General features: G+C 44.8%; 2 protein-coding genes across 6 annotated transcripts; one reads left to right on the plus strand and one right to left on the minus strand.

Moving 5' to 3' along the window:
- Positions 1–222: 222 nt before the first annotated feature.
- On the minus strand, positions 223–20,511 carry PPIL1 (peptidylprolyl isomerase like 1). Of its 2 annotated transcripts, XM_045071138.1 has the most exons (5): positions 20,203–20,511; positions 18,952–19,036; positions 17,293–17,447; positions 2,015–2,083; positions 223–1,437 (listed from the first exon to the last, which is right to left on the minus strand). In XM_045071138.1, exons 3-5 carry the CDS (start codon positions 17,444–17,446, stop codon positions 1,217–1,219), a joined length of 444 nt encoding a protein of 147 aa, XP_044927073.1. In that variant the 5' UTR covers position 17,447; positions 18,952–19,036; positions 20,203–20,511; the 3' UTR covers positions 223–1,216. The 2 variants fall into 2 exon arrangements, with proteins under 2 accessions (XP_044927073.1, XP_004740092.1); XM_004740035.2 differs by lacking the exon at positions 18,952–19,036 and having other exon boundaries at positions 20,203–20,510.
- Positions 20,512–28,439: 7,928 nt separating this feature from the next.
- CUNH6orf89 (chromosome unknown C6orf89 homolog) lies at positions 28,440–77,283 on the plus strand. Of its 4 annotated transcripts, none has more exons than XM_013062931.2 (8): positions 28,440–28,548; positions 49,427–49,634; positions 50,303–50,516; positions 63,999–64,153; positions 64,294–64,433; positions 65,707–65,836; positions 68,665–68,788; positions 71,638–77,283. In XM_013062931.2, coding segments are annotated over exons 1-8 (1,068 nt in total). In that variant the 5' UTR covers positions 28,440–28,546; the 3' UTR covers positions 71,733–77,283. The 4 variants fall into 4 exon arrangements, with proteins under 4 accessions (XP_012918385.1, XP_012918388.1, XP_044927198.1 ...); XM_013062934.2 differs by lacking the exon at positions 28,440–28,548 and adding an exon at positions 28,970–29,074; XM_045071263.1 differs by lacking the exon at positions 28,440–28,548 and adding an exon at positions 35,905–36,015.
- Positions 77,284–106,276: the final 28,993 nt, after the last annotated feature.

The raw sequence follows: 106,276 nt of genomic DNA on the forward strand, positions 1-106,276 counted from the left end.
CCTGAGCTGAAGGCAGGAGCCTAACCCATTGGGCCACCCAGATGCCCCTAGCACTGCTTTTTTAAAGTCAGACCTGCTCTTGAATAGAAGTCCACTGGAGATGCACAAGCCCGAAATTGGAATATTGAAGCTGAGCCCTGCAACACTACTTCAGATGGTTTACAGGTTAAAATGACTGTTAAAGCTTCATACAGTATTTAAAATCAGACCACAACAGCAATGTCAACCATCAGTGGCATTTTATTTGGGAAGTTTCTATGTATTCCATAGACATTCACTTCCTTTCTCTTACCACTCTCCCCACTCGTAAAAAAAAAAAAAAAAAAAAAAATCAGAAAGACTTAAAAAACTTAACATAAAAAATCCTTATCTAGTTTCTCTAGTCTTAGGTTAAAAAAACTTCAGTGGGGCCTCCCCTTCATGACAATACTGCTTTTTAAGGAGAATTCATAGTCTGTCCTTAAGCTCGCTACAGACTTCTACTCCTTCCTGGGGAAAAAATGGTCAATGTTTCTGCTGTCTTTTAATAAATTCCTTTCTTGATTATTACACATTATCATTCCCCACTTGACACCTTCTTAGAAACTTGATTGTTGGATGCATTTTTCATTTGGCAAAAATTCAATGTGGCTTTGCGTGGGATGTCTCAGTGTCAGAAACAGCAGTGTTGACGTTCTGGTTTTGAGAGGGAAAATATATATAGAGATGCATACATTCCCGGAAGAACAAATGTAGGAGACTGAAATAGGGTGTGCACAGAGTTAAGAAGGCTGATAGACACTACTTGGTTTTGAATTCTGTGGCTGTCAGCCACCAAAGCCTGCGGTGTAGGCCAGAATAGAAATCCCTGCAGGAAGAAGTTTGGTTCGGCACTATGGAATGACAGAGTTGGTTTCCTCTTGTTCCAAGTGCATCAGCACAGACACGCCCAAGGAGGAGCAGTATATGCTCATTTGCAATGAGCGGTTCACTGTAAGTGATCACTTATGAGCATTTCTGCAAACCCTCTGTCAAACCTAGGCACTGGGGAAAGAGAAAAGCAGCATCCTCTCAAAATATACTTCCAGCTCTAACTCACCCAAGACCCCAGGTCTCCTTAGCTTTGTGATTTGCAAGGCCAAAATGAAGTTTAAGTACATGTCACTCTAGGTCATCCAGAAGCTGGTTCACTGGGGCCATCCTGGAAGATCCAGGCATGCCCTCGAGAGCAGCAAGCCTACCCAGAAGGGTACGCCTTAACAATCTTCACGTCGTCCACAGGGCGGTCCTGGGAGTTCGTTTCCACCATTCCTACTCGATTCACCATTCCTATACCTTGGCAGACGCGGCCAAAAATGGTGTGCTTGCCATCAAGCCACTGGGTAGGGGCAAGCGTCACGAAAAACTGGCTGCCGTTGGTGTCTGGCCCTGCATTGGCCATGGCGAGGATTCCAGCCCCTGGTGGGTAAAGAAAGAAAGTAAGAATAACCCCCAGAGCTCTAGCTGGGCACATGTCCCACCATCCCAGACTTTATTCTGGCCTCCACAATTAACCACAGGACCCGAACACTCTTCCCCCGAGGGCAGGCCCTGCCGTTACACAATGGCCTGTCACCGCCCTACCACAACAACTGCACCTTCCTAGTCTTGGCCTACTCCCCAGCTTCTCTATCCATGATGATCCCCACAAACCGCTGGACCATGTCCCCAGTGCCCTGCAAAAACCCAGCAAGGTCTCCGGCTGCTTTGAGGAAGCTTTCGTTTATCCTATAGTTTCTAAGAGCAACAACATTCGACAGAGTCTAGAACATTCGGACCAGCACTGTGAATTACGCAGGAGAGAGAGGTGTCACTCTCTCAAACCCACCAGGGCTCTTTGTGGCGCCGCAGCTAGGCAGCTCCGTGGCACCCTGCCACGGTATCAGGCATGACCCCAGAATCATGAGCCAACAGTGAGCCAACAGTGAGCCAACAGTGAGCTTTTCAAATTCACTCTCCCTCCCCAAAACCCAGCACAGCCAGATTACATACTTACCAGTGAATTTCAAGTCTGGGTGAAGTTCATCCTCAAACTGCTTGCCATAGATAGATGCACCACCTCGACCTGCCAGATTAGAAGATGAGAGACCATCTGTCAGTCCCATGGACTCCCTCTCAGCAAGAAGCAGTGAGCATGCCTAGTCCCCCTGCGAAGCATGTGTTGCAACTACAGAGCCTAGCGGCAGAGTCCAGCACTGGCACGCCATATTCGTTCAGGTAAGAGGTTTCCTTTCAAAATAACACCAAGAGTGTTTTCTCTTGGGTATTAGAGTAATACATATTCACTGTCAAACATGCAGAAAGCATAGAACATTATCAGAAGAACATTAAAGTTCCATAGAATCTAACCATCTATAGACAACTACCATTTTTAAGTGGATGTATTGATAGATTTCTAAATTTTTAATTTTTTAGGAGTATTTAATTAATTAATTAATTTTAAAAGATTTTATTTATTTATCTGACAGAGACAGACACAGTGAGAGGGAACACAAGCAGGAGGAATGGGAGAGGGAGAAGCAGGCTTCCTGCTGAGCAAGAAACCTAATGTGGTGCTCGATCCCAGGACCCTGGGATCACAACCTACCTGAGTTAAAGGCAGACGCTTAACGACTGAGCTGCCCAGGCGCCCCTTTTTTAGGAGTATTTTAGACAGGAGTGCCCCCAGGACTTAACTATGTGCCCATCACAGACACTTTTCATCAATCAGCATTCCTCACCGCTGAGCTTCCATCTGTATCCCACCAACTCCGAACTCCAGGCAGCCATTTTTAATGGATTAGAGATGGCACAAAAATTAAAACCTATTTGCTGTCCTTGATGTCAGTGAAGGAAAATAACATTCATTTTGGTCAACGATATCCAGCTTAAGGAGAAGAGAGATGGTGGCCAGTGGCAAGTGGCAAAGAGGAATCCTATTACAGTAGATGGAGTCTATTGAGAGGAGAGGTGGTACATCACAAGGATACCGTGAGGAAACATGGCATTAGGAATGATTCACTGGCAACATCGCCACCACATGCTATTTATATTATGTCCACAAGAGTGTGGTGCTGTGCGCCCAGGTTCTGTTCTCAGCGCAAGATGATATAACAAATATGGTTTTCCCAGTGGAAAAAAATGCCCTAACAGGAGACCACTCTTAGTCAATTATTTAGTAAAATAAATATGACTGGTTGAGCTACTTTGGTTTCTCCAAGATGACAAAACAGCCTGGAACAAAATGAACACTGCGTTTATCAGCGTTCTCCGCTTGCAAACAGCCCGGCCACAGGGAGCTCCTCCTTCTACAGCCTTCTGTGAAAGTAGGGTGTGAAAAGCACCATGTCCCCCTTCTCTCCCAGGCCCTCCCAGTGAAAATCCTTGCATTACCTTTTAGGATGTTCCACCAAAGACATCATGTTATAACCCCTGATTCTGGAAGAAAACACTTTGTCTTTTTTTTTTTTTTTTTTAAGATTGATCACAACCTGAGCAAAAGGCAGACGCTTGACTGGTTGACTGAGCCACCCAGGCACCCCTGGAACAAAACACTTCTAAGAGGTGCCTGGATGGCTCAGTTGGAAGAAAACACTTCTCATGCGAAGAGGAATCAGGGGTGAAATCTCCCGCTTAGCCCAGCTACCTACACTTCTGGAAAAGTACCCAACTACTGAACTTTGTAAAAATTCATTCCCCAAATCCCAACCTGCTAGCGTACTTCTAAACAGCAATTAGGTGACCAGCACATGCTCTCTGACTACGGAGTTCCAGCCCGAGACTGAGAGTAGAAGGGGTGGTGAGTGAGAGTGCTAGGGCTGAAGATAAAAGAGAAGGCTGAGGGGGCCAACTGTGCTCAAGCCCTAAGCCTGGGGCTTGAGTAAGTAGAGGGTGAAGTTCAGGAGTGGGCTGTCCATCGGGGTCTGAGCCTTGGAAATGTGATCCCTGTAAGCTGGGGGCCACTGGGATGAAAGCGCGGGGTCCCTGCCCTCTAGGTACTCAAAGCCATCACATAAACGGCCCTGTGAACAAGAGGGCTAAGGGATGGGCAGTCAGGAGTCACAGACGAAGCCGGGGGTTTGCAGTCAACAGGAGATGGGAGGAAGGGCCCAGAAGTCCCTCTGTACTCACTAGAAAGAGTCAGACCAGCTGCAACCAGTTCGGGGGTCTCTACAGCACCATTTCTACATAATATGTTATGGTTTCATAACCTAATTCAAGTCAGTAGGTTCTGCACTAGAATGTCAGAAAGACAAACACTTCTAATCAAAACACTCCTCTGGGTGTGTGGAACAGGAAAGAGATGGGAACGGGGCCGCAGCAATCTAAGTTTGACCATGTGGAGAGGGCTGTGCAGATGCCAATGAACACATACAAAGCTGACCATCTGGAGGCTTCGCCATCAAAATTTCACCATGTGCCTTGTATGGTGTGGGTATGACAGGAAATAGGCACTGATTGGGTTTCTGAACTCTGTACCGTGTTAAGTTCTTTTATTCTTCTGTCCCTTGTTTTCGACACTTAGTCTCTGTACTTAGTGTTTCAGACCTACGAAGGAGACAAAGAACATGACAAACAGCACCTTCCCTCCAGGGAAGAGTGTAGCAAATCCAGTCCCAGAGCCCATGTCCGTAGCCCCTGAACTCTGTGCTCCCCCCATCCCTGCAGCTAACAACGGCCTCAAAGAATCACATCTTGGCCTCAGGCAACTATTGCGGTGACTAAGAGTCTATCACCTCCATGCATTCTCCCTTCTACCACCTATGTATGCGTCCCTAAACAAATGTATTATTGCTCTGCATGTTTTTAGGGTTATACAAATGCTATTAGACTCGATGTGCTCTTCTGCAATGAGCTTTTCTGTGTTCACCACTCTAAGCGATGTTTATGCATTTGGCTCCGAGCAGCTCTCTCTAGTATTCATTCCACTGCACGACTGTTAACACCAGTCTTCTCTACGCCGATGGATATTCAGGATCCTTTCAGGGTGCTTTTGCTGTTATGAACCATGCTGCAGTAACCACATTCGTACTATCTCCCAGACGCACATGCAGGCACTCAGGGGCTATGACTCATGGCGGATAGGTGGGGTCACAGCTTAAACAGTTCCCCATTATGACATGTCCTCAAATATCTTACCAGAAGTGGCCTATCCACACTGCTCACTCTTACTGCTCTAAGTCCTCCAGCCACACTTTCTAACATTCGTCAGCCTTAGAGGTGTCAGACTGCTTGTGTTTTAACCTGCATGTCCTTGAAGGTGTGCAGAATTTCATGTTTACGGACTATTTACCTTTCAACCTCTGGGAACAGCCACTTATCTACCGAGTGATTTGATATTCATACACACACACACACACAAAATTGGTATATTATTAGGATTCGTATTCTGGATACTAATCCTTGGTCAGTGAATGCTTTTGCAAATACTTTCTTCCCAGTAGATTTTTTTTTCCACTATTTTTGGGGTCTTCTGATGCACAGAATTTTTGCAGTTGAAATTCATTTATCTTCTTATGATCTGTGCTTCTGCTCTAAAAAAATTTTTCTCTTATCCCCCGGACTCCTCTGAGGTCTCCTCTTCCTGCTCACTACCTGTGGAAACCTCTCACAATGAACTGGAGTGGCCCCTAAGCCATGCATGGTGGTCTCTCACACAAAGATTACCACACTTGGTGCTACTTATCCCCACCCGTCCCCTGCCACAGCTGATGGACCACGGATTAATATCTAGCCCTAAAGTGGTCAAGGGTGGGCCAATGACCCATTTGGAGGCCTAGGTGAAAGCTCTGCCTGAGGCACCCGACACCAGAAGGCCATTAACCAAACCAATCAAAAATCTCTCTTCTGGCAAGAGAGCATCTAACTGCAGATTAGCTGTCCTCTGAGGATTTCTAACACCTTCTCCATGGCCTGCCTCAACTTCAGAGACAAGGGATGCAGGTACTAACCAGTTCCTTTTGCAACTCAGAGTGGTCAGATTACCCAGCTCTGACCTACTGAAACAAAGAGAAGCCTGCTCAGTAGTTTCTGGGAAAGCTACAGCTTTCCTGATAAAAAGGGACAAACAAACTCCTGTTGTCTTTCACCTGTAGCTCTTTCCCCATCTTCCTTCTTTGAAAGCAGAGGTGATGTCAGGAGCAGCAGCAGCCTTCTTGCAACCACAAGACAAGTTTGAGATAAAAGGCAACACATTCACAATGGTGGAATGGAAAGACATAGCAAACCTGGGTCCCTGACAACTCTGCTGGGCAGCTGAACCAACGCCTGAAACTACTTACCTTCAGACATTTGTTATGTGAGGAAAAAACAAAAGCTCTCTTCCTTTAAGCCCTTGCTGTGGAGTTGTGTTACTTGTAGCCAAAAGCATCTCAAACTGATACAGAGTCTTCAGAACGGGAAACTAATAATGAACGGGAAACTAATTGGTGGAGCTGCTGTTAGGGTTTACCAGGGCAAATGCCAGATACCAGATCTACCACAGGAAATGATGTTACCAAGAGGCTTTGTAGTTCTTAGGAGTACTCTCTTCCTCACTTGCCTGTGGGGCCAAAGAGATCCAGATTTCTCTCCAACTCCATTACTTACTGGCTGTGGAACCTTAAGCAAGATACCGACCCTCTCCTAGCCTCAGTTTCCTTATCTGAAAAATGGGAATAGCGGTAGTGCCTCTGTCTCACAGGCTTGTTAGGAGACAGTTAAAGGGAGCTCATCATCACTGATATTACTTCGTTTGCTACATGTTTTACACTATGGGGATTTCTGTGCACTCAATAACCTAGGCATCTTCTGGGAGAGGGAACTGCAGATCGAGAGGAACAGTTCACCCTGGAGGCTGGCCTGCCTGGGTTTGCTGCAGTTCCCCTATCGGCAAACCTCCACCACTCCCTCCCTCTCCGGCTCTGTGAGTGTAATTCTGCTTGTTTCACTGACAGACTCTGTGAGTATAACTCCACTTATCTTACTGACACAAAAGCAGAGGCCTCTCACCACCAAATCCACTTCCCTTCCTACGCGACCACCCATTTACCAACCTTCCTCCCTTATGGATACATTGTATGAGTTTGCTGTTCATCCAGCCAATCCATCACCATGTCTCACATCAATCCATTCACCTTTAGGGAACTTTGCAACTATAATTCCTCCCAGTCCTGTATCAAGTTTTCTTTCTAGTGGATCATTCCTATCAGCATAAAAAAAAAGTGGTATTAATATTTCCTGTCTTAAAAAATAAACATAAAGCTCCATCTCCAAGTATCCATCCCCCCATGTCTCCACATCCCTTCACAGAAAAACTCAAAAATAGCTGTCAGCCCTTGGTGTCTTGGCTTCCTCTCCGGCCTCTCAACGTTCGCTCTCCGTTCAGACTTTTGCCCTCAGCGCTCCACGACCTGGCTCTTGTCAAAGCCATCAGTGAATGCCATGTCATTAAATTCAATGGTCAATCCTCAGGTCCCACCTTGCCTGCTCCACGAGCAGCATCTGACAGCTGATGTCACCCCTCTGGAGATCCCGCCTTACTGGTGGCTCCCCCTATTCTCTACTGGCTCCTTCTCTTCTGCCCCCTCTCCTTGCATAAATGAGACCTACATTGATGTCTGAAGACCTCCCCTTCAAACCTGCTCCCTTGCCCCTTTAACTTTCACCGTGTTACCCCAACCAATGTCCTGAATGTCTAGCTCTGTCTTCGCATCTGCTTCCCAGAGGACCAGAACCAACAGAAAACACTATCACCCTAGTCCAAATACAAAAAGCTGTGGCTTTGACAACAACAAAAGCTCTCAATTGATCTCCTTGCTTCCAGGCTTATCTCCTCCTTTCCACACCAGTTGATTCTCCACGTGGAAGCCAGGAGGATTCTTTTAGAACAGGTCTCATCAGAGCAGTCCTCTGCTCAAAATCTTACAGTGACATTTCATCACAATTAGTACAATATCCAAACTCCTCATGACAATGTATGAGACTCTAAGACCTGGTGCTCTGCTACTCTCCATAGGCGTCTCTTACCACTCTTCCCCTCATTCACCTGCTCTAGACATACTGGTCTATGGTCTTTCTTTTTTAAAAGATTTTATTTATTTATTTGACAGAGAGAGACAGTGAGAGAGGGAACACAAGCAGTGGGCAGTAGAGAGGGAGAAGCAGGCCTCTCACTGAGCAGAGCACCCAATGTGGGGCTCAATTCCAGGACCCTGGGATCATGACCCGAGCCAAAGGCAGACACTTAACAACGGAGCCACCCAGGCGCCCCTGGTCTGTTGCTGCTTCTTGCCAAGCACACTCTGCTCTAAGGCCTCTGACTGCTGTTCCCCCTGGAGTGTCCTTGCCCCTGACACTCTCAGGCTCACCACTTCACTTTATTCAGAGCTCTGCTCAAATGCCATCTTATCAGAGGTCTTCCCTAATCGCACTATCCAAAATAGCACCTCTCTCGCTCTCTATCCCAGGGATTCTCAACTCAGGGTGACTTTGTCCCTACGAACATGTGCGGAGACATTTTTAGTTGTCACACAGAGGGGTTCTACTGGTATCCAGCATGGTAAGGTCAGGGATACAGCTAAACATCCTACAATGCACAGACAGCCCTCTACAGCTGAGAATTATCCAGCCCCAAACGTCAATAGTGCCAAGGCTGAGAATCCCTGCTTACACAGTATTTCACAGGGGCTGTTTTATTTACTGTTTTCTCTCCCCAGTTCTTAGAACAATGCCTGGAATATGGCAGGAGTCCAAAAGACATTTATGAAATAAGTTAACAACCAAAATAAATAATAAATGACATCTTTTTAAGCTCCTATTTTGTGTCAAGCCTGTAGCGGCCATTTTACAAACACCAGCTCATTTACCGCTCACATCTTCATGAGGTGCACACAACCAAACCGCACTCTGCATTTATAGCTCAGAAGGCTCAGTGATTTACGTTATGTCTACATTTAATAAGTGTTCCTGTGAAGTTCAGAGTCAACCCCAAACCCACCAGGCTCTGCAACCCAGGCTGTTCACCTCATGCTATTGGACCTTGCCATACACTACTGCTGAGTTACATTTCCCCACATTCCCCTACATTCTTGAGTCTGGGATACTTTTCTTATCCCAGACTCAAGAAACTCTGGAACCCAAAGCAGTTCCAGAATGATGTTAGATCAAATCTGAACTCTTGTCTGGGCGTCTCCATGAACTGGTCTGAGCTTAGGCACCGGGCTAATTACTCTCTGCACTTTGTTCCCAGTTGCACCTTAACTGTTTCCTAAACATGCAGTTCAGGAACCTTAGAAATTGCATCATACACATTTGTCCTGGACATAAAGAGGTGGCCAGATGATGTCACAGAGCCAGTCTAGCACGTGAGACACAACATATGGAGTCCTGCGTTCTCCTTCACCCTCAACAGGTCTCCCCATCACTTGTGCCTCTGCTCTGCATTCTTTCTTCCTAAATCTAAAATGCCCTTTCCCTGTCCTCCTAATAGTTAAAATTCTACATTTCCTGGGTGCCTCAGTTGGTTGGGTGACTGCCTTCAGCTCAGGTCATGATCCTGGAGTCCTGGGATCCAGTCCCACATCAGGCTCCCTTTGCTCAGTGGGGAATCTGCTTCTCCCTCTGACCCTCTCCCCTCTCAAGTTCTCTCACTCACTCTCTTTCTCTCTGAAATAAATAAAATCTATTAAAAATTTTTTGAAAAAGAAAAATTCCACATTTCCTTCAAGGCTCACCTCAAAATATGCCTCCATTCCATGCTAATCCTACTCCCTGTACTTTTTCTCTTTTGATGAACTAGTCCAACCTCTGTTATATGCATGACCCAGAGCGTGCCGCCATAAATTTGCATAGCATATTATTACTTTCGAGTTGTTTCTTGTAAGAACTATCTTGTCTTCCTGGCAGAGAAGGGAGCACTACCAGGAAAAGAGAGTGCCTTGGCTTCTAACGCTTAAGTTTCTTCATGGGACCTAGAATAGCACAGGATACCCAGCGGACTCTTGTCAAACAGTCATCAAATGAATAAAATTAACAATGAACTTGCTGTTCACCACGTTCAATCTCAGGTGTTCCTGGGACTACCAAGAGGAAACGTGAAATCAGAGGGAGGGCAATGCATGACATAATCAGCACGTGATTAATCACCGCAATCACGCCAGCTGGGGAGCACTGAGAGCCAAAGCGCAGAGCATGAAGAGCCAAAGGAAGGGCTTGACAGGCTGCCACATCTTACAGGGAGGAGAGAAAGCGGAGAAGTCAGTAGAAGCACATAAAAAGATACTCGGACAGCTAAGGAAAAAGCCAGTGTACAATTATTATAAGAAGAGAAATTTAAAAGTGGGAAAATGGTTTAAAATCCAGCGGGCAGGAGTGCCTTGGTAACTCAGTGGGTTAAAGCCTCTGCCTTTGGCTCAGGTCATGGTCTCAGGGTCCTGGGATCGAGCCCTGCATCTGGCTCTCTGCTCAGCAGGGAGCCTGCTTCCTCCCTCTCTCTCTGCCTACTTGTGATCTCTCTATCAAATAAATAAATAAAATATTTTTTTAAAAATAAATAAATAAAATAAAATCCAGCAGGCAGTCAAAGGTATTCGAATTGAGAAAACCCTGGCAAAGGCATAAATGAAAAAACTGTGGAAAGAACGGCTGCAGAGTAGCCAGACGGAGGAACAGGTAGGGACAGAAATAGTACACTGGCTTGCTAATGAGCCCAGGATGCCTCATGCTGCTCATCTGAGATGTTTAGCAAAAAATGTGTCACCTAATCAGTGAGTGGTTCACATCAGTGACCCAGGAGGGCCTAACTCTTGTTTGCCTTCTACAGCAGACCCGCCAGCTCCATCATTCATTATACTTGAGGCTGGATGCAATTACTTGGAAATCTTTTGACTGATTGATTCAATCTCATTAAATCTGCATCATGGTGGGGCGCCTGGGTGACTCAGTCATGAAGCATCTGCCTTCGGCTTGGGTCGTGATCCCAGGGTCCTGGGATTGAACCCTGAATCAGACTCCCTATTCCATGGGGAACCTGCTTCTCCCTCTCCCTCTGCTACTCCCCCTGCTCGTGTTCCCTCTCGCCGTGTCTCTGTCAAATGAATAAACAAAATCTTAAAAAAAAAATTGCCTCATGGAAATGTGACATTATGAAGGATTACAAACCGATTATAGAAACAAAGGGGAGCTCTGCCATGAGCAACTCACATCGGAAGTCACTTCCAATTCTTGTACCCTCATCATGGACTCTCTCAGCTTACCGGTGTTATGAATTATAAATTTTATCTCATGAAAAGACTGAAGAAGAAGACAGGAAAGAAATACATCAAAGTATTTACAGGACACTTTCAGATAAAGAAGTGGAGTGAAGGGCCACCTTGGAGGTTTAGTCAGTTAAGAATCTGTTCAGATCATGATCTCAGGGTCCTGGGATCCAGCCCCCTGGGCTCTGCGCTCAGTGTGGGGTCTGCTTCCCTCCCTCTCTCTGCCCCTCTCCCTCCCATTACCTGTGCGCTCTCTCTCCCTCTCTAAAATAAGAAATCTTAAGAAAAAAAAAGGGTGCAGTAAGGCAGGCTTAGCCCCTGCCTCCCCTAATACCCTGATGACACAAACACACAAAATTCTATTTGTTTCCAAGCCCCAAATTCACCTGCATCAACCAAATAAAAAGGAAACAAACTTATTACAAAATTCCTGAAAAGAGTCACCAAGGAAAGAAATGAAAGTTTCTTCTGCCTGCACTCCCTAAAAGTGGTAATCAGGAAAGAAGGAGAGTAACCCAGAGAGGATTCTTACAAATACTCTCCGATGCTGAGAAGCCAGTAGGAGGGTGGATGGGTTGGTGAGGCTAGAAAAGTTAGAGCAGTGCCAGAGGGCAGAAGCCTGTGCATCCTACTAGGGCTCGGGAGCAACACGGCAGGCTACCAGCACCAGGCAATTTGTGGGGCGTGGGGGAGCCCTGGGCCGTGATGGGGTTCAGGTCAAACTACCCCCAAATATGGTGCTTTGGCATACTGACTGTCAAGTTGAAGGAATCTGAGAAATATCAGGTACAAGAAGGTCATTCCGACCTTCCCCAGAAGTAGGCCCTAAGACCCTCCTGTGAGAGGTGCTGTCCCTATACCAGGGGGAAAAGAACATCTCATCTCTAAGACAGAAGGGCTCCTGGAGGAATCGAAAGAACAGGCCTTGCTGCTTCCCTCAGTTTATTTTTTTAGACTCCCTTCATCCTCCCACATTTTCCCACAAATTTCCACTCTTCGTCAAACCTAGCACAAAAACACTCAGGTACAGCCACTTCTTTGGGTCTTCATTTCTTTATCAAGGCCGCAGTGTCATCAAACTTACAGCAAACAGGGGCACCTGGGTGGCTCAGTCGGTTCAGCATCTGTCTTTGGCTCAAGTCCTAATGTCCTGGGATGGAGCCCTGCCTCAGGCTCCTTGCTCAGCGGGGAATCTGCTTCTCCCTTCCCTTCTGCCCCTCCCACTGCTTGTGCACAATGCCTGTGCATACCTGTGTGCTCTCTCCCTCTTGCTCTCTCTTGCAAATAAACAAAATCTTTAAAAAGAAAAAAAAAACTTGAGAGCAAACAGATTTGTATGCTTTTCTCTCTTTAATCTGTCTGGTTACAGAGACCCAGCTATGAATGAAAAAGGGTAGTAGGATCTTTCTCCTCCACCACGGCTATTCTCAGGGGACCACCCAGTGTCCCAGGTTGGGGAAGAGGGATACCACTGGTTGGTGGAGGAGACCCAGGGACAGGACTTTAATGGAGGCTGGGAAAACCAGAAGCTAGCCCTCCCATAAGGTGCATTCGGCCTTAGCTCTCCTCCCCACCTCATCAGGCTGGAATAAAATAAAAAGAAAGCAACCTAGCATCTGGAATGGGGAAGACAACTGTCTTCCACTTATACTGTATCTGAGCAGATAAAAAGTACGGACAGCATCAGTGCCGACATAACGCACAGATAAGATGGAAAGAGATGGCACAGAAACTCTGCAGACATATTACAACAAATGGAAGGAGAAAAAGAAAGCGTGTAAGTAAAAAACAAAACAAAACAAAACAAAACACACACCTCAGGAACTCAGTCTGGGAGAAAAGAGAGTCCACAAAGGGCTTCTCTGCAGTTGTTTCAAAACTAGAGATGCTTCAACAGAAATAAGAATCCAGCGGTGTCTGAGTGGCTTAGTGGATTAAATGTCTGCTTTCAGCTCAGGTCCAGATCTCAGGGTCCTGGGATCGAACCCTGCATTGGGCTCCCTGCTCAGTGGGGAGCCCGCTTCTCCCTCTGCTTCTGCCCTTCTCGCTCTGCCCACCCCCACCCCACTCTTCTTTCTTGTGCTCTGTCTCTCTCTCTCTCAAATAAGTAAAATCTTATCAAACGAAAGACAAATCCAATAAAACAAGAGCTCAAAGACAAGATAATAAATCAACAGATCAAGGTGAAAAGATTGCAGAGCTAAGGAAACAGTGAGAGCCCAATGATAGCAACACGGAGCTAATCAATCACACAGAGCGGTAAAGAACAGAACAGACGTGACTAAAAGTTAAATAAGGCACAGAGTAAAGGTCTGACACTAATTCAGTGGATGCGGGAGGAAAAAATAGAAAAACATCATCTCACACCCTCAGAAAAAATGTAAGACAGGGAAGGCAGAGGTCATGAAACAGAGAATAACTGGTTTCCTGAAATACAAAATCAGAGCCAGTAACAGAGAAAATACTCAAAAACACAAATCAAAACATTTTCCCTGAGCTGAAGAAAGGAGTTACTCTGGCCTCAGTATTCTCCAAAGCCACGCTTAAAACCAGAAGGCAACAGAGCAGAACTGCTGAAAACAATCTGAGGGGATGAGTGAGGCCCAAGAATGGCAGATCCAGTCATGGTCTTTTTCAAATTCTCAAACCGGCCTGAGTTACCAAATATAACATCCCGCAGCCCTTGCAATACAAACTACTCAACAGGAAATTCTGCCCTCCAGCACCTGGGAACGGAATAGCCTAATGGTGGGCACCGAAACCTCGGAAATGCAGGACCCATACTGCAACCGAGGGAATCAAACACAGGGTGGAAAATGTACTCTGACAAGGAAAAAGAGTAATGACAAAAACCGAGAGCAAGGGAGAGTGTGAGGTAATAAAAGATATACAGATATATCTACATGGATCTATATGCCTGTCCCTGATTCACAGCAAGGAGCTCCTAAAACTTGTCATTTCCTAAGTGATAAGAACACTAGGAATATCTGTGGTTCTTACATTAATCTTTGACCCGTCCCTGAAACAGGGCTTCTAAAACCCTTTTGAATTCCTGAGGGATAAGGGCACGAAAAGCATTTTTTGTTCTAATGAGGCAGGTAGACTCCCGAATGGCCCCTGGGTGAGGACTGGTCACCAGAAAGACCAAGCCACAATTAGAAGCTTGGAATTTTCAATCCCCACTACCCTCTGCTTCTCCAGAGAGAGGAGAGGAGCTGGAAGTGGAGGTAATGATCGATCACAGCTACAAGAAGCTGCCTCCACAAAAATCCAAGAGTACCAGGTTCAGAGAGCTTCCAGGTGGGCAAACACAGTCCTTCCAGGAAGATGACACACCCAAATTCTATAGGGACAAAAGCTCCTGCCCACAGGACCCTCCCAGATCTCTTCATCTGGTTGTTCATCTGTATCCTTTACCATATCCTTTAATAAACTGGTAAACATGTTTCCACAAGTTTTGTGAGCTGCTCTGGCAATTAATTGAACCCAAGGAAGGGGCTGGTTATTGGAACATCTGATAACCTAGGCTTGAGACTGAAGTGGGGTAGGGAGCAGGGGGCAGTCTTGTGGAACTGGGCCTTAACCTGTGGGATCTGATGCTATCTCTGGTTAGATGGTGTAGGAACTGAGCTAAATAATAAGACTCACTTGGTGTCACAGAACTGCTTGTTGGAGGGCAAACCTCCATGCATTTGGTGACCAGAAGTGTCAGAAGTGAAGTGATCTGTGTGAGTAGTAAAGGAGACATGTAAGAGAAAAACACAAAAGGGAAGAACTAGGTTTCTCCCAACACAGAAGGCAGACAAAACGCAGTTTTTCCTAAACAACAAGAATGAGTAGAAATTTAAGTACTAATTGCCCCATCCTTCATAGCAGGAACCCAACTATTTGATTATATATATAAATAGCATGCATGACATAGCCTATTCCCTTGAAATTATTTCTGTTTAGCTAGTTATCCATCCATCCTTTTGACTAGGTATCTGAAAAGAAAAATGTCTAGAATAATGGCCACCAAGAGTTAACACTAATTGTTTCTAAGAAGTGGGAATGTTGGGACTGTTGCAGAATAATTAATCACTAATAGTGGTTAGAAATCTTTAGGAAGTATATTTATGAGTGTTCTTTTTTGTAGTTTTCTATATATACTGTATTTTCAAAAAAGATTTTACTTATTTACATTGAGAGAGAGTGATCAACCAGGGAGAGGGGCAGAGGGACAGAGAATCTCAAGCAGATTCCACTCGGAATATACAGCTTGCATGGGGCTCAATCTTACCACCTGGAGATCATGACCTGAGCCGAAATCAAGAGTCTACTGAGGGGCGCCTGGTGGCTCAGTGGGTTAAACCTCTGCCTTCAGCTCAGGTCATGATCTCGGGGTATGGGATCCAGTCCCGTATTGGACTCTCTGCTCAGTGGGGAGCCTGCTTCCCCCTCTCTCTGCATGCCTCTTTGCCTACTTGTGATCTCTCTCTATCAAATAAATAAATAAAATCTTTTTTTTTTTTATAAACATATATTTTATCCCCAGGGGTACAGGTCTGTGAATCACCAGGTTTACACACTTCACAGCACTCACCAAAGCACATACCCTCCCCAATGTCCATAATCCCACCCCCTTCTCCCAAACCCCCTCCCCCCAGCAACCCTCAGTTTGTTTTGTGAGATTAAGAGTCACTTATGGTTTGTCTCCCTCCCAATCCCATCTTGTTTCATTGATTCTTCTCCTACCCACTTAAGCCCCCATGTTGCATCACCACTTCCTCATATCAGGGAGATCATATGATAGTTGTCTTTCTCTGCTTGACTTATTTCGCTAAGCATGATACGCTCTAGTTCCATCCATGTTGTCGCAAATGGCAAGATTTCATTTCTTTTGATGGCTGCATAGTATTCCATTGTGTATATATACCACATCTTCTTGATCCATTCATCTGTTGATGGACATCTAGGTTCTTTCCATAGTTTGGCTACTGTGGACATTGCTGCTATAAACATTCAGGTGCACGTGCCCCTTTGGATCACTACGTTTGTATCTTTAGGGTAAATACCCAGTAGTGCAATTGCTGGGTCATAGGGCAGTTCTATTTTCAACATTTTGAGGAACCTCCATGCTGTTTTCCAGAGTGGCTGCACCAGCTTGCATTCCCACCAACAGTGTAGGCAGGTTCCCCTTTCTCCGCATCCTCGCCAGCATCTGTCATTTCCTGACTTGTTGATTTTAGCCATTCTGACTGGTGTGAGGTGATATCTCATTGTGGTTTTGATTTGTATTTCCCTGATGCCGAGTGATATGGAGCACTTTTTCATGTGTCTGTTGGCCATCTGGATGTCTTCTTTGCAGAAATGTCTGTTCATGTCCTCTGCCCATTTCTTGATTGGATTATTTGTTCTTTGGGTGTTGATTTTGCTAAGTTCTTTATAGATTCTGGACACTAGTCCTTTATCTGATATGTCATTTGCAAATATCTTCTCCCATTCTGTCAGTTGTCTTTTGATTTTGTTAACTGTTTCAAATAAATAAAATCTTAAAAAAAAAAAAGTCTACCAACTGAGCCACCCCGGTGCCCCTACACTGTACATTTTTACACATGTCCATATATATTAAAGAAACTGAATGCCTCTGGTCATAAAGGATAGACAGAGAACAACTGACAATGACAAAGAAGAAGAAGAAGAAGAAGAAGAAAGACTGCCACAGAGAGTATCAAATTTATCTAAAGGCAAAAAAGCAGGAGCAGGAATCAGCGGAGAGAAGGTGCAGACTGAGAAGCAAGGGGGCCTTAAAACTAACGTTACCATCCACTGATTTCACTAATAAATCCCATCTAAATGACAGTAACTCCCAGATTTGGACCTCCATCCCAGACCTCTCCATGAACTCCACACTCGTATCCCCTTACTTATTCAACATCTCTACCTCAAGATCTGACAAGTATTTCAAATGTAATGTATCCAAAACTAAAACCAAATTCTTGATTTTTCCCCTCTGCACGTACTCCTCTCTCAGCCTTCCTTATTTTGCTGAATTCAGCCAAGGTCGGCTTAATTATACCTGTTCCTGTTGGGTCACCTCCCTGGATCATGAAGTCTTTGATGATCCTGTGGAACTTTGTGCCATTGTAGTAACCTCGACGTGCCAACTCAGCAAAATTCTTACAGGTCTTTGGAGCATGCTTCCAGTACAACTCCAGCACAATGATCCCCATGCTGCAGGGGAAGAGGAAAGTAGAGCTCCAGTCAGGAACAAGGTCACGCAACAGTAATGTTATGGGACTGATCCAGGACTCTCTATTTTCAAGTTTATATTAAGTCATGAAATTGTAATACATATCGGATTTCACGCTGGGCAAAGGAAAACATTACAATCACAATGTAAATAACTTAAACACAGGTATCTTCTTTGAGTAAAGCAGACGGGAGATTATGGTACTTATTTTAAACAAAATAACTGTGGACAACTAAAAAAAAATTCAAACTAGCTTTATATATTAAAAAAATCTTTGATCGTGGGAAACCAATATAACCAACTCTTAAATTAGGGGGGAAATTACACTTAATTTGTAATTTTTTTTAAGAAGGACATTAACATATCAGGAATTTATACTTATTTATACATGTATGAGTTTCTGGGTGGAGGTAGAAACTGGATAATGGCAAACAGGAAGGCTTTCAATGAGTACCTTCTTTTAAACTTTTGTATTTTTGAAACATGTAAATATATTACCTATTTGTAAAAATTTTAATGTGGAAAAAAAAAGTACAGTTTGTGTGTGTACTTAGGAGGGGGTGCAACAAACGAAAAACATGATTATTTCAAATCTCTAACCTACCAAATGGGATGAGCACTTTTCCCCCTTAAGTACAGCAAAGGAAAAGAAAAAAGCAAAAGACTTTAGACAGGTGCCTTCCCCTCCACTCCATCACTCACCTAGATTTTAAGCTCCAAGAATGTGAAAATTGAGGCAACTCTGGATAGCCTGTATACCCAGTGCCAAGCACATTGTAAGCACTCTGTAAATGTGTGTGTGTGTGTGTATACACATATATAAAATGTGCTAGAATATAGCTTTCTAAAACCCTTTCTACCAGCAATTCATCCTTCACACTACTAAAATTCAACAGGGATTAACACCTACTCTGTACAAATTCTAGGTGCTTTTGCCCTCATAGAGCTTATATTCTGGTGCAAATTTTTTTAAATACAGGGAGTAACTTTTTGGAATGGCAATCAGGAAATACCTAGACAACTCTGAAATCTGCATACCTATTGGCAGCAATTTCAACTTCAAAGTATTCTATAGCAAAATTTACAGATGTGCCTAAGGATCCAGTATGTGCAAGGGTCTTTATTCTAGTATTTATCATAACAAAACAAAACAAGAGGCAATTTAAGAGTCCCTTAAAGAGGAAATGACTAAAATACAAAATAGCAATGATGTGGGAAGCCATATTAACAAGTGAAAGGAAAGCAAATTATAGGAAAAAATATATATACAGTATGATCACGATCCTGTTTTTAAGAAACAGAACATTAAAAAAAAATGTCTATACATTCACAGAGAAAGATGTAGGTCATCCAAAGAACTATTAACTATTTCTACAGGAAGAGGTGGATTTCATTTATTCTACACACTTCTACACTGCTTGGATTTAAATTTCAATTTATCTTGTAACTTAAAAATGTTAACAGGTGAATTCAGAAATTACTTACAAGTTGAGGCCTGACGAAGTAGAATTTTGCCATACACGGTGGGGAAGATGACCAGAGAGCAAAAGCAGCACCTGAGAACCGTGTTCTGCGGGAAAACAGCATGGCCAAAAGCAGAAAGTTGACAGAGAACTAGGGCCTGGACCTAGACTACTGGTGCGGGGATAGCAGAAGATGTAGCTAGAGAGCTAGGTAAAGGCCAGATGAGAAAAACAAACAAACAAACACCCCGAATGTCAGACTACAACTAATCTGATATTGCTGTAGCAGTAAGAAGTTACTTAAGGTTATTTGTCCTACTTCCAAAAGATAGGACTATCTCCAAAGAGGCAATGGAATCAATGGGGCTAAAGAACCCAGCAAGTGAGGCAGACAGACCAGGCTCCAAATGAGGTTCCCCTACTTACTAGATATACGGGTTTGGTCAAATCATTTAATCCGTTAATTCTGTCGTTTCCCCTGCTAAAATGGGAGAGAAGGTGGAATAACACCTGCACGATTTGAGTTGCTAAGTGGATTAAAATCAGTGAGATGGGGGCGCCTGAGTGGCTCAATGGAATAAAGCCTCTGCCTTCGGCTCAGGTCATGATCTCAGGGTCCTGGGATCGAGTCCCGCATCCGGCTCTCTGCTCAGTGGGGAGCCTTCTTCCCTCCTCTCTCTGCCTGCCTCTCTGCCTACTTGTGATTTCTGTCAAATAAATAAATAAATTCTTTAAAAAAAAAATCAATGAGATGCTGTACGTCAGGGGACGGGGACAAGAGGGCTGGTGCTCAATGATACCGCTCTTTGACAGTGGGGAAATGTGCTTCTTCCTATGCCTTCCTAGTAATTTGGTTATCCAGCTGAACTATTTACAACGTTAGTAGTTACAGATCTGCCCCTTTCACTACACTGCAAGGTCCTAAATGCAAGGCGGCGTGTCTCCTGCCGCTATATCCTGATTCCAGTCCCGACGTCGCCTGCTTGTAGACTCAACACACGCTCGTCGAACGAAGGAATGAATGAACCAGGGGGTGGAAGGAGGGCAAGCAGGAAGCTGTCGCTGAGGTTTCAGAGCGAGCCGGTGCGGAGCTAGGACGCGGGCGGTGGCGGTCCCCATTCAGCTCCCAGGCGGCCCCCACGGCCGTCCCTGCACGCTTCCCCACGAGGAGGCCGTGCTCCCGGGGGAGTGCACGGGGAACCCAGCCCCGCGGCAAAGCCCGGGCTCCGCATTGCCTCAGCCAGCCGAGCCCCAGAGGTCCCACCCCTCTCACCTGGTCTCCAAGTATACGTTGGGCGGCTGCCAGGAGTCTGGGGGTATCGCCGCCATAGCGCAGCCGACGGAATCTTGCAGCAAAGCTACTTCCGGTGTTGGTTCCCGGGGACCCTGCGCTACTGCGCGCACTTCCGGTCTCCGTCGTTCAACCTTTGCGATGCCAAGATTTGGGGGACTGAGACAAGGATGAAGAAGGATCCCCCTTCCAAGGCCGGGAAGCTGGGATGCGAGATGAGAAGAAGCTGATGGCAAGGACGGAGAAAAGTGCAAGCTCCATCGTAGAGGTGGTCTCTAGGTTGAAGAGACCGCGACACTCTCCGGACGCCCTGATTGGTTCGTTCAGGCGTGGAAGGCGGGAACAACCAGCAAATCTGCACTCCGATTGGAGTTAATATCCTAACTTTCAGTTGGCAAGATTTTCTAGTTCCACAAAAGGGCAAGGTCCTGAAAGGGGATGGGAATGAGTCGCTAGTCTCTGACATTTGTAAGGCGCTGTACAATTTGCGTAACACTACACTTTACTCTTGTCTACTCCACAAAGCAGTCCTGTAAAGAAGATAATATTGTTCCCATTGTTCAGTTGTGAAAACTGAGACCCAGCGGTGAGATGACTTGCTCATGTGTCCATAGCCTTACAGCGAACCCGAGCCTCCACCTTCCAAAGAGTCAGGGAGAGTGGAAGGGGAAGGGCCAGGAAGAAAATGCGGAGGAAAAAGAGACAGGAGAACGAAGATCAAAGGGATGAGGGCTAAAGCAGGGCTCAGAGTGACTGGCTGGGATAGATGGGGTAGAAGGTTGTTGGGAGGGTTTGTTCAGGACTAAAGAGAGGCAAAGTAGAGGTCCTGCGAGGTTTGGAGGAAGGACGAGAAGGAAATGGGGTAAGTAATCACATGTTTTAGATGCTTTGCACACTCGGTAATAATGATGTTAGCCAATGAATTCTTACTTTATGTCAGGCATCGAGTTAAGCACTCGTGTGTACTTTCACATGGTTAAAATCAAACACAAATGGCGACCAGACTTGAAAATCTCCTGAGCAGGCAAACTAGTTTAGTCATATAAGCAAATCTTAATTTAGCTTGTTCTGTATAATAAGCAAAACTTATCTTGGACCACTTCTTGTTAACGCCTCTGGATATCAAAAAGGAAACTTAAAAATGTTCTCAAAATGGATGTGAAATAACTTCTTGTAACTCATCCCCATCACTAGGGAAACTCTGATATTGTAACAGATCTGAAGAGTAAAAAGCCACTGCCTCCTCTCATGATATGAAGTTCTTCATGATAATATACCTCTCAACCTCTCATCCCATACTCAGTTTGAGTGGTTCCAGTTTGCAAACTATTTTTTGTGCATGATGAACTTTTCCTAATTACTATTTCAGTGGTGCAGTGGTTTTTCTTCTGCTATTTCTGAACTTTTGACAACACTTCAAAACCTTATGAGATAGCTATTACTATTCTCTTTTTCCTTTAAGGAAACCGAATCTTACAAAGCTTAAGTAACTTGCGCAAAGTACTACAGCTGTGAGCCCCCGTGTTTAACCACAGTTCAACCTTAGCTCCCGTAGTTGTCAGGTAGGAATAAGGGTATATTCAATGTCGATTCAATGTCGTAAAGATCAAATTGGACAGTGAGCAAGCCGGGCCCCCTCCATCTCTGTCCCCTTCTCGCAGAGTACTAAGAATAAGGTGTTCAGGTTTGTCAAATGAATAATGGACAGAAAGTGACATTTTAAACTGACAAGTGCTGGGTAATGTATGGTGTAATAAATTTTACACCCTCTGCAGTCTTGTGTTCATGTCCACTTTGTGATCCTTGAGCTGGACAGAAAAGTGATCATCATTCGTCTCTTCTGTCCTCTGTTATTTGAGTTCCCTTTCTCTGGGCCTTGTGTAGTTCCTTACTATATATTTTGTAAGGCTTAGGGCACAGTGAGAATGCACTAGGATTATACACAAGAATAGGTCAGTGTCTTGCTGTCTCATTCCAAAGCCCTTCCTCAAGAGACTCAGTATTTGTTGGCCTTTTTGTCCCCAAGAGAACATTGGATGACTACACGGAAGAACTGACAAAGATTTCGTTTCTGAGTTATAACCAATAGTCCACATGAAATTACTCAGAGTAGCTTATATGTACTTCATCTAGTCTGTTAATCTTAGTGTGTCTTCTGAAGAAATGTGCTTTATTAAAAACAAAATTATAAACTTCTACAGAAACATTACTTTTTGGGCTAGAGAACTGAAGATCATCCTCTTTCTCCTCCCTATAAAGGATACATCATCAAGACCTGTCAATTTTTTTTTCCCAAGATAACCCAAAGTATATTCCTTCCTTCCTACTCCCACTGATGTTTCAGACCTTTAACATTAGGATTATTTTAGAAGCCCCCTTGTAGGGTTCCCTGCCTTTTGGCTTTTCCCCCATAACCCATCCTAAGCACACACAGCAGCAGCCAAAGCTGTCCTCCCAAGTTATAGTATGTCACTTCTTTGCCACAAAATGTTAAATGGCTTCCCTATGCCTATTAAAATAAAGTCCCAGATCACTTGGCCTGGGTTTGAAGGCCCTTCGTCACTGGCCCCTCAATGGCTTCCCCAGCCTGATTTCCTACCATTTCATCCATGTCTTAACCAACTATACCACCCAGGCGTCCCTTATTTCATCCATGTCTTAAATGTGCCAGGGGCATTCCCATTTCAAGGCCTTTCCTCAGGCCATTCCTTTCCTTGCAAAGCTTCCCAAACCTCACCCATGCCGTTGTCCCAAGCCCTTCAGGAAACCTCTCTCCCCTTCCTGTCTCTAAGTAGACTTTCTCCCATCTTGGTTTTTAATCCTGTGCCACCTTTCAGATTTATATGGCCATAATAGAACTCTGATCATGTCACAACCCTGCTCAAAAACTTTCAGTGGCTCCCCACCACCCACAGATCAAAAGTCTTAGCATCAAGTTCTTTCTGGCTATGCCAAGCTGATCTTTAAACATTGTTTCTTCTTCTATAAGTAGCCTTGGCCTCACTCAGATTAACATTCTAGGTTCTCCAGATGTTCTCTTATCTTCCCTCCTCTGAATCTTCTTACTCCCATATCTTAATGCCTGAAATTTCCATTCTCAGCCTCCAATGTCTGAATCCTTACAGCCACTTCCAAGATCTCTTTTCTCCCTAAATCTTTTCCTGGAGCACCTACCAGCCACTATGCACTGAGGAAAATAAAGACGAGTCACAGACATTGTGCGGCCCCAAAGGAACTCACATCCTACGAGAGACAAATACAGCTACAAGGGAGTGGAATGAGAGTTATAATAAAGAAGCACATGGTACTTCCTGACCTCTGGTTGTTCCAGAGCTGGCTTTGCATAGTCAGAGATTTTTCTGAGAGTGATAAACTGCGCTGAGATCTGGAAAATGGTAGAGTTGGCCAGAAGCCAGGAGAGTTCTCTTTGTACATCTGAAACTTTATAAAGAGCTTGGGAAGTCAGTTTTTCTTGGGCCATCCTGGAGCTGAGTGTGAGGGAATCATAGAGGATCTTAGAACTTGATTCTGAGGCAATAGGGACATGTGAAGTGGAAAAATCAGATTTTGTACATTGAAAGTTGTCACTCAGGCTGTGGTATGGAGACTGGCAGGAGGGGCCAGCAAAAAATGGGCTTTCTTGAGCCTGTGGGCTCCCCAGAGTATTTTTTTTTAAGATTTTATTTATTTATTTGACAGATAGAGGTCACAAGTAGGCAGAGAGGCAGGCAGAGAGAGAAGGGGAAGCAGGCTCCCTGCTGAGCAGAGAGCCCGATGCGGGGCTCCATCCCAGGACCCCGGGACCATGACCTGAGCCGAAGGCAGAGGCTTTAATCCACTGAGCCACCCAGGCACCCCTCCCCAGAGTATTTTTAAGATTTCATTTATTTGATGGGGTGCCTGGGTGGCTCAGTCATTAAACGTCTTCTTTTGGCTCAGGTCATGATCCTAGGGTCTGGGATTGAGCCCCACGTCGGGCTCACCACTCTGCGGGGAGACTTCTTCTCCCTCTACCATTCTCCTACTTGTGTTCCCTCTCTCGCTGTGTCTCTCTCTGTCAAATATATAAATAAAATCTTTAAAGAAAGATTTTATTTATTTCAGAGAAAGAGAGAGCTTGAGCGGTGGGAAGGAGCAGAGGGAGCAACAGACTCTGCTGAGCAAGGAGCCTGATGTGGGGCTCCATCGTAGGACCCTGAGATCATGACCTGAGCTGTGAGGACAGATGCTTAAGCACCTGTTATTTGAGACACCCCAGAGTATTTTAAGTAAAAATTTAAATTCTGAATACATTCAGAAAAATGGACAGATCCTGTGTGTAACAGTTCAATTAATTATTATGAAGTAAACCCACCACTAAATCAAGAAATGTTTCCAACTCCAGAGAAGCTCCCCCTCCCAATCAGTACCCCTTCCCTGATGAAGGTAACCACTTTCTAAGTCCATAGATTATTTTTCTCTGTTTTTGAAATTTACATAAATGAAGTCATGAAGTATTTTTTGTGTGTCTGTCTTCTTTTGCTTATCATTTTTGCAAGCTATTACCATATTGTATGCAGTGGCTGTGTAGTATTCTGTTGAATGAATATACTACATGCCTTACACATTTCATTCCTTTTATTTTATTATTATTATTTTTTTTTAAGTAGGCTCCGTACCCGGCATGGAGCCCAGTGCAGGGCTTGAACTCATGATCCTGAGATCAAGACCTGAGCTGAGATCAAGAATCAGATACTCAACTGACTGAGCTACTTAGGCGCCCCTATACATTCTATTCTTTTTTTTTTTTTAAAGATTTTATTTATTTATTTGACAGAGAGAAATCACAAGTAGGCAGAGAGGCAGGCAGAGAGAGAGAGGGAAGCAGGCTCCCTGCTGAGCAGAGTGCCGGATGCGGGACTTGATCCCAGGACCCTGAGATCATGACCTGAGCCGAAGGCAGCGGCTTAACCCACTGAGCCACCCAGGCGCCCTATACATTCTATTCTTAATGGGCATTTGGAATATTTCCAGATTGTGTCTATGACAAACGGTGCTGCTATGAATATTTTTGTATGTATCTTGGTGCACTGTATGAGAATTTTTTGGAGCATATTTGTAGTAGAATTGCTGGGCCATAAGTTATATGTATATTGTAATTAACAGTTAACCAGACTGTTTTCCTAAATGGCTATAGCAATTTACATCCCTACCATCAGCATGTGATTTGCTTTGCTCCACTTCCTCATCAACACCCACTGTTGCTAGTAATTTCCATTGAAGCAATTTTGGAGCGTATATAAGATCTCATAGTCATTTCCCTAACAACTAATGATTAGTGAAGTTGAACACTTTTTTTTTTACACGTGTATTTGCCATTTAGGTGTCCTCTTTTGTGGTATTATCTTTCTGTGTTCAGATCTTCTGCTCATTCTTCTATTTGGCTGTCCAGTTGTCTTTTTTCTTATTGGTAGTTCTTTATGTATTCTGGATGCAAGCTCTTTGTTGGTTTCTTTCATTCTATAGGTTATCTTTTTCGTTCTCTCAATTGTGTCTTTTAGTGATCAGAGGTGGGTTTTGTAAATTTAATGTGGTCCACTGTGTCTTATCTCTTACAGAACATCTCAATTCTGACTAGCCACATTTAAGTACTCAGTAGTCACTTGTATGGCCATGGTATTGGACAGAGCTGCTCAAAAGTTTTCTTGTTTTGCTTTTCTCATGTAAAGCTATAATGCTCATAGAACTTATGTTGGTGTGTGGTGTGATTTGGAGTCACGTTTCATTTTTTCCTATATGGATATACAACTGACCAAAAGATATTTATTTATTTATCAGAACTATTTATTGAAAGCATTATCATTTCCTCATTCCTCTGTTGTACCTCTCTGTCTTAAAGCATGTGTCTATAGATGCGTGGTTCTCATTTTGGTCTCTCTGTTCTGCTTAATTAGTTTCCCTATCCCTGCATCAATATCACACTGCCTTTATAGTTAGCTTTATTAGTCTTGTTATGTCCCCCAAAATGGGTCCTTGATTAAAGGAGCGAGACTGAAAAAAAAAAAAAAAAAAAAAGGAGCGAGACTGATGTAAAGCGAAGGTTAAGCAAAGATTTATTTCTCACCAAGCATCAAGAATCATACTGACCGGCCAGGGCTGCGCCTCTTACAGAGAGAGGTGACCCTTCTCTGTTTCACAGACTAGCTTTTAAAGGGCAAAGGCCATGCGGTCGGGCCTGGCCACACACAGGTGGCCAATGAGATTGTAACACACACAGGAAACCCCACAGAGATGCTAGGTGACCAACTGAATTACAATTTACCCTAGTAGACATTTGAATCAGCCTATCACCTTGGTCAGAATTGGCGCCCAAAAGGTGCCCAAAGGGTGGGGCCCATACTCCTTGGTAACTAGGGAGACAGTATGCATCTCCCCACTGATCAGTAGTCTCCACCTGGCCTGACTCACCCTTGTATTCGGGCTTTGTTACCTGGAGCTGGTTTCTGGGACTTGTTTTTAAGTCGGTCCCCTGGGGGAAGGGGAGCAGGAACAGTTTAAGGGTTAAACAAGGTGGTTTTGAAAGACCCCTCCCCTAGAAGATAGATAGGATAACTAACCGCTTGTTTGCTTTTCTGTGAACCGCTGGCTTTTAGGTGTAAATTAGGTTATTAATTGCTCTTTTGCCCTTCTGTAAATGCTTGGCTTATAGAAATAATAGAAGACGCCATGATGGCATTCCTACCTTCCCCCTTCTTGTTCCCCCTCCCTGCCTCTCTCCTCCCGTGCGCGGGTCCCCAAAGCCAATCAGCAAACTCCAGGTATGCCTTTTTCAAAAGTTCTGTCAACCAATCAGTTGCGCCCCACCCAAAACTTGTTTGTACCTGTCTATAAAAACCCGGCACCACCCCAGCCGGGTGTGCTCAGCTAGCAGGAGCTGCTGGCCACCCGCAGGCGCCTGCGTAACAATAAAGAACCTCTTGCTGATTGCATCCAGTGGCAGTGTTGGATTCTTGGGTAAGGGGATCCGCGGGTCTTTCAGTTTAACCTCAATGGAAGTCTCTGGTTAAATAGGTCCTTACAGTATGGACTCAGTAGCATTTTGATTGCAGCTCTCTAAAAGAAAGCATTTAGGATCTTGGCACTAAAGACAGGGCAAAATAAGGAACCTGGGTTCAAACTGTGACCACAACACCCTTTGTGTAATCTTGAGCAAATTAACCTTTCCATAAACCTCAGCTTGGTTGGTATGAGATAAATGTTGTTGGGCATCAAGAAGGAAGAATTTACTTTGCACTTCAAGGTTCTTCCAGCTAGACAAAGAATCAAATTGACCTGCAAAATAATTAATAGAGGAAAATCAAATTTAGTTTCATATATGCAGGGCGCGCGCGCGCGCACACACACACACACACACACACACACACTCCAAAGACAGCCAACATAAGGCTTATAGGAGACAACCTGACCTAAGGAGAGGGGCAAGGATCTGGGGCTACAAAGAAGAGAAAGGCCCCCTTCTATTAGCAGGAAGGTGAGAGGAGTTGTTTGAAAAACAAAAGTCGTCCTGTAAATTTCTCAGGTAAAGAGGAATCTGCGTTAATAGCTATCTTCTTGCTACAGGCAGGCAGTTGATGGGGAAAGTGGAGAGCTTTTCCTAAAAGTGTTGGATTCTAATTGCTTTTGGTTCAAAATAATCATAATGCTAAATTCCCCCATCCTGGGGTGGCCTGACCTTGGCCCGTACAGAAACTATTTATATGATAGAGTAGTTGAGTTGATTTCACGAATACAAAGGGCTTGGCAATGTCTGGCAGAGTAAGCATCAATAAATATTCAGGAGTGGACTGAATGTGTGTTAATTTGAGTGATTGTCTGTCTTTGTTTTAAACGAAGAGCTCCCGGAGACTTGCCCCCCCAATTACCTAACCCTCCCACTCCCGCCCCTTAATGCCTAACACGCTGCTCGGCACGTAGTAGGGGCCTCAATAAAAGCTTGTTGAACGGGATCAGCGCAGCTGCGAAGCCCTGGTTGAGCGCAGCCAGAGGACAGACCCTGGCATGCAATGAAAAGAACCCGCACTGCAAGAACCTTACGCCAGGGGGAGCAGGAGCCATTGCCCTCCAGATATCGCGGGAGTTCGCGCGCGCGCTCGGCAACGTCACGGGTTCTGTTTCTGACGGAAGCGCGGGGCGTGAAGAAGGAGCTTCCCTAGGGCGCGCGGCCTCGGGGTGGCGCGGGAGTTGCTTCCGGGTTGCGTGCCCGGAAGCAGGAATTGTCCGCATATCCTCCTCGCCAGGCGGCCGCTGTCCCCAAGGCGGGGGGAGCCCGAGAGGGCGCGGGCCCCGCATGTGAGTGACTGGGGCCCGAGGCCGGGAGGGGGGAGGCCGCGCAGTGACAGCCTCGCCGCCGAGTCCGTCTGTGACATCCTCGCGCAGCCCGTTGCCCTTGCGCAAGGCCATTTCTTGAGCCTCAGGTGTTTCGCAGACTGCCTGCACCCCCGGCAACTTTCCCCTCATACCACCGCCCCCTCCCCCCAAGTCGAGGTTGACTCCTTTAAGATCTCTTTTCTTTCTTTGGCTCCGAGAGGCCGAGCAAAGTGAGGTCGACTCTGCTTGAACCTGTTTGGCAGGCGTCACGTTGGTGTCCAAAACACGATTGGCGCCTCGAAGTCTAGATTTCACTGCCCTTTTGACGGACTTCTGGTTTTTCTTGTATATTGGGAGTAGATTCCTCGCCCCTCTTCGAAACATCTTTTTGTAATTGTTACCGGTGGAAGCTTGCCCTGTGTCAATGGAAGGCCCTCTTCTTGGATTCCCCACAAGAGATTTAATACATGAGGATCCGCAGTGTGGAATAAAGACAATGAGAAGAAAGGTAGTAAGCACAAAGCGGTTTATTAAAGGACAGTACACTCAGAATGGAGTGGGCAAGTCTGGGGTTGGCAACTGCCCCGAGGCTACCAGTTTTTTTCCTTTTTAAGTAAGCGGGGTCCTAAGGACAAGGTAGTCTTTAATGGAGACTCCTCCTACCGGTGGGGAGGGAGAACTTTTGCCCTACAAGGTTCCTGCTGGACCGGTCTTCGCTGTCTTCCCTTACGCGGGGTGGGGGGGCAATTCTGAATGCAAACGTAATATAATAAATTCTGGGGTTACCCTGGGGCAGAAGTTGAACAGCGGAGCACAAGCTCTGCACCTGCTGCTCTTGGTCTTGTAGTCCTGGAAAGTTGGAAACCACAAAACCAAGATGTTTGCCCTCGGGTCTCTAAATGTAACCCATTTATTGCTGCCCTTGCCTCCAGCTCGTATGTAATAGCCTACTCTGCCATTCCCCCTTCAAAGACGAGGTCCTGAAATCTTTTAAGTTGGGGGCCGAACTCAATCTTCTGTAGTTGCTTCCTTCAGAACACGGCAATGTTTTCATTAGAGTCCTAATCTTTGCTCTCTGGGGCATCAGGCAGTGGTAGGAGATTAAGGCGGAGCAGGGGCTTGTGTCTTGGTCTTAGAAGGCTTGACTACTCTGGTCCAGGGGCTATGGTAGTTTTGATGTTCACTTGATAGGGGCTGATACCCTTGTTGCAGTAAGAGCTGAAGTTGGACCTGTCTAACATGAAAGGAGATGAGCTGCATTAAAAGGTGAAGAAGACACAGTCCAAAAAACAAAAGAAGGATCATGCAAAGGAGAGGTCCTGTGAAGAAGGGAAATATCCATGACCTAAGACCAAAAGAAAGGAGGCGGTGGATGTACCTGATAGGAGATGGGAAGTCTTTTAATACTTCTTGAACAAACCCATTGTTTGACATAAAAACATTATTCTTAAGCTAATGCACATATACCGCCTTGGGCAGAAGCAAGGATATTTAATACCCTTTGATTTTGGAGGACTACCCCTGAGTTGGTGGTCTAAGGTTGCCAAGACTTGCATACTTTTTTTAATGGATTTGCCTAATTCTTTTTTTTTTTTAAGATTTTATTTATTTATTTATTTGACAGAGATCACAAGAAGGCAGAGAGGTGGGCAGAGAGAGAGAGGAAGGGAAGCAGGCTCCCTGCTGAGCAGAGAGCCCGATGCAGGGCTCTATCCCAGGACCCTGGGATCATGACCTGAGCTGAAGGCAGAGGCTTTAACCCATTGAGCCACCCAGGTGCCCCGGATTTGCCTAATTCTTGAGAGAATTGGGAAGAAAGGACAGTCCTAGTGATCCCTGTGGCCGATCCTGTGGCTGTTTCCAGGAGGGTCCCTAGTAAGAGGAGTGTAAGGACTTCCTGCTTTGGATATGGATGTTTCAGTTACAAAAGAGTGGAAAACTCTTTGAGTACTTCCTATGAGGGTTACATCTGGAGCCAACCAGGTAAAAGAACAAATGCCCTTACATCCATTTGGAAGGGCTAGGTATGTCTGAGTTACACAGAGTCCCTTCTGAGGATGCAGGTAAGCCTTGGTTAGGATAGGAAATAGGGCGCCTGGGAGGTGCAGTTGGTTGAGCGTCATACTCTTGGTTTTGGCTCAGGTAGTGATCTCAGGGTTGTGAGATAGAGCCCTGCACTGGCTCCATGCTCCGCTGAGTCTGCTTGGGATTCTCTCTCCCTCTGTTCCTCCTCCCCTCCTCAACTCAAATAAATAAATCTTTCAGAGGGGAGGGGGAAGAAAGAAAATAAAGGGACTTCCTCAGAGGGAGTTCTCCAATGTCCAGCAGTGGCCCTAAAGGGGACTGAAACCAATATGAAGGCAGGCAAGGGGTAATGACTAGATGTACAGTTGTGATGGGCTGTTCAGAAAAGAGGTTTGGCAGTGAGGATTCCAGAATATGTTCTAGGAATTTTTCCAGTGGGAGATAGGGCTGTTGGTAGGTTGTGTTGAAGAAGATTACTTGGGCTGATAGATGGCCCTGACATTATTGAGACATGGTGGACCCAATGGGGGGCTTGATGGTGAATTTTGGGGGAAGGTTAAAAGTGGGGTATTTTAACAGTGTTAAAGTAGTGATCAGAAACACTTTCCCACTTTCCCTGCTGAAGTTAGGTTGAAATGCAAGGCACTGAGAAAAGGGAATAGAACCTACTGGAGTCTCAGATGATGAGCTAGCACTAACATAGATTGGGAAGGTCATATTAAAAAGTTTGAGTTGAGTATGCAGCAGTCCCACAATAGCAGGTATTGGGAGGGGCCTCTGAGCATTTAGGATTTTTCTGCTATGTTCTGTGACCTTTCTTTGGAGGTTTCTTGCACTTACAGGGGGCAACAAGGTCCATGTTTGTGTCCAAAGACAGGTATAGGTGGAACTAGTGGTGCTCTTGTTGGTGGCCCACAATGAAGCAGGTACAGGAATTATAGTGGCTAAGTGGGGTCCCACACATATCCAGCAAGAGGAATTGGTGGTGTTGAGATAGCACTTAAAAGTGTAAGTGATGGGTCTAAGGGGTTAGAAAGTTGCATTCTTGTGTGGTCCAGGGCAGTGTGAGAATTATCAGGCAGAAGAAGTGAATGTGGTCAAAGAGGTACCCATGGATTTCTTTAAGGGTATAGTCTTAGAAGTCCCCTGGAGGAACTTTGACCACACTAAGGTATTGGATATAACAGAATAGAGGATTTTAGGACTTATCTGAGATGGCCCCTTTTTGAAGAGTATGTTCAGAGGCATCAGGGTCATCCTCTTCGTTAGAGGTCAAAGCAGGCTTGACTGGGAGAGATGGATCCAACTGGCAGTTTCTGGGACCATGATGACTGATATAGGGTAGGGCTGAATAAAAGAAGAGTAGAGGGTCCCTTCCATAAAGGAGTTAGTTGGGATCCAGGAGATCCATCTTTCCAGGATTTAATTAGGACCTCATCTTCTGGTTGGAGTGGGGAGGTTGGGTTTCAGTGGTGTGGCTTTGGTAGGATCTGTTTTTCCCATAGAGCCTCTCGAAGGCACTAACTGAATAGAGCCCTGTCCCAAGAACAGATGAATTTTAGCTTGGTGAGTTGGCTATTCACTCCCATAACCAGACAGGAGCTGAAGGAAAGCTTATACATAAAAGAGGTTAAGATAGAGTAGGTGGCTCCCGTGTCCAAAAGAAAATTAATTGTCCTACTTGCCACATCAAGGGTCACCTGAGTCCCATTGCAGTGATGGAAACAGTGAGTTGGGGAGCCTATTGGTGCCCTAGGGCTCCTCAGAGTGACAGCTAGTGGGGATGGTGGTGACAGAAGGGATTCTGAACCTCTGGTTCTCCCATTAGAGGGGCAGTCTCTCCTCTAATGTCCCATTTGAGGACATTAAGAACAGGCCATGTTATAGACTTAGGGACATTCATCTCTCCAGTGTCCCTTTTTGCAATGGTAGCAGGCTCCTTTTGGTGTCTCCCTTTTGAGGGGGGTGACCCTAAGGTGATGACTGCTGTTGCAAGGCCACCAGGAATTGAGCCTGTCTCTGATCCTTATGTTTTTCTTTTCCCTTTTTTTCCCTCCTGGTCCCAGCTATAGAACACCAAATTGATCACCTTAAGGAGTTCAGAGCTTGGGGTGTCTCGCCTTAGGGATAACTTTTGGAGTTTCTTCCTTACATTGGGGGTGGTCTGAGTGAGGAGTCGGCCATTAAGAACTGTAAGAACTGGGATCAAGGTTGGTTTGTTTAGTTAGTCTCTCTTAGTCTTTCCATAAAGGCTGCAGTGTTTTCTTCCTTTCCCTGGTTTATGAGAGCCAGCTTATTATAATTAATTGGCTTTGATTGGCATCTTTTCATTCCATTTGTTAGATAGATTGTAAGATGGTCTCGGGACCATTGTCCTTGTAGAGTCTCATAGTTCCGGCGAGGATCTGTGACTGGCACTGCCATGGTATCTGGCAGAACTGTGAAGTTTATCCCCAAATTGGGTGGCAGGCTCCCCAGTTCCATCTCAGTCTGCCTTGGAGAGAGTCTGATTGAGAATGACCACTGTGTCCTTCAGGACAGATCAAAAATTAGTGCCAAACTGATATGTAAGTGTCAGGGTCCACAGAAAAATCTCCCAAGTCCTTTTGGACTTGGTGGAGAACACTCATAGAGAATGGAGTTTGCACCCACATGGTGGTTCCAGTTGGACCAGCCATTTCCTGGAAGGGACACAGAATTGGAAGGGGCTTATTAGGACCTGAGGGGGTTGGTGGTCCCAGATATGGGGATACTGGATCATTGTTTTTGGGCTATGGTAGGGTTTGGTGGGGCAGTGGGGCTTGGGAAACCTCCTCTGACGGTGGGGAGGGGGCTTACGGCTTGGGTCTGTGAGGAGAACTAAAGAGGACAGCTCAATATTGCAGGTTTTGAAAAGCCTAGGGTTTGTTTAAGGAACATGAAGTCTTAGATCTAAAGGATCTGAGACCTCTGTCCTTAGTCTCTACAAGAGAGGTCTAGCTATAAGATGGTGTTAAAAGATTTTTTCTTAAGAGAGCAAGAGAGAGGGGCGCCTGGGTGGCTCAGCGGGTTGAAGCCTCTGCCTTCGGCCCAGGTCATGATCCCAGGACCCTGGGATCGAGCCCCGCATCGGGCTCTCTGCTCAGTGCAGAGCCTGCTTCTCTCTCTCTCTCTCTGCCTGCCTCTCTGCTACTTGTGTTCTCTGTCAAATAAATAAATAAAATCTTAAAAAAAAAAAAAAATTAAAAAAAAAAATTAAGAGAGCAAGAGAGAGAGCATTAGCAGGGGAGAAGGCCAGAGGGAAAAGGAGAAGCAGACTCCCCGCTGAGCAGGGAGCCTGATGTGGAGCTCGATCCCAGGACCCTGGAATCATGACCTGAGCTGAAGGCAGATGCTTACTGACTGAGCCACCTAGTAAGATGGTGTTATAATCCATTGTCCTATTGGGGGGCCCCGTTGCCCCATCTCTTCGTTTATATTGGGGCCATGCTGTATGCAGAAAAGATGAACGGTTTCCTCTTTAAAGTTTGGGGGTCAGACATTCCAGTTAGCAAGGAAGCATTCCGGGTACATCTGACAACCAGTTTCCCAGTTTCCCATCTGTAAGGGGATAGCAAAGAAGAAGAAGTGGACACAATATTCCAAGAATGTCCCCATTGGAATGTTGTGTATCTGGAAGGGAGATGGCCTTCTTCCGTGCCTTTTTTTTTTTTTTTAAGATTTTATTTATTTATTTGACAGAGAGAGAGATCACAAGTAGGCAGAGAGACAGGCAGAGAGAGCGAGGGGGAAGCAGGCTCCCCACTAAGCAGAGAGCCCGATGCGGGGCTCGATCCCAGGACCCTGGCTTTAACCCACTGAGCCACCCAGGTGCCCCTTTCCTCACTGCTTTGAAGAGCAACCCCGAGGGTGTCCCCCTAGGAGAGGCCCACTTCCTTAATTAATATTACTATAGCCTCTCCTTTCTTTACCTGCCTCCTCGCAATTGATGTGCCCATGAGGGAGGGCATTGGTATATTTTATGGTTCCTCTCCCCGAGTGCCAGGATATGTGCCCTGGCCCTCAACATCTATGTAGTTCCATTTACGGATTTCATCCCAGGGTATTAACTTGAGTTTGAGTAGGTACAAAGATTTGCCCTTGCCTTATTGGAAATAAACTTCCACACGATACCGTGATAATCATGCACCCACCTGGGATTTAAGTTTTAGAGGTTGATTGATTGAAACCATCGTTCCAGAAAGGGGGTGGGGGGGCACATGAGGAGGTCTGATATGAGGCAACAGAAAAAGTAGAACTCCTGGTTAGATGGATCGTCCAGGAGGCTGAATGAGTATGAGGATGGACGAAACTAGCAGGTGGGACAGCATGTCCTCGGGTTTTGAGGGTCACACAGTGAGTGATGGCAGAAGAGGTGCAGGAAAGGAAGAAATGCAGACAGTAGTAAGCAAATTGCAAAGTGAGTGAGAACTGACATCCGAGAAAGTAAATCAGACATGGGTCCTCTAGCCCCATCGGGGTGAGGACTATCTTACCTTGTGCTGGAGTTACCGATGGAAGCTGGTCTTGTGTCAATGGAAGTCTCGGTTCTTGGATTCCCCTCCAAAGATCTATATGAGGATCCGCTCTCGAATAAGGACACTAGGAATGTACCAAGCACAAAGCATTTTATTAAAGAATAGTACACTATCAAGATGGAGGAGAAGGTGATTTGACGACTACCGCAAGGCTGTAGGGAGCACTTCCTTCCTGTGGCGTAGAGCTGTGGAGGAGGTCGTCTTTAATGGAGGTTGCGTCCGACTCTTTAGAGACTCCTACCCGTGCGGAGGGAGAAATTTTGCCTCTAAAAGTTTTCCACCGGAACTATCAAGGCCGCCTGCCCCGCCCCGCCCCCGGGAATTAGGCAGCGGGAGAAACTGCAACGCAAACGCATCACAATGACATTTGGTCTGCTAGCCCGGTAAAGTTGGAAGCCACAGGGTTTGTCTTTGTTTTAGACGAAGAGCACCGGGAGGCTTTAAGGACTTGCCTCTCCCAATTACCGAACCCTCCCACTCCCGTCCCTTAATGCCTAACACGCTGCTCGGCACGTAGTAGGAGTCTTAATAAAAGCTTATTGAACGGATCAGCGCAGCCAGAGGACAGACCCTGGCATGCAATGAAAAGAACCCGCACGGCAAGAACCTTACGCCAGGGGGAGCAGGGGCCAGTGCCCTCCAGATATCGCGGGAGTTCGCGCGCGCGCTCGGCAACGTCACGGGTTCTGTTTCTGACGGAAGCGCGGGGCGTGAAGAAGGAGCTTCCCTAGGGCGCGCGGCCTCGGGGTGGCGCGGGAGTTGCTTCCGGGTTGCGTGCCCGGAAGCAGGAAGTTGTCGGCTTACCCTCCTCGCCGGGTGGCTGCTGTCCCCGCGGCAGGAGGAGCCCGAGAGGGCGCGGGCCCCGCATGTGAGTGACTGGGGCCCGAGGCCGGGAGGGGGGAGGCCGCGCTGTGACAGCCTCGCCGCCGGGCCCGTCTGTGACATCCTCGCGCAGCCCCTTGCCCCTGCGCAAGGCCATTTCTTGAGCCTCAGGTGTTTCGCAGACTGCCTGCACCCCCGGCAACTTTCCCCTCATACCACCGCCCCCTCCCCCCAAGTCGAGGTTGACTCCTTTAAGACCTTTTCTTTCTTTGGCTCCGAGAGACTGAGCAAAGTGAGGTCGACTCTGCTTGAATCTGTTTGGCAGGCGTCACGTTGGTGTCCAAAACACGATTGGCGCCTCGAAGTCTAGATTTCACTGCCCTTTTGACGGACTTCTGATTTTTTTGTGTATATTGGGAGTAGTCCTCCCCCGCCCCCACCGAACATTTTTTTCTAATAGTTGTTAAGGAATTTTCTTTAAGTGTGGACTTGGTATGTGATAACAGTAGCATCTAGGGTTTCAGAAAGTTGTATGATTTGGTTTATTGACCCGATGAGCTGTTTGTAATCACCTTTTAGTACAAAAATCGTGTTCCGTAGTGTTTTAAGACCGTTAGCCCTGTTGGCGCACCTTTTCATGTTTAAGAGCCTGCACAGCCTTGGTATTCGCGAGTACATTGAAAGTGTACAGTTTACACTGTACATATACATATACATGCAGGTATACATATATGTGTACATATGTACATATACACATCTGTACATATAAAGTGTACACTTTATAATAGAAACTACTCCCGAATACTTACTATTCTGACTTCTTCAGGGTGCTCATTTGGTTGTTCCCATGGTGGAATCTTCTCCCTTAATAAACGTGTGTATTTGAGTTTATCACACTTTTTTTTCTAAAGAACAACGGAAATACAACTTTTGCTACATTGAAGTTTTGACTGAAGTTCACATAGTCCAACTTGCATACCAAAGAGTAACCCTGTTTGCCCTCTTAGGTCTTTCTGCTTTGGACCAAAACAACTTTCAAGACCCACTTTGAATCCTTAGTCCTCTACAGCTGCCCCACAACACCACAGATTGTCTAAATGGGAGGTTCCTAATCTCATCTAAATCCTTCTTAGGTTGATGTATTTTTAAGAATAAGAAGAATAAAAGGTAAAATGAATCAAGTATTAGATCAATTAGTTTGGGAAAAGAATGATCACTTTAGGTCCTTTCTATAAATTTGCTTAGTAGACATTGATCAGTTTTCATGTCCCTGAGGTGAATTTCATGTGTGTTTTTAGTTTCTTCTGTTTCTCCATTATTCTTGCTTTCAAGTGTTAAATAACAAAAATTCAAATGAGCAAATTTAAAGGTATAATAGGCTTTATTAATTCATTAATCAGGCAACATCCTATCTAGCAAGTAGAGGGGAGCTCCTAAGGGGTACAGAAAAGGAAAGGTTTTTATTTATTTTTTAAAAGATTATTTATTTATTTATTTGACAGACATGGATCACAAGTAGGCAGAGAAGCAGGCAGTGAGAAGGAGGGGAAGCAGGATCCTGCTGAGCAGAGAGCCTGATGTGGGGCTCGTTCCCAGGACCCTGGGATCATGACCCCAGCCAAAGGCAGAGGTTTTAACCCACTGAACCACCCAGGCGCCCCTAGGAAAGGTTTTCAAACATTGAGGGAGCACCTGGGGGCCTCAGCTGGTTAAGCATTCAGCTCTTAATTTTGGTTCAGGTCATGATCTCAGAGTTGTGAGATCTATCCCTGTGTTGGGTTCCGCACTCAGCAGGGAGTCTGCTTGAGATTCTCCTACTCCTCCCCCTCCCCCGCCAACGCACGCATGCACGCTCCCTCTCTCCCTCCCTCCCTCTCTCTCTCTCTCTCAAAATAAATAGGGGGCGGGCCTGATGGCTCAGTCCGTTAAGCGTCTACCTTCTGCTCAGGTCATGATCCTAGGGTCCTGGGATCAAGCTCCGAAATCTCCGGGCTTCCTGCTTATCGGGGAGCCTGCTTCTCCCTCTCCAGATTCCCCGTGCTTGTGTTCGTGCTCTGTTAAATAAAAAATAAAATCTAGGGATGCCTGGTTGGCTCAGTGGCTTAAAGCCTCTGCCTTCAGCTCAGGTCATGATCCCAGGGTCCTGGGATCAAGCCCCACATTGGGCTCTCTGCTCAGTGGGAAGCCTACTTCCTCCTCTTTCTCTGTCTGCCTCTCTGCCTACTTGTGATCTTTGTGTGTCAAATAAATAAATACAATCTTTAAAAAGAAATAAATACGTAAAAATAAAAAGATCTGAAATATAAATAAATAATCTTTAAAAAATAAAGGTAGAGTAGAATAAAGACTTTGTGGGTTTTTTTGTTTTTTGTTTTTTGTTTTTTGGCAAGGTCATTCACCTATGGGAAATGGGAAGAGTTTTATCAGTAAATTTTCTAGCACTGACCAGAAATTCCATGTTGGCTGGTTAAAGTTCTGGGGGGTTTGAAACTGCAGTTAGATTAGGTGTTAAGTTTTGGTTTACTGACTTTACCTAAGGGACACCATTTTGGGCCTGTGATTTTCATCCTCTCCCCCCCCCTTTTTTTTTTTTTAAGATTTTATTTATTTGGGAAAGAAAAAGCATGAGCAAGGGGAGGAGCAGAAGGAGAGGGAGAAGCAGACACCCTGCTGAGCATGGCACCCCCCGCCAATGTGGGACTTGATCCTTGGATCCTGAGTTCTTGACCTGAGCTGAAGGCAGACACTTAACCAACTGAGCTACCCAGGTGCCCCTGAGATTTTCTTTTCAACAAAAACAATGTAGTGTGAGGAGACATGGAAATAGGTATAATATAGAGTGATTGAGTGTGTTTAAGGTTCAAAGGACAAAAATCAAGGCAGGAATAAGGAGTTCACTCATTGGGAATTTATGGGAGCTAGACTTTGTAGCAGAGGAAATTACTTGTGCAAAAGCAAAAAGATGTGAAATGGTATGGCAGTGAAGCATGTGAAGAAGGAATGAGAAATGAGACTGAACAGGTAAGCAGTTGACCAGGTCATAAAGGGCCAATGCTAAGTAATTTGGGCTTCATCTTAGGACAATTACTAAGTATTAAATTTGGGTATTGGGACACATGTTTTACATTCATCTTTATTTATTTTTTTTAATTTTTTTTTTTTTATTTGACAGAGAGAAATCACAAGTAGATGGAGAGGCAGGCAGAGAGAGAGAGAGGGAAGCAGGCTCCCCGCTGAGCAGAGAGCCCGATGCAGGAATTGATCCCAGGACCCTGAGATCATGACCTGAGCCGAAGGCAGTGGCTTAACCCACTGAGCCACCCAGGCGCCCCTACATTCATCTTTAAAAAACATTTTATAAAATAATGAAAACTCTGAGGCTTAGATTAAGAATTATTTTATAAATATATATCTATATAAATACATAGATTAAGATTTATTTTATAAAATGCTATGGCTACACAGTAGATGGAAGATCAAGTAATTATCCATCTTTTCCCAACTCCATTTGCCTTCTTAACCCATTGTCTACACTGTTGCATAGCAGGTCATGGGGATTCAAGAAAGTTGCTTTATTTTGTTTGTTTGTTTATTTGAGGTAGAGAGAATCTTAAGCAGGCTCCATGCTAGGCCTTGGGTTTTGATCTTGATCTCACAACCCTGAGGAAATGACCTAAGCCAAAATCAACAGTCAGACACTTAACCAACTGTGCCACCCAGGAACCCCCTCAAAGAAGTTGCTTTATTTGTTTACTTATTTTAAAGATTTTATTTGTTTATTTGACAGAGATCACAAGTAGGCAGAGAGGCAGGCAGAGAGAGAGAGGCGGGGAAGCAGGCTCCCTGCCCAGCAGAGAGCCTGGTGTGGGGCTCTATCCCAGGACCCTGGGATCATGACCTGAGCAGAAGGCAGAGGCTTTAAACCCACTGAGCCACCTAGGTGCCCCAAGGAAGCTGCTTTAAATAGATGAGTAACATGAACTAATTCGTGTTTCAGAAAAATAATTTGTGGAGAGAGTAGAAGAAGGATTGGAGAGGAGAAAGAGGACTGGAAGTGTAGCAATAAAGTATATCTTTGTGATGGTCCATGGGAGAGATATTGAGGGCCTTAACTGCCATTAATGTAGAGCTAAAGGGAAGATGATGAAGGCAACTATACAGGGGGTGGAATTGAGGATTTAGGGATTGGTTCACTGGTGGTGATGAGGAAGGTGGAAGAGAGGTTTTAAATCTGGAGAACTGGTGTTTCTGTTAATTACAAACTAATATAGTAGGAGAAATGGGTTGCAGGGAGGAAAATAGTTTTGGACACATTACATATAAGAGACAGTAGGAAATTTCGGCCATGGTGTCCGGTAGGTAGGTAGATGGATGGGTCTGGAGTTCTGGAAAGTTGTAGACTGGAGAAGAGATTTGGAATCACTAATAGATGGCAGTTAAAGCCATAGACGGGTATGAGAAGGTCAAGGACAGCTGTGATAAATGCCACATTCAGGGGCATAGTCTCTGAGAAAAGAGAAATATGCCAAGGTTTGAGAGCACTTGAGAGAGAAAATAGATAGCAGCAGGTTCTGCAGAGAGGTCAGGTAAAGTGATAGTTGAGAAAACATCCAAAACCTTTGGACTTGGCATGTAGAGAGCCATTGGTGGCCTGAGTGAGAGCATTATTGGTGTGAGCAGGGCAGTATAATTTCAAGAGGTTAGTAAACAAATGGAGATCTGAGAAAAAAGGTGAAGTGATGCCCTCCCCCCATTTTTTTTTAAAGGAACTTGGCTCAGAAGGGAGGGAGAACATGAGCACTGGAATTCTAGAGAGGAAGGGTTTGTTGTTTTAATGATAGAAACTAGAGAAGGTGAGGATAGGAACAGGTAAAAATAAGTTTTAAAATGGGATGGGGGTTACTGCTTCAAATATATTCCTATCATAAAGGACAAAAAAAAAAAAGGGGGGGGGGCCAAGATCTGTTCTAGATTAAATAGTCCAAAGAGTCATGACAGCTAGTTGTGATTTGTGACTGTTGATTGGATCTTGGGTTTCTAAAAAACTATATAGCCTTTTTTTTTTTAACAGAAATTTGATTATGGTGTGGATATTAATCTTTTATTTTAGTAGGTATGATAATTTTGCTTATTATTAAGTAGAGCAGTGTCCTCGTTCTGAGGAGACGCATGCTGAAACATTTAGAAGTGATTTCATGATGTGTTGCAACTAACTTTTAAATGATTCTGGCAAAAGCAGAGAGGAGACAGATAAAGCAGATTTGGCCAAATGTTAACAGTCTAAGGGAAGGATATACAAGTGTTTATTGTAGTATTTCCGTTTTTCTGGAGGCTTACAATTTTTCAAAAATAAGCAGCTGGAAAAAGTGGAAGAGACATATTTTCAGTGAGCAAAGAAAGTGTCAGACTCATCAAGTTTCACTGGACAGAGGTGTCCAGAAAGAGGACTTAGTCAAGTGATGATAAAACTGCAAAAAAGTAGGTGTGCTTGGGTGGCTCAGTTGTTCAGCAGCTGCCTTCAGCTCAGGTCGTGATCCCAGGGTCCTGGAAAGGAATCCCGTTTAGAGCCTGGTATTGGGCTCCCTGCTCAGTGGGAAGCCTGCTTCTCCCTCTCCCACTCCCACTGCTTGTGTTTCCTCTCTTGCTGTGTCTCTCTCTCTTAAATAAATAAAATCTTAAGAAAAAAAAAACAACTGCAAAAAACTATTCCGTCAGTTGTACATTTTGAGCACTTTTTACATTTTTAATTCCTGCTCTTTTAAATCCCATTGTTTTAATATTCATCGACTATTTTTTCTTTAAATATTGTATTTGTGGGTGCCTGGGTGGCTCAGTGGGTTAAACCTCTGCCTTCGGCTCAGGTCATGATCTCGGGGTCCTGGGATCGAGCCCCACAAGGGGCTCTCTGCTTAGCGGGGAGCCTGCTTCCCTCTCACTCTCAGCCTGCTTCTCTGCCTACTTGTGATCTCTGTCTGCCAAATAAATAAATAAACTCTTTTAAAAAAATACATTTAATAAATAAATAAATATGATGGAGTTTTTTTAGTGGTTTTTATTATACCGAAGGCCGCATTTTTTTCATTTTAGTAGAACTTCTTCAGTTAATGGGAATCCCTGGATAAAATAGAATGGAATTTGTTCGTAACGCTAAGGAATGGTTTTATCATACTGCATAGCTAGCACTAAAGAACCTGGTACTGAAAAAAGAAAATTTAGTATCGCTCGGGATATTGTTCCCACTATTGAAGATTATGACATATTTATTTACTTATTTGTTTATTTGACAGAGAGAGATACAGTGAGAGAGGGAACACAGCAAGGGGAGTGAATGGGAGAAGGAGAAGCAGGCTTTCCGCTGAGCAGGGAGCCCGATGCAGGGCTTAGTCCTGGGATCCTGGGATCATGATCTGAGCTGAAGGCAGACACTTAACGACTGAGCCACCCAGGCGCCCCTGGGACATATTTAGATGGGCTTTTGAAACTTTCTTTTTGAAATATAGCATTTTCCCTTTCATGTTTTAGCTACATGCATCAGAGATGCTAGATGCATCTCAGAGTTGCCTAACTGGCACAGCTGTTTAGTTTGGTAAACCGTGACCCTCCAGGGTGATGTCAAATCAGTGTTTGGGACATATTTATAACTCTAAAGGAATTCTGTATTAGACAGGACAAAGCAGAAGTTGACATTAGGTCTGACCTCTTTTTTTTTTTTCTTTTTTTGAAAGATTTTCTTTATTTGAGAGAGTGAGAGAGAGCACAAGCAGGGGGTGGCGGGGAGGAGATGTAGAGGGAGAGGAAGAAGCAGGCTTCCTGCTGGGACCCCTATGTGGGGCTTGATCCCAGGGTCCTGGGATCAAAGGCGGACGCTTAACTGACTGAGCCACCCAGGCACCCCTTACTCTGACCTCTTAACCTGTTTTCTACTTTAAATATTTTTGTTGATAAGTTCTGTCAGGGTCATTCTGTCAGCTGTGCCTCTGTCTTTTTCCTAGACTGAGACCCAGAAGGAATTGTGGAGAACATCTCATCAGAGTTGTCAGTGGCTTCCTTCTCTTCCTGAGATGCTCCTTCAGAAGCAAACAGCCTCCTGGCTTACTTCTCCCCTCACTTCCACCCCGGCCTCCCTTGAAAGGAGACTTTCTTAACCTCAGCACTCTTAACAGTTTAAGTGGGACAGTTCTTTGTTATAGGGGGCTGTCCTTGTAGGATGTTTAGTCTTTACCCTCTAGATGCTAATGGTGCCTTTCCAGTTTTGACAATCTAAAATGTCTCCAGGGGCACCTGGGTGGCTCAGTGGGTTAAAGCCTCTGCCTTCGGCTCAGGTCTTGATCCCAGGGTCCTGGGATTGAGCCCCGCGTGAGGCTCTCTGCTCAGCAGGGAGCCTGCTTCCTCCTCTCTCTCTCTGCCTGCCTCTCTGCCTACTTGTGATCTCTGTCTGTCAAATAAATAAATAAAATCTTTAAAAAAATAAAATAAAATATCTCCAGACATTGCCACATGTCCCCTGGGGAACAAACTCTTCCCCAGTGGAGAACTGGCGAAAGCAGTGTCTCCTAATTGGGGGTGTGCCTTTAATCAACAGGGAAGAGTTTGAATACTTCTGCACCTGGATCCCACTCCCAGATGTTCTAGCAGTTCCTTCTGTCCAGGGTGGTGCATGATACCTTGATTTTCATAATTGTGCTGGTGACCCTGCCTGTGCCCTTGCAGGTCTAAGCCACTGTTAGGAGTCAAGCTCACTCTTTGGAACTTCCCTCTGTGGCAAAGCTCATTCCTGCCAGAGTTGGATCTCTCTTTCCTTCTGGAGGTAAAGGAATTGCCATCAAGGCTCAGCTGATTTCAGTCAGTCCCCTCATGCTTGATACATAGCCATGACTCTGTGTTTGGTATTTTTTTTTTTAGAGGACAAGATTTTTTATTAGTATTTTTTAATACAAGTCCTTGTGTTGAGGAATTTCAGATCACAGCAAGGAGCTGCTTTGTTAGTATGAAATCCCAACCCAAAGGGGAATTTTTTGTGTATGTTTAATTAACATATTTGCTAGATGCCAGTACCCCTCCAGTGTGACCATAAAAAATGTCTCCAGACTTTCCAAATGTCCCCTGTCCTGAATCACCCCCAGGTGAGGATGACTGGTCTAACCAAAGCCAAAAGGAGGGCTTATTATGAAGATCCCCATATGCTCTTAGAAACTTTGTGAAATTATTAGTAATAATCCATCCATAACTTGGGAAGTGTGTCAGAATCTCAAGGAAGAAGGATGTACAGTTGGAAAAAATATATTCAGTATTGTAATATCATTGTATACTTGAATTACAAAGGAAACCCTGTTTTTACAATACAAACTCTGGGTTTGGTGAGATGTTTATGTGTATTAAAAGTAAGCAGAGGTTTACAGAAGGTTGTGAAATTGTCGTCAGAAATTATGGTAGTTAGTTCTCCTCACTTGCGCTTTTGTTCCTTTCAGAGTTCTCCTAAAGGCACAATAATGTGATGTTCTCTGCTGCCTGAGGGCTACCTGTGTGTGCTCCACCTTCCAACACTTTCAGATTTTTTCTCGTATTCTCACTGCTCTCTTTTCTGGCCCTTTACTAAATTTTAATGGATTTTGACTGGATATTGTTGGGTAATTAATTATGGTTTGTTTGGACATTATCCTTGCTTGCTTAGAATGTCTGTTAATTTCAACAGAAAAATTCTTTCTGGAATCACTAGTCACAAAATCACGATGTAAAAAATATTATTATAAGTTACTGCTTTATTTTTCCAGGAATCATTGTAGTTTCTCACTTTTCCAGTTCTCAACCACTCAGTTTTGATAATTGAGGGACACGGTATTGTGGTTTCTGTACTGCCAGCTAGGAGCAGGAAAATACTTGGTAAGGGAGACAGCATGCATAAAGGTTAAAAGCATCAACCCTGATGTCAGGCACACTTGACTTCACATCCCAGCAAGTTATGGAACCTTTCTGAGCTTAGTTTAATATTTGAGAAATGGGATTAATCACACTTACCTTTTGGCAAAACTGAAAGCAAAGAGAGACAAACCAAGGAACAGACTCTTAACTATAGAACAAACTAACGGTTGCCAGAGGGGAGGTTGGTGAGGGAATGGCGGAAATAGGTGAAGGAGATTAAGAGTACACTTACCTGTGATGAGCACTGAGTCACATATACAGTTGTTGAATCATTATATTGTACACCTGAAACTGATAGAACTGTATGTTAACTATATTGGAATTAAAATTAAAAACTTAATAAAAAGAAGTCACACCTACCTTCTGGGATTGCTGTGATGATTTACAAAGATAATGTTTCTAGAGTGCTTAGCATGATGCCTAGCATATAGAATGGCATAACAGGAAGTGGGATAGCAATGCAATTTGGCATAAGTCCTTAGTTTCTAATGAATTGAATTTTTTCTAATTCCTGAAGTCTTCATCTACTCTTAAAATTTTATTTTATTTATTTATTTTTTAAGGTTTTATTTATTTATTTGACAGCCAGAGATCACAAGTAGGCAGAGAGGAAGGCAGAGAGAGGGAGGAAGCAGGCTTCCTGCTGAGCAGAGAGCCCAGTGCAGGGCTGGATCCCAGGACCCTGGGATCATGACCTGAGCCGAAGGCAGAGGCTTAACCCTCTGAGCCACCCAGGCGCCCCTACTCTTAAAATTTTAGAGCTAGAGGGGACTTTGAAAACCTCCTACTTCACAGTCCTTTTATTTTTTGGATGAAATAGACCAAGTGACTTAGCCCGATCATAGCAGTGTAGTGTAATAAATGCCACAACAGGCATATGTTGAAATTCTATAAATACAGATTTTAAAAATGTCTTTTTGGAGCTTTAATTTATATGCTACGAAATTCACCCATTTGAAATGTACGATTTAGTGTACATTTTTAGTATATTCACAGAGTTGTGCAACTATCACCACAATTTAAGTTTAGAACGTTTTTTGTCACTATAGAAAGAAACACTGTATCTACTAACAGTCACTCCCCATTCTCCCCTCCCTCCCTTGGATAACTACTAATGAATCTACTTCCTGTCTCTATAGATTGCCGCTATTCTTGACTGTTTGCATTTTATTAATGAAGTCTTATGTTATCTTTTGTGACTGTCTTCTTCCATTTAGCATAATATTTTCAAGTCTCACCTGTGTTGTAGCATGTATCAATACTTTATTCCTTTTTATTGTCCAATATTTTATTGTGTGGGTATACCACATTTTATTCATCCATTTAGTAGTTCATGGGCATTTGGATTGCTTCTATTTTTGAGCTATTATGAATAGTGCTGCTTGGATATTTGTATGCAAGTTTGTGTTTGGAAATGTTTTAAATTCTCTTGGGTTCATACTTAAAAGTGGAATTACTGGATCATACGATAACTCTGTTTAAATTTTTGAGAAACTCAAACTTTTCCAAAGCAGCTGTACCATATTCCCACTAGCAGGGTTCCAGGTGCTGAACATCTTGCCAGCTTATATGATTTCTTTATTATAGCCATCCCCTTGGTTGTGAAGTAGTGTCTCATTGTGGTTTTGATTTGTATTTCCCTGATGACTAATGACGTTGAACATCTTTTCATGAATTTATTGGCCATTTGTGTATCTTCTTTGGAGAAATGTGTATTCACGTTCTTTGTCCATTTTAAAATTGGGTCATCTTTTTAATATTGAATTGTCCTAATTCTTTACTCTGAATACCAGTCTCTTATCAGATATATGGTTTGCATATGCGTTCTGCCATTCTGTGGGTTGTCATTTCACTTTCCTAAAAGGTATCATTGGCAGTACAAAAATGTTTTATTTTAATGTAGTCCAATTTAGTTTTTCTTTTGCTGCTTATGCTTTTCCTGCCTTATCTAAGAAACCATTGCCTAATACAGTGTCGTGAAGATTTTCCCCCGCGTTTTCTTCTAAGGGTTTATAATTTTAGTTCTTAAGTTTATGTCTTTGATCCATTTTGAGTTCATTTTTGTGTATGGTAGAAGGAAGGGTCCTATTTCATTCTTTTGCATGTGGATATCTCGTTGTCCCAGAACCATTGGTTGAAAAAATATATTTTTTAAAAGATTTTATTCATTTATTTGACAGAGAGAGAGATCACAAGTAAGCAGAGAAGCAGGCAAAGATAGGGGGAAGCAGTCTCCTTGCTGAGCAGAGAGCCGGATGCGGGGCTTGATCCCAGGACCCTGAGATCATGACCTGAGCCAAAGGCAGAGGCTTAACTCACTGAGCCACCCAGGCACCCCGAAAATACACATTTCTAAATAGAGTTTACCCATCCTTTTATCTGAACCTTGAAATGAAAGTCTGTATGGCCTAATAAAAACACTGAGCAAGAGCAAAGACTTTGGGGAAAGGATTTAGCCTCATTAGGTGTGGGGGGTTTCTCCCCTCCCCCAGCCAGTTCCTCAAAGACTAGATTCCCTGCCTGTTAATTCACCATTAGAAGTCTGTTTCTGATTCAGTTGGTTAGGGTTGAGGTCCTGGTATGAGCGTTCATTAATAACTGTCCAGGGCAGAGTGGGCACCTGGGTGGCTCAGTGGGTTAAAGCCTCTGCCTTCTGCTCAGGTCATGATCCCAGGGTCCTGGGATCAAGCCCCAAATCTGGCTCTCTGCTCAGCAGGGAGTCTGCTTCCCTTCCTCTCTCTGCCTGCCTCTCTATCTACTTGTAATCTCTGTCTGTCAAATAAATAAATAAAATATTAGGGAAAAAAAAAAACCTGTCCAGGTGATTCTAATGTGTAGGCCCACTTCATAACTAGTGAACTAAAGGGCTAAGAGTCATAAAGAGCACCAGTCAATCAGTCCCCCAGAGGCTCTGCTGGAAGGGGAGATAGGCTGAGGTGCTCGCTGGCTGGTGGCACTGTGGGCCTGCTTTTCTCTGCTGACCTCCAGGACTGTTGTCCTCTGCTCTACAGAAGGCAGCATCTCCTTAATAAAAAAAATTGAATTGTATCCTGTCAGTGCTTTTTGGGGTTATAAGCACTTTGGGGATGAGGTATGTGAGATAATAGGACCTCTACATTTAAGGGGGGAAAAGACCAATAGAAGAGAACATAAATCCCAAGCCCTACTTTTCCTTCTTTTTTTCTTTTTTTTTTTTTTTTTTTTAAGATTTTATTTATTTATTCAGGGGCGCCTGGGTGGCTCAGTGGGTTAAGCTTCTGCCTTTAGCTCAGATCCTGATCGGGTGTCCTGGGATAGAGCCCCGCATCAGGCTATCTGCTCAGCAGGGAGCTTGCTTCCCCCTCTCTCTCTGCCTGCCTCTCTGCCTACTTGTGATCTCTCTCTCTCTGTGTCAAATAAATAAGAAAAAATAAAAAAAAAAGATTTTATTTATTTATTCATTTATTTGACAGAGAGAGACACAGCGAGAGAGGGAACACAAATGGAGGGAGTGGGAGAGAAAAAAGCAAGTTTCCCGCTGAGCAGGGAGCCTGATGCTGGGCTCTATCCCAGGACTCTGGGATCACGACCTGAGCCTAAGGCAGACGCTTAACGACTGAACCATCCAGGCGCCCCTCTCTTTTTCCTTCTATAAATAAAGGAAATACTTTTTTTTCTTTTTTTAAACACAAGCAGTTTTTAAAAGAACTATTTGACTGCATTTTACAAATGTTAGTTACAAGAGAGTATTATACTTCGACACTTTAGTTTTTACCTTTTATTCTCTGGCTACTGTGAAACACTTTGGCTTTGAAGTAACTATGAGAACAGATTGAATTTTGAAATTAAAGATCTCAGGTCTTTTAAGTATATAAAACACAAATAAAAGGCTCTTTATTTTCTAAAGTCGTGTTTGTGGAAAAGCATGAGGACTGCAACGTACAAAGTCTGAAGACCCAGTGCTGTAGTTTCCGTGTTGCCTGAAATTCTTGCTCTAACAATAACAAAGAGTATCAGCATGTTCCGCACGGTAAATCTTGCTTTCAGTGATTATGTTCCGCACGGTAAATCTTGCTTTCAGTGATTAGTTCCTCCTCCTGTGTTGCTAAAAGGCGTATCGGATGTAAATGCAAAGAAATAAGATGAACAAGACTCCATGTTGTGTTTCTTTTTATTTAAGTAAATTACTGGTAACAGACCTCTTGTGATTGGTTTCAGAAATCATTTTGGTACTAGTGTTTCAGAGTCCCATTTCATTTATTTATTGTGCTCTTAGACTAGCATTCCTCAAAGTGTTTGGGAACCAGTACTGGTCTGTAAACCATTTGTTACTACCCCACAATTAAGAAACACCTAAAAGCTGTATGCCACTAACTTGACATTGTCTAGACATCGATTTTGTTTTACAAAAACTTTGGCCTGCAGTGGATTAGGAAAAACACAAAGCTGGTCCTGCCCCCACAGATGGTCAGGAAGCGCTGTTCTAAAGGAAGGAGCTTTGAGGAGGAAGTACTTGAAAGAAACCATCTTTGTTTTTACATTTATTTTCTTTTTCCCAGGGATTTTGTATTGGAAGACATGGATCTCGCCGCCAGTGAGCTCAGCATTTATGACAAACTTTCAGAGACTGTTGATTTGGTGAGACAAACAGGCCATCAGTGTGGCATGTCCGAGAAGGCAATTGAAAAATTTATCCGACAGCTCCTGGAAAAGAATGAACCTCAGAGGGGGCCACCCCAGTATCCTCTCCTGATAGCTATGTATAAGGTAAAAATGTGTTCTGATGTGGAGATACCTTATAGAACACAAATTCTTCAACTTTCTCTCCAAAAACTACTGTCCTCTGATTCCACCACTGAACCTTAGTTTTTCTGTGAATAAATTGGCCTTTGCTATCATTACCATGTGTTACTAGGAATTTGATTGTTTTGTTAAATATCCTAGATGGAAGCTATATGTTTATAGTTAAACTGTATTTGTGTGTATTTTAAACTTTTTTTTGTATAATTTTTCATATAATAGAAGCTTGATAAGCTTTGCAGTCCTCATAGTTCTCAAAATCAAACTTTATTATTTTTTTTTAAGATTTTGTTTATTTATTTGACAGACAGAGATCACAAGTAGGCAGAGGCAGGCAGAGAGAGAGGGGGGAAGCACGCTTCCTGCTGAGCAGAGAGCCCAATGCAGGGCTTGATCCCAGGACCCTGGGATCATGACCTGAGCAGAAGGCAAAGGCTTTAACCCACTGAGCCACCCAGGTGTCCCTCAAAATCAAACTTTAAATGCTTTCAGAAGTGGATGTAAATGACTTGTTTATGAAAATGGATTAGTTCTAAGGCACATTGGAAATAATAGAAGAGGTGGGGGTTTTTCTTGGCATTAAAATATTTTTTTGCTGGGACAATTATTAATCCTTTCCCTGTCTTTCCTTGTAGGTCCTTGTAACCCTGGGATTAATCTTGCTCACTGCCTACTTTGTGATTCAACCTTTCAGCCCATTACCACCTGAACCAGTGCTTTCTGGAGCTCACACCTGGCGCTCACTCATCCATCACATCCGGCTGATGTCCTTGCCCATTACCAGGAAGTATATGCCAGAAAACAAGGGAATTCCTCTGCATGGGGGTGATGAAGACAGACCCTTTCCAGGTAGAATGCTGCATTTTACTACATCTGAGAGACAGCTTTATTGACAGTATACGATGGGAAAGGAAATAACGTGTATTGACATCTAATGAGAGACACTTTCCCTATTTTGTCTCATTTAATTCAGTGGGGACTGATGGGTTTTATTGTCCCTGTTTTTCAGATTGAGAAACTGAGGCTCAGAGAGATTAAGAAACTGAACAGAAAAACACTTCTGGGGGAGCCAAATTTCAACCCCCTCAAATACCAAAGCACACAAGTGGAGATGAGTGTTTCTGTTTATAGAAATGATCTGAATGTTGTATTCTACCCTCTTCTCTCTTGTGCTCCCTGTTCATAATAGGCATTTTAATAAATAGCTCTTGATTTACTGAAAGCATATGAGTTAGGCTTGCTTTTAGCCATATCCTCTAATAGTCCTTGCCTGTTGGACTAGGTTTTTGTCCCAGTTTGTCATGGTCTTTTAGTTTAGTCTTTTCTGTCTCGCAGTATGCTTATTTCATGCTCCTAAGCGAGTTCTGCCAATAAGTTGAATTTAAAAAGCACTTAACTTAGTAACGATGCATCATTGATGCCACAGGAATTTCTGGTTTTGCATCATTTGAGCACTTTCCTTCTGAGAACAACATAACATGACAAGACTTGAAATTTACTCTTTGAGAAACAACGAAGGGGATTTTGTTATTTTGGTGGTGTTAATCTTATTTGCCTGTAAATTAATTTCACAGATGGATTTCAGAACTTTTTGTTTAACCGTGTTCTGAAACCTTTAGGTTCCAGCATAACTGTTTAGGAAGTATGTTCTCTCTTCATTTTGCTTTCAGCAAAAATTTCCTAGTGGAAACTACACTTTATAATGCCCCTATATAAGCCAAGACCTAATCAGTCATAAAAAAATCACTTGGATTGAGTCTCCTTTGAAAGCTATTTTTGTACACTTGAGGGAGGAAATTATGGAAAGATTTCCAAAATTATACTAAAATCAGAGGAAGGGAACATTACAAAACAAAAAGCCTTGTGAGTTGGGTTTTTTTTTTGTTGTTGTTAGCTCATGTATAGAAAGTTTTTAATTCCAGATTTAACTTCCTTGTATTTATTGGAAGGGTTGTTTTTGAAATGTCAACATCAAAGCTTTAAAAAAAAAAAAAAACACCGTTTCCAATACCCTATCTCGGAAGGTCCAGAGCACATGGGGGAAAGATCCAGAGAAACTTGTTAATCAGGCCAGCCTGTGCTGCATCCTCACATGCATCAGCCTCCTTTCCAGTCTTCCTCTCACTGCCTCCCTCAAGGCATCTTCTGCTGTTTGGCACACAGAGATGAAGTCAGCAGTGTTTAGTCCCAAATTGATGGCAGTTTCTTTCTTTCTCCCTTTCCTGTAAGAGATTTCCGCAGGCTATTTAATTAAGAAGTGAGAGTCGTTGAGACAAACCATAAGTGACTCTTAATCTCACAAAACAAACTGAGGGTTGCTGGGGGAAGGGGGGTTGGGAGAAGGGGGTGGGATTATGGACATTGGGGAGGGTATGTGCTTTGGTGAGTGCTGTGAAGTGTGTAAACCTGGTGATTCACAGACCTGTACCCCTGGGGATAAAAATATATGTTTATAAAAAATAAAAAATTAAAAAAAAAAAAGAAGTGAGAGTCGTTGGACCACGATTGCTTATTCTCTAAGTCAGAGTCTAGTAATTCAAAAAACCTTAGTGTCTCATCCACAAGCCTAACTATTGGGTCCACTCCAAATGAATATTTGCCTTGCAGATGGAAATAAAGTGAGTCCTTGGAGCTCAGTTGTAAAGAGAGCATTGGCAGGGTGGGGTTCTAGCTCTCTAATGTTGTTGACTCTATTAAAGTGCTGCTTTTACTTGTAAATGTGGACATTGATGCACCATATTTTCCTGTGTGTGATCATTCTGGGAAGCGGTGGCCATGTAGAATGAACAGCATTTTGCAGAGCATTTGGAAGGAAACTTAAGAATGCATAATATTGTAAAAGGTAAATAGAAACATATTAGGGAGAATTAGGCACAAGAAATAGGAAGTGCTGGGCCTGTAAGAGGGCTAGAAAAGAAATACAAGGTATCATTCCTAATGTCATGGTACCAAAAAACAACTGCCTTTTATTCAGGATTACTTAGTGATACCTTTGAAGTGAATGTAGAGAGTCTGGCCGGGCAGATTCGGCTCCCTGAAGGAAAGCCTGCTGGCATATTGGGGCTGCCCTGTCTGTCTAACTTGTCATCTGTCCCCCCCCACCCAGTCCTCTGACACTCCTTGCAGTGGCATCTTGGGAATGACCAAGGGCAATGGTGGGAGCAGTGCTGATATGCCCCAGGCAGCACTACCAGTGGTGCTAGGTTTCCTCTTGACCTCTGGTATTTTTTCCTCTTGACTCCACCCAGGGAACAAAAGGCAACAGAAGTGAGATTGTTTTTCTAGGTTCCAGCCTTGGATTGGAAACCCTGCTCCTGAATCCTCTTGATGGGAAGGAGCTAAGTGACTCTCCAGTGACTCACATCAACCTCCCACTCTGCAGCAGAAAATAAATAAGCTGACACTTCCTTAGTACTTATCTGATGCCAGGCCCTGTTCAAAGGGTTTTCCATATATTGCCTCATTTAATCTTTACACTTTTCTTGTGAGGGAAGTCCTGGTTTTATGCACGTTTTAAAGATGGAGACACTGAGGTACAGTGACATTAGGTCACTTGCTCAAGGTCCCATGACTAATAAGTCACCGAACCATGATTCGAACCCAGGCATCCTATTCTCAGAGTCTAAGCTCTTACCTTGTACTGGGAGTTGTGTGTAGCTACACAGTGTACCTGAAGAATCTAGCTTTAAGTTTGATTTGGGGGGAAAAAGAAAAGTTTGATTTTGGAGTTCTGTACTCTCTTAGCTCACCAGATGCTTCCTCTCAGCTCCCGAGTGCCCAGAACAAGGTTTTGCATGTGGTACTGCAGATCCAAAGATAAGCCAAGCTCTTGGTGCTTTAGAATTTTCCTAATCTAGTCTTTTTCCTAGGTATTCAGCCCCACTCATCTTCCTGGTCTGCACCCTTATGGGTAATATTTCACTTATTGTTTGACTGAATCCTTTATCTTACCAACCCATAGTTTTCTTTCACAATCTCAGTCTTAGTTCTTATTTTCTCTCCAGCCTCTTATCTTCATATCCACTTTGGTCTTACCAGCCATCCTCTTGGCTTTCACCCTTCCATGGAGTCACAGAGTCTTAGAGCTAAAAAGGAACTTTAGTGTTGATCTAGTGTATAGCCCCATTTTTTAAAAGAGGAAATGAAGGACAAGAGAGGTGAAGTAACTTGCTTACCCAGCTAAAAATACCAAACTGGCACTTGAACCTTTGTTTCTTAACTCTAATGTAGCATTCTTTCCATCACACCGCACTTATGGCCCACTGTCTCTGCCCTCAGCCAAGCCAGGCTCCTGCATGTTAGGTCCAATTACTTTGTTTACTTGGGACATCTATAATTTTTTTAAAGATTTTATTTTTAAGTAATCTCTACATCCAACATGGGGTTCAAACCCACAACCCTGAAATCAAGAGTCGCATGCTTTCCTGAGTTGAGCCAGCCAGGTGCCCCTAGGCATCTATAATTTTTAATTATGACATCCATTTTTACTGAGGAGGCCTGGGATAATTCCCATATACAATGAGAAAGTGTCTCTCTGGATCTGTACTGCATAATTGGAACTTCATGTCTTCATGAACTTTCAAGGAAAGGTTGAAGTAGATCCAACATCAAGGAGTTTTGAGAATAGTAAATCATTCATGGACTTAGAACTAAGGACCTAATCAGAGTCTAAGCCAGTGCCCAAAGATGAAATTCTCAGACCTCAGGGAATGTCCCATCCTCTTATTTGCAAAGAAAATTTGAGGTGATAATAGTAACTGTGTGATGCACTTTCTGTATCAAGCTCTGGGCCATGTATTTTCTCAGTCATCACAGCAATCACAGAGTGGTTACCGTTTCTATGTCCATTTCTTTTTTTTAAGGTTTTATTTATTTATTTGACACAGAGATCACAAGTAGACAGAGCAGCAGGCGGGGGTTGGGGGGGGGAAGCAGGCTCCCTGCTGAGAAGAGAGCCTGATGTGGGGCTTGATCCCAGGACCCTAAGATCATTACCTGAGCCAAAGGCAGAGGCTTAACCCGCTGAGCCACCCAGGCGCCCCTTTATGTCCACTTCAAAGATGAGGAGACTGGTATGCCTGGGATTGACTGTTCTAAAGTTTCACAGTTAGAGACCATGTTTTTAAACTGAAGTCTAGTTGACACACAATATTACATTAGTTTGAGGTGTGCAGCACAACAAGGAGACAAGTCCCTATGTCATGCTGTACTCACCACAAGGGTAGCTACCATCTCGCACCGTACAGCACTGTTACAGTACTATTGACTACATTCCCTAAGCTGTGCTTTTCCTCCCGGTGACTCATTCATTCCATAACTGGAAGCCTGTGTCTCCCAGTCCCCTTCACCCATTTTTGCCTATCCTCCCTCACCCCCTTTTCTCATAGCAACCATCACTTTGTTTGCATTTATGGGTCTGTTGCTGCCTTTTTATTTTTTTGATTCCACATGTAAGTGAAATCTTATAGTATTCATCTTTGCCTGACTTACTTCACCTGGTACAATGTACCCTCTATCTGCGTTGTTACAAATGGCAAGATCTCTATCTTTTTTTATGACTGAGTGATATTCCTCTGTGTGTGTATTTGTGTGTGTGTGTTTGTGTGTGTATAGTACTTCTGTCATACCTTTTTAAAATATAAAATAGCTAGTATACAGCACCTAGGTGGCTCAGTTAGTTAAGTATCTGCCTTCAGCTGAAGTCACAATCCCACCGTCCCGGGATTGAGTCCTGCTGAGCAGGGAGTCACCTTCTCCCTCTACCACACCCCCTGTTTGAGATCTCTCTCTCACATTCTCTGTCTCTCAAATAAAAAATAAAATCTTTAAACAATTAGCTAGGATAGGGAGGTTATTTGGAGTAAGGAAACCTTAGACTTAAAACTTAGGAAGTGACTATCCAAATTCCACAGGGCTTTATCTGGTGCTGCAGGGAGGGGATAGAAGAGAGGACTGGGGAGAGGTGAGATGTAGCATGCAAGGGGGCTGAAGAAGAGCTGTGTACTGGAATGGCCTAGGGTGGTCTGCTCTGTGCTGTTGGCTATTTTCCAGGGTATGATTTTGCTCACTTCGTGGTATGATGGTTCAAGCCAGTTGTATAGAGAACACATCAGATGAAGCCTTTTCAGGTAGATGGAGGCCAAGTGGGGAGTCTGGGTACTTCTCCTTTTGTTGTTGGGGATTTTATAGGAAGGGGAGGAAGGAGCCCCAGCCGTGCACCCCCTCATACACCCAGACAATTCACTACCTGGCCATTCATCAGTCACTTCCCACCAAAATATAAGCACATTCTTTATCCACCTTTGGTGATCTCAAGGCTGTAGAGAGATCAAGAGTAGCTCTCCCTCTTGAAGTTTGGCTCCCCTAATTCAGATGGATGGCATAAGCTACCCCATTCCAATGATCCATTTTTCCTCATCGTTTCCCTTCTTTCTTTGCTGGCCACCAGCCTGACCAGTGTCTCTGCTCCTGTCAGGTACCACTCCAGAGGCCTGCCTTCTAAGATAATCGAACTCTACATTTTGTAGCTGATACTCTCAGCTTAAGTTTTCATAGTCCCCAGCAGCATTTTTATTTATTTGGAAAATATATAAGACACATACGAAGACAATAAAGGGGTATAAGATTTTTATTTTTAGAAATACAGTTTTAGGGGCGCCTGGGTGGCTCAGTGGGTTAAAGCCTCTGCCTTCGGCTCAGGTCATGATCCCAGGGTCCTGGGATCGAGCCCATCGTCTAGCTCTCTGCTCAGCGGGGAGCCTGCTTCCTCCTCTCTCTCTCTGCCTGCCTCTCTGCCTACTTGTGATCTCTGTCTGTCAAATAAATAAATAAAAATCTTTATTTAAAAAAATATAGTTTTAATAAAGAGACTTCTCTCAGTCCTTCTAACTCCTCCTCCCACCCAACCACTGGTAATAATTTGATATACATACTTGTGAATTTTTCCATGGCTATACAGATAGGTACACTTAACATATATAAATATATTTTGGTACATACCCAGGAGACTGACTTATGTACATACTTTGAGCTAGTACCATAGGTTGGGTGCCTTAATACAATAGAAATTCATCCTGTTCCAGTTTGTGGGTGAAGTCCAAAATCAAGATGTTCGTAAGGCTCTCCTCCCTCCAAGGAAGGTTCTTGTTTGCCTCTTCCAGCTTTTGATGGTTGCCAGTGATCCGTAGTGCTCCCTAGCTGTGGTAACATTTCCCCATCTCTGCGCCCACCTTTACTTGGCCATTTTTCCTCTGTGTGTCTTTGTGTGGTCCTCTCATCTTCTTATTAGGGATAACAGTTGGAGTAGATTTAAGGCCCGCCTTACTACAGTATGACTTCATCTTAATTAGTTACATCTGCAAAGACCCTATTTCCAATTGTGGTCACATTCTGACTTTCCAGAAGGACTTAAATGGGGGGGGGGGGCGTTCCTATTCAACTGAGTATATATACCTTTCCAGATTTTATATTACTCCATTCTGTGAATATTCCATCATTTAAGTTTCTACAGAGTTTTTTTTATCTTTTTTTTTTTTTTTTACTATTATTTTAAAAATGCACCTGGGACTTTAATATATACATATCTTTATATACATGTACTATTATTTCTGTAAGAGATTCTTAGAAGTCAAACAGCTGGGGGGTGCTTGGGTGGCTCAGTGGGTTAAGGCCTCTGCCTTCGGCTCGGGTCATGATGGCAGGCTGCTGGGATCAAGCCCCACATCGGGCTCTCTGCTTGGCGGGGAGCCTGCTTCCCCCTCTCTCTCTGTCTGCCTTTCTGCCTACTTGTGATTTCTCTCTGTCAAATAAATAAATAAAATATTAAAAAAAAAAAGTCAGCTGGGTCAAAAGGGCATGCACATTTTGAATTTTAATAAATACTACCCAGATTTTCTTCATAAACTTATATCAGTGTATACTTTCATTAGCAGCATATGTGCAGTGATACTGTCATTGTTTTGCCAGTTAGAAAAACCGAAGAATGATGTCTTATTTTAAATTACATTTCTTTGATTATTATGGAATTGGATGCCTTTCTATATGCTTTATAGGCCGTTTTATTTATTTTTTCTGTGAATTACTTGTTTAGTCTTTGCCTGTTTAACATTTTCTAATAAATAGCAGTTCATTGTATATTAGAGATATTCTTTGCCTCATATGCAAGTATTGGTTGAATCTGTCCATGTTTTCTTCATGGCATCTTGGTCTGTGTCTTGCTTAGGAAGCCTTTATTTTCCCCCAAAATTATAAAAATCATATTTTCCTCTAATTATTTTTAAAGTTTTGTTCTATCCACTTAGGTCCTTATCTAGAATTTATTTCCGTGTATAGTGAAAGGTAGAGATCAAACTTTATTTTCTTCCAAATAGGTTGCTACTTGTCCCAACATCATTTACTGTATATCCATCCTTTCTTCACTGAATTAAAACTGACCTTTATCATAAATTAAATATTCTCATTGTGTGTATGTGGGTGTATATACTGGATTTGTTGCTACATTCTTACTTGGTTTTATTACATTTTTTTGTCTGTTTATAAGAATACAGTTCTCATTATTTGCTACGGTTATGTTCTGTAAAGTCCCTATAAATAGTGAATTAGTGAATATTGATCCATTGCCCTTAAGGGAAATCATAGTTGTGCTCCTGAGAGTCTCTGGCCACATTTTCATCAATTGATGAATACTTGACTTTGTTTTATCTATGTTTTTGTTTAAAGATACCTCATTTAATACATATGTTGTTGATTCATTAACATTGAATTCACATTCAACAATGCGATAACTCATGCCTAAACAAAGCTTATCTAACACATATATTTTCTCTGTAAGGCACATCACAGTGTGCTTGCACTTAAGAAGGCTAGAACTTTAGCACTATGCTTGGAAGCCTTTTTTTTTTAATTAACTACTTGTCGAGCAGTTTTGGGTTTGTGTTCACAGCAAAATTAAGCAGAAAGTACAGAGAGTTCCCATATACCACTGTCCCCACAATGCATAACCTCCTTGGTAGCCATTCTAAACAGCAAAATCGTCAATAAAAGTGCAAAAAAATGTAGCACCAAATAGCAAAAAGAACACTCATTTACAGCATGAGAGGTGAAACAAAATGGCCAAGTGTCAACTTCTTCTACTTCAGCTAGGATTTGCCACTCTGCATGGCTGAGGATGACTGCAAAAGCACCACAAGAATTGATTGGGGTTACAAATAAATTTCAGGGAGTAGGCAGATTCACAGATCAGAATCTGTAAATAGGATTGACTGTACTCTTTTAATTACAGTCACTTTATAGAATGCTACTAAGTTCTTATATCTAGATGAGCAAGATCCTTATTTTTTTTCAAGAATTTATGTTAAAAAAAATTATGTTCTTTAAGTTCAATAATAGACAAAAGAGGGGCACCTGGGGGGCTCAGTTGGTTGAGTATCTGCCTTCAGCTCAGGTCATGATTTCAGGGTCCTGGGGGTGTCGAGCCCTGTTTTAGTCTCCCTGCTCAGCAGGGAGTCTATTTCTCCCTCCCTCTGCCCAACCCGGCTCCCTGCCCCCCCAACTCTCTCTCTCTCTTGCTCAAATAAATAAATAAAGCCTTTAAAAAAATGGGCAAAAAATCTGAATAGACATTTCTCTAAGAAAGATATGCAGATGACAGGAACATAAAGTAGTGCAGCTGCTTTGGAAAACAGTTTAGCTGTTTCTCAGAAAATTAAACACAGAGTTACCAAATGACCTAGTCATTCCGCTCCTAGGTATGTACACAAAAGAATTGAAAACACATGTCCACACAAAAACTTGTACGCAAGTATTCATAGGAGTGTTTTCCGTAACAGTCCCAAAGTAGAACTGTCCAGCAACATATGAATGAATAAACAAAATGTAGTATATCCATGTAACAGAATATTACTTGGCAATAGAAGGGAAAGGACAACTGACACAGACTGTAGCATGAATGAACCTTGAAAACATTAGGCTAAATTAAAGAAGCCAGACACAAATGACCATATATTGCACAATTCCATTTATTTGAAATACCAGAACAGGCAAATCCAGGGAGACTAAAAGAATAGTGGTTGCTTAGGGCTGGCAGGAGAGGGGTTAGAATGGGAAAAGTGTCTGCTAATAGGTATAGGGTTTCTTGTTAGGGTGATGAAAATGTTTTAAAATTAGATAATGGCGATAGTTATTACAACTCTGAATATACAAAAGCTACTGAATTATAAAGTTTTTTTAAAAAGATCTATTGATTTGAGAGAGGGTGGGAGCGGGAGGGAGGGGCAGAGGGAGAGGGAGAATCTCAAGCACACCCCCTGCTGAGCGTGGAGCCCATCTCCAGACTCAGTCCCAGGACCCTGAGATCATTACCTGAGCCGAAATCAAGAGTCGGCGTCTTAACCTTGACTGAGCCACCCAGGTGTCCCTGAACTGTACACTTTAAATGAGTGAATTTTATGGTCTAGTAATTATATCTCAGTAAAGCTGGTTTTTTGTTAGTGTTTTATCTACAAAAAGAAAGCAAAATAATGCCACTTCCCTCCAGTCCTGCCCCTCTTCATGCCCCACGTGGAGAGAGGCTTGCTTGAGCTGTCTGGTGACCCATGAGCGGTCAGGGGTGAAGGTCGTCAGGTCCACCATCTGCCCAGGGTCCATCACATAGGCTCTTACTGTACTCTGTAATGGTATCTGGGCCTGAGGGGGCCATCCTCCGTAGATCTGAAGCAGCGACCAAACTTTGTAAGTTATTTGTATTACCAAGGACGCCTCTGGCCCTGAAATTCTTTCCAGAGTTAATCTGGGGAGGGGATGGATTACTGCCTGTTGTTGTTCTCACACATTTACTCTTCTAGATGAACTTCAGAATGGGATTGTCACAGCCTCACACCACCCCACCCCATCTCACCCCACCCCACCCCACCCCACTTTCACCATAAGAACTCTGATGGGAGACTATCCAAGTTCTGATCTTTGGGTAGACTTGGCCTCTTTTTAATATTTAGTCTTCTATCCTGGATCATGGTATGATATGTTTATTTATTCAGGTCTTATTTTATGTCCTCCAGTCAAATACTACAGTTTATCTTTTTTGTGAAACTTACTGCTAGTTATGAATGAGGCCTTCTTCCATTTCAGTTTTGCAGTGAGAGGAAGAGGTAATTGATGTTCTTGTGTCTAGGTGTGTTTACCTTACATCCTGCCACTTTATTCAGTCCTCTTTGTAGTACTCTAGTCTCTCTTTTTCTTTCCCAATTTTTCCTTTCTGGGGTTTTCTTCCTCTACCTCTTTTTCAGGGCACCTCTACCCGGAAATCCCAGGAGTGTCTAAAGCTCCAAATAAAACTGAAATTCAGTAAGTCACAGCTAAAATGATCTCTCTGTGCCCTTAGGTTCAGAACTGCTCACTGCTAGCCCCTAGCCCTTAAAGCATGTTTGTATGCATTAAAAGAAGATGCCCCTTTCTCTGGGCACTTGATTCTTATCTACTGGAGAAATTGCCATAATTAACTGATTCAGTTGGAATAGGATTCATGCCTGTAAGAAAATGTCATGGTGAATCTGCAGGTCTCCAGTGTCTCCTGCACCCGGGCCCCCTTAGGCAAGGCATGCTCGGGCAATCTCAGTGCACAGCATTCTTTAGATCTGTAGATTGTGCTGTCACTGCCTCAGTTTACCTCTCATTATATGTCACCTCTCGTCACAGTACAACCTCCGCCCCCCCCAAAAAAGGACAAAAAGTACAATCCAATGTTCCTCTTTCCAGCCTCTCTCTTCTCAGACCCTCTAGTTACAGCCCAGAATAACCTTCCTAAAGCATTGGAAACCCTTACCCAGAGGCCTTTGCTGGTTCCTTGTTTTGGTCAGAGTCAGAAGTACTTCACTCCCTGGAGGCCCTCATCATAGCCATGCTACTTTTCCTTTCTGCCGCCTCCCGGTCTTTGGTCTTCCCCCCACACTCTGGTGCCTTGGTCACTGCTGTCACCCTTCACTCTCTGCTTGCTCATCTGTAAAGGGAGAAGAGCAGCACTTCCTCAATAATTTTATGGTAAAAAGTAAATGATAGAGCATGTGAACATGACCAGCATGGGGCCTAGCATTTAACACGTCGATGTCCTTTCTATTCCTTCCTTAGAACTCCCTCACAAGGACTTTGGAAAGTGAAATGCTATATAACATGTTATGATTACTTATGTCTGTTACCCAGAGTGCTTGTATTTGGGCAAGAATTCATCGTATTTGACCTATAATTAGGAACATTTGAAAATATTCCAGAAGAGGCGCACCTGGGTGGCTCAGTTGGCTAGGTGTCCGACTCTCAATTTCGGCTCAGGCCATGGTCTCAGGGTCATGAGATCAAGCCCCATATTGGAATCTGTGCTGGGAATGGAGCCTTCTCTCCCTCTCTCTCTGCCCGTGTCCCCCACTCATGATCTCTCTCTCTCTCTCTCTCTCTCTCTATCAAAATAAAAAAAGAAAGAAAGAAAATATCCCAGAAGACAAAAAGTCTAGGGGCACCTGGGTGGTTCAGTGGGTTAAAGCGTCTGCCCTCAGCTCGGGTCATGATCCCAGTGTCCTGGGATCGAGCCCCACATCAGGCTCTCTGCTCAGCAGGGAACCTGCTTCCCTTCCTTTCTCTCTGCCTGCCTCTCTGCCTACCTGTGATCTCTGTCTGTCAAATAAATAAATAAAATATTTTTTAAAAGATTTTATTTATTTATTTGACAGATAGAGATCACAAGTAGGCAGAGAGGCAGGCAGAGAGAGAGAGGAAGGGAAGCAGGCTCCCTGTGGAGCAGAGAGCCCAACGCGGGGCTCAATCCCAGGACGCTGAGACCATGACCCGAGCCGAGGGCAGCGGCTTAACCCACTGAGCCACCCAGGTGCCCCAATAAATAAAATCTTTAAAAAAAAAAAAGTCTAACTTTGTAGCCTCAGTGTGCCCTCTGAAACAGGTGCCATAGGAAGGTTCCTGGCTGTGCCTGGAGGCTCCTGGCAGGATAAGGATGCAGCAGAGAGTCCCCTAGCTGGCAGTGTGTCCACGACTGAGGCACATGAGGAGGGGAGATATCAGCCGCCTCAAGGAAACACAGATTCTCTCTGCAAGAGATGGAGGGGGTTTGGAGGGCACCCGGGAAACAAGCTGAGAACAAGTGCAGTCCTTCCCTGGTGGGGATTTCCTCCACCCCACTACTGTTGCCTTCAAAAAATAGGGAAAAAGCACTTGCTGTCGACTGCAGCAAATGTTTTGGTTCAGAGAATTGACTTCATTTCAGCCACATTTGGCTGTTTGTCTTTTGTTCTAGACATTCTCCTGATTTGGTTTCCATTGGGTTTGAATCTGAAACCATCTGTGAAAATTTTGGATCCAAATTAGAGTTTATCATAAGCACATATCTCAGAGAACACAGATGAAACCCAGAGTGGAACAGAAAGCAAACAAGAAATAATGCAATAACATTAGAAACAGAATAGTGTCAGAGGGAAGGAATAGAAGGAAACTGAGAAGCGCTGCATAGAGAGAGGGAGCCAACCTTTCAGCAGGGGACCAGCCAGAGAAAAGGGTCTGAGCTGGGACAGAGTGTGTCTTTTTTTTTTTAAGATTTATTTGAGAAAGAACCTGAGGAGGGGTGCTGGGAGCAGGAGCAGAGTGAGAGAGACAGACTCCCCGCTGAGCACAGAGCCTGTCTCGGCCTGATCCCACAACCCCCAGATCATGATCTGAGCTGAAACCAAGAGTCCCACGCTTAACCAGCTGTGTATCCAGGTGCCCCACAGAGAACTGTTTTAATGGGCACATACAATTTACTTTGTACCAGAGATGGGCTCATGAGAAGTCCTATTTCCTCTCCATCACTTCTCTCTGCCTTCTTTTCTTACTCTTCTTTCCCAGGGTCATCCTGACCTCCACTTGGAGAAGACATGCAGTGGGGCTCATCACTGATGGTGGGACCACCCTTCCTGCCTCCCCAAGTGCTATAGACTTTCAGATGTTTGGGTCACTGGTTAGAAAATGGGAGAGCTCTATCTCCAGCCCCACATCACTGAATATCTTCTCCAAATGGTTGATGTTGTTGATTTGACTTAGGAGATATATGTACATATTAAAAAATATTTTCCATGAAGTGTAGAAGAATATAGAGAGGAACATTCCTTTCCTGCCCACCCCTATCCCGTGCCTTCTATTCCCTCCCCAGAGGCTACTTATTCCATATGTACCTTTTCAGAGGTCACTCCTAGCTTTTAAATCATTACATCTTTGCTTTTTCCTTTTGTTGCTGAGGCTGAGGATTTACCTGCTGTGTTCTTTCTGTATCTGCCTTCTCCATATCCCTTCCTTGCTCAGATTTTGACCCTTGGTGGACAAACAGCTGTGAGCAGAATGAGTCGGACCCTGTCCCTGCCAACTGCACTGGCTGTGCCCAGAAATTACCCCTCAAGGTAATGCTCTTGGAAGATACCCCAAAGAAATTTGAGAGACTCCATCCTCTGATGATCAAGGTGAGCAAGAAGCCTCATTCTCCCACTGCTAGGCTATTTATTTAATGGCTAGCAAGCATCAAGCTCTGTGACATACCTGAGAAGGAATCCCATGTTTTGTTTTGTTTTTTTGTCCCGCTTTTGTTTTCTGCCTTGCCAAGACCGGACAGCTCTTGTTGTCCAAGGAGCTTCAGCATCTTCTGTGCCAGTACCCTGAGGTCACGGAAGGTTTCAGCGAAGGGTTTTTCACCAAGTGGTGGCGCTGCTTTCCCGACCGGTGGTTCCCATTTCCTTATCCGTGGTGAGTGTGGGAAAGGGCACTTAGCCTGCATGCGGTAGGAAGGGGGCTGAGCAGATGTCCAAGCAGTACTGGCTACTCAGACCCTCCCTAACCTCGCACTGGGTAAGCACTCTTCAAGTTAGATGAAAGCATCCTGATTTATTTCTGAAGTCATGTTTAGTGTTTGTGTTTATGCAGACTGCTTCCTGAGTGTTGAGGGCTAGAGAGAAAGCATGAAGAACAGAAGGCCAACTTCATTTCCTGGCACTCGTTTGTGCCAGGCTGTGTGCCTTAGTGCTTAGCGTCTGGTGCTCATTGGTGATGCTCATAATAGCTCTGGAAGTAGGCACTATCATGGTCATTTTTCAGATCAGAAGTGGGAATCAGGTTAAGAACCTTGCTTAAGGTCACCCAGCCAGGCCCAAAACCCAGATCTGTCTCCCTCTTCCTGCCTTTGTCCTTCCTATAGAAGACACGGTCGGGGCACCTGGATGGTGCGTCAGGTAAGTGTCCAGCTCTTGATACCGGCTCAGGTCATGATCTCTGGGTCTTGAGACTGAGCCTCCCATCCGGCTCCGTGCTCATCAGGGAGTCTTCTTCTCTCCCTCTTCCCCTCCCCCTGCTCACACTCACACTTCCTAAAAAAAATAAAAAGTAAAATCTAAAAAAAAAGAAAATATGGTCCATTTCTTGGGGTGAGGGTTGCTCTCTAGAAAAAAAAAAAAAAGGAAAGCCCGTTTCCATCTAGAACCATTCCAGAAGAGAATTAAAATGCCTTCTTTTTTTGGTCTTTTTGTTAGATAATTTCTCAGTGCTTTGGTCTTTTTAAAAAATTTGCCATTTATTTGCCTGTTGAATACTCTGGTTTAACCAGTCAGCTTCCCACTGCATGCCATACCACCTTAGAAGAAAGTTCGTGATTTTTGCCTCCTCCTCCTCCCTTCTGTTCTCCCGCCTGGCCTGCTGTTAGTTACTTCAGTCTCTTTTCCAAGATAGAATGAATGGACTGTTTATTTTCTTCCTCTATATGTTGTTTTAGCTGGACTTCATAAACACCCCACCCACGTGTACAAATTGCGGCTGTGGAGTTACGTGTGTACCAGTGCGTGTCACAATTAATTGATTTGGCATGACTCTTCTTCATGAACCTAATACTTAAGATATTGTCCTGATACTTTTCCCTGTTAACCCACCGCCCACAGTTTTCCCACTCTTGCTTAGCTCTCTGTTAGTCATGGAGATAGAGGCTGGCTTGCGCAGCTGAATTACTTTTGTCTCTTTCAAACTTTTACAGGAGAAGACCTCTAAATAGAGCACGCATTTTACGTGAGCTTTTTCCTGTTTTCACCTACCTGCCATTTCCAAAAGATGCCTCCTTAAAAAAGTGCTTCCTTCTTCAACCGGAACCTATTGTGGGTAGTAAGGTAGGACACTTTGAGAAGACTTGGGTCTAGAGTTTTCCTCTTTTGGCACCTGGGCTGATGTCATAATCCCTTGCTTCCCTGCATGTCAACTCAGAAGGTGAATTGAAGGGACACCCACATAATCTAAAGTTCTCTCCATCTGTTGCTAGCAAGGAGACCTGCAGTGGCCCACCCTTCCACGAAGACGTGCTTACAGAAAGTCTCCTTACCTTGAAAATCTGTTTCCGGCCCTTGACACCTGAGGTCAATCTACTTTTCTACATTAGGAAATAAAATCCTGAAATTTAAAGGGACCCAAGCATGCAGTTAGTTTGACTTCCCTACCTCAAAGTAGACAGCAGCAATGCTGTAAGCAGCTCAACTTACTCATTTTGTGGATGGGGCCACTGAGCCCCAGAGACAGTGATTTGCCCAAGGACACAGCAAGTTAATAGGAGGGCTCTACCCACCCACCCCCTATTCCCAAGTTAGCTTTCCCCAGAAATAAACAAATGAGAATCTTCAGGTAGAGAACCTGAAAAGCAAAAAGCTTAAGAAGTTTAGGGATGAAAGGGTTGCCAGATGTGCCCAAGGCAGGCAGACCAGTTTAGGTAGCAACACTTCTTACTCAGTCCACGGCCAAGTACCCAGAGCCCACATTACCTCTCTGGGGCCATCTGTTTTGTGTTGTGTCTGTTTACTTTTCTCTGAATTGCTCTTTTGTTGAATCTCATTCCTGAGGAAGGTTTTTGAGTTTAGATTGGTTTGGAAGAATTAATAGGATGAAATTTCCCAAACTGTGACCCCTATCAACTCTGGCTTATGTTTTCAACCTCCCAGTACTATTGTTTGGCTCCAAATTTGCTGAATCGTGGTAAAGGAATTTCAAAGCCTATAAAAACAATCATTTTGTCTAGAAGTAAGAACTTCTGTCTGCCAGCATTAGGGTGGAGGTGCTGGGCTCTTGCCTCAGATTTTAAAGAAGATTATTCTGCTGTCCCCGGCTAGAACTCAGGGCCCTAGTATGATTTCATCTTCATAGTTATGATATAATTCTGGGCGAGAGCTTTTATCTTTATCTTGGTTTTCCCACTTGAATCTGAAGTTAATTTCACCAGTCTGCTTAACAAGAACACAGAGGATCCAGCCAGAAGGTAAATACTAAGTTACTCAGATGCCTATCAGAGTCATCCTGTGGTTCCCAAGCATGTTTTGGGAAGGGGAGTGGTCCAAAGAGGCAGAAATCCTGAGAGTCTGGTTTCTTAGAGCATCTGCTCCCCGCCCTGGCCCAGGCTTTCCTTTCTCTACAGCCTAACTCCACCCTGTTGTCCACATCCCTGGGCCCTGCAGCCCGGTAAAGTCATATGTCTGTGGAGGCAGTCTTGGAATAGAAATTGGGCAGTGGAGATCCGATTGTAAGAGGCACTGGAGGAAAGAGGTGAGAGCCTGGCTTCCAGGCCTATTTCACCCAGTCTACAGTGTCACCTGGGGCCTGGCCCACTCCATCCCGTTGTCTCTTTCTTCCCATCCTGAGGGTAGAGGCACATGTTCCTGCCCCCTCTCAGGCCTGTATGAAAAAGAGCTACATCCACTGGGTTTGGTGTACTGGGATTTCTTCAAGACTGCAGGTGTCTGGGCCTCTGCCAGTCAGTCATAAGCCACTTGTCCTCCTTAGTCCTCCTCCTGTCACGACTCTGGCAATTGAATGGCTCTAATGTTGCTATGGAAACAGCATTCTGGCCAGGGCCTGTGGGCGCAACAGAGAGACCAGGGCTGGGGACAGGAGAAGATAGGGCCCAATCCAAAGCTCTGGAGGGCCCCGGTGCTGAAGAGAAAACCGGGATGTGGCCCAGAGAGTCAGACTTCATTCAGATCCTTGTTTTCTGTGGGCACAGAAAGCCTTTTCCTGGAGGGGACAGGGAAAGGAGGCCCTAGGGATTTTCCTCTCACCATCTAGGTAGGAAGAAAAGCCTGAGCAAGACCAGCCTGACCTCTCCCTTTGTCTCTTCTCCTTGCCCACATCAACACCAAGGTTCACAGCCAGACCTGGCCCACATCCTGTTGGTGGCAGTAGTCTGCCCTCCCAAGTGAAACGTTCCTGTGGGGGCGTGGAGCCTGGCTGCCTTCTGAGGGTCTGAAATCTAAGGCCATTCTTACTGCCATTAGTTTTTCATCAGTAGTGTGATACACCTGCTCACCCAGGTCTTGCCCAAGAGTGTAAACTTGAACTTCTTGCTGCTCAGTTCTCCAGACCCTGGCCGTAAGAAGTAATATTCCATGGAACATTGCACAAAGGAAAGGCAGGCCATCCCTTTCTCTGAAAAGTCTGGATCCAACCAGACCCTCAGAAGGTCGTGTACTTTGACCAGTATGTGTTGGCCTCACCTAGACTTATTAAATCATACATAGATGATTTGCCTTCTACCTGCTTTGGAGCTGTGGCGAGAAATAGCCGTGAATTATGAAGCTCATGCTAGATTTGCATTGCGGCTGGTGCTAAGGATGTCTCTTTAGCAGAACCCGCAGAAGAGATCTCAGTACCAGGAGATAGGGACGCTGAGTCCGTGGTCTCAATACCAGGAGAAGCCAGGTTTAGGAGAAACTAGTTTGTTTTAATCCTTCGGACATAATTGTGAATGGTGTCATTGGTTCTCTTTTGCTTTTTGCTCAGGCTGCTAGAAAAGTCAGAGCCATATATAAAAAATATATATATATATATATATATATATATATATATATAATATTTGTATGTTAATCTCCTGTGCCACTGGTTTATTTTGTTTCCTTTTCCTTCTCCCATGTTTTTTTTGTTGTTGTTGTTGTTTTTTGGTTTTTTTCCTTCTTTCCAGATGTATAGGATGCATGACCTGTTCATCGTTGGCAGCGGTGAGGCCATGTTGCAGCTCATTCCTCCTGCCCAGTGCCGAAGACACTGCCAGTCGGTAGCAATGCCCCTAGAGCCAGGGGATATTGGTAGGTGCCTCCGCCCCGGGTGGGACAAGGTCAGTCACAGGATCTTTGTAGTTCTTAACTCAAGAACTATCTTGAGAATTGACACAAAGTTTCAATTAGGTAGAGTCAAAAATAGCCTTCTTTTATGGACAGAGTCAATATTTATGCTTTAGGTGGAACACTAGGCTAAAGAAGAAATGTAGCACAGAGAAATGCCTTCTTGTATATACATTTAGAATGCATGATGTGTCTGTCGGTCTTAGAAGTTTCCAGTTAGAATGCATTATAGAAAATACTGAGAGCAATCCTTTATTTTTCAGATGAGGAGCTTGAGACCCCAGAAAGGAGAGGTGACCATCCCAGGTTCCCATCAGCTAAGCAAAGCATTGAGCTTTATGTGTCTTCTGCAACAGAGTCAGGCCAGGGGGAGGTACAATTCTAAATTCGAAGAAACCCTTTCTGTGCCTGTTTTGCTCATAAAACAACACAAGCAGTGTGCAAGGGCAACAGCCCCGTGGGGGTGTATTACCTTCCCTGTGGCTTCCACAGCCAGGGCCCCCCTTCACAGTCATGACTCATCCTTGGCTCCATGATTTCCCAACTGTGACCTGTTCTGTGCATTATTTTCTAAAAATCTGTTCCAAGAAAACAGGTCTGAATCAACTGCTGTCCGTAGCAATCAGTTTGATGGTAGAGTTTTCTTGGCAGAAGCAAATACCAAGTGTCAAAATTGCCCTCTCTGTTCCTCCTGTCTCACGAAGCTTAGGGGAAGCTTAGCACCCATGACAGAGCCCAGGCTAGTTTTCCCAACTGATTCCTTTTCATTTTACCTCCACAGAAGACCCTGGTCCCTGCTTCCCCTCATTTGGAAGTAGGGTTTAGACTGCAAACTATGACAAGCTTTAATCCATGTTACATAACTTGTTTTAGTTTAGAAATGAAAATAACGTGCAAATTAAGCATTAACTGATAATGGAGCACAGCTGGCCTGGCCTTTGGGAATTACTGCAAAAAAGAGGATTTTTGTGTAGAAATTGTTCTAAAGCTATTTTCCTGTAGTGGAGGTGACCCTTCTGTGAGGCAGGACTATTGCACAAGTCTGTGTGGCATTTGGGGTTGAGTGTGTAGTGATGTTTGAAAAAGCTTCTTGTCTTCTGTTCTACAGAAGTCTGACAGTTCAGACAACTACAGAAATATCTCAGTTATCCAAAGTTTAGGTTTCTGGAGCCCACAGACATCTAGAATGCCAATTATAGAATTAAGGGGAATAAATGGGGAACAGGTATTGACCAAAGAAGCTTTGAGCATCAAAGGCTGGTGGGAGTAGTGCAGAAAAGCCTCAGATCCAGAGCGTGATCAGCTGCTGTGCTCTGACTGGCTGATTTGCTGACCGGAAGGAAAGGAGGCCTATGGGTAGCAGTGTCCATGAAAGGCCAGCCACGGGACAGCAACGTGGGGAAAGGATGGGGGCTTGACTAGAACCAAAGGAAGAGGGCAGGTCTGGGAGAAGAATGGGGTGGTGGGGGTTAAGGAGGTCAGCAGGCTTCTGAGCAGTGGAAGAAACAGAAGCCATGACTGCAGCTGCCACAGTTAAGGACAAGAGGGCCTCCTGGGTGGCTCGGTCAGTTAAGCGTCTGCCTTCGCCTAGGTCATGATCCCAGGGTCCTGGGGTTGAGTCCTACATCAGGCTCCCTGCTTAGCAGAGAGTCTGCTTCTCCCTCTCCCTTTGCCCCTCCCCCTGCTTGTGTGCGGTCTCTCTCTCTCAATAAGTAAAGTCTTTATAAAAATACATAAATAAAGACAAGGACAGGAAAGCAGAACCTGACAGCAAAGGGGAATAATCCAGTGCTGCTTGTAGGATGGGGGCATCTCCAGCACCTTTGGGACCCTTAAGAATCACACTGGTTTTCTGGTTTTCGACAAAATAAGCGTTGTCCTCTGAAGGCTGAGGGGAAGGGGACAGGGACACATGTCACCAGAAAACCTGTGCTGAGAAGCATTTTCAAGAATGATATAGGGGTCAGGCCTCAGAGGCTGACATTGGTGAGCCCGCACATGTGCTGTGATTGAGGAGTCACTGCCCATGGTGACCTTTCTTGAGTCACCAAGTAGAAGTTGAATTCTGTTCAGTGCTCTCAGTTTAAAGATAGGTAAGGCACATCATACTCTAGAGATTATTGAAGTATTCAAGTTTTTAAAGCTTTTAAGTTTATAGCAGGTCACTGTTTCCTGAAGAGTTCTTCAGGTCACTCATGACCTGGGGGTGGGAGCACGAGCCCCTTAGAAAGGCTCTTGGCAAATAGGGCTCTTGGGTCCTTTAATTTTGGGAACCGTCTGTCTTGTCATTACATAGTACACGTTAGTGTACCAAAGGCTCCAGAAGCCTTGATGGAACCTAGGTTTCTCAGACTGACTTGACCATGGAACCCATTTCCCTTGGACTATCTTTCAGGCCGATGCTGTTTGCAGAACATGATTTAGGACATGCTGGTTTGAGCTAATCTGGAAGTTCTATCATGAGACAGTGTTAGAGATCACAGGAGGAGAATTGAACTGGGGGGGTCCTGCTCCCCCTCGGAATTCATCCTGTCTTCTTGCTGATAAAGATGACATGGGCCTGAGAATTGATGCCCAGCTCCAACCTCATTTGGTACATCCTGTCCTTTTAAACCTGTTGAACTGAGTCCTCGTTCCCCCAGCAGGTGGTGGCAAGGAGGCACTTTGGTTCACAGTGACTCCTGCCGGATGTCAGTTTGCACAGAGGCCCGAGCACTGGGGGTGTTACTCGAGGCAGACCTGCCTTGCTCCTGCCCACAGGTGTGCCTGGTCCCTGACATTTACCTGCTGTCCTATTGCTCTTTCTCTATAAGGTTATGCCGGTGCCACACACTGGAAGGTCTACGTGATAGCCAGAGGGGTCCAGCCTTTGGTCATCTGTGATGGAACCACCCTCTCAGAACTATAGGAAACAAGAACTGGACAGAGGAACAACTTCGAGAGCTGAAGATCAGATTGAAAGGGGAGAAATAAAAACGATGAAACCACTTTCCAAGGTCACTTAGTTACCTGCCCTGTGCATGCGTGTATGAGCCAACCATATGCTGGAGGCCATGGCCAGAGCCTGGCCCTCCCGACTCTTCCAGCCTAGTTGCTTGGCCAAGACTTTGCCAGTACCTACCTGTGAGGGATTGGGCTCTTCTATCTTCCACACCTTTTGGAACCGCAGCCTCGAGGCTGCCCCTCAAGCAGGAAAAAGGATTGGTGCCTTCCCTTACTTGCATGGCATGATCCCTTCTGCTGGCTCCCTGGCCACAGAGAGGGCAGCCTGCAGGTCCAGACTTCAGAGCCGTCCCTCACTAGGTGGTCCTGCTTGTCCTTTCTTCCTGGCCACACCACCCTGTACTTCTGTTGAAAGCCATGGCTGATTAAAGAAGTCATTGCAGTTTCCCCAGCAGCACAGAATCTAGAATCCGTGAAACAGGATTAAGTAATCTTATTGCACTCAAGAAAAGCACCGCTTTCCCAGTGTCCATGACTCTTGGAGTTTCAGTGATGCCAGGTTGGAGTGTGATTATAATTGAAATGGTAATTCCTAAGGTAATACTTGCCTCCATTTGATCAAGTTCTTAGGCCTACCCCCACCCCCACCCCTTCTCACTTGTCTCGCAGAAGCTGGACTCCCCGTCCTCCCTCGCTGGCAGGTCCAGAGCCCTGGACTGTTGAGGCGGCACAGCTTCTGTCAGCTGGGTTGGTTTACCAAGTGTCTTCGGAGGGGATGAGTTAGAGTCCTGGCCTGGGGAGAGGGTGCCTCCCCGGGTTTGATGTTTTAGGGTCCAGCTTTCTGCAGGGAAGATGTTTTACAGATGTGTCAAGCTGATGTTGTAATATGGTTGGGGAAGGAACTCCAGACCCAACGTGTTTGCCAGCTGGGTGTGCGACTCTGGGATCCTCTGTCTTGAAATCATTTCTTTCTCCTGGGAAACAAGGTGAGGTATTTTTTATCGTTTGTAAAAATATAAACCTATGTTCTTTCAGTTGGGTGATTCCCTATGCTCACTGTTTTCTCCCAAGTGCTTTTAATATGTATTAATCAAATGGTGTAAATAAGGGCATACTTTTCTTCCTCTTTTTTCCCCCCTTTATTCCTTTATTGATGCTGCTATTTTGATACCTGGCCTCTAGTCATGCTGTCGCCAAGCTGAAGAAAAAAGCCTGACTATGGCCCTTGGTTCTGAATCGCAGGAATCAGATGAGTACAGGCTTCATGGCAGAGTGGATCAGAGGCAGACAGTGGCGAGAGAAGGGGGTGTGACTCCTTGCAGGGTCCTTACTCTGCATCCTTGGAGGTGGCCTTGGACCTTATCCCTGGGCTCTCTGTTAGCACATCTCCTGAGTGGCGTTGGGGATCAACAAGGCACTGAAAGTCTTGTTTGTAGGCCTGTAAAGGACAAGAATGGTTCACAGAGCTCAGGGTGGAACTAATTGGCCTCTATGGACTTGAGTGAAATTAGGATAAATGGTACCTGAGGGAATTTTTCCTTAAACAAGTCTGTGCCTTGTGTGGGTTAATACAGGCAAAACAAAATTTTTTGTAGATATAAAAGTCATGCTGCTAAGCAGTTATGATTTAAGAGGTTTTATTTCAGAGGGATCATCTTGAGGCCAGCTTTGCGCAAGCTTTTAGGGCCTTTGCAGTGTCCTTACCCCTGCTGCGCATGGAGAATTATATGTAAACAAGTTCTTCAGAGTTTTCTTCGTTTGGGCCCTTTGGGTTAACAAACGAGAGGGTTTCCTAGAAGAAAAAGAAACTTTTGGTGACTGAGATTTCTGTTTTGTCTTTATGAATTACCCTGTGTTCCTTCTCCATTTCACTCCTGCCCTTCATACCTTCAATGTTCATAAAATATCCGCTTCAGCTCAAAACTTTGAAAACTGAGAAACCCTTGTATGTGTTGCTGTTCTGAGGTCTCTCCTGGAAAGTCCCCTAAGCCCCTGAGCTGTCTACAGTTCAACCAAAAAAATGGTGTGGCAACAAAGAAGCAGAGATTTTCGTGCATTTCCTACTCTAAACTTAAAGTCTATCCTGTTCAGAGTTGAAGGTCAATTTCTGTTAAGGGGGGAATTTTCTGAAGAGAGTTTTCCCCCTCTTAATTACTAGATACGTAGAAGTAATTTGCCTTCTTCTCAAGGCAGTTCTGACAAGCAGAATACAGGAATGGCTTCCCTCAGGAATGGCCTAATTGGCAGCCCGAGGCCTTGTGTGAGGGTGCTGCTCACCTAGCTCTCGGCTTTTTGGGGAAGTGGCGGAAGTCCCTCCATGTCACCCCGTGTGCAGAAGAGTCATCAAGATGAGGTGGAAGGGTGGGGGGCAAGTATACTTGTCCGATATTGGTAACACATTATGCCTGTTCAGGCTTATAAAAAGAGGCAGAACTTACCCTCTCCCCACTCTCAATTTTTTTAGGGAAGGGAGGGAGTAAAATAATATGGTTTTGAGCATAGACTCTAGGGGCACCTGGCTAGCTCAGTCGGGGAAGCATGCCACTCTTGATCTCAGGTTATAAGTTCGAGACCCATGTTGGGTGAAGAGATTACTTAACAATAAAATCCTAAAAATTAACAAACAGAACCTTCGTATTTGGTGAGAAACAAAACAGTTTTAAGAAATGGGCAGGTTATGGGGGCGCCTGGGTGGCTTAGTGGGTTGAGCCTCTGCCTTCTGCTCAGGTCATAGTCTCGGGGTCCTGGGATCGATCCCCGCATTGAGCTCTCTGTTCAGCAGGGAACCTGCTTCCCCCTCCCTCTCTGCTACTTGTGATCTCTCTCTCTATATATCAAATAAATAAATAAAATCTTTAAAAAAAAAAAAAGAAGTGGGCAGGTTTGGGCTCATTTTCTAAGGATAAGAATAGTAATGTTTGTCCAGTCCATTCTAAGAGGGCCTCAGTCTCCGTGGTCTCCTTTAATCATTACTTAGCCCTGTCAAGTAGATGTTAAAGCTTCATTTTTCGGAAAATCTGGGCTTAGAACAGTTACCTGCTGGTCAGTAGGTAGTTGGTTTTGCAACTCAGTTTCGCTGCCTCAGCACAGCCTGGTGCCCAAGAACCAATTTGTGGGTTTATTGCCTGGGGCATGTCCCCACTGGGTCAAGAGAACCTCGGGGTAGGGTCAGCAAGTCAGGAACTCTTCAGGGTTTGTTTTCAAAATTGTTTTAGAAAGGGAACAAAAGAGGATCTAACCAGATGACTTTTATAAAAATCCTTTCACTTTCTCCCTCCCCATTTGAAAACTCTTTAGAGTGAGCGTGGCTGGAACACAACTGTGTCCAGCCATTTTCCCATCACACATGTTTCCAGATGTGTGACCAGAAGAGGGACTTTGCCCAGTTCTAGTTGTGGCTCCCTTTAGAGTTTACCTCACTTGTTTTTCAGCTCTCCGTTTTCTCATCCCTTCTTCCCAAACCCAGCTTAGGCCTCTGTGTAGGAGCAGTTCGTTTTTTAAAAAACTGTCAGTCTCGGGGCGCCTGGGTGGCTCAGTGGTTTGGGCTGCTGCCTTCAGCTCGGGTCATGATCTCAGGGTCCTGGGATCGAGCCCCGCATCGGGCTCTCTGCTCCGCAGGAAGCCTGCTTCCCTCTCTCTCTCTCTCTCTCTCTCTCTCTGCCTGCCTCTCTGCCTACTTGTGATCTCTGTCTGTCAAATAAATAAATAAAATCTTAAAAAAAAAAACAAACTGTCAGTCTCCTTCGCTGCCGCTGATGGCCTCACTCATTTTAATATAGTCTGGGATGAGAGTTTGTTCCTTAACCAGTGGCTTCCATAATGAACATTATTTAAAAGCCCAAAGCAAATGTTCATTTTTCACCTAATCCTTGCCTGCAGGAGGTGGCCAAGTTGTAGGGGAAAGAGCCAGAGCTCTCTGGTTGCATGAAGAGAAGTGATCATGACTTTTTGAGAATCAGTTCTTAATCAGAAGGGTCTTTTAGGCTTTTGAGCTCTCCTAGTGATGGAGGAGAAACTCTCCTGAGTTCACAAGTTCACACTCAATAGCTTTAAGTGGTAACCCATCCCTAACTAAAACTTGTCAAAGGAAAGCAATGCAGAATGTGCTTTAGATGGCATTTCCCCCCTTTTTTAAAATTTTAAATTTGGGTTAACATACAGTGCAGTATTGGTTTAAGTGGCATTTTAGATTGGGATTCTTTCTGTGTTTGGAGCTATGCATGTTGTACACAGCGCCGACAGGTGTTGGGACCAGGAGGCCAGGAAGGGGCCAGTGCTTATGGGGATGACCCTGTAGCGAATGAAAAATGGGAGGCTCTGGATATAATGCTGTGTCACCATCAGCATGCGTCTCCCCAGCCTCCCCACCCCCAGTCTCCCGATATCTTCCCAAAGAAGCAGCTTCCACAAAAGCATCTCCAAGAAGATGGACAGGTGCTCCCCTGTTGTGCACCACACCCAAGTCGGCCCACCCTTGGACACAGTATGGTTTTATGCGCTGGCCTTGGTGAGAAACTATCCAGCCAGCTTGTCTCTCATCCAGGTCCCTTAGTGTCTGGTTTCCCTGCCCTGCATAATTTAAGCATTAGAGCTAAGTACATCTGTCATTTTCCTCTCTCCAGAGACTGGGAAATGTCCAGAGCTTTTCAGAAGAGTGGAGAGAATAAATATTATGTAACTCCTAGAGTTAGGCCTGGAACCGTCCAGACATGGTGGGACTGGGGCTGAGCTGGATACCACTCCCCCTCCAATTTGTGTGTCTTTTAGTCGGCGTGGATCCAAGCGTGAGCTCCAGCTGCAGACACCTGAGCAGAGAAGGGAAACCAGATTAGAGTCAGACAGAAACTGGGGAGTCAGGCCATCAGGGTGTGCCAAACTTTATTTACATTTCCTCACAACAGCTCTGTGGGATAGAGGAGGTCACCCTGTGAAGCCACCTTTACTCAAAGATCAGCTGTGTCCCAGCCTCCAAACTCTAGCCCCTCAGGACACTTTTGGCCCTTTCAGGATCAAGCTCTTGCCCACAAGAATTCATGACAGGCTCAGACAGACACAAGGCATTCCCAAGCCCCTAGTCTCATCATGACCGGCAACTTTGCCCCCAAATTACTTCTCATAGTGTCCCCCCTCAGAAACATGCCAGCTGTGATCTCTTCCCTTTCTCCTGCAGAAAGGTCAGTAACAGGTGCCTAGGCTGGGGGAGCAGACTGGAGGGCAGAGCTAAGCCAGCAACTCCTGCTCAGCCTCTTCCCTGCCCAGGGATAGGCCTTGGGATAGCTGCTGTGCATCTTCAGGGAACCAGGGAAGGTCCTGACAGGCAGAGGGAGACGGATACCTGTCCCAACTGCGCATGTGTGCTGTTCTAATATGTGTTCGGTGCAGAATGTTGATGGTTACTTAATGTACTACAAACTTGTAAAGACTTCTGCCATGTAAAGAATGTATGTAAATTAAAGTTTTATGTAATGAAAGCTCTTACTTTTGCAATTAAAATTGTGCATGTTGGTTGATAAGAACTTTCCTATACTTGGTGTCATTCTTAAATTTCCAGATTTCTCTTCCCCCATAACTCAGGAGACATCTAGCCACATCGTACTCATTAGGCAGCCCTGAGGTGCCTTTGGGAGCCTCCCCGTCACCTGTCCCTGATGACCCCGGTCCTCTCTAACATTCTCTCCCAACTTTCCCAGATTTCTCTTTTCTTCCTATCCCTGCACTTTGCCCAGAAATCAAATGAGACCCTGGGTGCCTTTTTCTGTCTCTCCAGCCAGCTGCATATGATCCAGATGCCATCACAGTGTCACCTCCCCTCTGGATGTCCTTGGTTCTCGAGGGAGATCAGCCAGGCCCCTGCTGGCCCATGGGAGCCAGCTGCCACTGATCAGGGCCACTCTTGGCACTCGGTTAACCTTATAGTGCAGGTTTAAGTTAAGTCATTTTGTTGTGTTCACATTTTTTGTGTGATTTCTTTTTTAACTACATACAAGCTTTATATAAATGCATGACTAGGACTATTTCTTGGGGCTCCTGGGTGACGCAGTCAGTTGAGTGTCCAACTTTTGGCTTCAGCTCAGGTCTGATCTCTGGGTCGTGGGATCAAGCCCCACGTCAGGCTCCATGCTCAGCGCAGAGTCTGCTTGACATCCTCTGTCACTCGCCCTCTGCTCCTCCCACTCATGCGCTCTCTCTTTTCCTCTAAATCTAAAAAAAAAAAATTCTTACATTACATGCTGCTTAATGTCCTTACTTTCCTGCACTGCTTGTTGCGGACTTCGCCCTCTCCCCCACATTGCTCGCCCCCTTCCTGTGTGTCTTTTCACAATTTCTTCCATGCTCTCTAATTATCATCAAAATCAAGATTTTTATCATTGCTTTATCAAAAATCCAATCATATTACAGACACTTCATTTCTTGCTTTGCTTACTCAGTACCTCCCAGAGTTCTCTTTAGTCAGCTGGCACAGCTCTAATCCTTTCTTTTTAGTGATGTGGATATGCCATCATTTATTCCACAGTTCTCTTATTGAGGCTAAGTTACATCCTGCTCAATGATTATTTGAATTATAAGTCAAGAAGTTTGGAGTTAGTTTTAAAAAACACTTTGTTTTTAGGGGGCACCTGGGTGGCTCAGTCTTTAAGCGTCTGCCTTCAGCTCGGGTCATGATCCTAGAGTCCTGGGATCGAGTCCTACATCGGGCTCCCTGCTCAGCGGGAAGTTTACTTCTCCCTCTCCCACTCCCCCAGCTTGTGTTCCCTCTCTCACTGTGTCTCTCACTGTGTCTCTCTCTGTCTTTTTTTATTTATAGATAAATAAATAAAATCTTTTAAAAAAAGAAAAAAACTTGTTCTTTTACAAAATGTATATTCATCCTTCTTTGCTCCAGCTAATTTATGTTCTTCAAAAATTCAAAACTCCGGGGTGGCTGAGTGGCTCAGGCAGTTAAGCATCTGCCTTCGACTCAGGTCATGATCCCAAGGTCCAGGGATTGAGTCCCACATTAGGCTCCTTGCTCAGTGGGGAACCTGCTTCTCCCTCTGCATATGGCTCTCCCTGCTTGTGCTCTCTCTTGCTCGCTCTCTCTGACAAATCTTTTAAAATTTTTTCAAAAATTGTCACATTCCACAGTGCTATTCATTTACCTACTTGAAAGCTCGACTTCAAGAAAAAAGTGGGGAGGCCTTAATTTGATGTGGATAGGTGACCAAGTCACTAGTTTTCAATCCCCTTCTCTTTTTAGCACTTGACACTGACTCAGAGAAAACATCTCCTTCCCTTGGCTTCTTTGAGACTCCCTTCTCGAACCTTCTGTTTTCCACTTCTGTCTCCTTTGTAGCATTTTCTTCTGCCAGTCTCCAAAATGCTGGGCTCCCTTACTGGTCCTGCCTTGAACTCTCCTCTCTTCACACTCCCTGGGAGAGATACTCTCCCTGCAAGATCTCGACTCCGTGTTGTCCTCTTCACCCAGGGCCAAGTCCTCTCCAACCTACGTGTGCAGCCCACACTTCCTGCCTGAGTCCTAATTTGTACACCTGAGTGTCACAAGCTCATTCCATTCCTGAAGCGCCCCTACTTCCCTGTGTCCAGAACGACTGTAGCAGCCTCGGAGGGCTCCTGTCTTTTCTCTCAGCCTCTGCTTCTGATCAGGACCAAGGTCTGGAGAGTTCTGCCTCCTGTTGCCTATCCAGCTGCACTGCCACGGTCTCGGTTTAGAGCCTTGCTGTTCTACTCCTACCTAGACTCTGCCAGTAGTTGCTTGTTTCCCATGCACATCCCACCCTCTCCATTCACCATCCACAGAGCTGCCACAGTGCCCTTGCTAAATCACGTGCCCCTTCCTCACTCAGCATTCCTCCATGACTCCATTACCCACATGATACGTACGTCCCGGCCATCCCCTCTAGTCTCATTCCACTGCTCCTTCACGGTGCCTCACCTCTACTGAACCATCTCTGATTCCTGGAAACATCTAGGCTGGTTTTTCTTTTCTTTTTTTTTTTTTTACTCACAAAACTTAATTTTTTAGAGCACTTTAAGGTTCACAGCAAATTTGAGCAGAAAGAGTTCCTATAAACCTTCTGTCTGCCCCCCTCCGCCCACCCCAACCCTGCCAATACAGCCTCCCTCACTACTGATGAGAGTGGTACATTTGTTAGAATTGATGAACCTATGTTGACACATCTTTATCACCCAAAGTCCACAGTTTACATTAGGGTTCTCTTGGTGTTATACATTTTATGGGTTTGGACAAATGTATAATTACATGTGTTCACCACTATAGAATCAAACAATAGTTTCATTGTCGGAGGATTTAAAAATCCTCTAGGCTCTTCCTATTCATCCCTCCCCCCTGCTAACCCCCAGCAACCACTGATCTTTTTGCTGTCTGCAAAGTTTTGCCTTTTCCAGGATATCAGATAGTTAGATTTACACAGTATATAGGCTTTCCAAATTGGTTCCTTTTACTTAGTAAAATGCATTTTAGTTTCCTCCATGTCTTCATGGTTCAATAGATCACTTTTTTTTAGTGCTGAATGATTATCCATTGTCTGGATGTACCAGGGTTCATTTATCCATTCACCTACTGAAGGACATCTTAGTTGCTTCGAAGATTTGGCAATTGTAAATAAAGCTGCTGTAAACATCTGTGTGCATCTCTTCGCATGGACATAGTTTTCAATTCTGTCAGATAAATACCTAAAGAAGCATGAAGAATAGATCATATGGTAAGAGAAATGTTTAGTTTTATAGGAAACTGCCAAACGGATCATATGGTAAGAGAAATGTTTAGTTTTATAGGAAACTGCCAAACATTCCCAAAATGGCTGTACCATTTTGCATTCCCACCAGTAATGAATGAGTGTTCCTGTTATACCACACCCTCACCAGCCTTTGGTGTTGTCAGTGTTCCAGATCTGGGCCATTCTAAGAGTTATGTAGTGAAATCTCCTTGTTGTCTTAATTTACAATTTCCTGTGACAGATGATGTTGAACATCATTTCATATGCTTGCTTCCCATCTCTAGCTTCTTCGCTGAGGTGTCCATTCAGGTCTTTGGCCCACTTTGTAATCAGGTTGTTTGTTTTCTTACTGTTGGTTATTAAGAGTTCTTTGTATATTTTGGATAACAGTCCATTGATTGATTGATTGATTCATTCATTCATTCATGTATGCTCTACGCAGAGTAGAGCCCAATGCAGGGCTTGAACTCATGACCCTGAGATCAAGAACCAAGCTGATACCAAGAGTCAGATGTTTAACCGACCAAGCAACCCAGGCACCCCCAGATGTATCTTTTAGAAACATTTTCTCCCACTCAGTGGTTTTTCTGCATTCTCTTGACCTTGCTTTCTGTACTACAGAAATTTTACATTTTAATAAAGTCTAGCTTCTCAATTGTGTCTCTCATGGATCATGCCTCTGGTGTACACAGAGTCCTCACTGTACCCCGGGTCATCTAAATTCTCTCATATGTTATCTTCTAGGAGTTGTATAATTGTGTGTTATACATTTAGGTGTAGGATCTGATTTTTCTGAAGGGTGTAAGGTCTGTTTAGATTCCTTTTTTTGCATGTGGATGTCTGGTTATTTCAACACCATTTTTTGAGAAAATTCTCACTTTATTGTATTGTCTTTGCCCCTGTGTTGGAGACCAGCTGCCTATATTCATATGAGTCTATTTCTGGCCTCTCTGTTGATTCTGTTAGTCGTTTCTCTTATTCTTTTGCCAATACCACACTGTTTTGATCACTGCAGCTTTCTACTGAGTCTTGAAGTCAGGTGGTGTCAGTTTTCTGACTTTGTGCTTTTTCAATACTGTGTTGGCGAGTCTGGACCCTTTGCCTCTCCATATAAATTTTCGAATCAGGGACACCTGGCTGGCTCAGTCAGTAAAACATGTGACTCTTGGTTTTGGGGTGGCAGGTTCAAGCCCCACATTGGATGCAGAGGTTACTTTAAAAAAAAAAATCTTAACAAAACTTTGGAATCAATTTGCTAGTGTCCACAAAATAACTTGCTGACATTTTGGTTGGGGTCATGTGGAATCTGTAGATCAAGTTGCATCTGGGTTGCTGTTAGTTTGAAGTTATAATTCCTATCCCATGATAATATTTGTGAACTTCGGTATGTCCTTCCTATTGCTCAGTTTGAATTCCAGCTTAGTAGTGCACATTCCTCCAACATGACACATGTCCTTTAGGCTTTCTTAATAACACCAACTGACAAGCCTCCAGACACCGTGTTGAAGACATATTTTATCACTCATTTTTTCCAGAATAATGACTTTATTATTTTTGTCAAAGTGATACATTCTTCTTACACAGAATTGAAGATAATTCACATGATCATATGCAAATGTCCACCCAGAGATAATTAGTAACATTAGATAAACAGTATTCAAGGCATCCCTAGGATGCTTCTAGCTAGGTGAGATAGAAATGCTTTTATTAAAATGGAACTAGCCATGCTATTTAAAGAATAAAAATTTTATGTGAATCTAACAGAAGAAAAAGAAGCTGAAGTAGGCATTTCTTCTCCACAAAAAAATGTTAGTTCCTAAAAGGTCTCTCTGAAGTTAAGATTATGAGAAACATCAAGAAACCATAAGGATGTGTTGGATGCCTGGGAGGCTCAGTTGGTTAAGCAGCTGCCTTCAGCTCCAGTCATGATCCCAGGGTCCTGGGATCAAGTCCTGCATTGGCCTCCCTGCTCCATGGAGAGCCTGCTTCTCCCTCTCCTTCTGACTGCCATTCTGCCTACTTGTGCTCTCTATCTCTGTCAAATAAATAAAATCTTCAGAAAAAAAGTTTGAATCTTAAAAAAAATAAAAACTTCAATGATTTTTTTAAAGATTTTTTAATTTATTTCTCAGAGATGGAGAGAGAGAGTACAAGCTGAGGGAGCATCAGGCAGAGGGAGAAGCAGGTGCCCCACAGAGCAGGGATCCTCATGTAGGACTCGATCCCAGGACCCTGGGACCACAACACAAGCTGAAGGCAGACGCCCAACCGACTGAGCCACCCAGGCATCCCAAGAAACTGGAATGATTTTTACTAAGATTTTCTAATTGGGCTCCATGCTCAGTGGGGAGTCTGAGGATTCTCTCTCCCCCTCTCCCTCTGACCTTCCCCCTGCTCACATCTCTCTCTCTAAAGATAAAGAAATAAAATCTTTTTTTAAAAAAAGGTTTTCTTTTTCAATGGCATGGTTCAAGGCTCTGAAGATGAGCAAATCGCTTGCCTCATGCTTGCCTTTTCTCACCTTCTCTGTTCCTCTGCTTCTCCTAATTTGTGTTAATCTGTGCGTATATTGATATTCTCAAAGTTTACACATTGCCCTCTGCTCTGAAACGAATTCACAGTTATGTAGCACTCATCTTATACTGAAGCTGATTTGTGACTCACTAGTAGTACGTTCGCTGTCATTTTTTCATCTTTGAATTGTTTTCAAACTCTTAATTGGCTACATTTCATCATAAAGTTCCTCAAGGATGGCTCACGAAGGCTGTATTTTCTGTGTTTGAGAATGTTTCTGTGGTTTTTATACTTGAATGCAACTTGGCTGAGTAAAACATTCTTGCAACACACTTTCTTTTGCTTGGAACTTTGGGGACATCTTGCCACGGGCATGTAGCAGCATTGACTGTTGGTAGGGACAAGACGGGCCAGTGTCAGAGTCCCCCTTAAAATGAAGGTGATGTTCTTCCTCCTTTTTAATTTGTCTGCCTGAAGAAGTCTAGCTTTCTTGTTCTTTGTTAGTTTTTCCTGAAATAGTGTGCTCTTTTGAATTGCATTTCCATTCTTTGGGAGGAAGATGCCTTGTATTTTTTTTCTTCCAGTTTTATTGAGAAATAATTGAACTGCATCATGTATAGATTTAAGGTGTCCAGCATGATGGTTCGATTTACAGGTATTGTGAAATGATTACTACAGTAAATTTAGTTCACATCCATCTATCTCTTGTAGATACAAGAAAAAAAAATTCTCCTTGTGATGAGAACTCTTCAGGCCTAGTCTCTTCACAACTTGTATGTGTTCTTTATGAATACTTTTTCTTTTCCATTTGTGTGGTTTTCTGTTTCAAATTCTATATTTATTCCTTTGTTTCATGGTCTTGATCTTTTACAACTATGGCGTTCTCTCTGTTTAATATTTTTTTAAATTTGCCATTAATTCTCTCAAGCCTTCCCTCTAGATCAATTTTTTTTCAGCCATATCCACTTTCTTATTATTTCTGATGCATTAGTTTTATGAAAGTGCACTCAGTTTGTTCTCTTATCTTATTCTGTCATTTCCTCTTTGCTTACTTTCTTGAAATCATGTTGTTATTTAATTTTTCTATAGCTCAACATGCTCTACGGACTTTTTCTGTTCTTTTTTTTTTTTTAAGATTTTATTTATTTATTTGACAGATCAAAAGTAGGCAGAGAGGCAGTCAGAGAGAGGAAGGGAAGCAGGTTCCCTGCTGAGCAGAGAGCCCGATGTGGGGTTCCATCCTAAGACCCTGGGATCATGACCTGAGCTGAAGACAGAGGCTTTAACTCACTGAGCCACCCAGGTGCCCCCTTTTTTCTGTTCTTTAGATGATATTTTCTTCTAGACTTGGTTTTCATCAGTTATATATGCGTGTTCCTGTCTTTCATTTTTTCCCCCATGTATTTGTGTAGCTACCATACCCTTTTTTTTTTTTTTTTTCAATGTCTTTGCTTAAAGTGGCTGCTCTGGCCAGGAAATCTTTTCTTTGTACTCTGGGTATATTCTCAATTCCAACAGCATCTGTGCCTACTGCTAAAATTAACAAATGTTAACATTTTATCATATATTGGAGCACCTGGGTGGCACAGTGGTTTAAGCCTCTGCCTTCAGCTCAGGTAATGATCTCAGGGTCCTGGGATCGAGCCCCGCATCGGGCTCTCTGCTCAGCGGGGAGCTTGCTTCCCCCTCTCTCTCTGCCTGCCTCTCTGCCTACTTGTGATCTCTCTCTGTCAAATAAATAAATAAAATCTTTTTAAAAAATTTTATCATATATTAACCAAGTATTGATCTACACAACTATTTAGTACTTGCTACAAAAGCCCCATTTTTACTCTTTCATCACTGAGGATTCTTCTCACCAGCTAGAGCTGAGACTCTCTATCCTTCCCTTCCTCGCCTCAAGTTTTCTTTACTCTGTCCTAATCAGAACTTATATTTTCTTAACTACATACCATATTCCATTTTTTCTTGTTTAAAGAGGAAAAAAAAATCTTGGGGCGCCTGAGTGGCTTAGTTCATTAAGTATCTGCCTTCGGCTCAGGTCCTGATCCCAGAGTCCTGGGATGCAGCCCTCAGTTGGGCTCCCTGCTCAGCAGGGGGTCTGCTCTTCCCACCCTCACACCTCTCTACCATGGATGCTCACTCTCTCTGTCTCAAACAAATAAACAAAAAATTTTTAATAAGAATCTTATTTTCTACCCACTCCCCAAGAGAAAGTATTGAAAAACGATGCTAACAAAAATCTAGTAAATATAAAAAAATACAGCAAGCATACTTGGGTTCCCACATGATGTGTCTCCAGAAGAGAAGTGTGAGCCTATAAACAGGCATTCCTGGTTATAGGTGTTGGCCTTTTGGCAGAGCCTGGGGAAGCCTCCACGGCAGTGATGCTGGGAGCTGAGGGCTAGGCCAGCGCTGTGGTGGTTCGTCCTCTCACCTCCAGTTTCCTTTTCAGGCCTCCAGGAAGCCAGCCAGTCCTGCCCCTCACTCCTGGTGAATGCCAGCCTTACCCACACATGTCTCCATTCCACAGCTGCGTCCACACTAAGCTGCAAGGGGAGTGCGGACAGCTGGGAACTGAGTGGACTGCAGTTGCCGGCAAAAACCAGGCTGTGAGCTCCCTGAGGGCAGGCTCTTCACGAGCGTTTCCTGATGGATGCTGCAAAGTGAAAAATTCTCCTGGAGAAGGTGAGGCTTCAAGCAAGGCTCTCACAGGTATAAATGGAATTCTGTATGTGAAGTAGGGGCAAGAAGATAGACATTCCAGCATAAGATGGGAATCTGACATGGAAAATGAAGGCACAGAGGTAGGAACAGCAGGATGTGTGCAGAGGATCAGAAGGAGGTTGGCAAACACAGAGTGTTATAGGGTAGGCCGGGTCATGGGGGCCTGGGTCCAAGCAGAGGAGTTGAGCTCTGATGGGACAGGTGGTAGGAGCCATTGGGTTCCTAAGAAGGAAAGACAGATGGGAAAGTGGTGTTTGAGAATCATCAGCCTTTGATTTTCTTTTGGATTTGATTTTTACTTTGATTTACATTTGGCTATTTAAACTTCAATTAATTAATATAAAACATGCAGTTCTTTAATCACACCAGGCCCATTTCAAGTGCTTGATAACCACCTGCTGTTAGTGGCCACTGTTTTGAACAGCGCGGATGAAGAACACATCCACAGAGTCCTTCGGACAGTGCTAGTGTTAAAACATACAAGCTGTATTCATGTGTGTAGATACGGAGTGTTTAGTACAAGTTCAGTGGAAATCATGCAAATAGCAAACAACACATTCAGACCAAGGTTATGTCTAGTAGGGTGAGAGTGCTTGCATCCAGAAAAGGGATGCTGGGGGCTTCCATGTTTTATCTCTGGAGCCAGATATTATTAACGGTATTTATTTTATTATCTTTTCTATTACCCAGATGTGGGTAATGGCTGCTGTATTGGATAGCCTGGGTTAGATCCTGCTAACATTTGTTTTTTCTCTTTCTTCCTTCCCTTCCTTTCTTCCTTCCCTCATCCCTCCCTCCCTCCCTCTTTTCCTTTCTTCCTTTTACCTTTATTATCTTTTTTTATTATCTATACTTTTATCTATGCTTTATTATCTATACTTTTACTATGACCGTGTCATAGTAAAAAATTTTTTTAAGATGTATTTATTTATTTGTTTTAGAGAGAGAGCAGCAAGGCGGGGCAGAGGGATAGAATGTCAAGCGGACTCCCTACTGAGCACGGAGCCCGTCACAGGGCTCGATCTCACCACCCTGACATCATGACCTGAGCAGAAACCAGTCAATGCTCAACCGACTGAGCCGCCCAGGCACCCCATAGTAAAACATTTCTAAAGGAGCCGGGCTGGACATTGGCACACTGAGATGGAGACTGAGCATAGGACAGAGAGGAGACCAAAATGGCTAGGATTTCTTGCCCTGGAGACTGGGCGATGGGGCTGGCTGTGGGGACATCTGACCTTCTTCATCCTATATCCATGCCATCCCATGTGGGCCATTCAGCTGTTCTCTTGTCATCACCGGGGGCCTGGCCTCATGGACACTCTGCTCAGGTGCTCTTGGCTGCGGTTACCTAGCATCCTGCCAGCTATGATGGGGTCAGGCACAAACGCCTGCACAGGCTGGCCTCCCCCTGGTCACAGACACCTATAGGGTGTCCCTCCCGCTTGCCCAGCCACAACCCCCACCACTCTGACCACATACCCCTTCCCACAGGCTCCCCAACCCCAGCTCCAAAACCAAACCAGGACCCATACTCCTAAGGATGTTACCTGACCCTGGATTCACCTCTAGGTGGGTGTTGAGCCCAAAGACACAACAACACCAAAGAGCGGGAAAAGGAAGGCTTTTATTTCTGACAAGTCAGGAGGACATCGAGGATCTTTCCAAAGCAGTATCTCTGCAAACAACACTGGGGGACATTTTTTTTTTCATTTAATTTTTTTTTCATTTAAATTCAATGAATGAACATACAGTGTATTATTAGTTTCAGAGGCAGAATTTATTGATTAATTCCATTGCACAGAACACAACACTGGGGAAGTGTTAAGCTAAGGGTGCATCCATATGCATGAAGGGGCTTGCACAAAGGGGAATTCAGCATAGAACTGGGGTAAAAGTCATCCTAAGTCAACAGGTTTCAGTTGATTAAAGTCATGAGGATCAACAAGGGTCAGCACTGGTTTCTGAGTGCTCAAAGGGGTTCAGATCCTTTCTGAAGGATTACAGCAGGTCCATCTTCCTGTCCGAAACAGTGCTGAGGGGCACCTGGGTGGCTCAGTGGGTTAAAGCCTCTGCCTTCGACTCAGGTCACGATCCCAGGGTCCTGGGATCAAGCCACGCATTGGGCTCTCTGCTCAGCAGGGAGCCTGCTTCCCTGGCTCTCTCTCTGCCTGCCTCTCTGCCTACTTTAAAAAAACAAAAACAAAAACAAAAAAACAGCGCTGAGAGTTTTACCCCTGATTTCTTGTCTCTACTATGGTGAGGCTATCTCCTATCTTGGTAGGGGCTATTTGTTCTTATGTTCCTTTGTTCTCTTAAAAGCCTTAGCCACTGAGGTCTGTTCTTCTGTAATTTCTACATATCCCAGGAAGTTCTGCAAGAAACATGCTTAGGCCAGTAGTGCTGGTAGCACTTAGATCACAAAATGGCCGTGGGCCTAAAATGACTTCTCCCGCTGTGTCTCGTCTTCCAGGGACTCCTAGCCCTATCTGCCTACGAAGTACCTCCTTGAGGTATATCACTCTTCCTTTCTGAGGGGCATCAGGCCAAAGATCATTTTTCTGTAGCTGCTTCCTACTGAGAATGGTTGTGTGGTCTCCCCAGCTGGAAGAGTGAGACTCTCACTAAAGCTGGACAAGTTTTCAGCAGAACAAGCTGAAGTTGCATTTGTGACAAGGTCTCCTGGGAGTCTGAAGATGCACGGGCCAAATGACGGAAGTAGGACAGTAGTGTTAAGTATTAACAGGGGTACATCAAAGGTCATAACCATGAAAACGATCCCCCAAATAGACAAAAATTGAGTCCCAGGGTCACATCTCAGTTTTTTCCTAATATTTCTGTATTTTCTTTCTTTTTTAAAAATTTCTTTCTTTCTTTTTTTTTTTTTTTAAAGATTTTATTTATTTATTTGACAGAGAGAAATCACAACTAGATGGAGAGGCAGGCAGAGAGAGAGGGAAGCAGGCTCCCTGCTGAGCAGAGAGCCCGATATGGGACTCGATCCCAGGACCCTGAGATCATGACCCGAGCCGAAGGCAGTGGCTTAACCCACTGAGCCACCCAGGCGCCCCGAAAAAATTTTTTTATTTCTGAGAGAGAGAAAAAGAGAGCAGGTGGAAGAGGGGCAGAGGGAGAGAATTTTCAAGCAGACTCCCCACTGAGTGAGAAGCCCGATGCAGGATTCAGGGCTCAATCCCACAACCCGTAGGATCACGACCTGAGCTGAAACCAGGAGGCAGATGAGCAACGGAAGGAGCCACCCAGGCGCCCCTATTTCTGTATTTCCTTTTATGCCCTCTAGGCTTTCTTCAACTTGGTGAGAGGTATTGATGTAGAAACAACCTTCTTCTCCCTGGAGAGCACAGGAACCTCCTGCCTGGGCTGGGATGACATTGAGGGCCCTTCTGTTTTGTGATACTATCTAAGCCAGAGAACCAAGGGCCATTTTCTGGGGTTCTGTTGTCACTACTATTGCTTTCCAAGATTGTTGAATAAGAATGGATATATATTTCTGATGGACTTTTCTAATTCTGGGGTCTCAGTGAACCAAGAAAGGGCCATACAGGTAGTATGACCAAGACCGTTCTGGTCTATTATGGGGTTGTTTGTGCTTAAAATACCATACAAGTCCCTTTTAGCCCAGATCCCCCGACCACACTCCTGACACATTTAGCATGGGGTCTAGGCATGATCCCAAGTTAGGGATAGGGGCTGTTGATCCTAGGGAAGTCATGTTATAAACCTCCAGCAGAATAAAGACTACCATACAGGACCTCCCTATTTTCGTGGGAGGGTAAGCAAGAGATTTATTCCACAGAGGAAGAGGTAACCAGTACCCTTTAGGATGTTTGCTATGGGGTCCCCTTGGGCCCAGATCCAAGTATGATTATTTACTGCAGATCAAGTATCAGTGTTTACACTGGGCTTCCAGAGATCTATACCCTCTGTTTTTGTTCCAGGCATAGAGTCATCTGCACAAAGGACTGCGAAGACAGGTACGGGCTCAGCGGCAGATTAGGGTAGAACATGAGCTAAGGGATTGGACACTAATGGGTGGAATTGGTCAGGTCATTTTCAGGGAACCATTTACAAGCTGCCAAGTGCTACCAGACTCTAGATTCACTCCCATTTGGATTAGTTCTGATGAACTCTGCTTCCCATTTTCCAGAGGAGTTGTATTTTTTATTACCCGAAGCAAGGCTTGCAGTGGCCTTATACTCAGTGTTTGTATTTACTGGAACTAGAGAGTGGTCAGTGGGATTTTACCACATAACTGCAAAGGGAAGCTGGAAAGGTCCAAGCAATGGTTCCAATTTACATAGACTGCACATGCATATGGCAGCACCGAAAGGGAAGGTGTGTACTATTCCCACTAGTTCGTGCTAAGTTGCATCTGATTCTCCTGTCTAGAGAAGGGACCCAGAGGCGGCCTCCCCTTTACTTAGGAAGTTATATAATTATATCTATTGGCTTAACCTGAACACTTATGAAGATCTCTAGCAGGAGGGATATCTCAATATTTGGCTCATCCCCAGTGTGATTCTGTTGAGCACGCAACCAACAAGAGGAAAGGTTATCTTTCTTTGCTAAGCTTTCTAGGACTGGCGAGAGAGAGCCTCCTTAGGTTCCAAGATGTTGTCCCATTAACAAAATAGGAGGAAAGGACCCATTTCCCATGAAGACTTGGGCTATAAACTTACCTATAGTTTTCTCTTAGGAACTGAAATCCCTTTGAAGAGGGGCTTGAGATTTTTCTTAACAGGGGTTTGAGAACCAATACTGGTTCATAGCTGTAGCTTGCCTGGTCCCCTTCTCTGCTGCCTCATGGAGGCTCAGCTGCTCTTTTGATTCTGGGATGGTGGATGCAACTGAAGGGAAGAGTGAGTGGCCAGCGGTGCCAGATTAGACCCATTCCATACAGGCTTAGTTGAGCTAAAGCTGTTCCTATTTTCCACGTCTTTACATTTACCCCGTGTCCTAGTTCATAAGGATGAACTGGAGACTGGAAGCTTAGGTTGGCATGGCGACCTGGTCTGGTCACAACTTGCCCTCACTGTACTATTTGCTTGTCAGCATTTTCTGTTTCCACATCTACTTCAGGCCAGGCCCTGTTCATCCCTGGGAATGGTCTCCCATTCATCATTTCAAAGGGACTGTATCTTTTCTTTCTTTGGGTTGAAGCTATGAGGTATTTATTGGGTTTAGCCACGGTTCATGGGAGTCTTGGCAGTTTCGCCAATGTCTTTTTCAAGGTCTGATTAGCCTGCTCAGTTTTGCCTGAAGACTTGCAGCCTTCCAGGCAACATGTGGTTCCTTTTTTTTTTTTTTTTTTTTTTTTTTAAGATTTAATTTATTTATTTGAGAGACAGAGAATGAGAGAGAGCATGAGCTGAGGGAGAGGCAGAGGGAAAGGCAAACTCCCCACTGAGCAGGGAGGCTGATGTGGGACTTAATCCCAGAGCCCTGAGATCACAATCTGAGATTAAGGCAGATGCTTAACCGACTGAGTCACCCAAGGGTCCTGCAGTTTCCATTTTATACCAAAGGAGTGAGAAACTCCCACCAGCACCAGGTAAAGGCTGGCCCCACTGTCACTTAGAATTGTTCCACGTGGCCCCAGCCTAGCAATACTATTCTGTAGGAGGGCTTTAACTATTTCCCCAGTTTTTCCTCTTCTGCAAGAGAAAGCTTCAAGCCAAGCCAGTAAAAGTGTCAGCCAGGATCAGGAGACATTTAAAGCCACCTGATGCAGGAGGCATCCCAGCAAAATCTTCTTGCCCACCCTCCCTCTGTTGGGCTCCCCAACGCTGCACAGCCCTCTTGAGAGGTGGGGCAGAAGGCCTAGTATTGATATTGTCTTTCTGGTGGTAAGCACACTGGCTCACGGGTCTCCTCTCCTTCAGAGATTAAGTGTCCTTACCACCTGACCTTGGGGCACCTGAGTGCTCAGTCATTAAGTGTCTGCCTTCTGCTCAGTTCACAATCCCAGGGTCTTGGGATCAAGCCCTGCATCAGGCTCCCTTCTCAATGGGAAGCCTGCTTCTCTCCCAACCCCCCTGCTTGTATTCCCTCTTAAAAACAACAACAACAAAACAAAACAAAAAAAACCTGACCTCTGTCTTAGATATCTGGGCCTTTGTCTTTGACACTTTATACCCCCTCTCTCCTAGACAATTCAGAACCTTTATCATATTTTGATCTGAGTTCTCCTTTGATGGGATGGATATAAGAATGTCATTAACAGATTGGAGGACCATCCCCTTTTCTAGGTGCAGTCCTCTCACATGCTGACCCAGGATCTCCCCAGAGGAGTGCCTGGTTGGCTCGGTTGGTGGAGCGTGCAACTCTCGATCTTGAGGTTGTAGGTTCAAGCCCCACACTGGCTGTGAAGATTACTTTAAATAAAATAAACTCTTTGAAAGAAGAAAAGGGGGCACCTGGGTGACTCAGTTGGTTAAGTGTCTGCCTTCAGCCCAGATCACAGCCCCAGGGTCCTGGGCTTCCTGCTCAGTGGGGAGTCTGTTTCTCCCTCTCCCTCTACCCCTCTCCCCTGCACACTATCTCTCACTCTTTCTCTCTCAAATAAATAGATAAAATCTTTGAAAGAAAAAATTTAAAAATTAAAAAGAAGACCTCAAAAGTCACGGAGGTGTTTAACAGGCAATACTACTGCCTTTTTTTTTTCCCCCCAAGTGGAGATCTTCCCACTCAAAAGCAAACAGCTCTTGTGAGCCCCCATTAGGGATGTATTGTACGGAAAAAAGCATCTCATAGTTCAGGATGGTTTAAAACCTATCGCTTGGGAGGTGAGCACAAGGTTGGGACCACAGGGTGCCTATCCCATGTAGCCTCATTTACTGCCCTTAGATCCTGGCTTAGATTCTTTACAGGTAAAATCGGGGAGTTGCAGGGAGATTGACAGGGTCTTACTAAGCCTTGACCTAGCAATTTATTACTGGGTCTAACTTTTTCTCTGCCTCTGGTCGGAGGGAGCATTGCTTGACTCTCAGCCAGAGATCCACTGAGTTCCAGAAAACCTTCACAGGCTGGGCTTTCACAGCTCAGCCCACTTTCTCTTCTGCCCAAACCTCTGGCCTCCTCTGATCAAGGATGTGGGTGGGAACAGGTGCTGGCACAGGGGGCTCTTCACTGAGGAGCCCCAGAAGTGTAGCCCCCCTGTGCTCTGAGCCATTGATCCCAACTTGATCTTTGTTTAAATGTACAGTGGCTCCCAATTTGACCCCCAGATCTCTCCCTGCCAGAGGGATGGGGCCTTCTGGAACACACAAGAAGGAATGCTTTAAATGTTTCGAACCTACTTCACAGGTCAGGGGCTCCAAAATTTTTCTTATATTTCCCTTTCCTGAAACCATTTTGATGTTACATTCTCTCTTGGAGAGGGGACCCTTTCAGGCCCTCGACACTAAAAATGTGGCTCTTGTAGCCAGCAAAGATTCAGTTGCCTCTCCTTCTATATCTGAGGGAACCCAGGGCTCCGTGGGGGAGATTGGGGTGGTGCTTTGGGGAGCCCCCGGACCTGTCAATCTTAGTCCTCAGTTCCAGGGAGCTGGAAGGAGGAGACTTTAGCTTGGGCCCTCCCTCTGGGAAGGGTCAGGGTAGCCCCTTTTCCGAGGTCCCACCTTTCTGCAACAAGCACACTGGTTAGTTCCAGCTTTGCTGGGCCCTGCAGTCCGTGCTGGGGGCAGGGAGCACTCACCCTCAGTGTCTTCTGCAGGGTCTTTCCCATTTTCTTCTGGATCATCTGGAGTGACCTGCCACGCTGTTTCTCCTTGCTTCCTTTTCTTCTTCTGTCACATCCCGGTTATTGAAGACCCTACAGGCCACCGCAACCCCTTGGGAGGTGGTGGGGTTGAGTCCTATTGCAGTCTTTTGAAGTCTGTGGTGCGTATCCTGAGTGCTCTGAAATGTGAAATAGATGTTTTTACCACTGTCCTTCCTGGATCCTCAGGGTGCAGGAGGGTGTGTTACCTAAGACAGTCTACAATCCTCTCCAAAAAGGCAGAGGGATTTTCATCCTTTCTTTGTTGTATGTCGTCTACCTTGCCCCAGTTCACTGGCTGAGCTGGCAGCCCTCATGCCTTTCAGGGTAGGTTCCTATCATGTTCTGGGCTTTCCCTATCCCTTCAGGCATTTGGGTCCCAGTGAGGGTCTGCAGCTGGCCTAGACTCCTCAGTGGGGTTCCAAATCACACTGTCTGGCTGGGTAGCCTGCTGCTTGTCTGCTTCCTCCCCAGCTCTGAGCAAGACAGCTGCCTTCTCTCCCCCTTGAAAGCAGGGTGGTTAAATGCTTTGAATGTCACCCCAGGTGGGGTTATGGTTCATAAAAACAGCGCTCATCAGATGCACAGACCCCTCTGGGCCTGCCCTGAGTCCTTGAGTATCCAGTCTCCGGGTGTACAGGTTTGAGAGGGAGAAGGACTTGCACAGTGCTCAAATTGCCTTCCCCATCTGGGACCTGTGTCAGAGGGCAAGAGTTCTCTTTCTGGTAAGAGCCACCACTCCTGATGGTGGCAGGGCTGAGCTCAGACGGTCTGCCATTACTCTCCCTGGTCTGAGTAAGGTGGAGGCAGTTTAGATGGGGGAGGAGAAGAAATAGGGCAGATCAGGCAAAGACTCGGGATCTGGAAGGGACAGAGTTGCAGATGGGGCTGAGGACTGGGGAGCTGTTTGGGATCTTTAGGGCAAAGGGAAGTCTAAGAGGTCTTCAGGGGTCCCTCCAAAAGAGCATGGTCTTACCTTTGAGTTAGATAGTTGGATAGACTTAAATCCACATCTGCTGCAATGGCTTATTCTGGTGGAAGGCCATAAAGAATTGTTCACAGGGATGTCATCCCACTTCTCTTCCTTCTTACAAAATTGGTCTAATTAAAATATGCTATTATAATTTAACAAGCTGTTTTCTGGCCACTTCTCCTGGCCTCTTACAGAGGCCAGGCTGGATTACAAAAGAAAACTAGTTTTCTTTGTCATTGGGGTATACCCAAAAAGCTTGCAATGACTCAGGAGGCCCCCTAACAGGCTGTCTGGCAGGATCGATGTTTGGGTCCCCTTATCCTTGGATCTCTGTAAAGGATTTGTCTCCAACTGCCAAGAGATCTATAATAAGGGTTAGTGGAGACACAGATTCGGCTGCTCTGAGCCCACTGAAAATTTCCTTCTCCAGAAAGCTGGTAAGTAAGCTCTTCCAATTGATAATTTATTTTTTAACATTTTATTTACTTATTTGAGAGAGATAGTGAATGAGAGAGCACAAGCCAGGGATGGGTAGAGGGAGAGGGAGAAGACAGCTCCCCTCTGAGCAGAGAGCCCAACACGGGGCTCGATCCCAGGACGCTGGGATCATGACCTGAGCCGAAGGCAGACGCTCAATTGACTGAACCTCCAGTGGATAATTAAAAAACAAAACAAAAACCAAAAAAACCACAACCCCCCCTTTCTTTTTTTAAAGATTTTATTTGTCAGAAGAGAGAAAGAGAGCACAAGCAGGGGGAGTGGCAGGCAGAGGGAGAATCAGGCTCCCTGCTGAGCAAGGAGCCTGAAGCGGGGCTCAATCCCAGGACCCTGAGATCAGGACTTGAGCTGAAGTGAGACACTTAACCAACTGAGCCACCCAGGCATCCCTCCAATAGATCATGTAAAAGTGTATTCTCAGGTTGTTCAGGTTTACCACACTGGTGCCTCTCTACAAATACTTCCCAGAACCTGTGATCTATCTCACTGAGGCCTTCGATGATCAGGCCTCCCAAATCAGCCTCCAGGACACAGGAAGATGGGGAAGTTTACAATCTCTAGGGGTTGAGGACAGGATGCCCCAAGATGGGCCACTCTGGCATGAAGATTATTTTGAGCTGAAGGCAACTGAGATTCTATGGGCTCAAAAGAAACCCATGCCCTCCTTTAATTACATAGAAGAATCTATATTGGGGGTCTTTCCCAGAATAAGGGTTATTACCAGAGATAAATTTTCTCTGAGTGACCCATCTGCATCCCAGGGCAAACATCTAACTTACCAAACTTCTCTCCTTGTTGCCCTGTGAATGACATTCCTTTCCTTTGAAGTCCCAGACCCCTACCCCTTTCTCCTTAGTTCAGGATGACAAATTGACGTTATTTTGCTTTGCTGTCTTGGAATTTTCTGTGTCTGTGTGGATTCCCCGTATGTACCCTATTAAATTCAATTTCTTCCCCCTGTGAATCTGTCTCATGTCAACTTGATTCTTTTTTTTTTTTTTAAGATTTTATTTATTCATTTGACAGATAGAGATCACAAGTAGGCAGAGAAGCAGGCAGAGAGATAGGAGGAAGCAGGCTCCCTGCTGAGCAGAGAGCCTGATGTGGGGCTCGATCCCAGGACCCTGGGATCATGACCTGAGCCGAAGGCAGAGGCATCAACCCACTGAGCCACCCAGGCACCCCATCAACTTGATTCCTCATCCACCTACAAGGCCCCTGGATAGGGGACAGTAATTCCTGCTCCCTGACAAATCCTTCAGACTCTCTGAGCCAATCTCACCAGACCAGATGAACTGCGCAGACTCTGAGTCCTTCCTTTGCCCCCCCTTGAGATGGGAGCAGAGCCCTAGAGCTGGTTTGTGGTGTAACTGCCATTCACCTCTCTGAAGGAACTCTGATTAAGATGATCAGAGCCGCCGCTGAGTCCATTCATGGTGTCGAGGTACAAGGACCCAACCAATCAGGGGCTGAGAGGGATCCTTCTGTGCCCTTTTCCGCAGCTTCCCCAGCAACAGAGACGGCATTACCTGGGTGAGTTGCCCACCTTGTCAGCTGTTGAGAGCTAGAGGACCCACAAAGGGTTAGGACCTATCTGGGTCATCAAAATTTGTTACCCCAAATTGGGTTCCCTTCATGGTGGGTGTGAAGCTCAGAGATACAACCAAGGCAAAGAGTGGGAAAAGGGGAGTTTTCCTCAGAACACGGGGAATGTTTCTTTCCAGAACTGGGGAAGTTTGAAGCCAAATGTGCATGCATAGTCGTGAAGGGGCTTGTGAAATTTCAGCAGAGAACTGGGACAGAGTCATCCTGAATTGACAGGTCATAGGTGATTAAAGACACAGGGACAGCACGTCAGCCTCATCAAAAAGGGCCACTAATGTACCATTAGAGTCCCAGTGAGGCCTGGGACAGCTGTGCCCCGGCAGGAATTTGTCTGCGCCGGGAAGCCAGCAGCCCAGGGGAGGTCCGGGCCAGGCGCCCAGCCCCCGGAGGCCACGGGCTCCAGGCCGCATGCTTTGGTCATTGGCTGAATTTGGTCTGTTGGGGGAGAGGACGCCTCTGTGTGGCTGCGAAGAGCTGGGACCTGGTTAATATTTGGCGTCAGCTAGGCAGCCAGACCCTCCTCTTTGGGATAATACGTCCTAGAGCCATGAGACCCCTGACCAGATTAGTAGATCCAATTCAGCCCCTGCTGAGGCACCTGGAACATCTTGCCTCTTTCCGCCTGTTAAAACAGTTACCATTTGCCAAGCATTAAGTGTTTGGTCTTCGTTTTTATGGAATCACCCCAGCAATACTGGAGTTAGGTATTAGGATCTCATTTTACACATGTGAAGTCTGGGGGTCAATGACTCTGCCACACCTGGTGAATGACAGGTTTAGCACCTGGATGGGTCCAACTGCTTCTGCCTCTGAACCCCCTTGACCTGCTCTTTCTGTCTTCCTCTGGTGCTCTGTCTGCCTCCCTGGCCTCTCCCTGGGTCTCCCTCTGTGTGACTCCCTCCTCCCCTTTCTCCTTCCCGATCACCAGAGGTGGGCGTGCATTATCTTTAATATATTGGTCCTATCTACAGAGGCAAGTTTTGAGCCCACCGTGCTTATTTTTAACTGGGTTCAATCATTCAAATGTCTTTTTCTTTTTTAACTGAAAAACACCTAAGCCACATTAAATAGCTTCTGCTATTAGAAAAAAATCTGCCTAGCCCCAGTTTACATTCCACCCTATCTTGGCTGGGCTTGAAGAATTCCCCCAAGGACAAAGACCTGGGCCCTGTCTTGAAAAAGGGACCCTGAAGCACAGAGGTAACTCACCGCCCAGAGAAGGTGGGCTTCCCAGAGTGGCCTGGAGGTGCAGGTACGGTGGTTTCCAGGTGGTTTCCCTGAGTTCCCTCAGGAACTCGGGCCTGCCAGCTCCCAGGAGCCAGGTGACCCTTCCATGGTGGCTCCCTTCCCTGGGGACACCCCCCCCACACCCCACCATCTTGGGAAGACTGAGGAGAGGGGTCTTGAAACTCCTTCAGAAAGGAAGAACTCTTAAGGGTCTGGCAAGGTTCCCATACACAAGTATCACTTAGTTTGAGGGAGGAGTGACAGGAAGGAGGTGTTGGGACCCAGGATTTGGGGTTAAGGGGAGGTAAAGGCAGGGAGCTACTCCACAAATTGGGAAATTGCCAGGTACTGTAGGGGCAGGGGAATAAGAGAGGATTCCAGTCTCCTGAGCAACCCCCCCCCACCACAGAAGCCCCATAAGGAGAGTAGTGACTAGCCCTGGGGGAGCCTATCCCCACCCGTTCACTCCCCAACAATGCTGGGCAGAGGGGGTGTGGAGGGATTCGGGTGAACTGCCCAGGTGGTCCCTGACAAGCTGCAGATCTCGCATGCCTTACTCTGGGCTGAAGAGAGTAAGAATCAAGATGAGGGAAACCAGAAGAGAGGCAATACTTTGATTCAGGACAAAGGGGGAGTAGTGGGGGAAGTGTGTTCGCAGCTGCCCAACCCATGGGTCTGAAAAACCAGGACTCCACTTTCCATGTGAGCTGGTGGCCTGGGGTATAGGGGAAGAAGCACAAATCGAATGGGTGTGATGGAAGGAGGCCTGGAATCTTCTTCTCTGTGACCCCCTAATTCAGGACCACCGTCTTCAAATATTTTGAGCAGACTGGCTCCCACCCTTGGATATCGTTCTCTGATGCTCTGAGACCTTTGCCTGTCTTTTAAAAGGATCTCTGTTTTTCTCACCATCTGCTCCTCCTACTTTGGATTCACTGTGATGGAATAAAAGTAAAGTTTCACTGTCACTGTACCATCGAGTGGCTGGGATGGGGTGGGGAGGGGTGTCGTCATTCAGCACCAGTGGCCTTTTTTTTCTATGCAAAGAACGAATGTGCCAACCTGGGCGCTTGGGTGGCTCAATCAGTTAAGCATCTGCCTTCAGCTCAGGTCATGATCTCAGGGTCCTGGGATCGAGTTCCACATCAGGCTCCCTGCTCAGAGGGGAGCCTGCTTCTCCCTCTGCCTGCTGCTTCCCCTGCTTGTGCTCCCTCTCTCTGTCAAATAAATAAATAAAATCTACCCAAAAAAAGTGCCAGGCTAGCCTGACTCTGACACCGGAACCCTAATAAAAGAGAGAGCTGAGTTACAATGGTGAGAATGGGAACTAAAAGATAACATTCAAAATACAAGAAAAGGCCCAAAGGCCTTGTGCCCAAAGGCCAGTGAATCACCCTTGTCCCTATGTCTCCCAGGGGTTAATAGGCTGACGTCTTACCTTGGGGACTGGCCGAGGAAGCTATACACAGCCCTTCTCTGGCATACGGGGCAAACACTATGAGTGGTGGTTAGAAAGATATGAAGCAAATTGGAGAAATTATTTGCAACAAACTATCTGAGGGACAAATGTCAAGAGCCAACAAGGTACAGGTGCTACTGTTGCATTAAGGAAAGAAGAGCGAGAGGCGCCTGGGTGGCTCAGTTGGTTAAGTGACTGCCTTCAGCTCCGGTCATGATCCCAGGGTCCCAGCATTGGGTCCCAGGATCGTGTCCACTCAGCACGAAGTCTGCTTCTCCCTCTGACCAAACCTACCTGTGCTCTCTCTCAAATAAAAAACTAAAATATTAAAAAAAAAAAAAAGGAGAGAAACATACTAGGACTGTACTTCTGAAACTATCAGAGGCAAAGGACTGGTTTGTTTTTATAACATTTCCATCCATCACAAACCAACAGTTTGGTAAAATACAGTAAAAATAAGTGACAAACACACATCAATCAAAGGACTGGTCTTTTTAAAAACTCTCAAGGCGGGTGTGGGGAGGTAGTACCTGAGTGGCTCAGTCAGTTGGGCAACTGCCTTTGGCTCAGGTCATGATCCTGGAGTCCCGGGATCGAGTCCCGATTCGGGCTCCCTGCTTGGCGGGGAGTCTGCTTCTCCCTCTGTCCTTCCCCTCATGCTCTCTCTCTCTCTTATTCTCTTCCTCTTAAATAAATAAAATCTTTTAAAAAATAAATAAAAATAAAAACTCTCAAGGGGAGTGTGGGTTGAGTGTCCGACTCTTGGTTTCAGCTCTGGTGGTGATTTCAGGATCACGGGATTGAGCTCCTTGTCAGTGCAGATTCTGCTTAGGACTCTCTTGATCTCTCTCTCAAATAAATAAATTAACCTTGAAAAATAAACTAATAAAAAAAAAGAAAAATAAACTAATAAAAACTCAAAATTCAACAGTGGAAAAACACCGAAACAATCCAACAAGAAATGGGCATTAGACATGAACAAACCCTTCACCAAAGAGGATGGCACGTAAGCACATAAAATCACGTTCACTCCCCTTCTCTACTGGAAAATGCAAATGAAAACCTCATGAGGCCTCACTACGCACCTATCAGAAGGGCTGCAGCAAGGGGCGCTGGGTGGTTCAGTCAGTTAGGCATCTGTCTTTGGCTCAGGTCACGATCCCAGGACCCTGAGTTCGAGCCCCGCATCAGGGTCCCTGCTCAGCAGGGATCCCGCTTCTCCCTCTCCCCCGCCTCTCCTCCTGCTTGTGCTTTCTTTCTCTCTCTGGCTCAAATAAATAAATAACATCTTTTAAGAAAGAGAGGGGTGCTGCAGCAGGTTCCCGGGGCTGCAGAGCAAATTACCACAAACTGGGTGGCTTCAAACAACAGAAATTTATTCTCTCACAGTTCTGGAAGCTAGAGGACTGAGATCAAAGTGCTGGCAGGGCCCAACTCCCTGTGAAGGCGAGGGAAGAATTCTTCCTGGCTTTTCCAGCCTCCTGTGGCTGCTAGCAATCCTCCCGTTCCTTGGCTTGAGGCTGTGTCTCCCTGCCTGTTGTCACATGGCCTTCTTCCCTGTGTGTCTGTGCCTTCCCACGGCCTTCTTGGAAGCACACCAGTCACTAGATTTGGGGCACACCCTAATCCCAGATGACTTCCCTTTAATTTGACTGCGTCCTCGAAGACCTTATTCCCACCCAAGCTCACACTCACAGGTACCGGAGGTTAGGAGTTGAATATACCTTTGAGGGGGCCACGCACAATTCAACCCACGACAGTGGCTGGAATACAAAACAGAGTCAACCACAAATGCTAACAAGGACGTGAAGAACTAGATCCTTCATGCACTGCAGCTGGAGAAGAGTCTGAATTTTATTATAAAACTAAATACGTACTTACCATACATCTCAGCGATCACGGTCTTGCATGTTTCTCTCAGAGAAACGGAAATTCAGGTGCACACAAAAATCTGCATGAGATGCTCGTAGCAGCTTCATTCCTAGTAAATGAGACACAGAAGCCACTCAAAGGTCTCTCGGCCAGTGAAAGGGTTAAACAAACGGGGTGCATCTCTACCAGGGACTAGTGCTTGGCCACAGGAAGGAAGGAGATGCTGACACCTGTCACAACATGGCTGGATCTCCAGGACACTTAGGCTCAGTGAAAAAGCCAGTCTCAAAAGACTACATGCTATGTGATTCCATTTATATGAATTCCCTCCCCCTTTTAAAGATTTTTCTTTTATTTATTTGAGAGTGAGAGAGAGAGACAGCATGAGCAGGGGGAGGGATGAAGAGGGAGAAGCAGGCTCCCCACCAAGCAGGGAGCCCAATGCAGGGCTCAATCTGTGGACTCTGGGACCATGACCTGAGGTGAGAGCAGATGCTTAACAAACTTAACAAACAGATGCCCTCATTTACGTGACTTCTTAAAATGATAAAACTTTAGCTATGGAGAACAAAGTCATAGTTGCCAGGGACAGCGTTAGGGGTGGCGTACAAGACTTTTAGGGGTAGCAGAAGAGAGCTGTTTTAAGTTCTATGTCTTGGTTATTGAGAGGCCTACAGGATCTGAGAGCAAATTGCACAGAAGGACACACACAGACACCTGCACGCACACACACATACATGGCTAGTCCGTCATCCAGTTAATAGTACAAGTACGGAACCAACAGTTTCCAGATTTTGATATCGGGCCATGGTTACAGAAGATGTCACCGTAAGGGAAAACTCGGCAAAAGAGTCGTGGAATGCTGTGTTATTTTTGTAGCTTTCTGGGAGTCTATGATTATTTCAAAATAAAAAGTTAAGTATTGGGAAAATGAAATGAAAAGCTGATTTGCAAAAGATAAGCACAGATTTGTAAATCACAGATTCCACAGATGCAGAACAACCACGCTGGGTTCCTGCAGGAGTTTCTCAAGGTTTTCTGCACCTGCTGTGCCGAGGGGCAGTAACAAACATCTGGCAGTAATGAACATCTGGCACAATGGCACCGGGCCACAGACCACACTTGGAGGAGCACCTGCTCAGAGATAAGAAGATACTAGAGGTGGAATGTTTTCCCTTCTTTGGCTTAATTATTTTGTGGTTGAGATATACTGCTGTTTGAAATGAAACTTGATTTAAAATATGTATTGATAATAACTCCATAATAATAATAATAACAACAATAATAATAAATATATATTTATATAAATTTCTGTTTCAAAATTATAACTTTATATTATTAAATTTTAAAAATAAAATATTTATGGGACGCCTGGGTGGCTCAGTTGGTTAAGCAGCTGCCTTCGGCTCAGGTCATGATCCCAGCGTCCTGGGATCGAGTCCCATATCGGGCTCCTTGCTCCGCAGGGAGCCTGCTTCTCCGTCTGACTCTGCCTTCCACTCTGTCTGCCTGTGCTCGCTCTCGCTCACTCTCTCTGACAAATAAATAAAATCTTAAAAAAATAAAATAAAATATTTATTTCCTCCCGATGCTGGTTTATTTATTTTTTTTTCCAATGCTGGTTTATAGATTAAAAACACAGTTGATGTAAACCATATCCAGCCCTCAGTGTGCCTGGTTCTGTCACCTGTCCCTCCCCCTCCTTCCCTCTCCCCTTCCCCTAACTTTACCTCCCACCCCACCCCCCACCCCTTCTCTCTCCCTGGGCTGTAGGCCCTCCACGTCCAGCTCTCCCGCTCTCCTGCTCCCCCTAGTGGCAGGTCCTGGGCTCTTGCCCCATCCGCCCCCAACACCTGGGACAGAACCTCTCTGAGCACGTTCCCTAGTGTGTGGTGGTGATGAGACCCACCTCAGAGCTGTCACATGAGGAGTCAATGAGATCACCCACGTGGCAAGGGCTCTGAAAACCTCTCGGGAATGTGCACGTGCAGCGTGGGCCTTTCTGGCAGCACGCCCTTGTCCCCCAGGCACCTCCGTGGTCAACCACTAGCTGTGGTCAACCTCCCAAGTCTTTGTTCCCAACTCACCCTTCCCTCTCAGGGAAACCAGGCTCCTCCTTCCTCCTTCTCCGCCCCCCCGCCCCCACCCCCACCCCCAATTCACCCAGCCCCTCAGGGTTACGTGTGTCCTGCTCTTTCAGCTGCCCAGGGGAAAAGGCGAGCAAAGCTGCTGTAATTGTTGATTTTTTTTCCCTCTGCTACAACTAGAGGCCCTGTTAATTCTCCCACTTGTAGTAGTAGTAGTAGTAGTAGTAGTAGTAGTAGTAATGAATACATTCATACTGGCTAACTCAGTGAGCACTTAGAAGGTGCCAGATACTATTCCAAGACCTACCTGTGTATTAATTCATTTAATGCTCCCAACCAACCCTATGGGGTGGGTTCTGTTCTAAGCCCAATTTACAGATTAAGAAACTGAGGCCAGCAAGCAGGGAAATTGTTTGCCCAAGGCCAACTAGCTAGAGAGCACCACCCTCTTCTCACAAAGCTACCCATGTTTCGTGGCAAGCCTCCTCCTTCATGGCAGTGGGGACCTGCTCTACCTTACCCAGCTCAGTGCCTGGCACTGCCCAGCAGCTCTGGGAATCTTTGCTGATCGAATGAATGAGGAGCAAGTGAAGGCTGCCCAGTGTTATGAGCCTACAAAGCTGTTCATCCCTGCCATCGAGGGGCCAGGCAGAGGTCTCGGGGGTGGCCACACAGGGCAGCCTGCCTGCTACTGCCTGGAAGGCAACTGAGAACCTTGTCCTTCCCACCTCCGTCCTGCCCCTTCCAGGCTGGATCTCAGCACTTCACTCCCTGGGAAATTTTCTTCTAAGTTTTCCTTCTTTCTCTCTCAAGCCCAAGCTGCTGTCTGGCACTTGCCACGTTCTCCTGTCCCTAGAGAAATATATCTACCTCGCAGCTCATCAGCTAATCACGCTGGGAAAGCAGCCCCTGCAGGCTGGGCCGGGCTGGGATCTGGTCGCTCCTACCCTTCTCTCCTCTGCTCCGACTTTACCCCGAAGGGTCTCCTCTTTGCCGCAGACTAACCCATTTTCCTGAACTCTTCAAATTCTCTCCCTACCAAGCTCCACTCTACCTCCTAAATCTCCCTGCTTCCTTTTCCAGCTGCCTATTTATTTCCTTCATTATCATTAATATAATTATTTGAAAGTCTTCCAGATTGTTCTATTTTCTCAAAGCTGGGAGACACAAATCCTCCCACTTGTGTTGTAAGCTGCTGCTCACAGCAATTCAGCCCCTCACGTGTTTTATAATTTCTGATTATGCACTTAAGCTGGGGGCTGTGTGGCCTGGGTGATGAAAGCTCCCTCCAGACATCATTTTACCTTATTTCTCCCAAGACTACTCCCACCATCACTACCACCACTACTCAATATCCATCCCACTCCAGACCAATTTAAGAATTCCCAAGTTTTGGGGAGCCTAGATGGCTCAGTCCGTTAAGCATCTGCCTTTGGCTCAGGTCATGATCCCGGGGTCTTGGGATCGAGCCCTGCATCAAGCTTCCTGATCAATAGGGAGCCTGTTTCACCCTCTCCCTCTGCCCCCACCCCTGCCTACGAGCATTCTCTCTCAAATAAATACAATCTTAAAAAAAAAAAAAAGAATTCCCAAGGTTTGTCTGTGGGAAAAAATGCGCACCATAAAATTTACTATCTTACCCATTTTTTATGCATAGATTTCAGTGGCATTAATTACCTTCACATTGTTGTGAAGCATCACCACATCTGGTTCCAGAACTTTTTCATCTTCCCAAACTGAAACTGTACCCATTAAAAAATGACTCTTCATCTCCCTCTCCTCTAGCCCCTGGAAACTACCATTCTACTTTCTGTCTCTATGAATCTGACTCCTCTGTGTCCCTCATATAAGTGGAATAATACAATATTGGTCTTTTTTGTGTCTGGCTTATTTCACTTAGCAGAATGTCTTCAGAGTTCATCCATGTTGTAGCCTGTGACAGGATTCCCTTCCTTTCTTAAGGCTGAATAATATTTCATTGTATACAAGGATCACATTTTGTTTATGCAATATTCATTGGTGGCCATTTGGGTCCTTTCCGCCTTTTAGATATTGCAAATAGTGCTGCTATAAACATTGGTGTGTCACTCTCTGTTCGAATCTCTGCTTTAACTTCTTTTGGATATATATCCAGAAGTGGACTTGTTGGATCGTAATGTCATTCTGTTTAGTTTTTCTCAGTAACCACCTTACTATCTTCCAGAGTGGTTGCACCATTTTACATTTTCAGCAGCAATGCACAAGTGTGTCAATTTCACTGTATATTTGCCAACACTTGCTATTTTGGGGGGAGCGCTGTTGTTATAATAGCCATCCTAATGGGTAGGAAGTGATATCTTATTGTGGTTTTGATTTGCATTTCCCTAATGACTGGTGACTTTTCACATCCTTTTTGCTCACTTGTATATCTTCTTTGGAGAAATGTCTGTTCCAAGTCCTTTGTCCATTTTTTAAAAAAATATTTTATTTATTTATTTGACAGAGATCACAAGTAGGCAGAGAGGCAGACAGAGAGAGAGGGGAAAGCAGGCTCCCCACTGAGCAGAGAACCACCCCCCATGCGGGGCTCGATCCCAGGACCCTGAGATCGTGACCTGAGCCTAAGGCAGAGGCTCAACCCACTGAGCCACCGTGGCGCCCCCCCCTCCTTTGTCCATTTTTAAATTAGATTGTTTGGTTGTTTTATTCTTGAATTGTAGGAGTCCTTTGTATATATTAATCCCTTATCAGATATATAATTTGATAATTTGCCCCTGGGCCTACTTCCCTTCTAATACACTCGCCTCAGAACTCCTGCCGCATCAGCTCACTCATCCCTCTGCTTTTCTGTTCTCTCTTGATTTCTATAACACATACATTCTATTTACTAGATATTCAGAGCAGGAAAGATCCCAGTGTCCCATTTCCAAAAGAGCACCTCAAGCCAATGCATTCACAAAGGGTATGCAGAAGCTAACATTTTATCCATTGCGAAAAGCCCTATTCCAGGATACAGCTAGAGTGGGAAACACTGCGGTCTCTTCTCCTGT

The sequence above is a fragment of the Mustela putorius genome, unplaced genomic scaffold, assembly GCF_011764305.1.
Source record: "Mustela putorius furo isolate JIRA1106 unplaced genomic scaffold, ASM1176430v1.1 tig00003983_pilon_pilon_pilon, whole genome shotgun sequence".
NCBI lineage: Eukaryota > Metazoa > Chordata > Mammalia > Carnivora > Mustelidae > Mustela > Mustela putorius.

What these genes read in the sequence shown, in the direction of transcription:
- CUNH6orf89 (XM_013062931.2), top strand. An exon ending in TCCTGATAGCTATGTATAAG is followed by an intron (nt 49,635 to 50,302) that starts GTAAAAATGTGT and finishes CTTTCCTTGTAG; the next exon opens with GTCCTTGTAACCCTGGGATT. An exon ending in TGAAGACAGACCCTTTCCAG is followed by an intron (nt 50,517 to 63,998) that starts GTAGAATGCTGC and finishes TTCCTTGCTCAG; the next exon opens with ATTTTGACCCTTGGTGGACA.
- PPIL1 (XM_004740035.2), bottom strand. Translation starts at nt 20,258, where the DNA reads ATGGCGGCGATACCCCCAGACTCCTGGCAGCCGCCCAACGTATACTTG. An exon ending in AGGTGACCCAACAGGAACAG is followed by an intron (nt 2,084 to 17,292) that starts GTATAATTAAGC and finishes CTAATCTGGCAG; the next exon opens with GTCGAGGTGGTGCATCTATC. An exon ending in CCCAGACTTGAAATTCACTG is followed by an intron (nt 1,438 to 2,014) that starts GTAAGTATGTAA and finishes TTTACCCACCAG; the next exon opens with GGGCTGGAATCCTCGCCATG.